Source organism: Cupressus sempervirens, chromosome 1, assembly GCF_028749045.1.
Source record: "Cupressus sempervirens isolate cs-2001-9-10 chromosome 1, ASM2874904v1, whole genome shotgun sequence".
In the NCBI taxonomy this organism is placed as follows: Eukaryota; Viridiplantae; Streptophyta; class Pinopsida; order Cupressales; family Cupressaceae; genus Cupressus; species Cupressus sempervirens.
The window spans coordinates 769,813,295-769,957,473 of NC_143118.1; positions in this window are offsets into that span (position 1 = coordinate 769,813,295).

The following is a 144,179-nucleotide window of genomic DNA, read 5'->3' on the forward strand; positions in this document are numbered from 1 at the left end:
ATGAAGTCCTTAAGAGGTTATTAGGTAAGTTTTTGATTGATTATTTTGATGATGTTGTAATATTCAATAAGACTAAGGAAGAACATCTTGAGCATATTGGGCAAGTATTGTAGAGGCTAAAAGAGGAGACGTTGTTGATTAATTTGAAGAAGTGTTCCTTTAAGAAAGAAAAGATTGTGTACTTGGGATTTGTGATTGAAACTGATGGTTTGAGAATGGATCTTGAGAAGGTTAAAGAAATTTTGGAGTGGCCTACACCTAAGAATGTGAGTGAGGTAAGATCATTTCATGTCTTGGCTAGTCTTTATAAAAAATTTATTAAGAATTTGAGTTCTCTCTATAATGCCATGATTGAGACTATGAGAGGAGATAAAAGGGATTTCAAGTGGAAACATGAAGCTAATAAATGTTTTGAGACTTTGAAACAAAAGGTTCACGAGTCACCTATATTGGCTTTACCTTATTTCAATAAGTTACTTCAAGTTGAGTGTAATGCAAGTAGTAGTGCAATAGGAGCTCTATTAAATCAAGAAGGTAAACATATTTCTTTCTTTAATGAGAAGTTGAAAGATGCTAAAAATAAGTATTTTGTGTATGATCAAGAATTCTATGCTATTATTTAAGCCTTGAAAAAGTGGGGACATTATTTGATTCCTAAGGAGTTTGTGTTGTACAATGATCATAAAGATTTTGAATTTTTGGGAAATCAACATAAGTTGAACCTAAGACATATGAAGTGGGTTGAGTATAGATAGAGTTTTATGTTTGTGATCAGGCATAAAACTGGAGTTACTAACCAAGTTGTAGATGCATTGAGAAGGAGACATTCTTTGTTGACCAAGATAAAGGTTGCAATTCTTGGTTTTGATGAGATGTAGGAGTTGTATGATACTAACCCTATTTTTTTTGAGCAATGGAGAGAGTGTAGTGCACCAAAACTATTAGGCCAATTACGAAAGTATGATGAGCATTTCATTTAAGAAGGCATGTTGTACAAAGGAATTCACTTGTGTATACCAAAAAGTTCTACGAGAGTTAATTTGATTAAGGAAAAGCATTGTGGTGGATTGGGTGGACATTTTAGAATTGGTAAGCTATTGGGTTTTCTTAAGGATATGTATTATTGGCCATAGATGTATAAGGATGTTCAAAATTTTATAAGGAGTTGTGGAATTGTTTCAAGTTACAAAAGGAGTAAGTTAGAATACTGGATTGAATACACTTATCTTTGTTCCTAAGAAACCTTGGAGTGACATCAATATAGATTTTATTCTTGGATTACCCAAGACAACAAGAGGGTATGATTCCATATTTATTTTTGTGGATATATTTCATAAAATGAAACATTTCATACTATATAGGAAGACATCAGATGTAGTGCATGTTGCAGAGATTTTCTTCATATAGATTATTAGATTCTATCGATTACCAAGAAGTATTATATCTAATAGAGATATAAAATTTGTTAGGTTATTTCAAGAGGACTTTGTGGAAGAAGATGGATACTAAGTTGAAGTTTAGTTCTACATTATTTCCCTAGATGGATGGATAGACAAAGGTTGTGAATAGATGCTTGGGTAATTTATTGAGATGTTTAGTTGCAGATAAAATGATTAATTAGGATATGGTATTGGCACAAGTTGAGTTTTCATATAATAATTATGTGAATAGGAATACTAGGAAAATGACTTTTAAGATTGTTACTAAAATGTAGCCTAGAGGTATATCAGATTTGAGGGATTTTGTTGGTGAAGAGAAGTGTTGAAGGGGAAGTATTTGTTGATTCTATGAAGTCTTTGCACGAGGAAGTAAAGTTGAGGTTGAAACAAGATAATTAGAACTATAAGGAGAATGTAGATAATTCTAGGAGACATCATGTTTTTCAAGTTGGTGATGAGGTGATGGTTCATTTGAAGAAGGGTAGATTTCCTATTGGGACAAATAGTAAGGTGAAGATGAAGAAGTTTGTTTATTGTAGAATCTTGAGGAATTTTGATAGTGGTAATGCTTATGAAGTTGAGTTTCTTGATGACATGGATATATCTCCTATATTTAATGTTTCTTATTTACAAAAGTATCATGAGTCAGATGATGAAGTTTTTATACCAAATGATTATCCTGATAAGCAGATTGAAGAGGTTGAAAAGATATTGGATCAAATAATTGATAAAAACACAAGAGGAAAAGATTACTATGAATATTTGGTGAAGTGGAAGAACAAACTAGTAGAAGATACTACATGGATTTCTCAATCTGATTTAGATTCAACTTGGGTTATGACATCTCAATGATTTAGAAGAATCATTTCTTTTGACCATGCTTGTCTAATGTAGGATCATCCTTGTTTGATTTTTTATCCTACTCATCTTTTTTCTTTCTATTAGTTATTGTTGAGTTGAAATTGTTGTCAAGTTCCCATAGTATTGGCCAAGTTCCTATATTATTGGTTAGGTTTCTTCTTTGGCTGAGTTGCTTCTTTGGATGAGTTCTTGTAGTATTAGCTGAGTTCCTTCATGCACAAAGTGAGCTTGCCAGTTTGTTGATGCTTAGTTCCTTCTTTAGCTAATGTTTTTTATTGGTTTTTAGTATAAATAGATCTTTAGCCTTCTCTTATGTAAACATCTAGAATCTTCTGTTAGATGTTTTGGCAAGTATAAATAGAGGTGTCTAGGCTTAGGGTAGGTATCACTCAGAGAATTTAAAAAGAGTTGTGAATGAAAATAGAGGAGAAATTTGAGAGTTATAATTTGTAGAGATTGTGGATTTTGAAGTTATAATATTCCTGTATTGGCTATATCCCAAAAAACCTTACAACTAGGCATGTTTATTGATAATTTGATTAATCTATAAAGTTATTGTTGTTTCTTCTCCCCTTGCTATTGTTCTTTGTTATTGGCTTATGCTATGTTTACTATGTAGGGTGTTTGGACTATTAAGTGTGTATTTGGCCCTAATTTTCCAACCATACCGACATCATACTGTAAAACTCTTAACCAAGTGCACATATTATATTTTTGTTGCTAAATCCTTGAGAAAGATAGTGATCCTTGAAGATATTTCTATGTTTTTCCTAATAGAGTAAGTCACTAGAAGTCACAAAAAATTATAGACTTAAAAGGGGAACGTCTTGCTATAGTAGTGAAGGATTTGTGGGTTTCATCCACACCTTAATTTCCCTCTAACCAAGGTTTTCTACATAACCAAAATATTTGTGTCATGTGTGTTATGATGTTATGGTTTATATTTACATGCTTATGGTGAAGTAGATTAGTTATGTCTACTTTCATTTTAGTATTGAAGTAATGAATATGCATATTTACTGAGCTGATATATCCTCAGGCAATCCATATTTGAAAAGGATTTTTAAGTTTTTAATGATATCGATTCACCCCCCTCCCCCCCCTTCAACACTTGCCTTTCCTAAATTTTCCAACACCCAATAGAGGAACTTCACACACTAATGAGATTCTAAAATTTATTGCATTTCACTTGGATCCTCTGATATATTATTGTTATTTTATGTATTGGACGGTGAAAATTTGAATTTATCTACTAGGATAATTGGATCTACCATCTTATCAAAAAATGAGTAAGCAATAAGATGACAATTTTACTATGTCAAAGAAACCCCATTTTCTCTATGTAGTAAAATCTACTAGAATATCCATGATTTATATTATTAGTAAATGAATGAAGTTTTTCGATAAATAATCAAAATAAATCAAATCAAATTGAAATATCCTCAAAAATATTCTAATTCAATTTCAAATTCTATTTTTCTATAACATGTAGTATCCTAAATTGGAAGTACTCCAATTTAGTGATGATTTAACACCCATTTAATGTGAGGTCATCATTCATTTGTATCCTTCTTATCTTCTTCCCTATTATGTCCTTTCTTCTAGGTGGATTTGGGGTAAAATCTAGTAGATCCTCTTTAAAGATCTTATTTTCATGGAATAAAGATCAAGGTAGGATCTATCCTCCTAGGCTCTCCCTTTCCTTCATTTAATCACTCAGAATCTTCTCTCCATACTAAAATATCTATATCTTAGACACTATGCCTAATTTTTGGGATCAAGGACCTATTTTGGGATCTTGAAGAGATCCCACAGGTTATGGCCCTAATTATCAGGGAAATAATGCACCCATGGCCAATTAGGGATGAAATTCACCCCTATAAGACCAATCAAGTGTTGAAGAAGGAGAGTATTGAAAATAGATTGATACAATTATGATCAATATGTTTTAATCATTTTTTTTTCACTGATGTCAAACTTTCTATTTGGTGGTAAGACAACTACATACAAGATTTAAGTACTATCACTTGTTTGATTGATGAAGAGGATTTGATAATAAAGATGTAACAAAAGTACCTAAAGGAAAGGTTGAGTTTTAATATAAAAAGGAGTAGAAGAATCAATTAAGATAGTGATAACATGGTGTATTGATAATCTACTTAAGGTTGCAAAGGTTGGATACACTAAGAAAAGCTCATAAGAACAAGTTAAATAGAGTGTGTCTACAAAGCATGAGCTAGTGGATATTAGGTGCCAAGAAAAGTCAGTACAAGCCAAGTAGAAAACTAATTGGAGCTGAGTAAAAGTCTATTCTAGTGTATGCCAAGAAAAATAGTGGAGGTCGAGAAAAGTTTAGTTTATGCCAAGCACTAGTAAACTTTAGTTTGTGTGCCAAGTAATGCAGTATGTGTTGAGCATCAAAAGAAAGTTAATGCCAAGTGACTACATTACTTGAAAAATCATAAATTTGATAGATCTAAGACAAAAAGTTTATTTTCTTGGATTGTGTGAACCAAGTGGAAGATAAGATTGATGAGCTAGTGGCACAGAATTCAAGGTAAACCATTTTGAGATGAATTCAAAGAGGATTGAAGGAGAAACTTCTAGAAGAGATGAAATATGGGGTAGATTCATTGGATCCTACCTAATCTATCCTAAACCTAAATTAGATGATGGAGAATGGATGACAAAAGATCTTAATTTCCTATTTATAGGTATGGTTGGTAAGAAGCAAGAGTTTTCATCTATGAGAACCTAAGGAAGACAAGAAGTCAAGGGCATTGCTTCATCAAGTGATCTAAGAGAAGAGTTTGCATTGGCAAGTTAAGCAAGAAAGCTTAAGGGTATGAATGCTTGAAGGGTGAACAAGCTATCAAAGTTGAAATGTGTGAAGGCCAAGCATAATGGAGAATTGAAATAGAGATATGTAATCTACAAATGAAGTTGTAAGTTGTTATCTAATCAAGCCTTACTATTACTTTCTAATAATTGTATTAGTCTAGGAAAAATCCTTTGGATTAAGTTTGACCTAATAGTCATTTGTAAATCCTTTAACTAGGTGAAATTGTGAGTGAATAGTATAAAGTCCTCTAACAAAGTTAAATTCTAATCAGGTGATTGAAATCCTTTAATAGGGTTACATTTAATAGTGTGTATCGTAACCTTTAACAGGGTGGCTTTTCATAGGGCATCACTTTAGAAGAGTGAAAAGAAGTAGCATGTTACTGGTGGTTTTCCCAAATTTGGTTTTCACATAAATCATTGTGTTAAGTGTGTTGTTAAATCTATTATGTTTGATATTTACATTTGTGCAAACTGATTTGACAGTAACCTACAAAGTTTTAAGTGATTGCATAATCTTATGGATGCATGCATGATAATGAATGTTTTATGTGTTCACTAAGTTGTGAAAAGTTTTATCTATACATTTGGACCTTGGATAACTTATTCACCCCCTCCCCCACCCCCCCTCTTAGTTATTTTAAAGAATTCCAATAATTGGTATCAGATCCATCTACTTAAGAAGAGTAGTTTGAAGGTACTAAAAGCAAAAAGGTCAAGATGTCAAAAAGAGAAGTACCCAAGCTTAATAGAGATAACTTTCCTACATGGAAAAGTTTGATAAAGCTACACCTTGGAAGACTTGGAGATTATGTACAATCGACCATCACTACCAAGCATGTTGACCATATTGGATCCCTAACTATTGAGGATATGAAAAAGAAGAAAGAAAACAAATAGATAATGTTGGAGATTGACTCTACCTTAAGCTACACTAAATTTGATGATATCAAAGATCTTGACAGTGCAAAGAAAATGTGGGATGCCTTGACCACTATCTACAAAGGAGACACCAATAATCTAAGAGCCAAAGCTGAAAGTCTTAGAGGTAAGTTTGATGATATACGAATGGAAGAAGGTGAAAATATTGTTCAATATGTTGCAAGGATAAAATAAATTGTTAATGAAATAAGAGGAGCTAATGAAAAAATAAATGATGATATTGTATTAAACAAAGTTTAAAGAACCCTACTACCCATATATGTTGTTAGAGTTTTTGAAATACAAGAACTGAGATATATCTTAGGGAATGATCTATCTCTTAAAGGTTTGGTAGGTAGGCTCACTACTTTTGAGCTATCTAACTTTGATAATTACAAACTTGAGAATATTGAATCTAGTTCCAAAGCTAAGGTGTCATTAAAGGAACCTAATGAGAAGAAGAAGAAGAAAAAGATAAAGTATGTGTCTAATGATAGTGATACAGATGATGAGGATGTAGAGAAACTTGAAGCACTACTAGCAAGAAGATTCCAAAGAGGTAAAGGAAAATTCAAAGGTAAATTACCCATCATTTATTTCAATTGCAATGAGGTTGGTCATATTGCTACTAGATGTCTAGAAAAGAAGAACTATTGAGGTGGTGACAAGTACAAAAGTAGAAGAGATGAAGACAACGAGGACTACAAAGAAAAAGGAAAAAGTCATGCTACATTGCTGAAGAAGAAACAAGAAATGAGTCTAATGAGCATGATGATAAATTTGTGTGTGTTGCAATGAAGTATGAAACCAATGAAGATGAGGCAACTACACTTGTGACTTGTGTGAAAAAGAATGATAAGTGGATCATTGACAGTGGGTGGTCACATCACATGACTAGAGATAAAAGTAAGTTCATTACCTTGAATTGTTATGATGGAAATAGTGTAAGATTTGGTAATGATGCACCATGTTTGATAAAAGGAAAAGGTTCTATCAAACTCATAGATAAGATTTTATGTGAAAATGCATACTATGTTGAAGGATTTAACTATAATATGTTGAGTATGTCACAACTAAATAATTTAGGATGTAAGGTTGAATTTGAACAAGATTGCTAAAATATATGACACTGATGGAAAATTGATTGAAAAGGGTAATTAGACTAACAACACTCTATTCTACCTTGACATAGAGGATGCTACTTGTCTAATTGTAAAATTTGATGATGTGTGGCTAGGGCACAAAATTTTATGTTAATTTTGATAACTTGGTTAGTATTAGTAATATGAGAAAAGTTAGAAGTTTTCCTAAGTTGAAGAAACCTACTAACATAATGTGCAAACAATGTCAATTTGGTAAAATTACAAAGTCAAGTTTTAAGAGTAAAACTCATACCTCTAAAGAAATACTAGATATTGTTCATATTAACTTTTGTGGACCAATTGAAGTGCAAAGATACAAAGGAGATAAGTACATTATGTTGTTTGTTGATGATTATTCTAGAATGATGATAGCTATGTTCCTAAAATAGAAGTTTGATGCTTTCCAAATGTTTAAGTTGTACTTAGCAAGAGTTAAGAAGGAAATAGGTAAAAGTTTGAAATGTTTGAGATTTGACAAAGGAGGAGAATTCACATCAAATGAGTTTGAGATATTCTGTAATGATAGAGGAATCTAAAGAAAGACATCTGCCCCTAGAACCCCTCCACAAAATGGAATTACTGAAAGAAGGAATAGATTTGTAATGGACTGTGCTAGAACACTCATGATAGAGAAAAATGTTGTTTTAAAATATTGGAGAGAATTAGTAAGTACAATTGTCTATACCTTGAACCCTGTACAAGTCAAGAAAGGTACTTATTCAATGCCATTTGAACTATGATATGGATACTCACCCAATGTAAAATATTTTAATATATTTGGAAAAAATGTTATATTTTCAAAGATTTTAGGAATGGAAAACTAGATGCAAAAAGTGAAGAAGGTATATTCCTAGGATATTCCACAATAAGTAAAGCTTACAAGTGTTTAAATACTAACACTAATAAAGTTGTGGAAAGTGCAAATATAAACTTTGATGAATACACTGAAGTATGTGAGACTAAACCTATGAAATAACTAGAAGAATACAAATCATTTGTATACTTTTATGAAGGGATTCTTGCTGAAGAAGATGTTGCAAATTAACCACAAGTTTTAGTAGCTATCACATCACATACTATGAATGCCAAGTTGCATTAAGGAACCAAGCCACATTCAGATGCCAAGTAACAAAATAAAGTTGAAGCACATTTTGATTTTGAGATTAACGCACATGAGAGAGACATTGAGCTACCTAACAGAGATGTACATAATGACTCTAAAATTGAAAGATCAAATGAAGAAACTAGAGTTGAACCAAGATTGTCAAAATATGTCAAGAAACATCATCCTACTACACAAATTATTGGAGATAAAGAAGCTAGACCAATGAAAAGGAACAAATTGACAAATGATATATATTTATTAAGCATGAGAGAATCTAAATCAGTGAGAGATGCCTTAGAAGATGTGGACTAGAATAAAGCCATGGAAGAAGAGATTGAAAAAATTGAGAAAAACAAAACATAGACTCTAGTTCCTAGACCAAAAGGCAAAATCTGATTGGCAGCAAGTGGGTATTAAGAAACAAGATAGATGAAAATGGTGAAATCACAAGGAACAAGGCAAGATTATTTTGCAAAGGATATACAAAATAAGAAGGAATTTATTATGGTGAGATACTTTCTCTTGTTGTTAGATTAGAAGGAGTGAGAACTCTACTTTCTTATTCTGCATACAAAGGTTTTAAAGTTGATCAAATAAATGTTAAATCTACATTTCTAAATGACATATTAGAGGAACAAGTTTACAGAGAAAATCCATAAGAATTTGTTGATGTTAACAATAAGAACATGGTATGTAGATTACACAAAGATCTATATAGTTTGAAACAAGCACCAAGAACATGGTATGAGAGACTTCATAAGTATCTTGTGAAGATTAGATTTGAAAAGACTAATGATAACAACAATCTATATATAAAAATAGAAAAAGGAAAAGGTATTTTGTTATCTAAAATTTTTGTTGATGATATCATATTTGAAGGTCAAGATGCTTTATGTAGGGCTTTTGCAAATGAAATGAAGCAAGAATTTGAGATGTCTATGTTTGGAGAGATCAAATTCTTTATGGGTTTGCAAGTATATTAGATGAAATATGGCATATACATCACTCAATCAAAGAATTTCAAGGAAATATTGATTTTTCTTGGATTGGAGGATTTCAAGCTAGTATGTACACCTATGGTGATAGGACACAAATTGTCAGCTGAGGTCAATCAAACAATGTACAGGTCTATGATTGGTAAATTACAATACATAGTACATAGCAAACCTAACATTGCATTATCTATAGGGATAGTTAAAATATTCTCTATATCCCATGGAGAATCATCTAATGGTTGTAAAGGGAATAATGAGATATCTGAAATTAATAAAGGAGTATGGTCTATACTATAAGAAAAATGAGCAATTTGAATTAAGAGCCTATACTGATGCTGATTGGGTTGGAAACATTGATGACATCAAAAGCACCAATGGAGGAGAATTTTTCTTAGATAAGAGGCCAGTTACATGGACTAGCAAGAAACAAAACTACACTTTACAATCTACTATTAAACCTGAATATGATGTTGCTATTGTAAATTGTACAAATATTGTATGAATCAAATAGCTACTCAAAGGTATGAAGGAAGAGATCACAGAACCAATGACACTTTATTGTGAAAATATAAGTGCTATAAACAAATCAAAGAATCCTATGATGCACACAAAGACTAAACACATTGCAATTAAGTATCATTGCTTTAGAGAATTAGTTCAAGATAAAGAGGTAAAGATGGAATATGTTGACACAAAAAAACAAATTGTTGATATCTTCACCAGAGCATTACCTAAGGATGCTCATGAGTATCTAAGAGGTAAACTAGGGGTGATACCCCTATCAAAGGTTATCTAAGTAACAAAAGGAGTGCCCTACATCAAACAAGCTGACTTTCATATGTTACAAATTGATGCAATGGATCTTACTTTAGGAACTACCTAAAGTAATCAAAGAGCTGAAACTACAAATCAATCACAAGCAAGGTGGTAGAGGGAGAAATTGAAGAAGTTTATACCTACATGATTAAGATGATAAGTCTTTGGCATTGTTGTTAAAGAGGGAGAAATACAAGAATGAATTAAACTGATCCTAGAGGGAGAAATTTACTGATCAAAGGGAAAAACAAGAAAGAGGAAGATAGTTATTGATAAGGAGAAATACAAGAGATTGGAGATTGAACAAAGAGGGAGAAATCCTAATGCCTACCTAGTAAGAGGGAGATAATTATAGAAGGGAGATATAAGAAGTAATTCAAAGGGAGTTATAAGCATGAAACAAAGGAGTTTTGTTACCTATTCAGAAGATGGAAGTTACTAATAGAGGAATAGATTTCAACACAAGGAATTATTTTCATTTTTGGTATTTTGTTGGTCTTACTATTTTAATCTAGTTAGTTTGGTTGATTAGTTTTGTTTGCCATCAATGCCAAAGAAGGAGATTGTTGAAGAAGGAGACTATTAAGAATAGATTGATACAAGTATGATCAATATGTTTCAACCATTTTTTTTCACTAATGTCAAACCTACTATTTGATGGTAAGACCACTACTTACAAGATTTAAGTACTATCACTTATTTTATTGATGGAGATCATTTGATCAAAGAGATGTAACAAAAGAACCTAGATGAAATGTTGAGGGAGTACAAGAATTAGTTAAGATAGTGATAACATGGTGTATTGATAATCTACTTAAGGTTGCAAAGGTTGGCTACACTAAGCAAAGCTTAGAAGAACAAGTTAAATAAAGTTTGTCTGCAAAGCTTGACCATGTAGATAGTAGGTACTGAGAAAAGTTAGTGCAAGTTGAGAAAAAAATTAGTTGGAGCTGAGTAAAAGTCTATTCTAGTTTATTCTAAGAAAAATAGTGGATGCCAAGTAAAGTTTAGTTGATGTTGAGCACTAATAAAATTTAGTTCATGCCAAGTGATTCCACAGAGGATGTTGAGAAATGTAGTATGTGTTGAGCATCAAAAGAAAGTTAATGCTAAGTGGCTACATTACTTGAAAGATCATGAATTTGATAGATGTAAGTTGACACCTTTATTTTCTTGGATTGTGTAAACCAAGTGGAAGATAAGATTGATGAGCTAGTGGCACAGAATTCAAGGTAAATCATTTTGAGGTGAATTCAAAGAGGATTGAAGGAGAAGTTTATAGAAGAGATATGAAATATGGGGTAGATTCATTGAATCCTACCTAATCTATCCTAACCCTAAATTGGATGGTGGAGAATGAACAATAAAAGATCTTAATTTCTTATTTATAGGGATGGTTGGTTTGAAGCAAGGGTTGTCATTTGTGAGAACCTAAGGAAGACAAGAAGTCAAGGGCATTGCTTCATCAAGTGACCTAAGAGAAGAGTTTGCATTGGCATGTTAAGCAAGAAGGCATAAGGGTATGAATGCTTGAAGGGTGAGAAAGCTATCAGAGCTGAAATGTATGAAGGCCAAGAAAAATAGAGGACTAAAATAGAGATCTATAATCTACAAATATAGTTGTAATTTTTTACTAGATCAAGCCTTATTGTTACTCTCTAATAATTGTATCAGTCTAGGGTAAATCCTTTGGATTAGGGTTGACCTAGCAGTCATTTGTAAATTCTTTAACCAGGTGACATTCTGAGTGAATGGTCTGAAGTCCTCTAACAAAGCTCACTCCTAACAAGGTGATTGAAATCCTTAAATAGGGTCACATTTAATAGTGTGTATTGTAACCTTTAATAGGGTTGGCCTTTCATAGGGCATCATTTTAGAAGAGTGGAAAGAAGTAGCATTTTACTAGTGGTTTTTCCCAAATTGGGTTTCCATGTAAATCATTGTGTCAAATGTGTTGTTGAATCAATTATTTTTCATGTTTACATTTCTACAAACTAATTTGATAGTAATCTACAAAGTTTTAAGTGATTACATAATCTTATGGATGTGTGCATGATAATGATTTTTTTATTGGTTCACTAAGCCGTAAATTTTTTTATCTATACAGCTGGACCTTGGATAACTTATTCACCCCCCTAGTTATTTTCAAGAATTCCAACATCAAGAACATAGTTCATCCTTGATTCGGCCTTATTTTGGGTCCTCTATTTGGGTCTCATATTTAGATAGGTTCAGGGTGTTAATTCCTAGGAAGGTCAACCTACAAGAGTTAGTCAATTTTGAGTCTTTTATAAGTCCTTCCATTTTCTCCATTTCATTTTATCTCATACCATATCCATTAAATTCATAGTCAACCACTTGAGCTCAAGCTCTCAATTTGTCAAGGACTCTTCAGGCATGCAAGGCATTCAAGAAATCTCTCTGTTGAAGGAGTTTATTCAAGATCTAGCATTTCAATATTCAAGGTCTCCCTTGACACATTCAAGATCCTACGTTGCATCTTTTACATTCATCTTTTCAAAGATATACATTTATTCCTAAGGTAGATTTTAAGAACATTCATTCATGAAGGTTTTGGTTTCACTTTGATTTCCTTTCTAGGGCTTTTGAAGTTGAGTCAAGGCTATTGCATCTACATACTTGATTACATTCTTAATTAAAGAGCATGTTCATAGATTTATATTTCTTCATGGTAGATCTTGTAAGGAAACTTGGAAACAAAGAATATAACCGTTTCCACATAACCCATAATAGATCTAAAATAAACACGGAATTAAAATCCACATGCAAGAGAATAGACAACATACCCACAAAATTGTGACACAAGATATACCCTGGAAAACCCTCATTGAGGGAAAAACCCAGCCTCCAAAAGCATCCATCACCATGTATTATTCAACAAAAATACCTTTGCCATACAACCATGGAAGCCTTCATGGCTATAGCCACAACTAAGCAAACTATGTGAACAAGCATGAATCCACACATCCCATGCCATGCTTTCAACCTTCACAAATGCTCCCTTGGCTAACCTGTCAAGCCTTGTCCCGCTCGACTCTTGCCTTTTGTCTTCTCCTTGTCACTCTTTCTTCTCTATACAACAACTACCCTTGTGGCTGCTTATATAGTAGCAAGTCCCACAAAACCACTAAGTGGTATTACATAAACCATGTGCTAAAACCATGTGCTACCTAACCCACTGACCCCACATTTAATATTGGGCATTTCATTCTTTTTTCTCCAATATTAAATAATTACATGAAATATTATCACAATGTTACAATACAACTCATCAAGAATATTCCATGGGAATCTTTACATGTTGCACGTCCATCTAGGTACAACATTACATAATAAAATAAAATAATAAAATAACAATATTATGCAATGTGTGCAACACCCATTATCTCAACAATCTCCCACTTGTTGTATACATTGCATAGGGTCAATCCGTAGCCACATAAATAAACAAGGGAACAATCCCTCCTAGCACATCCACCATCATGGATCAAAATACACCAAGTGCTCCATCCTGGTACCCGCAACAAAATCAAAGTATCCAGCATCTCAAATATGAATGATCTCACCTCCTATTATGCCACTCCCACTGGACATACATAGAAGCCATCCAAAGAGAAAACCACCCAACCTGTTGCATTAGAAGATCATAAAATCCTATACCAACTAAAATTCCAAGCACAAATAACCTGATCCAAAGGTAATCACATGTATTCGTAGTTGTCAAAATATCCATAGCTGAAATAGCACCCACAGCAAAGTGCCAAACCCATCCAACTATCCATACCTCAAAGGTATAACAAGTGAATCTCATATCACCGACATATCCAATCTATAACCTGCAATCACAAGCCTCAAGAGCAATACCTACCACATATATACCAAGAAGCTCCCACTACAAAAGATAATGTCAAATCTATAACCAATCCACTCAACACATCTCAAAGAAGTGAATCCATGTAGTATCAAGGACATCCACAATACATAAATTGATATCCTGCAAGAACAACTCTCATAACAAGTCTCCAGTAGTCTCCCAAATTCTCCACAACCAACAAAGGAAAGAGATAAAGAAATAACTGTGTCATCTCTCACATGACATACATGAGCACAAACCAGTGATCACAATCTCTAACCAATCTCAAATCCAATGTAGGCAAAACTAAACATCCAAGAAAATAACCAAGACTAGAGAAACCATGCAAATCATAACCTGTATCATGTCCTTCTACACACACCTCTAGATGTAAACTATGCAAGTATGATCTCCTCCATAAAACCCCAAAAAGAAGCCTCAACAACACCCAAACCATACCATATAACTCATCATGGATGTAAGCCTCTCACAAGAAGATCAAACTCAATAAACGATTCCTAAACCAAGGAATAACCATTCCTAATCCAAGGAATATGCCCAATATAAAAACCATCTCCCAAACTCAACTAGCATAACAACATATGCACATGGAGATAACCAATGCTAAACCATCTCTCAAATGAACCCTCCAGAACTAACTCATGTACCATAGCTCAAGATCCATATCCATGAAAGACAAGCATAAATATAATGCAACTGAGAGAAACAATGGGCTATAACTCTCAAGTACCAAACCGCCGAGTAGACCAAGAGTGGGGAATGAGAATGTTCATCAAGATACCCAAGTCTCCAACCAAGACTCATCTAAGAACAATCTCCTCTCAAGTCCATATTAGGTGACTGCCCCTCGGACTTCCTGCTGAAACCATCAACTATCCCAACAAATACTTCTCTAATCTAAGAGAAATCAGCGTCACCACCATCTCTAAGTATCCATGAGCACCTGTAACCAATCAATCGATGCCAACTCCAAATGCAACATAGCAATATCATGAAGTATCCAGCTTATGATCAGTGTACTCAATACCAAGAAACTAAACCAAGATCAATGTCAAAGTTCCAACCATGGCCTCAGGAACATAAACATGACAACATGATCTTACCATCTCAACTAAAGAGATAACATGCTCCATATGAACACACTATAACATGTCACAACTCTAAATGTGTATCAAGAGTATACCATGACATAATAATGAAACCATCCTCATACCAAGGATAACATGCCAAATAAAAGCATAAACCACACCTTTGCCAAGAACCTTGTGAGTCGTCAAGATGCAACCATCTCTACACACCATGAAGAAAACCATCTCCACATACCAGGAAGAACCATCTTCACACACCATGAAGATAAACAAGATTTCCATGAGTTCTCAAGATCTAACCAACTTCCAACACCATGAAGATAACAAGTGCACCATGAAAAAGTCAAAGACACTTCTGCAGCAACAGGATCTAAGACAAACCTCCAACATCTACAAACACTCAATAAGTATATCAATGCCAACAACTCCCACTCAACCGTGGTACCAAGTCACCTATGGCATCATAAAATCTATCCTCTCCAAACCAAGAAGATATAAACCAAACCAGGAACTAATCCTGCACTGTCACCCCATCATTGTCACAAGCTCCCACTAAACTGTGTATCCAAGCTATCCATGACATCATGATGAAAAATAACCATCCTCTAACCATGAGAATCAACCAAGGCATCAAACCATCAAAGAACTCAAAGTGCACATCATGAGCTCCTCAAAAGAAACCAAATAACCATGATCCTCAACCAAGAAGATATACCACCATAACCAAATCAAAAAATCTAAGCTAATGAACATCAAGGATGTACCTGTCTATCCAATCATGTCATGCCAAAATCCATGGCACCATGATCACATCCATGAACTGAGCATCTGTCTCTCAATATGTCCAACCTGTCAGCATAGTCAACCACAATCCTCTACCATGATTGTACCTGGTAACAACATGTCATCCCTTCTACATGAAGATAAAATCATGTGACTTAGGGCATATACAACCCAAATCCAAGCCACCAATCTGAATATGCATCAATAATGAAAGATCAATGGGCAAAGACAACCCATAACCAAGCTATAAATGCAACCTGTAAGTATAGACCGCTTACAACACTGCACAACTTGTAGATCCAACAAGTCATCATGCATATCCAAACCAAACAGTAATAACCATATCATCATGAGACCAATATGAACTGAGTATACAATGACATCAAATCTTAAATTTCCAATGCCATAAACTCACAATGTTACCATAGTCAAAATATACCATAAACTATTCAGATCAATATATCAACAAATAAATCATGTCAAACTTGCACCAAATTTGAACCAATTTGTAGAGCTCTCCAAGAGCTTTCTGTTGACTACTCAAAGTCCAAAATTTGACTCCGTATGCCCAAGTTATGCCCCAATCCGTGCTCAAAATAAATAACATCTAACTTTAGGGCTCTTAAAACCTTAAAAAAATTTAAAATCACAGAAGCAAACCTACACCATGTTGTAGTGCTCTGAATTAGCTTTCCAATGCCTATAAGAACTCTAAAATCTGATATTCAGAGAGAAAGTTATGGCCGTTTTACTAAGACAGTCTTTTTACCATTTTCAGTACGATTTTTCAAATTTTTTTTTTTCAGTGACAAAAATTCCAATGGAATTAAATTTGACGGCCATCATGGGCTGAAACCAAAAAACTCTTTCATTTTCTCTGAACATGGCCAAACTAGGGCATATTATATATCAAATTTTATGGAAATGTCGACCCGGATCCAATGGTGAGGTCTATTTTTACCCAAGAGGTCATTTTTGCAAGCTACCCCCCAAAACCCTCATTTAAATGAAACATCTGAAAAAAATCTTTTTGTCCAACAATTTCACATGCCCAAATCTTTTAACATCCCATCATAACAGCAAATCCAAAACCCTCAGATCTGCAATAAATCATTCATATATCTTGCCCTTTCTTTTATCCTCTCATGCATTCCCATGGATTCAATCTAGGGTTACAAATAATAAAACCATAGCTCTGATACCACTTGTAAGGAAACTTGGCAACAAAGAATATAACCATTTCCACATAACCCATAATAGATCTGAAATAAACACGGAATTAAAATCCACATGCAAGAGAATAGACAACATACCCACAAAATTGTGACACAAGATATACCTTGGGAAACCCTCATTGAGGGAAAAACCCAGCCTCCAAAAGCATCCATCACCATGTATTATTCAACAAAAATACCATTTCCATACAACCATGGAAGCCTTCATGGCCATAGCCACAATTGAGCAAACTATGTGAACAAGCATGAATCCACACATCCCATGCCATGCTTTCAACCTTCACAAATGCTCCCTTGGCTAACCTGTCAAGCCTTGTCCTGCTCGACTCTTGCCTTTTGTCTTCTCCTTGTCACTCTTTCTTCTCTATACAACAACTACCCTTGTGGTTGCTTATATAGTAGCAAGTCCCACAAAACCACTAAGTGGTATTACATAAACCATGTGCTAAAACCATGTGCTACCTAACCCACTGACCCCACATTTAATATTGGGCATTTAATTCTTTTTTCCCCAATATTAAATAATTACATGAAATATTATCACAATGTTACAATACAACTCATCAAGAATATTCCATGGGAATCTTTACATGTTGCACGTCCATCTAGGTACAACATTACATAATAAAATAAAATAATAAAATAACAATATTATGCAATGTGTGCAAGACCCATTATCTCAACAGATCTATCACTATTACTTTCTAGCACTCCATTTCTATTTCAATTCAAGCTTGATTCCTAAATTGGGGTTTGACTGAGGCAATCCCCCCCTCAAGACAACAAATAAACATTTTTATTTATTGCAGGTTATAAATTTTGGATTGGTAAATAGGTTATATATTTAGATACCCTTTTAGCTTTCTTTAGACTTACTAAATCATTATCAATAATGCACGTATTCCTTTAGGGATGAGCAGATCACCCTTGATGCTTCAATGGTGAACAAGTCACCTCTAATAATCTAGTTCTACCTTGATTACCCATTTTAGCTTTGGTAAATAACCAAAAGATTTTTGGGTTTTGTCTATCTCATAGTTTTTGGTTGAGAGAATAGGAATCAACCATTTTGGAGGTCATTTGATAAACCATTTAAAACTCTTTTTTGCAAGGTTTTCCATTTCCTCTTTTCTATTTAAATTCACTTTATCATCTTATTAGATATTTATGCCTTAGCTCTATATTACATATATACTTGCTTAAGCCCTCTTAAGGTGGAGATGAGAGGGAAATAAATCCAAGTTATTCATTCCTTTTACATTAGGTTACACATTGATACTTCCTTTTGTATCAATTGAATCTAATCCAAGGGGTAGATCTTGGTCTTCCCCCTTCTAAATGTGTTAGTGTGGTTATTTCTATTTTACCCCTATACATTTTTGTGAACCAAACTTCCTACGCACATTTTTTATAAAATTTATATTCTTTGCATTGGGTGTTTACCCCCTTTTTGGTGAACCTGACTTTCTATGTACTTTTCTTATTGGAGTTTAGATTATTTGCATTAGGCTTTTACCTCCTTTTGGGTGAACCTGACTTCCTATGCACTTTTCTTATTGAAGTTATATTCTTTGCATTGGGTGTTTACACCCTTTTTGGTGAACCCAAATTCCTATGCACTTTACTTATTGGAGTTAGATTCTTTTCATTTAGTGTTTACCTTCTTTTCGATGAACCTAACGTACTTTCATCTCTTATTTGATTTTGGAGTTAGATTCCATTTTGGTGTATCTAGATATACTTTGTATGCTACTATTTTTATTTTTGGTATCTAGATATCTCTTTGCATTTATTTATAGATTTCATTTCATTTATTTTCATTTTTAAAATACCAAAACACTTGCATTTAGTTTACCTCATAGTCATGCACTTCATTCCAACTAGTTTGTTTTCTTGGTTTAAAGTTTCATTCATGATATTCAAGATGTTCCATTTCATGCATGTGATACAAATTTAGTTTTTCCTTGAATTTATTCTCATTCCCATTCAAAAGGTAATATTTTCAAAGATGATTTTTTAGTGATTCATGATGTTCCTACCCTACATAGTACTTCTATTTGGGTGAGCCTTGGATAGGAATATTGATTACTCTCTGCTTCTTGAAGCTTCTTTGAGTCATGATTATTCTTCCTCTAATATGTGTTGTCTTCCTTCTTTGGGTGATTCTACTATTTGGGATGAACCCTTAGATGAAAATATGGATTAATTTCTTCCTCATGAGAAATATTTGGATGATGATATGGTTATTTCTCATAGTTATCAACCTCTTTCTATGAATCTCATGAATATTCCTTCTATACATAAGGCCTTTATCAACTTTTTTTAATCTTCTCCTAAGACTGCCTTAGCCATAGAAGATCATACCCTTAATTTTCATCTTATTCATTTATGGATACATCTCAAATCAATTTAGGTCTTGTTGAATACGATGATGATTATGACCTTACTCATGTTGGCCTTCAATGTGACTTCTCAACTCTTCAGGATTGGACAACTTTAGATTTCACACCAACCTCATACTGTTAAGCATGGATTATAATGGTATTAATATGGGGGAGTATCCTATCATTCTTGGAGACATTTTTCAGAGGTTGTGTGGTGCATTTATGATAGAGATTGTCATTTTCATCAACATATTGGTTATTCAATGAAGACTAGTAGAATAACATGCCAAATTTCGATTTGCAAGGTTTGAGTAATGTAGTTAAGATTATGCACAGTTGAGGATATATTTTATAACTTGTCTATATTCTTTAGATAAGAGTGCATATGAAAATATGAATACTGGATAGAGATATGATGGATTTAGTGAAGGTAATGTTCAGACAGATTTTATGTGTAGTAATTACTATTATTTGGATTATATCTCCTAACAAAGATAGAATCTGGTTATGTGGACTTGGACAAAGGTAGAAGACATAGTGAATATACTTTGGTCAAACACATACATCATGATGAGCATTAAGTAAAGAGTTATGAAGATTGTGAGCTAGCAATTGTTTGTAATTGTGAAAAGTGCAAAGATGTAATGTAACATAATTAGGTCCTATATTATTTATTATAGTAAATTGGGAAAGCCTTAAGGCTGGCTCAATAATTCTTTTTAGGACTTGGTATAAAGGAAATATTTTTTCCTTGTGGTATAATATGTATTTTGTGATTAGGTGCATATATTTGTGTAGTGCAAGTATGCAAACTTGTATGTGAGAACCAGTGAACCTAATAGAAAATATCTTTTGATCAGAGAAGTGTTTGGTGCACTAATGCATGTGAGTGGAAAAAATAACTATATTTAGAAATATGTTATTGTTGGATAGTTGTATACTTGTATTATTATGAGAAGGATAGTACTAAGGCTAGTTGGATAGTGAGTTTCATATTCTTTCCCTAAAGATGTTTGGATAGTGGGTCCTTTAGTCTTCCTTAACAAATCCTAACATAGTTGGCATCATTCATAATAAGATTGAAATATTCTAATGGGATTCAAATTCTCTCAACAAGGAATGGTATGTACTAAATGCATTTCATTGACTCTTGATAGAGACTACCCTCTTACAAGGAAAATATATATGATGTTATTCCTTCCTTGGAACATGGATTATATATATATATATATATATATATATATATATATATATATATATATATATATATGTATGTATGTATGTATGTATGTATGTATGTATGTATGTATGTATATTTACAAGTATGAATTCACATGAAAACATCATATAGGGATAACAAAGAATGCAATGAAAGACTCCACCAACAATATGAGCAACCAAGGAATCTCCCAGTACCACAACTAAATAGAACGATAAACTATGGAAGATGCACAACCAAATTTGAATCAAAACATACTAAATTCAAAATGAAATGCCAAAGGATTGAAGAAAACCTATGAGGATAGATGAAACATTTCTGAAAAAGTTTGGGTCAAACCAAAAAGTGCCCATTGTCCAACCAAACAGGTTTTTACAAAAACCAAGTGATACTTTAAATTAGCATTGTGTGATACTTTCCAGTATCATACGATCTTTCTCAAGAAGGTGTGTGACACTTTTAAGGTTTGGGTGACACATATCAAGAGGGCATGTGATACTTTACAAGTATCATATGACACTTCAAAGGGGGTGTGATACTTTGGATAGTATTAGACAACATTTCTTCCTCAGAGGTACGATATTTTCTAGTATCACATGATAAAACTCCCTTGGGCATGCAAAACTTTATAGTATCACCCCATGCTAACACATGGTCACCCATGAAATGCATAAAATGCTCCAAGGACAAACTAAAGAGTAAAATAGAGTTCAATACCTCCACACTTGGAGTACTAGATCCATAATTCATGGTGTAAACACTTGAACATAATATTGAAAGATGAAAACAAAATCTAACCATTTAATAATTAGCGAAGGGAAAGTACAGAAGGAAATATCATAGTGTACAAAAACAATAATAACAATAAAAATAAATAACATCACAATGAATAGGAATAACATCACTAAGAATAGTACAATCAAACTAAGTATGAAGTTCCTCCCAACCATCAATAGCATCATAAGACCATCGTGGGTCCTAGCCATCCCCAGTGCATAACATCCCAAGCTACCAACTAGATCATCAGTACTATTAGATAAAGACATCACTACTAAAACATGCTACAATGAAAGCATAAGGAAATCTAACATGCTAAAAGTAAAGCATAATACAATCCTACTAATATGAATAACATCATAATAAGAAAATGCATCAATAACTAACATAATCTAAACATGATATCCAAGAATTCCAATAAAAGCATAAAACACAAGAAAGCATACTCTGGAACCTAAAGTATCAAGTGAAAACATCTTGCCACGATTACACTAGGACAAAAGACTATCTTTGTACACTAGTCCCTAGTAGTGGTATAGGTCGCTACACCTCTTAACCATGTGGAACTTATAGGCCGATGCCCATTGTACTAATGGAGATACTAATCCAACCACATACACACATATAACAAACATCCATGGCTAACACTCATGCTAGATAGTATGATGATTAAACCAAGAACAAAAACAATGCATATGCTACACGTCTTGGTCAAACAACTCAATGGGCTAATATGTAGGGGCTGATATCATGGAGAGTCTCTTAGCATTGACAAGCTTAAGCTAATATTGGTAGCTACTCTTCCCAATGGAAGGCACACAATTCATTTTTAATTATCTTAAATTTTATTACCACTCACACATTTTATTATTTTATTTAGCTATCACTTACTTTAAAAATTCCTCTGCCAACCCTCTGGGCACAATGATCACCAGGCTATGGGATAGAAGCCCCCTCCATATGCTACCCTACCCTACCCATGCTCATCCAATGATGAGTGCTTGTAGTCATGCATATTACCAACCCAACCCCAATGATCATAACTTCAAGAAGCACCATGGAAGATCAAGCCTCGTAAGTCACTTGACAAATGCATGTGCACATGGTCATGTGTAGTGCACCACATCACAAAGATCATAAAATAAGGACTAGATGAGAATACAAGAAAAATATTGGTCAACTAAAAATAATTTCGAGAGGATGGATCCTACATGAATCCCAAGAAAATAATAAAACCATACATCATGGAATCACTCAATTGGCCTCAATCTAGGAGTATGGATTCTACATGAATCCTAGTGTCTACAAAACCAAAACAAAGGTCCAAAAGAAACCATAACATTAGGTATAAATTCACTCAATTGAACACAAAGTCAGGACTATGAATGTGGCACACATACCAAAGCAACATAAAAAGTACAACAATGGTCTGACTAACATCCTATGGATAATCCAAGTCCACAATCAACATCATGCCAAGAAAACTCGAGAAAATTGGGCGGTACACAAACCAAGGAAAAAAACTCAAAACTTAAAAACTTCAAAATTAAAACCCATTTGGTCCTAGGGTACAATAGCCACAAAAAACAAATAAAAGTTGGGTTTGGAGTCCATATGAAAAAAAAACAAGCATAACAATGCAAAAACTCAAACCCTCAGCCCAAAAAATAGGGAAATGTTCATACCCGCCCAACTAGGTGGAGCTAGCATATAGAAATAGAGGAGAACACTATTTCTCAGCCTCCTAACAAATGGCTACCAAAAAAAAAAATAGAAACTGAGTAGAAACAATAAAACATGAGAGCCCTACCTCATAGCCAAAAGGGAAAAATGGGAATTTGAACCATAAAATAAAAACCTCGTAGAAGTAGCTAGAAATCACAACAAACTAAGGTCTCCCCAAGCTAGATCCAACAAACTCAACCTTACAACAATCCCATGCCCATAGCTCTCACAACAAACAAAATAGTAAATTCTCATGAAGAGGATTTTGGGTTTTACTCTCAAACTTTCTAATTCAAAAGTGAGAAGTAAGGAATTAAATTCCTTTTTGGATACCTATTCACTTTTTGAGTGAATAATCGATTAGGGTAAACAACCAGCCAACCTAGTTAAACTCTGAATCGACCCAAATGAAAATAGGCTATTCTTAGAAATAGGAATTCATATATGAAAAATCTACAAAAAATTTAAAATAAATCAATTAAAAACTCAAAAACCTAAAAACACAAAAAATTTCTTAACAACTTTTGCAACAATGCAAACCTCTAAATGCACAGATACACCTACTAGTCTAATCACATAATGAAAATGAGTTTGGATTTAATAATCATTGAAAGGATTAATTAAATAATTAAAATAAGGATACTCAACCACATAGGGATGACATTGGTAAAATATGAATAGCTGATTCACTAACTCCATGTGCCACTGCCAGGGATATAAATCCTACACACTAAACAACAGGATCAAGTGAAATTGCAAATAATAACATAGCTGAAGCAATAAATGCATTAAATCACCTTATTTAACCATTTATTCAATTATACTAAAATAATCCATTTGCATCACTCACATTCACATAAAGCATAACAACGCAAGAATAAAGTAAATAACCATAGCATTAAATCCATCACATAACACAAACATAGGTATGTCTAAATATTGGATAACAAATATCATCATAAAACACATTGTCATCTCAAAATGGCACCATCATGCAATATTATCAATTGAACAACATAGTAGTCTAACATCTATGATATTGAAATCAAAGTATAACATCTGGCCCTCAGGTCATCTCAAATGTAAAACATGACATAAGTAACAAATATCTCTCGGATCAAAACATAACAAGGTAAATATCTGCATCATAAAACCAATAAATCCAACATGGACAATCCTTTTCTAATTATTTAAGAATTTAATAATGGTAGTTTACACAACATGAAAAGACACTTAAAACACATAAGTGAACATAGTCATAAGCATGACTTCCCATTGCTACAGGAACCTAGTCTAGTGTAGCATGATAATAGTACACAGAGCAATCTTTGCACACATCTTAGGGTAATCATGGAACAATATCATGTTACCACATTGATCTTGGTAACCACTGGCACAAACCTCAGTTAATCATAAATCACATCATAATCTCAAAAGTTAGCCATAAGAATAATCAAAGCAATTTGTACCATAACTAAATCCAATCACCTCAAGGGTATAGACTACTCATGGTACCAATCATGATCCCTTCTCAAGGAGAGATCATCAAGGTTGCATCCATCAGGATGACTTACAGAAATCAAATGGGAGAGGCACTACATATGAGTACATCAATTTGTGGGTAGTATCCTCACCAGTATTTTCTCTCTAATCAATGGTTTCCTTAGTTAGCCTATCTAGTGTTATTGTGTGTGGTGATCTTTCTAAGGTTGTTGCATCTACTATTTACATGTTTTGGAATTAATAAGGATATTGAGAATTGTTTTAATTTCATAACTGATTTAACACACCCTCGCTCCCCCCCCCCCCCCCCCCCCCCCCCTTCCCTCCTCAAATAACTTGGTGGAGTTTATTTTCAAAAAATCAGTATTAGAGCATTAGGTCCTTGAAGGAAAAGCTTAACAACTTAAGTATATCTATGTTAGGAACCTGTGTGTTCCTTCTGTTTATTTTGTTAGAGTAGTGTTGTTGGACGCATATGCTTTGTAAGTCGTCCCGTGAGTATATTTTATTATCCCACATGCATAGGTAGTATTAATTTTCTAGATCGTACCCAGTATATAAGAATAGGTTGAGGCCCTTGATGGGCACGGACGAATTTATTGTATTGAGCTTGCTCAAAGGAGGTTACCCCCTTGAAGTGGCCTGCGATCAGTAGATTCATTCTGAGTTCTGCTATCACTTTGTATTCTGTTATTTCGAGCATTCTCACGATATTGCTATAAGGAGGTTCTTCACATCTGGTATCAGAGCACTCTCTTGGGCTCGCTGGGTGGAAATTACATCAAATTTTTTTTCTGTCGTGGCCTTCAGGTTCCTGTCACTTCTAATATCTCTTGTTATTGCAATAACTCTTTTCAGTTGTTCTGTCTGTGAGTGAATTTTTCTAAGTCGACTGTTCAAAAAAATTATTAAAAAAAAAAAAAAAAAGAGTAAAATTTTTTCTGTTTTTTAGTCGTAGCTTCCTTGTTTGCTTTCTGTTTCTGCTCATACTTCCGCAGAATGTCTGCAATATCATTTCGCATACTTCCTTCCTTGGCGACCCAACCCCAAATTTTACATATCAAAGCCCTAAATCCCTCATTTATCTAATTTTAGGGTTTGCCCTATGTTTTTCACCTCTCATCCAATCGCCACCAAACTGAGCCACAAGATTCAATTCCTCATTTTGCTCCCTTATCCCTCTTGGACTGTTCGCCTCATTTCCCCTCCCTACCCTTGAAACCCTCATTTTTCTTTTTCCCTTGTCCCCAGATAGTCTCCCACCACCCGTCGAACACCCATTTCCTATATGAGTTTTACCCAAATCCAAGTTTGCCATAACTAAAAAAGTTTTTGTTTCTCATCTTCTACCCATTCCTAAAAAAAAAAAAAAAAAAAAAAAAAAAAAACCTTGTTTTATGGTTGTTACGCGTACAGGAGAAAAAATCATGGAAGAGGAAATTGCATCCCTCAAAACCAAACTTCAAGATCTGGATGACAAAATTCTGGGTCTTAACTTTCAGCAGTCAGCCATGAGCCGAAACCATTCAGGAGATATTGGGTCCTCTTCTAGCAATTTCCGTGGACCAAAGCTTGATTTTCCACGCTTCAATGGTTCTGATCCGACTGGATGGATCTATAGGGCAGAGCAGTATTTCAGCTTGCATAATACTTTGGATAACCACAAAGTCCCCCTTGCATCTTTTCATTTGGAACATGAAGCTCTTCAATGGTTCCGTTAATACATCAAGGCTAATGTAGGCCCAACGTGGAGAGAATTTTGCACCCTCATTTTGGAGCGCTTTGGCCCTAGTTCCTTTGATGATTTCACAGGAGCACTAACTAAACTGCGTCAAACAGGCACTGTAAGAGAATACCAGACAGAGTTTGAAAAATTAGCTAATCACACAGAGGGCTTGTCTGATGAATTCTTCCGTAGTTGTTTTGTCAGTGGTCTGAAGGATGCACTTCGCTCAGAAGTCAAAATGTTTTGACCTACTACAATGATGGAAGCCCTTGGGTTGGCTAAGTTAGCGGAAGACAAGATTAGTGCTCTACAACGCTCCAAATCTAATTTTGTTCCATTCAGAAATATAGGTTCTCACAACCCTCCAGTCATACCAGCTCCCAAAACTACTCCGATCAAGCACTTGTCTGAAACAGAGATGCGAGTCAGGCGAGACAAAGGGCTTTGTTATAATTGTGATGAGAAATGGTCTCGGGGCCATAGATGTGTTCAGCAAAAGCTCTATCTCTTGGATGTGGATTCTCCACCGGAACTGGAAGAATATGTAGATGCTCAGGAAACAGTGGATGATGAGGTTGAGCCTCACCAGCCTGAACCTCCTTCACCAGAAGCTCCACCAGAGATATCTGTCCATGCTTTGGCAGGAGTCACTACTCCACAAACCATGCGGGTCCAGGGTTTCTTCAAGAAGATCCCTCTTACTATACTCATTGATTCTGGTAGCACTCATAACTTCATTGATCCACGAATAGCCAAACAGGCTGATTGCTTTATCCATCCCTGCTCTAGCTTTGAAGTCATGATTGCCAATGGGGGCACTTTACCTTGTAAAGGGAAATGTCGCAATGTGCATCTCTCTATTGGAGATTATAACATGCGCTCTGACATGTTTGCCTTACCCTTAGGTGGCTGTGATGTGGTTTTGGGTGCCCAATGGTTACGCACTCTTGGCCCCATTCTCTGGGATTTTGCTGAACTTTGGATGCAGTTTTCAGCCGAGGGGCACCAACACACTTTGAAAGGCTTACAACCAGGGTCTCTCAGCATCATCAGTTCACACCGTATGGAAAAACTTCTTAAGAAGAATTCACATGGTGTCATCGCTCAGCTCCATTCCATTCAGATGCAGCCATCAGCAGTCTCTAGCACTCCTGCCGATCTCCAACACATTTTGGACAAGTATTCTGGTATATTTGCTGAACCTGTGGGATTACCTCCTTCTCGTCCAGAGGACCACCGTATTCAGCTCCTTCCTGGCAGTGTTCCACCCAACATCAGGCCCTACCGCTACCCATTTCATCAGAAGACCGAAATCGAGATACTTGTCCGTGACTTACTAAAGCAAGGAATTATTCACCCTAGTACCAGTTCTTTTTCTTCTCCAGTTCTGCTTGTTCGCAAAAAAGATGGGTCATGGCGACTCTGCATTGATTTTCGAGCACTTAATCATCTCACTATAAAGGACAAGTTTCCCATTCCAGTTGTTGATGAACTTCTTGATGAACTTCATGGGGCTCATTTTTTCTCCAAGTTAGTCTTCGATCTGGGTATCATCAAATTCGGGTTAATGAGGAGGATATACCTAAAACTGCCTTCCGCACACATGATGGTCACTATGAATTTTTAGTCATGCCCTTTGGCCTCACGAATGCTCCTTCAACATTTCAGGCAGTGATGAATAACATATTTCGACCATACCTCCGGAAATTCATTCTGGTCTTCTTTGATGATATCCTCATATATAGCAAAACTTGGGCTGAGCATCTCCATCATCTGGAGCTTGTCTTGCAACTTCTCTCTGATCATCAACTCTGTGCAAAACTATCTAAATGTGTGTTTGGCCAGGAGGAAGTGGAGTATCTCGGGCATATTGTTGCACACCATGGAGTGCGGGTGGATCCTACAAAAATAGATGCCATGAAAACTTGGCCGCATCCTAAAACTCTCAAGAGCCTTCGGGGTTTTTTGGGGTTGACTGGCTACTACCGCAAGTTTTTCAAAGATTACGGGAAAATTGCAGCACCATTGACAGCTCTGTTAAAAAAGGATGCCTTCTCCTAGACCCCTGTTGCTGAGACTGCATTTGAACAACTGAAACAGGCTATGTGCAGTACACCTGTTCTCGTGATGCCAGATTTTTCCAAACCCTTCACTATTGAGAGTGATGCTTGCGGCAATGGATTGGGTGCTGTTCTCCTGCAAAATGACCATCCTATTGCGTTCACTAGCAAAGCCCTCTCTGGTAAGAATCTAGCCCTCTCTACTTATGAAAAAGAAATGATGGCTATTTTGCATGCTGTATAGAAGTGGCGACCATACCTCTTAGGGAGTCATTTTTGCATCAGAACCGATCACCAAAGTCTGAAATACTTCCTGGAACAACGGGTATCCTCTCCTACACAACAGAAATGGGTCAGCAAACTCATGGGGTATGATTATGAGATCACCTACAAGAAGGGTAAGGAGAATATTGTGGCAGATGCTCTTTCTCGCACATTTGATAATCAAGCTTCCCTTTCCGCTATTTCTATGCCCATTCCCAATTGGTTAGCGTCTGTTCAACAGGGCTATGACAGTGACTCTTCTTTATCTCAAATCATTCACCAGCTAGCCAATAATCCTTCTGCTATACCACATTACTCTTGGGATGGTGCTTCTCTTTGATACAAGGGTCGGCTAGTGCTTCCTCAGAACCCAGCTCTACATCAGGCTATTTTTTATGAACTCCATGCTTCTCCTTCAGCAGGGCACTCAGGCTTCCTCAAAACTTATGAGCGAGCAAGGAGAAACTTCTTTTGGAAAGGGATGAAACAGACGATTCAACAGATGGTGGCTGAATGTGATACTTGCCAACGCCACAAGGGTGAAACGACCCTGCTTCCTGGCTTGCTCAAACCATTGCCCATCCCTACATGGATTTGGACTGATATTTCTATGGATTTCATTGAAGGGCTTCCTAAATCCGGCGGCAAGACAGTGATCTTGGTTGTGGTTGATCGTCTCTCGAAATATAGTCATTTTTGTGCCCTCAGCCACCCCTATACTGCCTCCTCTGTTGCACAAATCTTCATGGACCAGATATTTCGTCTTCATGGACTCCCTTCTTCCATTGTCTCTGATCGTGATGCAACTTTTACCAGTCATTTTTGGACTGAACTGTTTCAGAAAACTGGCACCAAACTGAAGATGAGTTCGGGCTATCACCCACAAACTGATGGTCAAACTGAAATTGTCAATAAATGCTTGGAAACTTATCTTCGTTGCTTCACTTCCGAACAGCAACATCAGTGGGCCAAGTGGCTCCCTTTAGCTGAATGGTGGTACAATACCTCTTACCACACTACCTCTAAAATGAATCCATATGAAGCAGTCTATGGTCAGGCACCTCCAGTGCTCCTTCCCTACACTCCCAACAGCTCACCAGTCCAGGCAGTTGACATAGTTCTCCGCAGCAGGGATCAGATTCTTCGTACCTTACAGGATAATCTTCACATGGCCCGTAATCGGATGAAACAGCAAGCAGATCAACACCGTTCTGAGCGCTCATTTCAAGTTGGGGATATGGTTTTTCTTCGTCTACAGCCATACAAACAATCCTCCCTAAAGCTGAAAGGGCGTCATAAGCTGGCCCCAAAATTTTATGGGCCTTATAAGGTTCTGCAGAAGATTGGTTCAGTTGCTTATAAACTGGAACTTCCTCCTTCTTCCCGCATTCATCCAGTCTTTCATGTTTCTTGTCTAAAGAAAGTTCTAGGTACCACTGTCAGAGCACAAACTACTCTCCCTGAAATGGATACGGAAGGATCCATTATCCTGAAGCCGGTGGCAATCATTGACCAGCGCACTCGCCAGCTTCGCTCTCGCTCCATCTCTGAGGTCTTGATTCAGTGGCATGGCATGCAACCAGAGGATGCTACCTGGGAACCCCTTCTTCAGATTCAACAACAATTTCCACACCTTAAGCTTTGAGGACAAAGCTTTTTTCTAAGGGAGAGGGGATGTTAGGAACCTGTGTGTTCCTTCTGTTTATTTTGTTAGAGTAGTGTTGTTGGACGCATATGCTTTGTAAGTCATCCCGTGAGTATATTTTACTATCCCACATGCATAGGTAGTATTACTTTTCTAGATCATACCCAGTATATAAGAATAGGTTGAGGCCCTTGATGGGCACGGACGAATTTATTGTATTGAGCTTGCTCAAAGGAGGTTACCCCCTCGAAGTGGCCTACGATCAGTAGATTCATTCTGAGTTCTGCTATCACTTTGTATTCTGTTATTTCGAGCATTCTCACGATATTTCTATAAGGAGGTTCTTCACAATCTATGGCATTGTTCAAAAAAGAAATTTTGAAGCTTGTTGGAGTTATCAAGAGAATATAAATGGTATTCCTTTTTGAGTTATCTGAATTATGTGCAGAGTAGAACAAAACATTGAATTTTATGATTTAGAATCATTTTGTTGTGTACAGAGACATAGGTCTACAAGTGCAAGTACAAGTGGATATTATGCTAGTAGCAACCAAATAAATATTGAAGAAGAAAAGAAGATTGAGGAAGGACTTTCCCTACTCATGAAGAGAGAACCTAAATGTAACACAATCTTTAAATGTTGGACTTGAAATGAATATGGTCATTATTCTTCTAAGTTTCCTAATTAGGAGAGTAAGATAGACTAGAAATCACTTCAAATCAAGAAAGCCTATGAAATATCTTTATACAAATGATGAGGAGGAACTAAATGCTAAGGCAGAAGAAACATTGAGTAAAATTGTTGATGAAATAGAATTTGTTTCTAGTAAGGAAGAAAGCCTTGAAAACGAAGAACTTGGAGAAGAATAGGCCTTAGTATCTCAAGTTGAAAAGAAGAAATATGATTGGATTATAGATAGTGGTTGTTACCATCACATGACTATATATATGAATTAGTTTGTTGAGTTCAATAGCTAGGATGGATGAATTGTTAGAGTTTGAAACAAATTTTCCTATCATATAAAATGAAAAGGATCTATTATACTTGATTGAAAGACTAATAATAATGATGGTTAGTTTTTTGAAGGTTTGAAACATAATATTTTGAAAGTTAGATAACTAGTAGACATGGGAAATCAATTTTAATTTATAGAGAAGACCTACACTCTCAAAGAAAAACATGACACATTGATTGGTACTATTACAAGAACAAGAGCTAATGTATTTCAATTGAATCCTATTGAGATGACATAATTATTTTCTAAAGTGGATGATAGTTGGTTATGGCATAAGATATTTTTTCATATCAACTTTGATAACATTGTGAAGGTAAGTACTACATTCGTAGTTATAGATTCATCTAAAATTGTGAAACTTTCTAACATGGTATGTAAGGAATATGTGATGGAAAAATAGAGGAAAATGTTCATTTCCAAAAAGAAATTTATGACATTTGTGAATTTTTTGGTTGTACATACATATTTGAGTGGTCCTACTAAGAAAAAATGATTCTATGGTGAAAGGTATGTTATGATTGTTGTTGATAATCTCACTAGTATGATGTAGGCAATGTTTCTTACAGAGAAATCTGAAGCTTTTGAGAAGCTTAAGATATTTAAAAGTAGAGTTGAAAATAAATATGATTTGAAGATTAAATGTTTGAGATTTGATAGAGGAGGAGATTTTTCTTCAAATGATTTTAATATTTTTTTTGTGAAGAAAATGACATTAAAGGGAAAATTTCATCTCCAAAGACACCTAAACAAAATGGGATGACAAAAAGAGGAACAAAATAGTGATAGAAGAAGCAAGAGTGATGATGCTTGAGAAAAATGTATCTAATATCTATGGAGAGAAGCAGTGAATACAATAGTATACACTATAAGAAGAGTACAAATCAAACAAAAAAATGTTAAGATACCTTATGAACTTTGGTTTGGACATACACCCTTAGTTAAGTATTTTTGAATCTTTGGAAGTAAATGTTACATTAAGAGAGATGATGATATCAGAAAGTTTGATTCAAGAAGTAATGAAGACATGTTTCTTTGATATTATTTAAAGAGAAAGACATTTTTTTATTTATTACAAAACTAAGACTATTGTTGAGAGCTCAGATTTGAGATTTGATGAGAAGTTTAGAATTTAGGAAATAAAACTTGATTACAATTTTGATGAAGAGACTAATCCAAGGAAAAAAAAAGAACATGTTGATCAAGAATTAGTTTATGAGGCTAACACTAATTTGTAGAATGAAATTAAGAAAGAAGGACAAAAGAGAAGCATAGAGAGAAGAACAAAGAGAAGAACCAAGATTTGAACCTAGAGTTAGAATTAGAGTTGAATTAGTGATACCTAGCAAAACATGATAAAGAATGACCTTGTCAATCAGATTATTGGAAGAAAAGAAAAGGGAGTTATGACAAGAAATAAGGTACATGAAGAACCATGTTTGATTTCTCATATTGAACCTAAAAATGTTGATGAAGCTAGTAAACATGATTTTTGGATTAAAGTTATGAAAGAGGGACTAGAGAAGATTGAGATAACATTACATAGAAATTAGTTCCTAGAACTAAGGATAAAAATGTTATTGGAACTAAGTGGGTATTTAGAAGTAAGATGAATGAACAAGGTTAGGTTGCAAGAAAAAAAGTAAATATTGGCATGTAAATGTTATTCACAACAAGAAGGAATTGATTTTTTCGAAATATTTTCACATGTTGCTAGAATAGAGGCAATATTAATTCTTTGGCATATGAAGCTAACAAAAATTTCAAAGTGTATCAGATGGATGTCAAATAAGCTTCTCTAAATGGAAAACTAGAAGAAGAGGTATTAATTAAAGGTGTTCTCCTTAATACCACAAACACATAACAGGAAAAATAAATAACATCAATTTGGGAGAATAAAATATGGGCTTTTTATTATCACTACAAATGTGGGATTACAGATTTTTGAAATACAATATGCAAACCCACATGGGGACCTTCCTTCCAATAAATTATAACATATAGCTATAAACTATCACCCAAAGTTGTCCTAAACAATGTATGGGAATTCCTTAAATAGGCCTTTTTACACTACTTGGAAAGTTTCTAGACATCAAACCCTAACCCTTGAGACCAACTAACTCTAAAATTACATATAGAGTTGGCCCAATACACCTTTGACACTTATGTTGTAAATTTTGGTCTTGCCAACTTTGGAAGGCCATAAATTTTGAACCATTGCTCTAATTGGCTCTTATAAAAACTTTTTTGAATCCTTAGCCTTTGATCTATAGGGCCTAACTCATGCAAGCTCTAGTTGATCCCATTTTAGAGCTCATCTAGGGCCTCTAAGGTATTCAATGGTGATCTTGAAGTTTTTATACCAAAATTGCACACCAAAAACCATAATAAATCCATAAATACTCATGGTATGGCACTAAGCCTCAACTAGTAGTCTAATATATCCAAGATGAACTTCCACCTCTAAAATTAGGACATTTCAAGCTTATATGACTGATTTACTAAGTAAAAAGCCTCCATAAACAATAGCTTTGCACCAAGACACTCCTTATTCAAGAAACAAAAAGAAAATATTTTTGGGTGATGCAAGATTTATCTTACACCTAGGATGCTCCTACCTTTAGACACTCAGGGTAAGTTGAGAAGTGAGGTGTTCAAAGGAAAACCAAGATGGTTAACCTCCTCCCTTACTAGCCATGATGAATCTTCTATTGACATTCCTTTCCACTTGATGGGGTAATCTTCATAAGTTTTGTTCCTTTTACTTTTTCCAACATAGTTGTCCAATATCTCTTCAATCTCCTTTGTAGCCAAACTAGATGCTAGAATACTCCACTGTGCTTCTGCAACTTCATCACTATCACCTCATTGATAATACTTTATTAGATCTAAAATGTTAAATAATAGTGAAATATAATATTCAATAAGAAACTCCACTTCATAGGAATTTCCAAAATCATGCCTCTTCACTATCTTTCACCATCTAAACTTCTTCATTTTCATCCTTTCTTAAATGAACCATGAATTCATCTCTAATCTAAAATTAGTTATACCTCCTTTTCATATCTACCTTAGATTACTACTATGTATTCATCTTAATAATGTGTGCCCTCACCTCCTCATGGATATTCTTCAAATGTTCAACAAATTCTTCTACTTCAGTACTATTTATTTCTCCTTTATCGAATTGCCTCAATTCATAAGCATTTCTGAGATTGTTCCCACATTTACAATTTGGATTGGTGATTTACTAATACTCCTATTAACAAAATTATTGTATGCATATTTTTCCTGTCATAAAATCATATCCCAACCCTTTGGTTTATCTGTAAGCAAGCATCTCAATGAATTCCCCAAACTTCAATTCACAACTTCAGTTTGCCCATCAGTTTGTGGATGATGGGATAAATTGAAATTCAAATCTATCTTCAATTTCTTCCATAATGTATGCCAAAAATACCCAACAAACTTGATATCTCTATCTACAACTATACTCTTTGGTAGACCATGTAGTCTTACCACTTCTCTGAAAAATAACTATACCACATTGACAACATAATTAATCTTCTCATAGGAAATTAAGTGTGCTATTTTAAAAATCTATCAACCACCCCAAATATAGAATCATGCCCTCATTATGTCCTTGTTAAACCAAGAGCAAAATGCATGCTAACATCCTCCCACAACTTCTTCGGTACAGGTAATGGATGATACAATTGAGTATTCTACTTGACTCCTTTTTCCATTTGACATATTTTGCAACTTCTTATAAACATTTTCACTTATTTTTGCATTTATGGCTAGTAATAATTCCTAGCAACCAAAGCAATGGTCTTATCTCTCCCAAAATGTCCAACCAATCCTCCACTATGCTTCTCTTTGATTAGATTCTCCCTCATGGAACTTCTAGGAATGCACAATTGACTTCCTTTAAACACCATACAATCTTGGATAATGAAATCCAACCACTTTGTCTTGTCAAGTGTAACATGTCCTATACAAGATTTCTAAGATTTGCCAAAATCAAGATCCTTTAGATACAAATTCTTGAGTTCTTTGAACTCAACCACCTCAATCTACATCTCTGTCAGAAAAAGTTTGCTTCTACTAAGAGCATTTGTAACTCTACAAAAACTCAACCCACTTCAAATACCTTTGGTTCAATTTCCCTTGACTATTCAAATATTTCAAATCTTGATGACCAGTATACAAAACAAACACCTTAGGAAGAAGATAGTCTCTCCACTTCTTAAATGCTTGAACTATAGCATAAAGTTATAGATCATAAAAAAAATATTATCTTTTGCTATCATTCAAGTTCTCACTAAAATAAGCAATAGATCTAGCTTCATGGAGAAAAACAACTACTATTGTAGTACCACTAGCATCATAATCTACTTGAAAAACTTTGTTAAAATAGGTTTCTCTATACCTTTTTGTCTCAATAGATTAAAACTCTTATCTTCTCTAATAGTCCACTTAAATTATTTCCTATCCCCTCTAATTATTTTAGTCAAAGACCCAAATATACTACTAAAACCTCTTATAAACTTTTTGTAAAAAATAGAAAGTCCATGGAAAGATCTTACCTTAGTTTCACTTCTTGGAGTAGGTCATTCAAGGATAGCCTTCACTTTCCTAGGGTTCATTTTTAGACCTTCCACTGAAACTACAAATCCTAGGTACACCAACTCCTTCACAAAACTAAACTTCTTTAGATTTATCAAAAAAAAATCATCCCTAAACTTATCAAACATTGTACGAATATGCATCAAATGTTCCTTTAATGTTTATTAAAGATAAAAATATTATCTAGGTAAAAAATGACAAACTTATCCAGAGACTCCTTCATTACCTCATTCATGAGCCTCGTGAAAGTGCTCGGTGTGTGGTCGGTGCATTGGTTATCCCAAAAAGCATGACTGACCACTTATACAATCCTTCCCTTGTCTTGAAGGAAATCTTCCACTCATCTCCTTCTTTAATGTGAATCTGATAGTACCAACTCTTCACCTATCTTTGTGAAATACACAATTCCACTCAAATAATCCATAATATCATCCATCTTGTTGGTGTTTTAAACTACCAAGTAAGAATATACTTGATACCTATATAGTGAAGAGAAATTTGGTCTAAGGATTAGCTATTTCCTATACTCAACTTAGAGGTCTTAAAATCAAGACCCAACTTCAACAAAATCATAAATATTTTCTACTCTTTAATCACTGCAAAACCAAGATAAGTGCACCTAAGGGATAAAAAGATTCAAAACTTGATACTATCTTTACACTTCATTAATTCAATGACATCCTATTACAATACTCATCCCTATAGCAGATGTTTGGTTATAATTCTTCTCAAATTTATAGGTAATTATGGGTAACAACAACTAACTAAAACATAGAGATTAAATGCAAACAAGTATTAACTAGCTATGATACTCTTCATATATATAAAGTAAAATTGCATTGGATTTTAAGATTTTTCTTGATGCTTATCTATGATCTCTTCATATACAAACTAAAATAATTGATTAGAGCCTCATCCATTGGGATTCAGAGTCTATCCAACTATTCTATTCTAATTGATTACATTACAATTAAATAGTATCAACAATCTTCCCTAAAACTCATTCTTATGCAAATCCCTCTTACTCCTAGAAATCTTATCATATCACTAAAGCATTTAATTAATTCATTGAATTAGAATAAATAATGAAATGATATACAACCTATCCTAGTTACATTAAATTGAACAATCTTTTCTCATACAACCTCAAGATAACTAGTGACTAACAATGGAGACAAGACTCAGAGAAACCATATGTGCTGGAGATTCATCTTTGTATTAATTCTTTATAAAAATTATATAACATTGGGATAATACTCAAAAAAACACAAGACAAGACACCATGATCCTAGAAAATTAATGTATTCTTAGATTTGTAGAGAAAATACATCACAAAATTGCATCAAGGAAATTTGTCCAAACCATTGTGCAAAAACTAAAACTGCACAATGGTTTAGACCAATTTCCTTGATGCAATTTTGTGATGTAATTTCTCTACAAATCTGAGAATACATTAATTTTCTAGGATCATGGTGTCTTGTCTCGGGTTTTTTTTTTTATTATCCCAATGTTATTTAATTTTCAAAGAGAATTAATACAAAGATGAATCACCATCACATATGTTTTCTTTGAGTCTTATTTCTACTGTTATTCATTGATTATCTTGAGGTTGTATGAGAAAAGCTTGTTCAATTTAATGTAGATAAGATAGGTTGTATATCATTTCATTATTTTTTTAATTCCATGAATTAAGTAAATAATTCAGTGATATGATAGGATTTCCATGGAGTAAGAGGGATTTGCATAAGAATGAGTTTAGGGAAGATTGTTGATAATATTGATTGTAATTCAATCAATTAGATCAAAATAGTTGGATAGACTCTTAATCCCAATGGATGATGCACCGATCAATTATTTTAGTTTCCATATGAAGAGATCATGGATAAGCATCAAGCAAAATCTTAAAATCCAAATCAATTTTACTTTATATGTATGAAGAGTATCATACTTAGTCAATACTTGTTTGAATTTAATATCTATGTTCTAATTAGCCTATTACCTAGAATTAACTATAAATATGGGAAGAATTATGACCAAACATCTTCTATAGGGGTGAGTATTGTAATAGGATGTCATTGAATGAATGAAGTGTGAAGATAGTATCAAGTTTTGAATCTTTTTATCTCTTAGGTGCACCCACCTTGGTTTTGCAAATCCCAAAGAGTAGAAAATCTTTATGATTTTTTTGAAGTTAGGTCTAGATCTAAAGACCTCTTAGTTGAGCATAGAAAATAGCTAATCCTTAGACTAAATTTCTCTTCACTATCTTAGTATTAGGTATTTTTCTACTTTTTAGTTTAAAACACCAACACATCCTTGGAAATATAAATATGTAATTTATTATGATCTTGTTGATAGCCCATGAATTTCTACACATCCTCTATTCTCCATTCTTCTTTGGTGTTAATAATACTAATACAATACATGAACTCGGAATCTCTCAAATCAACCCCTTTTGCAACAACTCATGAACTTATTTGTTCAACTCTTCACTTTCTACTGGTGTCATTTTGTGTGCTTCCTTGTTTGGAAAGATGGCTCTTGGAATCAAATCCATCTAGTGATTGATCTTCCTCACCGGGGATAATCCATCAGGTACATTATCTAACACAATATTAGGAAACTCTACAAACAAATCTACAACTTTTTTAGGTGCCTCCTCTACTTCTTCTTGATAATATTTTGGGATTACAAAAAAACACATATTCTCATACTCCATACCTTGGAGAGACTCCTTTACATCAACAAAACATATTCTAGCAACACTGCATGCCTTTTCTTCTTTCTTCTTCAACAACCTCAACTTATGTTTCAATCTATCCTTTGTCAAAGTGTTTTTTTTTTTTACCCATCATGCCCATCAAACTGTCATGGCCTACCCAAAAAAATATGATATATGTCCATAGGTATGATATCATAAAACACCCCATCCTAGTAGTTTCCAATCTTAAGCTACACTAGGCATTGCTCATTGACCATGACCTTGTGATCATCCAAAACTCAAGAAATACAATTTGGACGCTGGTGTTTCTGCCTCTTGAGTTTCAACTTCATCACCATATTTTCTAGACACTAGGTTGCTAGTATATCCACCATGAATGATCACATTACAACACTTATCTTTACATTTACATGTAGTGAAAAAAAAATCCTCCTTTGACCAAGTTCCTTCTCTCCACCTAGCAAGACTCTCCTATTAAATAGGACTTCTCCTCTTTCATGATCTTCAAAATGGGATAATTTGGTATCTTCCTTAACATGCACAGCTCTAGTCTAACCTTCTATTCTCCAATCTGTCCTTCATTAGTGTTGGGGACATTCAAATGCTCTGTGATCTTCTTCTCCATAGTAAAAGTATTTTCCATGGAAGCCTCCTCTTTCAAATCCTTTCCCTCTTCCTCTTCCTCTCTGATCTCTATTGTTCTGATCATGGAAATGATTGAAATTATTTCCCCTTCGGTTCAAACTAATACTAATCACTTTATCCTTATTTTTTGGATCATAATTTTGGCCTCCATAAGAATGTCTACCTAATCTTCCACAATGACATTTTCCATTATTCTTGTTATCAAACTTCTTGTTAATATTTTCCTCAAATCTTAAGGAAAACCGATAGGCCTCCTCAGTACTGGTCATTCAAACTAGACTTATCTCCTTCTAAATTCTTGGCCTTAACCCATTAAGATAATGGGAAACTTTCTCTTATCATCTTTTGTATGGTTGGCTCTAATGAGAACTTGGTAGAAATCTTAGGTATACTCTTGAACAGATCTTCCTATTTGCTTCTACCCTTACATTGTCTTTAGCAAATCAAGCTCATAATCCATGAGAATGAATTGTTTCTTTAATTTAGCAATTATGTTGTCTCATATGGTGATTTTTTCCTTTCCTCTTTTATTTTTCTCCAACTAGATCTCCATCTACCAGATCTTCACATGTTCCTTTAGGTTTACCTTTGCAAACTTGACCCTATTAGGATCCAAAAATATCTTCATACTCAATGTATTCCTCCAAATCATTGATCTAATCAATCAAGACCTCTAGGTTAAGATTTCCAAAAAATGTGGGAACCTCAAACTTAGGACTTTTTCTAATTTGGGAGATGGCCTTGAAAAGTCTTTTTTTTTTTTTCTCAATTCAGAATTATCTCTATTTCATCATTTTCTTCTTCCTCGTTATCATTTCTTACAACAAGATTTAATCCCTTATGCATTTTTTCTTTCAATTCTTTCATATGTTTTTGCTGAGCTAGATAATAAAATTAGGTGTAACACAAATGACTCTTCCACCATGCTCTCTTTTTGGAGGCATTTTGTCACACTTCCACTAAAATGCTAGTGCAAATTGCCTCATAGTCAGCAATCTATCTACATGCTCAACCCAAATTATGGTCTTGGTGCAACTGCCTCATAGTTGGTGATTTGTCTACACACATAAGAACTCCTTCTATGATACCACTTGAACAAGGGTACTCCTCTTTATACTAAAAAAATATAACAAAAACAAATAAATAACAACAATTTAGGAGAACAAAATATGGACTTCTTATAATCTCTGTAAATGCAAAATTATAGAATTTTGAAACACAATATGTAAACTAGCCACATGGATGCCTTACCTACAAAAATTTTCAATATAGAGCTATGAACTATCACTAGAGTTGTCTTAGACAATGTATGAGCATTCCTTAAATAGACATTTATACATTGCCTTGGAAGTTTCTAGACATTAAACTCTTACCCTTGAGACCGAATAACTCTAAAATTACATATGGAGTCAACCTAATAAACCTTTGACACATATTTTGAAAATTTTGGTCTGCTCAACTTTAAAAGCCCATACATTGGAATTTTTTCTTTGATTGGCTATTATAACTATTGGAATTACAAGTGGAAAAGGAAAACTTCTGGAGGAGGGGGGTGGGGGGGATGAATCAGGTGTTTAAACTTGGATCCATAAAACTTTCATCATTCATACATTACATACATTAACATACTGAAATAACATGTAAAGTAAATGCATCTAAAGCATATAAGTAATGAAACACACACACTTGACACCAGATATGATTACCCAGAAACCCTTCAATGAGAAGGTAAAACTGGGGTGGGGATGACACCCACAAATCTTCACTACTATAGCAATAAAGTGTGGCCAATTAAGGTTACAATAGTTTGACCTTGAATCATGATCTACCCTGTGAAAGGTCTACCCTATTAAAGGCTTACAAAGACTATTAAGTCCCACCTTGTTAGAAGTGTTCCTGGTTAAAGGATTTTAGATCATTCACTTGGTATGCCACCCTATTAAAGAATTTAGTAAGCCCTATTAGGAATACTTTGCCTAGGAGATTTAACTTAAATCACTTGTCAAAATGTCTCAGCATAGATCTTGTATTTGTCACTTACTTGCGTGATAACATATCACCACTATTTAGTCTCTGATTAATCCTTCATGATCTAGTGTAACAATGTTGTATCCTCTATCCTCTATTTTTCACTTTACTGATTCTACAATTCACTTTCATTTCTAAGTCACCTTGAATGCTCTGCAAACTATCTTGTTTGCTCCTTCAATTTGTTCATTCACCCCTTCACTCTGTTCTCTACTCTTTTCTCTCTACCATAAAAATTTAGGGCTTCATTCTACTTAAGAAGACTAAGATGGCTTATGGTTAGGTATGAATCCATGACTAAGATTCATCCATTTTTCCACTTAAGCCTTCCCATTTTCTAACTGGCTACATGTAATTACATAGGGAAGCATGTAAATTTGTCCTTATCACTAGATAATTGAAATCTATCCTTATGTTGGCTGAAAAATGGTTTACATAGTTTTGTGTACCACAACAAACAAATATGTCTAATCTGTATTACTTGGCATATGTAGTTTTTTATGCTCGACATACACTATAATTTTTCTTTTGGATCGGCACTTGAAATGCTTGGCATCTACTGTTCACTCAGCACTTGAATCACTTAGCATGGTCTATCTACTTGACACTTGAGTGAATCAACACATGAGTGACTCAACACTCATTGCAACTCATCATGGTCTTATATCTACATATTATACTGAACATGCATTACTAGTTCAACATGAACTAAGTAAATGACTTAAGTTTGTTGACACTCAATTGTCAAAACCAATCTGAGATCAACAATCTCCCCCTTTGACATGAGTGTCAAAAAACTTGAATATATATAATCAATCTGATCTTCATGAGTATACCACATCCATGACTTGGCTTATATATAGAACTTCAAAATTTTCAAAATCTTGCAATAGTCTATGTACCTCAAAATTTATAACTCCCCCTGAGTTAATATGTTTGTTCTATATCCAAAATCTATTCTCCATTCTAAGTATATTTGTCTCTACTGACTGATACTCTTCAACTTCAATGCATTTATACTCTTTATGGTCTTGATTATCTGATATCTACTCTACTCTATTTCTATCTCTACATTGTATTTCTCAAAAATGTATATTACTGGGGTCAAAAATTGATAACTCTTGATTGCTCCCCCTTTGTTCAAGCTTTCCCTTTCTCTATATTTATCTCTCCCCCTTTCATCCTTTCATTTTTCTTACTTACCCCCCTTAACTCCTTGCATATTTACTCCTCCTTTTTAATCTATCTCCCCCTTTTTGACACTTATGTCAAATGGGCTATACACTTCCAATGTATTTGTCCAAAAAGGATTTATGGACTTCCATGATTATTTTTAGAGTTGCATCTCGATTGTCACATGCAACATCTAATGATTTGATTTGGATAGAAAGCTAGTTGCAAGGTGTACTAGGCCATATAATGTAGAAAGATTAGGATCTTTCTTCAACAATGTTTTTACATATCTTAATTCTTTATGAAGGATTTCCATGTGTGGGGTGAGAGAGGCCTGAATTTGTGTCAATTTAGCTCTTATATTAGCCTCTTCTACTACTAACATAGCTAGTTGACTCTATGATTGAAGCAATATATGAAAATGCATCTAACTCTGAGCAAGGTTCTTAGGTAGTTGTGTACCTAATATGCTTAAATTCCTTTCCAAGATCATAATTCTATGTCTAGTGTCTTGGGTGAAAAGTGTGGGATCACATAGTTTGGTGTACAATGAGAATATATTCTTAAGTACCTTCTTCACATCCTCAACCTTGGTTATCAATGCAACTTGAGTAATCACCAGATATATTTTCAATTATTGTTCCATGAAACTTTCTTTCAGACCATTCCAAAAGTTTGGCATTTTTATAGTATTAACCTTCTCCATAATATTTGACAATTGTTCCAATAGTGACTTGGTTTCCTTAGAAGTGGGCAAGCTGAATGCATCTAAAAATATGTCTTTGATTTCTTGTAGTGCTTGTGTTTTCTTGTACTCCTTTCTAAGCATTTATTGATGTTTCTTCTTCTCTAATTATGCTTGTTGTAGAATTCTTATTTGATCAATAGTCATTGTATCATAAACAAATTTTACAATCACTATCTCTTTATCTAAAGTTATCACTATAATGGATTATCTTTTCAACTTTAGAAGAGCTTGATCTTGGCACTAAGATGTGCAAGGGTATTGCTTCCATGCTTGGCTTTTGAAGAAGTTTTGTAGGTGAAGAGCTTGATGTTGGTAAAGTTACCAATGCTTGGATGGCCTCCTGCTCTTTTACCTTAGGTGTTTGTTCACCTTCTTCAGACTTATCCTAATCTATTAAAATGACATCACCTGTACCTTATGTTTGTGCTCCAAGTATAGATGTATCTATCTATCCTATTTTCTCTATTGCTATCTCTTTTTCTTCTTCTTTGGCAGTTTTCTTCTACTCAACTATGTCTTCTTTAACATTTGTGTCAAACTTTATTTACTTATATACAATTGTTTGAATCAATGGTTGTTCACTAGTGACTGAAGAGATGGCAGAAGGTGGTTCTTTTGTATTCACCTTATCCCTTGTAATCTCTACTACTACCTTTTGAAGTTCTTCTACACAAATCAAAATTGGATTTGTGCATAGTTGTGCTTGTAGTGTGGATTGATCTAGAATCTTCTTCAAATCTTTTGTAGTCAATGGGTTGATGCTTTAAGTGGATGCATTAGAAACATCCTTGACAATTATAGTCTCTTTGTAGGTGCATTTGTGTCATGAGGAGGACTGACACTCAACATTTGTGTGTCTTGCACACTCTGTTCCTCATGTTGTTGTTCAGCTATTGTTGTATTAGTTTCCATATTTTTAGTCTCCTCCTTTGTACTTCTTTCTTCCTTGTTATCTTCTTTGTCATCTTCTTCTTTAACATCATTTTTTCCCTCAAAGGGGTCCTTATCTCCTTGCTCCATAGATTAATTTCAACATTTGAGTGGATTTCTTAAGAACATCTTCAATGTTATTTTGGAAAATGTTGAAGGTTCTATACTTTGGTGTGAACCTTCCTCCATATTTCTTATTTTTCTTAGCAATTTTCCCTCTTTAGAGTTTTGGTATTACTTGGGCCAGAGTAGTTTCCCTAATAATAATGCCATTTTTTCTCAACTAAATCATACAATGGTTTGGGTATTGAGTTGGAAAATTCTAATGGTGTATTCTTTAATTTGGACATCATTGTGTATAGGGCTTCTTCCACTATCATTTTCTCCTGTATTCCCAAATTATCAAAATTTACATTCTTAAGGCTAGATAGATCTACATTGTTTTTTATATTTTCACGCATATTTTCAAGATTAGAAAGTGGTGTATGACTTACCACTTTGAATTGGCTTGTAACTTCTAATTCAATTCTTTCCTTATCTAAGTCAAGTTAAGCAATATATTTTATTCTTTGTTTCTTCTACTCTTGGCCTCCTTATTCTGCCTGCTTTATTTTCTCCTTGGACTTTTGTGTGGTGGCTTAAGTGCTTGATCTAGTGGCTATCATTATTGGCTTTACTAGGCTAGGTTTGCAACCTTCTTTGCTTTGGCCACAAGTTGTGCCTTGGCCTTTCTTTTCTTTGTCTTGAAATGTATTGGTGCTTCCTTCACTTCTTCTTCCTTGGCATCCTCTTCTTCTTCTTTTTCCTCACCCATGCCTTGGGTCAATGCAAGAGGTTCTTTGGCTTGTTCTTGTTCTTCCTTTGCATCCTCTTTATCTCCTTCCTCTTCTTCTTCTTCAGCACCTTCACCAAATTTGGCCTTAACTTTCTTCACTAGTTTATCCTTCTTCTTTAGTGTAGAGGTTATCTTTAATACCATTTCCACCTTGGACTTCATTACATCATAATTGCTAAAGATTTTAGTTGTTTTATCAACTTCTTCAACTAGAAGTATAGTGATGGCAGTTGAGGCTTCATCAACATTAATCTCATAACCTAAGGGTCTTAGCCATCTTACTCTAGGTGTGGCAGCCTGTACATATATGTAATTAATATCTACAAGAAAATATATATCATTGTAATATTGTTCAACCAAAGAAATAGCTATTCTCATCCTTTGCTTCATAGACTTCTTAAAGTCTTCAAAATAGCTTGCCATGATAGTTTCAAAATTCTCACCCATTTTGTTCAATCTTCTCATTTATTTGAGCAACAACTATCCTATTTGTCTTCCATCCTATTTTTCCAAAAGATGGGAATATATCTTGTACATAGAAGAATATGAAAACTAGGATTGATCCAAATTTGCATTGTGCACTCTTAGTTTTTCTCACTGCTCCAAGGTTTTCTATTATTTGTTGTAGTAGAAGCTTAGCTAGATCATAGGTATGATATTTCTTCACAATTTTGTATCCCACATCCACTACAATACAAGGTACATTGTTCAGTCTACTTGATTGATAAAACTTATGAGAAATAACCCTTACTACAAAGTTTAGTAGTGGATCTATTATAGTGTCAATTATCATTCCATGTTTTTTCCACTTTGCTCCTGTATTCGTCTCTATTACCTCTTTTGAATCACTCTGTAGAGTCTTTGGTCAATCTAGGGTTGGGAAACTAGTCACCTTGTGGATAATTCTCTTTGAAATCTTTATTGGTCCTCCTTCTAGCCATAGGGATCCATCATGAATTTGGCTTATTACTATTCTTATCCAATTAGTTTTGACTACAGTGGGAAATTCTAGGGCACACATCAACCCCTTCCTTTCAATGATTTTGAATTCTTCTTTTAAGATGTCATTTTCACACAATTTGTCATAGGCTTCTCTTATCTCCATATCACTTATTCCACCTATCTTGCAGTTACAACATTTTCTAACATCTTGGACCATAATTTATTTTAGGGGAATTGTGGGCAATGCACCTAAAGGGTCTTGTTTGTATGCAACATCTAGAATTACTTTGAAATGTAGTTGTTTTACCTCATTAATGACTAACTGGACATTTAAGACCTCTTTCCTTCTACATTTCTTGAGCTTGATGCCATTATGACAAACCAGAGTTTTTACAAATGTAAACAGTGTAGCTTAGTTTGTGAATAAATAACTTTAAAATTTGAAGAACGAGAGTGAAATTGTCTTTGAGATCTTTGTAGTCACTTTAAACAAATTTTTGAATCACCTTCTACTCTTTTAGCTCTTGGTCAAATTTGAAATGATGAGAAATGAGTGAAAAATGATCATATACCCTTCAAAAACCTTGTAATTAATGCTTAGTGCTTATACAACTGTAAACTTAGCATCAACACAATTTCAAAATCATTTGGCATCTATAGATATTATCATCACTTGATAGCTACCATAGACTTGACATCAACTAGGTAGCTTGGCACTAACTAGTTTTCCACTTTGCATCCATTGAAAACTTTTCAAGCTCAGCAACAACATGAAAATTTAATCTTGAATTTTAAACAACTTCTTGCATCTTCGTTCATCATAATGTAGTCCTTTTAGTACTAATTTCTTTTGGAACTAATGTATGATATAATATTTTAAATATACTCCAACATACCTCTTATTTGCTTAGTTTGATGGGATATGACCACTTGACCCATTGGTGAAGTGATCCCTTATCCATTTGATGTACTACAACCATCTTTATTCCTCCATGTCTTATTCATCTCATTCTTGATTTGTTCTACATCTACTTTGCCTTTGCCTTTATCAAATTCATAACTTGGTGCTTTTGACCTAGTTGGACAATGTTTGCTAATATGACCAATCTTTAGATAGCTAAATCATGTGATTTGACTCAACCACCTTTTGTAGTTTCCATTGAAGTGAGTCCTAATACAATTCTTAGGTATGTGTCCATATTCTTGATAGTAGTGACAATTATATCTTGTATTGTAGTCCCAATTATAAGAGTTTCCATATCTTCTTACCTTTTTTGGCTTGCTTGATGACCATGTGGTCTTGGATCTATATTCAAAGGCTCTATGTCCATACTTCTGGCAGTTGTAGCAATTTCCTTCAAATTTGGGTGCATGCATGGTTTTGGTTCTACATTCATGTGCCTGATGACCTTGTTAATTGCACCTATGAAAATGAGTAATGTCCTTAGTCTTAGCATTCTAATTTGTATTCTTGCTCTTGCACACATTAGCAGTATGTCCTTTCTCTCCATAATTATGACAAGTAGGTTTGGAATTCTTACCTTTGTTGTTCCTTTCTTCAATAACTTTGGACGATTCTCCTTCTTTAGTGCTTGTGTATGTGAATCCTGATGTATCTCTATTACATCTAGGGGATCTCAGTAATTGCTCAAAGTATTTGATGGATTCATTTGGCTAGTTGAAACTTTCAACAAATTCATTTTCTCTTTTCAAGTCATTCTGTACTTGTTTATTATGCAACTTCAGTGTAGTTATCTCAATGGCCTTGACATTCAACTCATGGTGAGCATTCATCATTTGGCTCAAGGTATCCATTTGCATATTTGAGATCATGGTTAGCTTTGTTGACTTCTCTTCTAGTTTGTTTACCATAATTCTTTTGTCTTCTTCAATCATGGCTTTGTCTTCCATGACTTTCTTCTTTTGTTTAGTCACATCTCATAGCAGTATAGCTTGAAATTCTTGCTCCAACTTGAGATTTTTTATCTCTTTAGCTTGGATTCTATTCTTCTCCATTAGATCTACAATTGCTGCATCAAATTCACTAGAGTTACCATCTATAAATAGCTTTGTGGTGTTGATCTCTTTGTATTATGTGTCATTTTCTACTATATCAATTTCTTTACTTCTCTTTAAGGAACTCTTTGAGGCATATTTAGCTTCATTCAATTGATGCAGTATCAGATCTATTTCAATCTTCTAGTTTTCAATGGTCTTTCCCAATTTTTAGACTTTCATTTAAAGATCTTTCCTCTAAGCTTCAAAGCTTCTTCTTCAGCAAAGTTGGCTCTAATACCAATTGTTTGAATTACAAGTGGGAAAGAAAAACTTCTAGGGGGGTGGGGGGGTGAATTAGGAGTTTAAACTTGGACCCATAAAACTTTCATCATTCATACATCACATGCACTAACATACTGAAATAACATGTAAAGTAAATGCATCTAAAACATATAAGTAATCAAATACACACACTTGACACTAGATATGATTACCTAGAAACCCTCCAATGAGAAGGTAAAACTGGGGTGGGGATGACACCCACAAATCTTCACTATTAAAATAGTAAAGTGTAGCCAATTAAGGTTACAATGGTTTGACCATGAATCATGATTTTCCCTAGAAAAAGCTTGCCATATTAAAGGCTTACAAAGACTATTAATTCCCACCTTGTTAGAAGTGTGTCTCGTTAAAGGACTTTAGATCATTCATTTGGAATGCCACCCTATTAAAGTATTTAGTAAAGCCTATTAGGAATACTCCACCTAGGAGATTTAACTAAAATTAGCTTTCAAAATGTCTTAGCATAGATCTTGTGGTTGGCACTTGCTTGCCTGATAACATATCACCTCTATTTAGTCTCTAATTAATCCTTCATGATCTGGTGTAACAATTTTGTATCCTCTATCCTTTTTTCTTCACTTAACTGATTCTACAATTCACTTTCATTGCTAAGTGACCTTGAATGCTTTGCAAACTCTCTTGTCTACTCCTTCAATTTGATCATTCACTCCTTCACACTGCTCTCTACTCTCTTCTCTCTGTCATAAAAAATTTGGGCTTCATTCTCCTTAAGAAGATTGAGGTGGCTTAGGGTTAGGTAAGAATCTACAACTTAGATTCACCATTTTTCCATTTAAACCTTCCAATTTTTTGATTAGGTGCATGTAATTACATAGGGAATATACATGTAGATTCATCCTTATCTCTAGAGAATTAAAATCTATCCTTAAATTGGCTAAAAAATGGTTTACATAATTGTTTGTGCCACAACAAACAAATATGTTGATGGGGACACAACCCAAGAATAGAATGGAAACAACAGAAAAGGGAAATTATATTAACTAAGAAAATAAGCTAGTACAACTAGTACAGGAAAATAAACTTCAAAACATGCCCTAAGGGCTTACAATAGCATAAATCTGGAGATAACTTCTCCTTATGGTACCTCCTCTCAAACTCCACTCCGAATTGCCTTTTACAATGCCAGAAATCTCCCTAAATAGACCCTGAAGGGTTAAGGACTAGGAGTACATTCTAGAAAGTGCTAGTAGGCATCCACCAATGAAATAGAAGGTTTCGGAAGCTATGTTAGAAGTCTGTGCAAATCTAGAAGAATCCAGAAATGGTAACCAAATTTCCGAGAGGCATAACTTTTGAACCGTAGCTCTGATTGACGAACCGTTTACATTTTTAGAAAGCTCTCAAAGCGCTCTATAGCCCTATGGACTAGCTTTGCTCGTTCCCCATTTTTTGACCCTTTTTGAGGTCATTTAATGCCCCAAACCTGACTTTGAAGCATTCTTAGGAGGTCTCCAAAACTCAAAAAATTGCAATAACTTTCAAATCATGGGGCCTATTGACCTGATTCTTTTTCTAGAATGTTCTAAATCATGATTAAATTCATCTGGCCAATTCACACCTTCTAGTTTACCGAAATGATGGCCCAAATACATGCTCCTATTTTTTTGGGATTTTCAAATGCACTGATAGTTGAACTATGAGAGTTGGAACATTTATTTGAGCCAAATGGGTATCCAAAAATGTAAAGACATGAAACAGAAACTAAGTCTAAGTACATTTTTTTGGGTGACACAGGATTGCCCTTATACCTCTGGATGCTCCTGCATCAGACACCCAGGGTAGATTGAAAAGTGACCCTATCACTTTATGGATGGTAGAGGAAATCCCAAATGGGAAACCTCAGCTGCTGAAATCCAAGTTGAGTCCTTGATCGGCCGTCCTTTCCATTTGACCAAATACTCTTCATACTACCTATTTTTGGTACTCCTAACCACACGATGATCTAGAATGTCTTCTATCTCCTCCTTCTTAGAAGCAGGAATTGGACATGGCTCTAAAACTAGCTCCTCATCTGCACCATCATCATGATACTCTATTAAATTTGCAATGTTGAAAATGGGAGAAATGTGAATACCATCTTGCAGCTCCACCTCATATGCATTTCCTGAGTTATGTTTCTTCAAAACTTTGCAGGGGCCAAATTTCTTCATTTTTAGCTTGTTGTAAGTACCAACTGGAAATCTTTCCTTTTGTAAGTGCACCATGACTAGATCCCCTACTTGGAATTCTTTATGTCATCTCCTTTGATTAGCCCTAGCTTTATACTCTTGATTCATCTTGATAATGTGTGCTTGAACCTCCTCATGTAGACGCTTGATGTGTTCAGCAAATTCCTCAGCTTCAGCACTTGTTCTCTCCCCTTGTTCTATCTTCCTCAATTCTGGTACAGTCCTTGGGCTATTCCCATATAAAATTTGAAATGGTGATTTTCCAGTACTCCTATTTACAGAGTTATTATAAGCAAACTCTGCCTGTGGTAGAATCAAATCCCATCCCTTAGGCTTATCTCCAACTAAACATCTCAGCAAATTGCCTAGACTTCTATTTACCACTTCTATTTGGCCATCAGTCTGTGGGTGATGCGTGGAACTGAATTTCAAGTCTGTTCTCAACTTCTTCCACAATGTCCTCCAGAAATACCCCACAAATTTAGTATCTCTGTCAGAAACTATACTCCTTGGAAGACCATGTAGTCTTACCACCCCTTTGAAAAACAAGTCTGCAATATGGACAACATCATGAGTTTTGTGGCATGGAAGGAAATGTGCCATTTTGGAGAACCTATCAACCACCGTGAATACTGAGTCATTACCCCTTTGTGTCCTTGGCAATCCAAGAACAAAATCCATACTTATGTCCTCCCATGGCCTTGATGGAACAAGCAATGGCTGATATAGGCCAGTATTTTGACTAAACCCCTTGGAAACTTGACAAACCTGGCAACTCTGTACAAACTTCTTCACATCCTGTGTAATTTGAGGCCAAAAATAATTTTCTCTAAGAATGGAAATGGTCTTATCCCGACCAAAATGTTCTGCCATCCCTCCACTGTGTTTCTCCTTAATCAGATTTTCCCTCACGGAACTCCTTGGAATGCACAATTGACTAACTTTGAACAACATGCCATCCTAAATCAAATAGTCTAACCACTTGGTTCTATCTACAGCAATAGGTTCTTTACAAGCTTTCCATGCTTCAGCAAAATCAGGATCCTCGGGGTACAAATTCTTGAGTTCATCAAACCCAACTACTTCAACCTACATTGTTGTAAGCAACAACTGTCTCCTACTTAGTGCATCTAAAAACTTGTTAGATTTTCCACTTCTATGCTTCAACACAAATGTATAACTCTATAAGAATTCTACCCACTTCATATGCCTCTAATTCAATTTACCTTGGCTATTTAGGTACTGTAATTCTTGATGATCAGTATACAAAAAAAATTCCTTTGGCAATAAATAATACCTCCATTTCTTTAAGGCCTGAACTATTGCATAGAACTCTTGATCATAAACAGAATACTTCTTCTTTGCATCATTCAATTTTTCACTAAAATATGCAATAGGCTTACCTTCTTGGCTTAATACAGGCCCAATAGCGTTACCACTAGCATCACAATCCACCTGGAATACTTTTCTAAAATCTAGAAGTGCCAATACAGGCTGTTCAGTCACCTTCTTCTTCAACAATTCAAAACTTCTCACAGCTGTTGCAGTCCATTTGAACTCTTTTCTAGCCCCTCTTATTGTATCAGTTAGGGGTGCACATATGCCACTAAAATTCTTAATAAACTTCCTATAAAAACTAACCAAACCATGAAATGATCTTACCTCAGTAGCAGACCTTGGAGTAGGCCATTCCAAGATGGCTTTTACCTTCTCTGGATCCATTTTGAGACCTTCAGGTGATATAACAAATCCTAAATAGACTAACTCCATTTTTGCAAAGACACACTTCTTTAGATTAATTAACAGTTTCTCTTCCCTTAGCCTTTCAAGGACACTACGAATATGCAGTAAATGTTCTTCCAAAGTCTTGTTGAAAATTAAAATATCATCCAAATAGACAATAAAAAATTTTCCCAAGAACTTCTTAAGTACCTCATTCATGAACTACATGAAGGTGCTTGGGGCGTTTGTCAATCCAAAGGGCATGACTAACCACTCATAAAGACCCTCCTTGGTCTTGAAGGCTGTTTTCCACTCATCTCCTTCTTGAATCCATATCTAATGATAGCCACTCTTTAGATCTACCTTTGTGAAGTACTGAGCTCCACTCAAGCAGTCCATAAGATCATCCATCCTTGGTAAAGGAAATCGGTACTTGATGGTTATCCTATTTATAGCTCGAGAATCTATACACATCTTCTAATCTCCATCCTTCTTTGGTGCAAGTACTGCAGGTACTGCACATGGGCTCAGGCTCTCTCAAATCAAGCCCTTCCTTAGCAACTCCTGAACCTGTCTATTTAGCTCCTCTATTTCAGTAGGAGTCATCCTGTGAGCAGCCTTGATAGGCAAACTAGCTCCTGGAATCAGATCTATCTTATGACTGATTTGCCTTATTGGTGGCCATCCATCTAGAACATTATCAGAGATAATATCTCCAAATTCCCCTAGTAAATCTGAAACTTCAAATGGTATTTCACTACTACCTTCTTTATCTTTCCTAGGAATCAAAGCATAGCACATATGCTGATGTTTCATGCCATCTAAAAACTTCCTTCCATCAACAAGACAAATCTTAGCACTGCTACATACCTTTTCACCTTCCTTTTTCATGGGCTTCAATTTGTGGCGAACTCCATCCTTTGTCAGAGAGTATGTGTTTGCATGTCCATCACGTATTGCATGTCTATCAAACTACCATGGTCTACCCAACAATAGATGGAAAACATCCATCAAAATAACATCACAGAGAACTTCATCATGGTAACTCCCAATTTTGAATTTTACTAAACATTGTTCACTTACCAGGACCTTATGATCATCTTTTACCCAAGAAATCCGATAGGGTTGGGGATGTTTCTCTCTCTTGAGCTTTAGCTTAGAGACCATCTCTTCTGATACCAGGTTATCAGTGCTACCACCATCAATGATCACGTCACAACATTTATCCTCACACTTGCATCTAGTACAAAAAAAACTCCTTCGTTGTCCTGGTTCATTCTCACCACTTAGTAGGACTCTTTCATTTACCAAGGTCTCTCCTCTTTCTGCATCCTCTAAATGTGATGATTGTGCATCCTCATCCACATGAGCAACCCTAGCTCAGCCCTCAGCTCTCCTATTTGTCCTTCCTTGTCATTGAGGGCATTCAAAGGCATGATGAACTTCTTCATTGCAATGGAAATAGGTACCACAAAAGCCTCCTCTTCCTTGTCCATGTCCTCTACCTCTTCCTCTTTGATTTCCAAAGTCTTGATCATGGGAGCGGTTGAAACCCTCATTCCTCTGGTTTCTGCTAGTACCCACATCTTCATTTTTCTTTTGGGTTTCATTGTGGCTTCCAGATGATCTACCGCTTCCCCTTCCTCCTTGACTGCACCCTCTTTGTCTTCCTTCAAACCTTTTATTCAGCTTCTCTTCAACTCGTAGGGAAAACTGGTATGCCTCTTCAACGTTGGTCATTCTTACTAGACTTAATTCCTCCTGGATGCTAGGTCGCAACCCACTGATATAATGAGCAACCTTCTCCTTATTTGCTTCTGCATGCCTCGCTCTAATCAAGAGTCGGTAAAACTCCTCTGTATATTCTTGGACTGATCTTCCTACTTGCTTTAACCCATGCATCTTCTTAAACAGATCAAGCTCGTAGTCCACAGGAATGAACTACTTCTTCAATTTGTCCACCATGCGATCCCATCTTGTGATCTTCTCCTTTCCTCTTCTAAGTCTTTCCAGTTGAACCTCTTGCCACCAAATTTTGGCATGGCCTTTCAGTTTGGCCTTTGCAAACTTAACCCTATCTGGGTCCCTTATATCCTCATACTCAAAGTATTCTTCCAGTTCATTGATCCAATTGATCAACTCATCTGGTTTCAGATTTCCTGAAAATATACCCACTTCAATTGTAGGTCTTTTCCCAAACTTAGTAATGGCCCTAAAAAGCCTTTCCTCTATAGGATTCAGAACTTCCCCGTCAACTTCCTCTTCTGGTCCCATTACTTCCTCTTCATTGTCATCCTCACTATTGTCACCTGTGGCAACATTTGCTCCTCTACGAAGCTCCTCTTGCAATGCTTGTACCTGCCTTTGGAGGGCTCTAACCTCCTCAGGATCAATAGCTCTAGCCCTTCCACCACGCTCTCTTCATGGAGGCATCTTCTAACTCGAACCCACAACCACACAGTCCTGGTGCAAACTGCCTCACAGTCGACGCTCTGTCTACACACTCAGGAAAACCCGCTCTGATACCACTTGATGGGGACACAACCCAAGAAGAGAATGGAAACAATAGAAAAGGGAAATTATATTAACTGGGAAAATAAGCTAGTACAACCAGTATAGGAAAATAAACTTCAAAACATGCCCTAAGGGCTTACAATAGCATAAATCTAGAGATAACTTCTCCTTATGGTACCTCCTCTCAAACTCCACTCCGAACTGCCTTTTACAATGCTAGAAATCTCCTTAAATAGACCTCGGAGGGTTAAGGACTAGGAGTACATTCTAGAAAGTGCTAGTAGGAATCCATCGAAGAAATAGAAGGTTCTGAAAGCTGCGTTAGAAGTCGGTGCAAATTTAGAAGAATCTAGAAATGGTAACCGAACTTTCAGGAGGCATAACTTTTGAACCGTAGCTCCGATTGATGAACCGTTTACATTTTTGGAAAGCTCTCAAAGTGCTCTATAGCCCTAGAGACAAGCTTCACTCATCCCCCTTTTTTTGACCCTTTTAGAGGTCATTTAATGCCCCAAACCTGACTTTGAAGCATTCTTAGGAGGTCTCCAAAACCCGAAAAACTACAATAACTTTCAAACCGTGGGGACTATTGACCTGATTCTTTTTCTAGAATGCTCTAAATCATGATTACATTCATCTGGCCAATTCACACCTTCTAGTTTACTGAAATGATGGCCCAAATACATGCTCCTATTTTTTTTGAGATTTTCAAATGCACTGATAGTTGAACTATGAGAGTTGGATCCTTTATTTGAGCTAAATGGGTATCCAAAAATGTAAAGACATGAAACAGAAACTAAGTCTAAGTACATTTTTTTGGGTGACACAGGATTTCCCTTATACCTCTGGATGCTCCTGCATCATATGTCCAATCTGTGTTACTCAACATATGTAGTTTCTGATGCTCAGTATACACTATAATTTTGCTTCTATCTCGGCACCTAAACTACTTAACATCTACTATCCACTTGACACTTGAATCACTCATCATGGTCTATCTACTCAATACTTGAGTGACTCAACACAAGAGTGACTCGATACTCATTGCAACGTGGCATGGTCTTATATTTACATATTATACTCGACATGCATTACTAGCTCAAGATGAACTAAGTAAATGACTTAAGTGTCTTGACACTCAATTGTCAAAACCGATATGAAATCAACAATAACCACTTTTTAGAATCCTTAGCTTCTAATCTATAGGGCTTGACTTGCACGAGCTCTAGTCAACCCCATTTTGGAGCCCATCTGGGGCCTCTAATGTCTTCAATGGTGAGCCTGAATTTCTTATACCAAAATTTTACACCAAAAATATGCAATAAATCCACAAATATTCATGATATGGCACTAAGCCTCAACTAGTATGCTGACATATCAAAGATGAATATCCACCTCTAAGATTTGGACATTCCAAGCTTATATGACTAACTTACTAAGTAAAAAGATTCCAGAAACAAAAACTTCACACCAAGACAACTCTTATTCAAGAAAAAAAATGAAATATTTTTGGGTGATGTAAGATTTCTCTTACACCCAAGATGCTCCTACATCAAGGATACATTGAGTATCCTAAAGGTTTTCCTTTGACAGATCAAGGAGATATGGTTTAAAAATTGAATAAAACATTGTATGGAATGAAACAAGCACCTAGAGCCTGACATGTGAGATCAAAAAGTATTTTATAAGTCTTGGATTTGCAAATGGTAATGTTGATAGTAATTTGTATTTGAAGGAGATTGATAATGGATTACTAATTGTTGAAGTATTTGTGGATGACATAATCAATAGAGGTGATGATGAAGCAAGTGAAGCATTTGAAATAGAGATGAAGAAGGAATTTGAGATGAGTATGATTGGTGAGATGAAGAAATTCTTGGGGTTGTAGATTTTTTAGAAAAAATATGGTATCTTCATATCACAAGCTAATTATCTAACACTTGTTGACAATATTTGGTTTGGGAATTCGTCAACCTATTAGAACACCTATGGTAACTAGATTTAAGTTATCTAGAAAAAGATGAAGCACATATTGTTGAGTAGAGAAAGTACAAATATATGATTAGAGGATTGCAATACTTGACACAAATTAGAATTAATATATTTAATGTAGTTGGTATTATTGCAAGATTAAAATTTGATCCTAAAGAGTCACATTATGCAACAATAAGATAATTTTCAAATATTTAAAAGGTACACCTAATTTTGGATTATGGTATGACAAGTCAAAGATTTTACTTGATGTGCATACACTGATGTAGATTGGTAGGAAGTGTAGATGAGAGAAAGATCACTCGTGATTGAGCATTTTCTTTGGAGGAAGAATGATTTCTTGGCTAAACAAGAAATAAGACTATATATGATAAATTACGATAGAAGCAAAGTATGTAGCAATAGAAAACAATTGTAATAAAATAATATGAATGAAAAAAAGTTGAAATATATTGGGATTGAGTTTATAGATCCTATTATAAGATATTATGATAATGCAAGTACAATGAGTATGTTAAAGAATCTAGTTTTACATTAAAAAAAAAAACATATATCTATTAAGTATCACTTTTTGAGAGAGAAAGTTGTAGAGAAAGAGACTAGAGTGGAGTATATTAGCACCAAGGAGTAGATAGAAGACATGTTTATGAAACCTTTGTTGAAGGATACTTTTGAGTACTTGAGAGGTATTCTTGGGGTCGTGCCCTATCTTACTTTTGAGTAGCTGATGCAAAGATTACATTAGTCTAGTGGTAACAAAGAAATACTTCTTTTATCTGGACTAGATGCTTGATGCTTCCTTTGTGACGGAGTATCTATATTTGAACTAAGTAATGAAGGAATTTTGGTAACTGGTATTTAATAGTATCTTTGGACACTTTATCTTATTGCATATCTTATTAAGAGAATTGACATAATGATATATTTTTCACTGATGTCTATGGGGGAGAGTAATACAATAGAAACATCATGGTTTATTAATAGGATAGTAGCACATGAAATCTTATTTGGTATCAATGCCAAAGGGGGAGATCTTTAAGAATGAATGTTGATGGTATTCCTATGGGGGAGCATCCTAGCATTTTTGAAGACATGATTCAAAGGTTTTGTGTTGTATTTATGATTGATTTAGTCATTGATGTCAACATACTAGTTATTTAGTGAAGATTGGTAGTACAACAACCATAGTTTGGATTCACAAGGTCTAAGTAAGGTAGTTGAACTTATGTAGAGTTGAGGATATGTTATATAGAGTGTCCAGATGCTATAGTTAAGAGTGTTTTAAAAAAAATGAAGATTGGATAGAGATATGATGGATTTAGTGAAGGTGGCATTCAAACAAAGTTTATGTGTAGCACTTACTATTGTTTGGATTATATCTCTTAAAAAACATAGAATTTGATTAGGTGGATTTAGACAGAGGTAGAAGACATGGTGAAGATGTTTTTTTTAAAGTATGAATATCTAAATGAGAATTAAGTAAAGAGATATGAAGACTGTGAGTTGAGAGTTGTTTATAATTATGAAAATTTTAAAGATGTAATGTAACATATAAATGCAATATCTTAAGTTGGCCCAATATTATTATTGTAAATTGGGAAAGCCTCAAGGTTGACTCAATAATTTTTTTTTAGGACTTGGTATAAAGTAAAGTTGTTTTCCTTGTAGTAGAGTATGCATTGTGTGAGCTAGTGTGGATATTTTTATAATGCGACTATGTGAACTTGTATTTGAGATCCATTAAACATGATAGTAAATATCATTTGATCAGAGAAGTGTTTGGTTCAATGAGGCACAATATGGAAAAAAAGTGACTCTATTTGGAAATAATTTGTTGGATAGTTGTATACTTGTATTATTCTAAGAAGAATAGTACTAAGGCCAGTTGGACAACGAGTTTGGTGGTATTTCCCTAAAGTTGTTTGGATAATGGATCCTTCTATCTTCCTTAACATATATGGTGTTATTGTGTATGATGATATTTCAATACTTTTTGTGTCTACTATTTACATGTTTTTGAATTAATAAGGATATTGATATTTGTTTTAATTGCAATACTAATTCACCCCCCTATCTCAATTAGCTTGGTGGTCTTTACTTTTTAACATATACATTCTTAAATTTTTGAATCACTTACCTTTATTTGATGAGTATACACATCTTGCTTTCTTCTCTTTATATTTCCATCTAATTACATCTAAGATATCTTCCTTTTCTATTCTTTATCAATTCATTTCTTATTTTACTTGATACATCTACATCCCTATTATTGCTCCTCTATTTGTGACATTGTTGGTCTATCTTTTGGGGGCTCATTGTCCTAGTTTGTGATTAACATAATAGTCATTTTCCATATCTCTTCACTTGGAGGAAAAGGATACTATTTCCTCTTCCTATATCATATGATCAATTATCTCCCTATGTTGAATTAGTTTCCTTATTTATGATGGCATCTTTTCTTGCATTAAGTTCGTTAAAATTACATGTCTAGTATAAATTAAAATTACTTAGGGAGGCATAATGTATCCTTCCTTATTTATTTCATCCAATATCCTTTATGATTTTTTATTCTTTTATTTGATGTTATCTCTCGCATGCATAAAGAATCTATCATTTTGGGTTTATATTGCATTTTATTTCTCTCTTCTCTCAAGGATCAAGTATCCCTTTATTGTTACTTTCATGATAACTAGGTAGCTATAACTATGTTAGAAATTTGTTTAGCACTCCCCTCAAGATTTGTGACAAGGGTGTAACTCCCTCCTATGTATTATAAGTTGAGTGGTTGTATTGGGCATTGATAGATTGGTATTTTGGTGCAACCTCAAAATCCAACCCTAACAAGTAGTATCAAAGCTTGGTCTAAGGTTTGAATCCTTAGGCCCTCAAGTAACACTGAGGGGGAGATTGTTAGGAAATTGTTCAGCACTCCCCTTGGGATCCATGAAAAGGGAATAACCACCTCTTGTGTACTATAAGTTGATTGGTTGTATTAGGCATTGATATATTAGTATTTTCATGCAATGACAACCCTACTTTGACAAACTGTTAGCCATAATTGATCATGTTTTTAATGTATATGAAAGAGTCATATAAGTTTTTATGTTGTTATTGATGTCAAGCCTTAGTTGGTTAGAAATTATACTAATTTAGTAGAGTGTCATAACAGTTGGTTGATGAAGAGGCTTTGAAGAAAGTATGATGATTTAAGTGTTGATAAGTATATGGCATTCAATGGAAACTTTAATGAGTTAGAATTTGATAGTTTAATGCTGATTTGATTATTTTACATGATTTGATTAAGTGTTGAGATCATGTATAAGTAAGACAATTTGGTCAGTAAATGAAAAAACATAGCATTAACTAAGCTACTATAGTTGTCACTGAGTACTTGATGAATAAATAAATAAATTATAGTGTCAATTGATAATTTCAAAGTTAATTGAGTCTAGTGTTGACTGAGAAAGATGAAAAGATAATCAAGAATGAAAAGGAAAATCAATTTAAGAAAATATTTAGTCTGAGGCTAACATTTGATGAAAATAAATATTGTTTGAGAATTTTTGAAGATAAGGATGAAGTTCTCTATGAGATCAACTACTAGATAAATTCAAAGAGATTTCATGAAGGAAATTTAATAATTGGAAGTGGAGCACAAAGTTCAACATGGAAGCATATTTCTTGAGCTTCTAGATTCAATGAACATGAACTTGATGAATATCTAATGGTTGTGACTGAGCAAAAAACCCTAGAAGATTCTAGAGGAATGATAAATGTTTTGTGTTCAAAATATTTTCATACTATTTATTTTTGTTGATTGTTGTTGATTAAGTTGATTGTATTGTTGTTGAAGGAGTTAAAGAAGCAAGGAGAATTGAGGAGTACTACATTGTGAAAATCAAGCAAAAGAAGTGATCAGTTGATATGTGAAGTGTGTGAATTGGGTATAATGGAATAAAAAAGAAGTTAAATGACACAAAGATCTCAAAAATAAAGGTAGTGCTAAACCTAATAGATTACTTAATTGTTACACTCTAATCATTTAGAAGAAAAATTTCTTAACTATGTGGACCTAACAATCTTTTGAAATACTATATGGTTGTTGATCTCTCTAGTTTTGTTGTCTATTATTGTCAAAAACTTAGTCATATAGAAGGTAGAGTTGGTTGGTCATTACTATGAACGAGTCACTCTATATAGGCTGAGTCATGTATATGTAAAGACTTCTAAATAATCTTGTACATGCCAAGCTCTATAGGAGCTAAGAAATTCTATGGTTTTTGAGTATTCCTATGCAAGCTAAGTTCACTAAATCCAAGAAAAATAGAGAAAGTAGATGTTGAGTCATACAGAAGGTACTAAGCTAGTTGAGGTTGAGTGCCAGTAGGAAGAATAGTTATAACTAAGCATTAGAGACAATATGTGTTGAGTAACACTGTGTTGGTGTAAATAAGTATTTGCTATTTACACTTTACTTAAGTTTACTTAGGTTAATGCATTATTTTATTATTTATTTAGGTGAGAAACTTAGGAGTTTGTGTACTCTCATGAGTTTTCATTTTGACAACATAGAAGTACGTAACTCTAATTTAGCACATAGTGTCTACAACACTAGAGTTTGCATCATTTACTGAGTTGTCATGTAGACAACATAGTTATTCATACTTCCATTTTATCACATGTTGTCTACAACATTAATTTATGTGCTAAACCTTTGTCTGCTTATCTTCTCATCATAACACTTTCTCTTGTGCTTAATGGAGGATAATCCATATCTAGTGGACACGTGTGTTGTTGTATGACTTATCATGTTGCTGACTTATATGCATTCTAGAAGCTCTCTACAGGCCTTTATATACAATCACTCCTAGTGTACTTTCAAATTGAACATTGAATGAATATCATATCATCATTCTAATCATACTCTTTTGGTCTACTATTGTGCTTGTGCTTGAGTTCCTTGGTCTTGGGTGAATTTTTCCCTAAGGCAAATTCTTACATGGTATTAGAGCTTGAGAAAATTCTCTTTACATAGCCATTTGAGACCATTCATGCTTCAGCACCTTGACCTAAATTTAGAGAACCTACATAAATTTTGAGCGTCTAGAGCCAAATTGGACCTCACCATTGTGTTTGAAATGTTGATTTGGTGAAGATTGACTATAAATTTGCCTATGTTGGGCTAAAGTTGATCATGAGGCAATTTTTTTTTGCAAACCAGGATCCAAAGGCACCAATTTGTTTACAATGTATGGCCATTTTTAGATCTATTTAATTGTTTTTCTTATTTGAATTTAATTAATTCTCTACATTATTTTTTGAATTTCTATTTTCATAATTTTTTTGCCCAATCAAGCTAGTAGGGATTTTTTTTTTGTAGAATCAAGCAGTCACGTCCTAGCCCTACAATTTGGGTAGAATATTCCATTCAGAGGGTTATTATGCATTTTTTGGCACACAAAATTAAATTCATACATCACTAGTGGCTGAGTACACAAATTTTTGGTGAAGGCACATTGCCAGTCAAGCTCCACCTCCTGGCGACCATTTGTAATTTGCATTGTGGTTTGGCACTTTAAAATAATATAGGCATCCTCTAACCCACAAATGTGGGATTAAAACTTGACATTTTGATGCTAAAAACCTTTTTTCAATGTTGTCAAACCAAGCTCCAATTGTTATATTGCAAAAACTGGCGTCAAAAACATACCATGCCACCTACAGCGGACATGCAGCATGAATGATACAACATCACAAAATACTTGCCTAGCCCATCCCAGGTGACACAACATTCACCTAGACCATTCCCCACTAGACACATGGAAAACTTGCTAGCTAAGCATCCATGTCAACCAAAGAAAACTCAGAAAACCTACCACATTGCATCCGTACAATATAACTCAACAAGACAGACCATCATCAGTTAGTAGCATCCTTTTTCCATGTAAGTAGACTATACAATCCAACTCAATAGTCCATATGATTTTGTAAAAGTTGACATCATCATGACATTATGCTAACATCATCATAGGGTGGAGTTTTTGTTGACATCATCAAGTTCAGTGGCCTAAATATTATGGCCATCTGACTATCATCAAAGGGCTAATTTGAACTACTATGATGGTCATATGAATATTAAATTTAACCCCATCTTTTGCTGATACAACCCCTCTCCAGAATGATTTATTATTTTGCAGTCCAACTTTGGGAGGCCATATCTCAATCATTTGGACTCCAAATTTGATGCATTTTTTTTGAAATTGGGTAGAATTTCCTAAAATTTTCAGTGATGTAGCTCTTTTCTAGGTTTGGTGCATAGATTTGTTAGAAATTGTATCTTTTGGTGACTATACCTGTCCAATCCTGCATTTTGCAACTTCAAATTCTCTATACAGGCTCATCTAGACATGAAAATAGGGTCCATTTTTTTAAAAAGTGCATTATTTTTCATCTACTCTCCAGATATGCAATCAGATTATATTGTTGTATGGAAAAACGTATCACTTTTAGAATTAGGTTCTTTTCTACATTATAATAATTTGATATATCTTCATAATTGTTGTATATCTGAGATACATTGTAATGTTCTAGTTTTGAACTCCATAAGGAGTTTGTAAAAAGAAAAATCAAAAGTCCATGAAGGCCAAAATTAGCAAGTGGCCATTGTAATCGCACTACATATAAAGTGCCTAAAGCAAATTTTTTGGGGGGGTTTCTTGATTTAGTTAAAAGAGGGGGTATTATTGGTGTTGTGTTCCTCATTTTCTGTAGTTTTCTTTCATTTTCTACATCATGGGACATTTTAAGTTTCCAAAAATAACTTTTCATAACTATGCTACATGGTCCATTAAAATGTGGTGTCATTTAATGCATAAAGGAGTTTCTCAATATGTAGATGGTGCCCTTCCTAAACCAACAAGTGATCAAGTATCTGCTAGTGAAATCACTAAATGGAAAGCAATGGATAGGAAAGCCCTAGGTGATATTTGTTTGGGAGTTGATGACAAGATCATGTATTAGATTCAAAAGTCTCATACATCCAAGGAAGCTTGGGATACCCTCCAAAACCTATATGGTAATGTTTCTAAAGAGGATGTTTTCAAAATTGAAGATGAGCTTGTCTCCTTAGATCCTAAGGCATTTGATTCCATACAGGATTTCATCATTAAGGTGAATTAACTAAGGACAAATCTTACTAATTGTGGGAGTCCTATCAAAGATGATAGATTGATCTATTTCATTCATAACAAGTTTCCATTTGAGTACTCCACATTTGTTTCTACTTATAACACCTCGGAGACTACATTAGGGCCTACCTGTCAGAAAGTCTCTTTTGATGATTATGTTGACTTATTGGATAAAGAAGAAAATAAGTTGAATCAATGGGGATTCTCAACTCACCAAAGTCAAAGGCATTAGTGTCCAATAATGAGGGCTCTCAAAATTCAGCTAGACAATCTTCAAATAAAGGAAAGGGAAAGAATAAGAAGTGGAAGAAAAAATTAGAGGATGCAAAAAACACAACACTGCAATCAAATCAACAAGGCAAGTCTTCAAATCCAAACAAGAAGGGGTACAATAACAAGGACAAGAAAAAGTGTGCTAATTGTAAGAAATTGGATCATGAATAACATGAGTGTTATCATAAGAAGATTGATGAGCTGATCACCATCATGAAAAAGCATAATGTTCTACTACCTAATGCTTATAAGGAGAAAGTGTCTTCTTCAGATTCAAAGGGCAGAGGACAAGCACTCATGGAAAATTCAAATTCTTCAAATGAACAAATTCTTGACTCAGGTGCCTCATATCATATGGGTTCTTCAAAAGGAGATTTTTCTTTATTGAAGTAGTCAAAGGTACCACACATCTTTGTGGGAGACGATACAAAAATGGAAGTTGAAGGGAAATGAAATGTGGAGATGGAAAATGGAGAGTTCAAAGATGTTCTCTTTGTTCCAAACCTAAGTTCTAATCTCCTCTCAATTTACCAAATCAGTCACCTTGGAGATGGTCATAAAGTTGAGTTCCTTGCTAACTCAGTAAAGGTGCACAGTCTAAAAGATGATTCATTGGTTGTAGTGGGGAAAGTTAATCATGACAAAAGGTTGTATTCTTTCTCCCACTTTGTGCCCAAGTCTCCTTCACAAGCCTTTTTGACACAATTAAATTTACAAATACAATTATGGCATGAGTAGTTTGGTCATCTTTCCTTCCACTATCTTAAACAACTTTGCTCAAAACAGTGTTTGTTCAATACGTTTAGTGGATATGCATCTAGAGGAGAAGTTACATAAAGGGAAGTCTTCAAGAGAACTAGTTGTTCTTTAGGTTGTTCACATGGTACTAGTAGGTCCTTTTGTAGTGACATCATTCAACCAAGGTCGCTAAATACTTTTATTGATGACTTTTCAAGGTATACTTGGGTCTACTTTCTTCATTGCAAGAATGAAGTGTTCGATAAGTTTCTAGCCTTCAAGACTCATGTTGAACAGAAATCAGGGAAAGCCATCAAGGTTCTAAGGATGGACAATGAAAGCAGATATGTGAACAAAAGAATTAAAGACTTCTACAAACTTGAGGTTATTGATCTTCATAATACACCAGCATTTAGTCTACACAAGACAAATGTTGTAGCACTGAGGATTAGAACTCTTAAGTCCATGGCAAGTTGCATGATAAAAGCCAAGTCTCTAGATCCATCACTTGAAGTTGAAGTAATAAGTAGTGCCAATCACATACTAAATAGGTCTCCTCATCTTTCCTTAGATGGAAAGACTCCTTTTGAGGTATGGTGTGGCAAAAAACTAGTTGTGACACACTTCAGAGTCTTTAGTTGTCCTGTATGGGCAAACATATCTTCTAGGGGATGCAATGCTCCACCACCTTGGCCCTGTAATTTCATCAAATATAAATATAGTGTGAACACATATAGACTTATGGATCCTAAGACACATGAGATCTTTATGGAGAAGGATGTACACTTTGAGGAAAGTTCACCTAGCTTATCCTCTAATCCTCTCTATACTTCATATGCTATGGAAATTGATAATGACACTAGCAATAGTTCTTCAACAGATTTAGATACGTGGGGTTCTATTGATAGTTTTAGTGAGAGGTCATGACATAAGTATAGTCCACATGTGTATATCACCATAGTGATAGGTCCAACATATCAAGGTACACCTAGTCTTCCAGTTCCAGCAATAGAGGATGATTGCATAGCAAATATTTCAAGTTTTTTTGTGGAGTCATACATATCAAATTTGGAAGACATCATTGATGATTTACATCTTCTCTTTGATGGAGAATATCCTTCTACACTTGTTGCAAGGGCTCACTCTAAGCCTCATGTCCATTCTCTACATGATCGATCATCACAAGTTGATGTGATTATGGATACTTATGTACAATAGTTGCAAGAGGTTACTTTATCAATTGAGGAGATAGTACATTCTTTAGGATAGGTTCTACATTCATCCTTTATAGGGATAGTTGAGTAGGTTTTAGAGACATCAGTGATCATTAGGATTCTTTCAACACACAGTAGAAGCATCTCATTTGTACCTATGGCATTGTTTCTTTCAAAAGGGAGGAACACCATTTTGAAGTCCTGGATTAGCTTCTACATCAGAGCAGTCACTAGTCATCATTCTTCTTTGGGGGGGGGGGGGGGGGTAGCCTATCCTATTTCTCTTCCTCTTCTCACATTTCCCTATCATATATACTTGATGTATGTCATAATGGGAGGGTCTTGATTACTCCATCCATTCATGCATCTAGTTTTTTCATCTCTCTTTTTGGAAGAGGGTTTTTCCCATGAGGTTTTCCCTCTTTATCCACTTTATGAGAGATTGTATTTCATTATGTACATGGATACCTAACATGGCCTAGCAGCCAAGACCCATCATGCATTGCATCCTAGATTTTGTGAACTTAAGTGCATTTCCTTAAGTTGCACTTAAGGGGGGTTTTTGATGTAAATAAGTATTTACTATTTACACTTTAATTAAGGTTACTTAGGTTAATGCATTATTTTATTATTTATTTAGGTCAGACACTTAGGAGTTTGTGTACTCTCATGAGTTGTCATGTTGACAACATAGAAGTACACAACTCTAATTCAATAGATGGTGTCTACAACACTGGAGTTTGCATCATTTACTAAGTTGTCATGTAGAAAATATAGTTATTCACACTCCCATTTTAGCACATCTTGTCTACAACATCAATTTGTGTGCTACACCTTTGTAGGCTTATCCTCTCATCATCACACTTACTCTCATGCTTAATGGAGAATAACCCATATCTGGTGGACATGTACCTGGTTGTATGACTTATCATGTTACTGACTTCTATGCATTCTAGAAGCTCTCTATAGGCCTTTATATATGGGCACTCCTAGTGTACTTTCACATCAAAAATTGAATGAATATCATATCATCATTCTGGTCATACTCTTTTGGTCTATTGTTGTGCTTGTGCTTGAGTTCCTTAGTCTTGGGTGAATATTTCACTAAGGAAAATTCTTACACACTATTTGTACAAGAATGTATTAAATGGCACACAATTTGAGGTTAACCATTTTGAGTAAATGTATAAATAACATTTAATGATCATAGATTTTGTTACAGTTGTTTTTAGGCATTTTTTCATAAATCATTGATTCCTATAAAGGAAAGATAACCATTTAGATAAAGAGGCTAAAAGGGAAACATACAGATCATTCATTTTATTCTAGAAGACTCTACATATGTATTTATAAGGGTAGAATCTAAACCCTATTTCATGGTAGATATGAGTAAATGTGAAGTACAATTAGTGCTTATGTAAAGGAGTTAGCTTTTGGAGGCTAGAAGCAAAATTTTGAAGTAATAGAATATAGTGAAGTTGTGAAGAGAAAAGTAAAGATATATTAGATAAGGGATCAAATCATATATTGGAAAGAGAATATCCATAATCAACATTGATATTGTAGACTGAAAGATCAGATACTAAATAATTTTGGCAAGTGAATCATGGTAAATATTTTAATAGATTGGTCCTAATAAGCCTATGTAAATCTCTTAATAGTGTACTTACTTCATTGTGAGTTTTAAATCCTTTAATCAAGGTAGAACTAATAGTCTTTTAAATCTCTTAATAGGGAAGAACTTCACTAGATAGATCATCAAAAGTGCTGAAATTTCTACCCTTGACAGCTGAAATTTGTTATTACTATAGTGAATATTTGTGGTTTTCATCCCCACCCCAATTTTACCTTCACCTTGAAGGGTTTTTGAGTAACCAAAATCTATTGTGTTATGTGTTTACATTTTCATATTGATGGAAGTGATAAATAGTTAGATTTATTTTAGTGTTTGAAGCTTAATGTTATAGTATTCATGATCTAGATATGAGATTGATTAAGTGGAGAGTTAAGTTTTAGTGATCCTAATTCAACCCCCCCCCCCCTTCAAATTAGTATCTGAGTTTCTAAATAAACTTTCAAAAATTGGTATTAGATATTTGTTCACTTAGAAGGATTTTAACCACTTGAGAGTTGAGATCTTGGAGATGGAGGCTTATCAATTAGGTAAGACTATTGAAAGTTAGATGATTGGCATCTAGCTCATACTCATACTATAGAAAATTGAAGTATCAAGAGAGGAGCTAAAGAAGTCCTTAAGGAAAAGAAGAGAGATAGCTATCCAATAGAAAAACACATTTGTATCAAGAAACATAGATACTAAGGAAATGTTTGACAATGAAAGTTCCAATAAAAGTGATGGAACTATAGAAAATCTATTGGAAAATAACAATATTTTGTGTGAAGAAGTTTGACGATTGAAGAGAGAACAAGAAATCCAATTAGTAAGGCTATGTGAAGTGACTAAACAAAAGAATACAGAAGAAGATATAAGTTGTGACTAAAGAAGACAAAATAAAAATGACTATTAGACTCAAAGAAAGGTCATCAAATTTGAAAAACCTTACAAAGACTTAGCTGGACATGATGAATCAACTACTACATGCAAATCAAGAACTTAATAGAAAGGACATGGAGATTACAATTATGAGATCACAAAGTGATCAACTGAAGAGTGAGTTAAGATTTGTGAACTATTGGAGAGGATGAACAAACCTAGTGAAGCTATAAGATACTTTGAAGAAATGATGAGATCATCAAGGTCATCTAGTGATACCTCTAGATTAGGACATATCGAGCACTACTCTTCTACTGAAGAAGAAGAATCATCTAAGAGTGGAGAGAAAAGAAATGCTAAACCAAAAGGTAAACCTACATATTATCATTGTGGCAAGTTGGGTTAGACAACAGATATTTATAGAAGCAAGATTGGTAAGAAAAAAACTAAACCTAATTTTACTATTAAATATTTTAATTACAAGAAACAAGGTCATCAAGAACATGAATGTAGATCAAAGGTCAACAATACATCTACTAAACCTATTTTTGAGGGATTAGAAATAATTGCCAAAAGTATGGGCACAGAGAACAATAATGTAGATCACAAGGAAAAGCTAACTAGACAACCAAGAAGCAAGAAAATCTACATAAGAAAGGTAACTAAAATTGGGATTAAAATACATGGTAAAATATTTATTATTATGGACAATATGGTCACATTCCAGAAAATTTCATAAGGACACATTTCATAGGAAATTACACAAATGGTTGAATGAAAGCATAGCTTGTTTTAGTTGTAACAAGACTAGTCATGTGAGCAAGAACTTTAGGACATGTCCACTGGCACCAAAAAATGAAAACATTAAGGGAAAAGGAAAAGTGGATGCAAAAAAAACAAAGAAGGAGATGAATCAAACCTAGAAAAAGAAAGTAGAAGCCAAAAGAAATGGAACAAGTGAAGCTATGATCACCCAATCCAATGGAAAAGGTGATTACTCTACTTCAAACTGATCAAGAAAGGTATATGTGGAGCTGCATATTCAAAATGAAATATTTTACATTAGTTCCTAACTTGAATTGTGCCAAAGTTCATATTTACATAAGATAAGATGCATTAGAACAAATTTGTGGAAAGAACTGAGTACTGGAATCAATTACATTATTAAATTTTGAGAATCAATAACACTATTTGTGTTGACCAAGAATTACAATATGGACCAAATAATTACAATGATTAAGTTGATGTGTTGGTCAAGTTAGATAGTGTTGAACAAGTTGTATCATGGAGACTAAGTTTAAAGATGTAATATAGACCAAGGCAGCTAGATTCCACCTAATGTAAATCACAACATTTATGAGTTACCTAATTTGAATGAATGAAGGTATATCATGAAAAATTTAAATCACTTTACACACCTTGCATTCATATTTTGAGAGCCTGAGTGATTTGCACAATCTATGAAGTGATTTTAAAGGTGATTACAAGTGAATTTGTTGGTTAAAAGTGATCAAGTGTTGATTGTCAATTGTGTTGAGTTTTTCAAGAAGCATAATTTGAAATCCTAAACATGAGAATGGTATCTAGATTATCATCTCCAATGAGGAATCAAGGAAAAGAGGTTAGTAAATTTCTATTGGTGAAGAGTGACAAGTGTCCTCCACCTAAGTACCATGCTATTCTTGAAATTTCTATGAAAGTAGAGTCAATGGGTGCATTATCAATGATACCACCTAGAGTTATCATGATACATGATGTGTGAAGCTATTACATGTGTAATATTAGTGAAGTGGGAGACTATGAAATTCAATTAGAATATAAGAAGTTGTGTGATTTAGCAGTATTGAACGATGAATTTAAGATTATAGAGAGAAAAGGGTTGACACAAGCCCTATATTTTCTAAGTAATTTCAAGATTGAATGGATCAAGGATATGTTGAGATGAATTCATGATGTGGAGTTATGGTTAGATAATGACCTCATAAAAATCATGAAAAAGATAATTCATGTTGTCATAGGGTATCCAACATTTGACAAGAAGAAAACTATGTGATGCTAGACAAAATATGTAGTTAAGGAAAATACAAAGGCCAAGTGGAATGGATGTGGCATGTCGACTTCAAACATTACTAATCTATTGATAGACCTTTTTGTAAGAGTGACTACACAAATTTTACCATTCAAGCTGATTGAATAGTGTGCCATGTATGGTAGTGTATTAAGCTTGGAAGATTTTGATAAAAGACAATGAATATGATCTTGCCAAGCTCCAATGGTTACAATTGGTTGTGAAACTTCTATAATAAAGATGAAAAAGAATTCAATGTGTAATTTTGGATCGTTGATAATATGTATATTCTTTTATATTCAAATTTACTTTCCTACTATTAGTAATATTGTATGGGAGTAAGGAGAACCTTCTACTAGGTAGATAGGTGAGTATATCACAAATTTGAGAGATAGTTTTGAGAATGTATTAGATGGATACTTTGATGAATTCAATCAAAAGATGAAAATAAGAACAATGATTCCTACATCCTTAGTTAAGAAGTATTATAATTATGTGTATTTTCTAGTTTCTATTGATTACACATATGTACAAGTAGTTAAGCCTAGGGTTTCCTGCCTTAAACCATTTGGGTATGAGATTGACATTGATGATGTAAGTGCAACAATTACTGTACTACTTACTAAATAAATTGATGCAAAGGCTGAGGCCTCTAGTAAGTATGAAGAAGAAAAAGAAAAAATAAATGTAGATATTAAGATTATTTCAACTAACAAGAAAAGGAAGAAGATGATTAAAGACCTAGAAGAGAAACTAGGCACATAGGCTTAAGGTGGAGGACCTTTAATGACCACACAAGGTCTTGGAGAAGATAAAGAAAGTGATGATAATGATATAGAGGAAGAGGAAGATAGTGCATAAAAGAAAGGTAAAGCCCTAGTTCTTGTTCCCCCACCACCAAAAAAGGCTAAGATGGTCAAAATCATAGAGCCTAAGGTGAATAAGACTATAAATAAGGTAACATCTAAGCCCCCCTCTCCTCCTGAACCAGTCATACTAAGAACCAGGGAAGCCACTACAACTAGTGCCAAGCCACCATTGAGAAAGGGTGTTGCAAGAATTAATAAACTTGATGAAGCTTCTAGTAGTCCTAGTACAACAAAGATAAAATGACTTACCACCAAGGGTTAGAAAAATAGAAGAAGATTGATTGCACAAAATGATGATGATGAGGAAGATGTAGAGAAGACAAATTCTGATGAACTAGGTCATTTCTAATTAGTTGTACATATAACACCTAAAACTATTAATAAGGTATGTGACCACATTAGAAACATTGCAAGCTTAATAGGTTTTAAATTCATAAAGTATGGTACATTAAGTGTTGTTGATAAGTCAAAGGTAGAAGTAGCCATGTTATAAATAATGGCTAAATTGAAAATAAGACCTATAGAGATAGGAAATAATATTCCTAATGAACTATATAATAGAATTGATGCCAAGTGGAAACATTCAATAAAGACTAAGATATGGATTAGAGAAGGAGATTTAGCCACTATTATGCCTGAGCTAACCAATAAGAAAATTTCAAAATTTTTGGAGAATTATAGGAATAGATTTATTCCTAAATATAGAGATTTTATGGTCTTGCAACATAAAGTTGAATATGTTGTAAAAAAAAGTGAATTCTTGTGGAAAATTATTTTTGGACTAACTATTAACAAAGAAACAAAAAAAGGTGATAATGATAAGGGTGAGAGTTTTGGAGATGCAAAACTCGATAATGTACAAGATGTGTATAATGACCTGGATACACTAGAGGAAGCCATTAGGAAAAAGTTACAAGAGAGTGAAAAAGATATTATCAATATTGAAAATTTACTTAGTGATGAAGAGGAAATAGGTGTATCGAGCTCATAGGAATAGAGAAATGTATCTCCTATTTGTACAAATACACCTAATACTCTTGTAATACAACAAATAACGGATTATCCCAATATAGGAGAAACATAAGCTCTAGTTGTAAACCCAACTATACAGACTCTAGCAGGCATCGAGGAGCTAATAAAGGAGAAAGAACAGATGGAGTAAGGTAATGAACTAAAAGTATATTAGTCTACTAAAAGTCAAGAAGGACCATAAGTCTTAGGGACTCTAGTAGAGGGAAACATAGAGACAAAACCAAAAGAAAAGGATAAGGAAGAAGATAAAATATATTTTTCATAGATAGATCTAAGTGTGTGATCTCACACGCCATACCCTTCTATGTTAGATCCCACATCTACACAATAGGTGTCAACCTCTATAGTAAAAATTGTGCCAAGTTCTACTATTTCTATCTTTGGCACTAATTCACAAGAGTAACCGAGTGGTGGAACCCCTTCATTTTCTCTAGCCTTAGTTGTGCTAAGAAACATAAATCCTAAAAAAGGACAAAGGGAAGAAGAATATAAGTTCTATAAGTAAATATTTTACCTTGGATGAAGTCATTTAGTTGGTATATTTGGATTTGAATAATCTCACATTTGGAAAAACAATGATCTTGCAAGACATCTTGGCAAGAAAGAAGAGATAAGAGGAAATGAAAAGATAGCAAAAAAAGGGAAAGTATTGCATGATATTAAAGACATATTTGTTGATGCATTTAATATTTAGTATATTGATGAAAATGCCCCTATTATCTCTTAGTTAGTACAAATTGTTAAAAAAGTCAATACTAAGGATATAGAAACAAATGAAAAATTAATGGCATGGTTAGAGAAGAAGTTTGAGAAAAAGGTACTTGAAAAGGTTTCTACTATAATTGCATTGATAAAACTTGAACTGTTAGCACTAGTACAGAATCTCAAAGAAATTATGAAGAAAATACAAGATTTGTACAACATTGTTTGTGATGTGCCTAGATTCACCAATAAATTTCAGCTAGTATTTAGAAGACTAAGGCTGATTTGAAATATTTAGGGAGTTTTATCTCTCAATCAGCTGGATCGAGTTAAATGCAATACAATAGACTATTTTTTGCACAAGGGAGATTGGCCAAGCTACACACACTAGATAGCCAAATGAGGGCCAAAATTATCTCCATACAATCTATGTTTTTACCTCATCTAGAGGTAATTAAAAGTGAGTTGGCTTTAGTAAAGGATCTAGTACAATCATATCATAATCTTTCTACATTTGATAGCTTGGTTGACTTAGTTGAAAATTTGGAGATCAAAATTAAAATCATGGAATTAGTAAGAACTACATGGGATCATGCTCTAGCTATGATTATTATAACTCATAAGCCATTCATTGATAAATATGGTTTGATTCCATCCTTCCAACCCCAAAAACAAACATGAGTAACAAAATCAAGGGGGGTAAAAGAATATTGACAAGAATGAATAGAAAAATGATATGCAATCATAAGACAAAAAAAGGTATGACATGCTACATCAGACTATTTGAGTCATGTAACTAATGTTTGATGTAAGATTTTTGTAGTCTTATATGGACTAAGCCATAGGCATAGAGGGAGTACTCTCTTTTTTATATATACTGTAATGATGTAATCATGACAAAGTGTTTTTTCCACTAATGCAAAAGAAGGATATTATTGATATCTCTAGTTTTGTTGTATATTATTATCAAACACTTAGTCATATAGAAGGTAGAGTTTTTTAGTCATCACTACAATTGAGTCACTCTATATAGGCCGAGTCATGTATTTGTAAAGACTTGTAAATAATTTTTTATATGTTGAGCTCTATAGGATTCAAGAAGTTCTATGGGCAATGATTATTCCTATGCAAGCCATGTTTAGTTAACGCCAAGAAAAAAAATGCAGATGATGAGAAATATAGAAGGTACCAAACTAGTTGAGTTCTAGTGTCATTAGGAAGACTAGTTATGACTAGGCATTAAAGACAATATGTACCAAGTAACATAGTTTGTACAAGAATATTTCAAATGCCACAAACTCTATGGTAAACTATTTTGAGGTGACATGTAAATAATATTTAATGATAATAGAGTTTTTTTATAGAGGTTTTTATGCATTCTAATGTAGATCATCGATCCCTATGAAGGAAAGATAACCAATTAGATGAAGAGGCTAAAAAGGGAGACATTCATATAATTGATTTTATTCTAGAAGACTCTACAAATGTCTTTATAAGGGTAGAATTTGAACCCTATTTTGTGGTAGATATGAGTCAATGTGAAGAAAAATTAGTTTTTATGTGAAGGAGTTAGGTTTTGGAGCATATAAGAAAAGCTATGATGTAACAGAGTATAGTGACCTAGTGAAGTAGTGAAGAGAAAAGAAAAGATATATCAGATAAGAGATTGGATAGAGAAGATCCATAATCATCATTGATACTAGAGAGTAAAGGATACCATACTAAAAGTTTTTGGCAAGTTAGTCATGGTAAATCTCTTAATAGAGTGGTCCTAATAGGCCTATGTAAATCTCTTAATAGAGTGCTTGCTTAATTGTGAGTTTTAAATCCTTTAATCAAGGTAGACCTGATAGTCTTGTAAAGTTGTTAACATGGAATAACCTTGATAGGGTAGATCATCATAACTGGTCAAATTTGTAGCCCTAATAGGAAAACTTTTTTATTGCAATAATGAATAATTGTAGCTATCATCCCCACCCCACCTCTACCTTCACCTTGGAGGGTTTTTGGATAACCAAAATCTCTTGTGTTATGTGTTTTCATTTTCATGTTGATGAATGTAATAAATAGTTTGATATATTTCAGCATTTGAAGCTTAAGGTTATATTATTCATTATCTAGATATGAGATGGATTAAGTGGTGATTGTAGTTAAGTTGTTATGAAGGACACAAGCTTTTAGTTATCCTAATATCTTAGTTTCCCAATAAATTTCCAACAATGGTGACAATTTTTTTGAATGTTCTGTAAGTCCTTAGAGTAGGCCATTCTTTAGAAGATTCAAAGAATGAAAAAGATCCAGATGATCTTTTGTGAAAATCCTCTAACAAGTTTGCATTAACAATTTGTATGTAAATATAGGACTAGAAAATGGGTTAATATCTAACATAATATGAGAAATCACAAAAATCAATAAACATATGCTAATATTATTGGAAATATTCAAGACTAGCTAGGTTACTAAGAGGGGAGGGGTGAATCAGTAACCTCAAAATTTTTATCAAATTTAGATCTTAATTGAAATAATCTAATTACCATTTAGTTCATTAAATCAGATCTAATTGCATGCATGAGAAACTAAAAACATAAAATGTTCATAATACTTCAACACAATAATTTGGCAACATAGGAACCTTCCAAATAGAAAGTAAAACTGGGGTAGGGATGATACCCACAAAGCTTCAATACTGTAGCATAAAGTTGGCCTGTTCAGGCTTACAATGATCACTTCTAATGATTTTTCCTATTAGGAGAAATTAGGACAACTAGGTCCACCTTGTTAGAGGTTTTAAAAATACACAATGAAGTATGCACTAGGCAAAGAGATTTAAGAAAAGACTGTTAAGTCTACCCTATTAAAGGATTTGGACTAGTTCACCTTTTAGGATGAAATAGTAGATCTCTGACTTACAACTAGATTATTGATAGAGATTCTTTGAAGTACTAATCATCTTTAGTGATGGATATGACTCTGCTGCTCCTTTTCTACTATGGCCTTACATTACACTTTGTCTACTACTGATTCAAATTCACATGCTTATTTTTCACATTATTATCACACATTCATACTACCCTAGATATGATACAATAACTTGCATATATATCAATCCAATTTACATAATTACAAAGTCAGCCAATATACAAGTTGACACCAATATTACAAAGTTGACTAATATATAGATACTCAGGTTCTCAAGACTAACTTGGTGAAGTTCTGATACTTGGTGTCCACTGTCACTACTCGGCATTGTCATGCACTCAATAGAAGTAGAGGCTTGACCCATACTAATCATCTCAATGTAGTCTTGAACTTGGTCTACACTGGTGACTTGGTAGATATTGTGTAACTTGGTAGAAACTAAATTACTCATTTATCATGACTACACTTACTAAACACTAATCATCACATATCTTGGTTGATGTAGTGCAAGGTAGGATAATCCCCAAAGGAGATGTCCTAGCCCCCAGCAATACAACCATGCAGTGGAAACACAACAACAAGAAGAAACAATGCAAGATCTGATATTGAATCACAACTCTTTATTCATAAAATAACTATTACATGCAATGTGTCAAGCTATAAGGACTTCTCGATTACAACCAAGTACAATAGCAATTGCAATAACAATTTTGCAAGATCCCTCAAGATCTAAAGAAACCCTAGCTAGTCCACATCCCCACTCTGGTACAAACCCCCAAGGAAGATCTCAACTTGTGCTCGCAAGCCTCCAAGCAACCTCCTTGTTTTCCAAGCCATAGCTACTAGCTCTTCTCCCAATTTTCTCTTCCAAGCTCCTCCACTTCTCCTTGATGGTGAATAATCATAATCCTGCAGTAAACTACCTCACATTCGATGCTTTGTACATAGATTCAGGAAAACTCACTCTCTAGCTAGTCCCCACACTCACTCCTCTTTTGAGTGAATGAATAATAACTAAAGACTTCCCCCAACCCCTACTTATACCAATCTAAGCCACAAGTCATCCAAGACCACAAATTAAATACAAATACATAAATTAAATGCCAATGTTGACCTCCTACAACAATTAAATTCCCAAAATTGATGTCTTAGTAAAACTATGATATCTCCTTGCTCTGAGTGAATTAGAACTTGAGCTTTGAACTGTGGGTAGAAATATAGGCCCTGTTCAATCATTAAAAATTTTATTATTTAATTAATTATATGAAATTAGTTATTAGGCCTAAAACAAGCACCAAATTCCTAAGCAAGGCCAAACTCCTCCCAGACCATGCCAAGCAACCAAAGACCATGTCAAGCAACCAAGACCATGCCGAGCTCCATCCAAGAACCCTCTAAAGTAACTACCAAGCCATACTGGGCAACCAAGACCATGTCAAGCTCCATCCAAGAACCCTCTAAAGTAACTACCAAGCCTCCTCCCATGAACTCCAAAGTAGTCATCAAGAAAACCCAAGATGCTCCTGCATCATTGGTTAACACTAACTTCACTTTACATGAACTGATAGCTCGATAGAAACTGCAAAGCTTGGTAACCATTGAAATGCTCAGGATGAACTGTTGGACTACACACTGACTAATTCTGCTCAGCTTGAATTATTTCACTTCACACTAACTAAATTCCCTTGGTAACCATTGAAATGCCCGGCAGGAACTGTAGTGCTTGGTGGCTACTAAATTACATGGAAAATATTATAGACTATTCAATGAGTTCGGTAGCCATACAGAATATGGATAAGTGTTGTTACTAATAACATACTTGACTAACTATCAACAATCTCCCCCTTTGGCATTAGTGAAAAAAACACTTATAAACAAAAACTTATATACATCACAGTGCGGTACTGGCTCGATATGGTATACTATTTTTTGAGCTTTTTTAGTCTTTGTAAGTATATACAGTATACTATATATGCAAATTCTCTATTATATACAATTTTCTCCCTTTGCATGATTCCCCCCCATACAATATACATAGTATAACAAGTGTCTCTCCCCATATATACATACTAAGTGTCTCTCTCCCTTTTTAACAATAATGCCAAAGATTTATTCACAACTTATTTACATGGAGATACTAATATAGGAAAGAAAATTAGAATGTACCTTAAGTATGAGTGCTAGAGTCTTATCCTAGTTCTCTTGAAAAACTTTTCACGTATGTAGAGCAACTTGCACTTCTACAAAGAGTTCTATCATGTGATTTGCAATGGAGAATTTTTTGTCATGGATCAGTGTTTTTGAATAAATAATATGCTTCTACATTCTATCCATGATGGGTAGGATCATATTTTGAATATCTATCAGTGTAGATTGGATCCTTTCTTCTTCTCTCAACAACTCTACCTGCATATCTACCAAGAATTTGATTTTCATATGATGTGTAGAGCTTGAACTAGGGTCAAGTTGCAACTATTGTACACTAGCCTTCAGATCTTCATCAATCTTTGTCAATTTTCTATTTATTTCCTTTGTGAACTCAATAACATTACACAACTTTCCAGAAAGTGATTTTACATTTGTGCAAGGGGTTTCAAGATTGGTCAAAATTGAGGAAAGCTCCACTTTCTGAATGGCAATTTGTTGAGCAATGTGCTCCAACACTTTTTTATCAAATTTCTTTTCTGCTTTCTCAATCAATTTGTCTTGACCACTGGAGTCCTCATTAAACCTCTAGACTACCTCTTCTAATTGAAATAGAATGTGTTGAGAAGTATCAACTTCAACACCTATCACCTCAGTCAAAATATTCTTGGCATCATCAATTATTTTATATTCTTTGTCTCTCTCCTCTCTCAATTTCTTCTATTTTGCCTTCTTTTGGAGGAGTTGACTAGCTATATGCATATGATCTATAGTGATATTATCAAAATCCCATTTGGGAATCTCAATCTCCTCATCTAGGTCTATATCCTTCTCTATCTCCTTTCCTCTACTCAAAAATCTTGTACTCAGTTGAGCCTTATGTTCAACTGTCCTTGTACTTAATGCCTTTGAATTTGAAATGGAAACAATTGTAGAGATAGTAGGGCTAGTTGTGAAAGTTGATATAGTGCCAATAGATAGAATACTGACTGGTATGCTTACTAAATCCAAAACTAAAGTATTTATAGAAGTATCCAAAACTATAGTAAATAAAATTGCAGAATCCAAAATTATATTTACTACATAAGAATATAAAATTGTAGAACATATTGTATCCATTGCTAATGATGCTAACTCAGGAGCTGAAGAAGAGGGAGGTTAGAGCTTGGTAGATGAAGTGGTAGACACTTCTATCAATGATGTGTTGATCTATGAGGGAGCAAAGAGTGATTGGACATTTCATGTATCTATTGTTGTCACAATCAAACTTGCTAAAGTTGTCTTCAAGCTTGATGATGTTGCAAGTTTAGCTAGAGAGTGAGGAAGTGAGACAATGATTATAGCTGCTATCTTCATAGGATTAGTCTCCTCATCATCTTCTTTTTCTTCCTCAGTAGCTTCTTCCTCTTTATCTTATTCAACTTCTTCATTATCAAAATGTGTTGGCTCAGTGTATGTTACTTCTTCCTCATTATCATTGTCATCATCCTTGACTTCTACTAGGAAGTCACTTTGTTTATAAAAGTGATAAAAATTATTCCACATACTCATGGCATTCTTGACCACATGCTCTATATCCTTTATCAAAAGTAAACAAGTATTAAATCTAAGAATCATCTTGTCTTCATTTTTCTTTATGGACTCTTTTACCTCAGCATCTATGATGCTTGGTAGCAACTGCCTTAGGGTTTGTACATAGATATCTTTAGTTGTTTGCATAGCAAAGTCCTATCTTGGCTTTATTTTCTCTAATAATTCATTAGAGATCTAGGAGGCTATCTGATTTGGGGAATACTTCCATTTTCCAATCTTGGTTAGCACCAATTCTTCAACCTATTTTTTCTCAGCCTCTATCTTGGTTTCATACATCAATGATTTGAAGTTGGTTATGCCAGCACCTTCTTCCATTTTTTTCATTTTTTCTTGGAAGGTGGGAGGAGGTTTGTTAAAAATAACTTCACTTCCTTTTTTCTTGGATCTCTTGGTAAAAAACTGTAGTGGATGGCTTGGTGATGATTACCTTGCCTTTCTTCTTCACTAGTTCTTCTTCTTTTTCTGACTCCTCTTCATCCTTTATTTCTTCAACATCTTCTCCTTTTCCTTTGGTCAACATAAGAGGTGTGCTTTCTTTGAGTTTTTCTATTCTCCTCTTTCCTTTGTTAACTACCTGTGGAAGATTGATTTCAAGCTATATTCTTGCCTTGGCCTCATCATACATTCCAAAGTGTGGTACCTTTGGATCAATAGGTACATTTATCAAGGCTAAAACAATTTATTTTACTTCATCAATGTTCACTTCATAGGGAAGAGGTTTTACCCATACAAATCTAGGCTTCAGTGCCTAAATGTAGACTCTATCACAGTCTACCATGAAACAAAGATTATCTTTGTAATCTTCCACTAATTTCTTGGGTATCCTAAATTTATTATTCATTTTCTCTTTGCAAAAATCAAAGTAGTTATCCATTATGCTGATAAAATTTTCTCCCTTTATGCAATATACTCATTAATTTGATATAGCATTGGCACATCCTTTCTCCATACTATTGTACCTTTTGAAGGCAAAAACTTTTGAACATAGAAAAATAAACATGTCAATAATGAACCAAATTCTCAAGGGTTGTTCTTGGAGGTTCTAATACTTTCCATGTTTTTGTTAAGCTACTTCAATAACAAATCTGCAAGATCATATGACAGATTATTCTTCATGACCTTATATGCCAAGTCTATTGCTTTAAATGACACACTATTTAGATGACTAGAAGTATAAATCATGTGAGTTATCACATGTATGCCAAATTTTAGTTCTGCATCAATTACACTACTCATCTTCATGCCTCTATCGTCCCACTTGGCTAGGGTTTTCTTCTTTAATTCCACCCAACCTAGGGTTTTAGTAGTTTTTTCCTTAGAGAGAATGGGGAGGCCAATGATGTGATGAATCATATTATTAGTGATCAAAACTAGTTGCTCAAGCCATATCTGACCATTATAAACTTGGCTTAGGATGTATCTAATCCATTTGATTTGGAAACTTTGGGGTAGGTGGGGAATGTGAGTTAAACCCTTGTCTTCCAAATGTTTATGTTTGAGTTTGAGAACACCATTCAAACATAGTTCACCTATGGCATCTCCAACTCTAGGGTTCCTATTTCCTAAATTACACACTTAAAATGAGTTCAGATATCATTGATGAGTAGTACAAAATATGTGATTGTGCTCCATTTGGATTGAGGGATTTAGCTACTATCGACACAAGTTTGAAATTAGGTGCTTTCCATTCAACTCCTTGGACCAAAATTTTTGACCCTTTTCTTCCCTTGCTATTGCTGATTGATGCTACCATGGCTACTCGGTAAGCTATGAAAAACTTTGAAGGATTTATCTACAAATTCTTTTCGAAGTTGCTTGATCACTCTGCAATTCACTTGAGCACAATAACACTTAGAATTCTTTGTGAAAATGAACTTGTTTTCATATTTTTAAAAAAAAATTCCCCATTAATGCTTAGTATAAAGGTAGCTGTGATGACATTACTATGCACAACATGTTGTCATCCACTATTTATTCAAATCAGTCGGTAAAGGCTTCATAACATGGTAATCAAACATGTTCTTGTTACTCTCAACTTTTCTTGGTAGAGTCCATGATCTAACCTTGGTAGAGAATTCAACTTGGTGATAACTGATACTAATCTTCAATGATTCTTTTGTATCTTGAATACTGATTTGGATCTTTGCTTCCTTACAATTTTGGAATTGTTTGGATGTGGTCTTAATAACACAGTTCCAGTTCTTCCTTAAGAATTTAGTTGGAAATGGTGGAGTCACCCACTTCTTGAGTGACATGACCATCATTTCTTGAACTAGCTTCCTTGGTAGATTGAGGAATCCATTTCTACCTCGTCTACTTTCAAATGTTATCTACTTTTTCTTTCTTTTCATCTTCAATTCTACCTATATCTATGCAATTCTTGGCTAGATGACCAAGTTATATACAAATGAAACATCTTATGGTGGTATCTCTCTTCCTTGTGTGATGTTTAACATAGTTCATGCCAATGTGTCCATATTCTCCATAGTAATGACATCTACACCAAGTTCTATAGTCCTAACTAAATATTGCTTTCACATATTGCTCTGCTAGATTGGATGACTTAGTTCTGAAATCTGATGCCTTGTGTCCTGGCTTCTTACATTTGTGAAACTTTCCTTCAAATTTTGGTTTCTCTTTGCATTCATTAGCCTTGTGACCATGTTGACTACAATTGTATCATTTACCATCAAATTTTTCTTTACCATTACTCCAACATTTTTTTGATGTATGACCTATCTTACCATAGTGATTGCAAGTAGGTCTTTGATTCCTTTGAGCACCTTGTTTGGAGCATTCACCTTCTTCTTTGTATCCAATTCCTACTTTTCCTTTTTATCTATATAGAGTCTACTCATTTAGTTGATTTAATTGATTCATGTCTACATGGGATTTCATCATTCTTTCAATGATTCACTTTTCAGTGTTTAGGTCATTTTTCAAATTTTCACTTATTTTCTTTTTAGATCTCAACTCACTTCTTATTCTTTCATTGATTTGTCTTTCCAAATTTATATCATTTCTTAATCTTTCATTGATCTATCTTTGGCTCATGAAATCCTCATTTGCATTGGAGATTTGATCCATAAGATCTTCATGTTGAAGGGATTGGTTTTGGATCTCATTATTTCTTCCATCCATTTCTTCTTTCATCTTGTTCTTTTGTTCCAAGATTTCACATAGCCTTATTGACTGAATTTCTTGTTCTCTTTTGAGATTTCTTACTTCTTCTTGTACAGAACCATTCTTCTCTAAAAGTTATTTGATTGCATCATTTACTTCTTCTAAATTTCTTGAAGACAAAAAATCTTCAATTCTTTCTTCAATATATTGATGATCATTCATTTGATTTGCAAGTTCCTTCCTTCTTTTCAAGGATTGGGAAGATTCTCCTTTACTTTATTGACTTGTGCAATGGCCATTTCTAGATCTAGCTTTTCATTGTCAATTGCCTTATCAAGTATGAATATCTCCATTATCCTTGATCTTTGCTCAAGCTGTCAAACTTTATCCTAAGAACCGCAAAGCTTTGATACCAATTGTTGGAAATATTCAAGACTAGCTAGGTTACTAAGAGGGGAGGGGTGAATCAATAACCTCAAAAACTTTATCAAATTCAGATCTTAATTGCAATAATCCAATTACCATTTAGTTCATTAAATTAGATCTAACTACATGCATGAGAAACTAAAAATATAAAACATTCATAACACTTGAACACAATAATTTGGTGACCCAGAAACCTTCCAAATAGAAAGTAAAATTGGGGTGGGGATGATACTTACAAAACTTCAATACTATAGCATAAATTTAGCGTGTTAAGGCTTACAATGATCACTTCTAATGATCTGCACTATTAGGAGCAATTAGGACTACTAGGTCCACCTTGTTAGAGGTTTTACAAACATGTAATGAAGTATACACTCGGTAAAGAGATTTTAGAAAAGACTATTATGTCTACCCTATTAAAGGCTTTGGATTGGTTCGCCTATTAGGATGAAATAGTAGATCTCTAACTTACAACTAGATTTCTAATAAATATTATTTGAAGTACTGATCACCTTTAGTGATGGATATGACTCTACTACTCCTTTTATGTCCTTACAATACACTTTGAATGTTGCTGATTCACATTCGCATGCTTCTTTTTCACATTATTATCACATATTCATACTACCTTAGATATGATACAATACATTACATATATATCAATCCAATTTACATAATTACAAAGTCAACCAATATACAAGTTAATACCAATATGACAAAGTCGGCCCATATGTAGATACTCAGGTTCTGAAGACTGACTTGGTGAAGTTTTGATACTCGACATCCACTATCACTACTCGACATTGTTGTGTACTCAATAGAAGTAGAGGCTTGATCAATACTAATTATCTCAATGTATTCTTGAACTTTTTCTACACTAGTGACTCGGTAGATTCTTTGTAACTTGGTAGAAACTAAATTACTTGTTTACCATGACTGCACTCGGTAAACACTAATCATCACATAGCTTAACTAACACTCACTTTGTTTCACTTGAACTAATAGCTCAGTAGAAACTGTAAAGCTTGGTAACCACTGAAATGATCAGGTTGAGTTGCTAGACTTCACATTGATTGATTCTACTCAGTTTGAACTATTTCACTTCACACTAATTGAATTCCCTTGGTAACCACTACAATTGTCATCAGGGACTATAGTGCTTGGTGGCTACTAAATTACATGGAAAACATTGTAGATTGTTCAATGAGCCTGATAGCCATACAAAATTTGAATAAGTGTTGTCACTAATAAAAAATCTGATTAAATGTCAACAAATACCCTTCTAATCTACCATAAAAGCCAACTAAGAAAAAGAAAGAAACATATGTAAAACTCCATCTTTTAGTTATAGCTCCCATGTCCTTCTTTCTTCTCCATTTGATGTAGTTCCAATTTCCTATAGTGCACATAATTGAAAGCAAAATCCTATTGATGAGATTATCCTATTGAGAATACTAGAAGAGTGATTTCAAGACTAATAGATTCTAAAGATGAAGACTCTACGAATATGGCTCTTGAGGATGTTGAAGACCAAAAAAGGGAGCAAGAAAGCTCAATTCATAGCCAACCTGCAAGAAGAGAGAATTGAATGAGAGGATGAACACTTGTTTATAAAAATGTACAACTTGGAAAGATATTCCTTAGAATATCCATGATGCATATGACACAAGATGCCAAATATGGGATTCTATGACATATGAAAATAGACATGGCTAAAAGTGGAGGAGAATCTATGTCATGTATATGACACCTCAAAGCCACTTGTAAGATTCTATGATGAATGAGAATCAACATGGATAAAAGTTGCAGAGAATCTATGACATGCATATGACACTTCAAAGAAACTTATAGCCAATAATATATGAAAATGGAGGCTTATTATAGACATTCGCAAGGAATAAAATATATCAAATATGACATATTTTAGCCAAGTGTGAGAAGAGAATCTATGATGCGTCATGTCCATGTGTCAAGGCTAAGTGGGATATTTGATTTAAAAATTCATATATCCACACAAATGGAAATTAGTGAAATGGAAATTAGAGGTAGAAAATAGAACATAGGAAATCGAGAATTTCCATTGTTCAAGAATGATGAATCAATTAATTAATGAATATTAATTAATTGAAAATATATGGTTGGCAAGAACAATTAGTAATGTGTGATGAAAATGATTGAACTAACATAGGATTAGATTATGGGTTATCTAATCCTATAGGATAAATTAGTAAATGATTAGACAATTTGATGAAATGAATGATGATAATATCCTTTTATGAAATGTGATGATTATGTAGATCGACTAGGACAACGATGGGTAGATCAAAGCCATGATAAAATTGAATAATTTATTAGGATTGATAACATGAAAAGGAAACATGATGTGTATTAAGAACATGTAAAAAAATTAATAGTCATTATAAATTCTACATGATTGAAATTGATTGATAGGATTGATCATAATAACATCGACAGACATTGTCAATGTTATTAAATTGGTTTGATGATGTCATGATCTGACATTGGGGGACTCAAAAATGTCAAAGATAGGATAATAAGAATGAAATTGTGACCTAGCATTAAGGGATATGATAGTGCTAAGGTTGGAGTCATAGGTTTGATAGATTGATAGGTTGATAGGTTGGCAAGGCACTGAGAGACTTGATAGTGCCTAAGGTTTGACAGATGATGATTGAGATATCTAACATGTTTTAGGTTGATCAGGGCTGATTTAAGATGATTTTGGGTTGATTAAGGATGATTTAGAGTTGATTTGGGGTGATTCCAGGTCAATTCTAGAAAGTTTGGATTAAATGGGAATCAATTTCAAAGCGATCTAGGAGGATATGAATGATGAAAGATATTGTCAAAATATGGTTGAATGATAATCAAGTTGGCCAAAAGATCAGAATTAGTAAAATGAGAAAATGGGATGATTTAGTGTAAAAATTTGATTAAACTATAGACATGAACCATTTTTTAGTGTCTATATTTTGCCCCTCTTTGATACAATGTGATTTAGAGCATTGTGTCAAAGAACATTGATGAAAAAGGCCTAAATGCATGCCCTAGTAGGGGTGATATATATGGGTACCCCCTCAAGAAATTGAAAAAATAATTAAAATGATAGGTAAATTTTTTGACAGTGATGAGACAAATCCATAGTAACTAATGACTCAAAAATTAGAGTTCAAATGCAATAGTTATGGGGTCTAGAGTGCAAAACATCGATCAATGGAGGCCCCAAGAGTAGTTTCATGGACGATCCCTCTAGAAATTGATTGAAAATTTTAAATTATAGGTCAATTATTTGAGAACAAGAAGAAAAATTGAACGCAACTAATAGATTTCAAATTAGAGCTTAGATGCAAAAATTATGGGGTCCAGAGTGCAAAACAAGGGTTAATTAGGGCCCTAGGAGTAGTTTCAGTCATCCAAGTGACCCAAGAATGCCTGAAACACACCTAAGTGCATAGAGGTGCACTTTTTCATGCCAATTTCCCTCTAAGATGACCAAGTGCACCCTATGCACACTTGGGAAGCTTAAGTGCACTCTAACAATGCAAACTACACCCCATAAGGCCCTATGGGCCAAAATTAGTCTAACTAGACTCAGAATGGCTTGGAACTTTGTGTGCATGCCCAAAACCATGGAAAGAGGTCAAAACATGGGTAAAATCAATAAAAAATAGTCAAACACAAATGTGCCAAACCTAGGTCAAATTTGGTCAAACCTAGGTCAAATTAACACCAGACTTGGTGGAAAGCCACTAATGGTTGATAGATAGTGAATGATTATGGAAGAGTGTAGAAATGCATGATGAAGATGATTTTGGTGTATCAAAGTACATGACCATGGTGTTGACAAAAAAGATGGGTATTAGAAGAGAAGGGAGATGCGATGAAGACCAATTAATATGTGGTGAGTTCTTTCTCTTTCATAAAGTGCTCTATATGTCAATGGAGCTTTATTTTGATATAGAAGATGGAATTTAATGCATCATGGTCATAGAGGGATAGAGCAAAAATGCAAAAAAAATTCATAAAAAATCATGATGTAGATAGAAGATGGCTTTATCCTTCCTAAGGCATATATGCATGCCCTAGACTATCAAAGGTACATTTAATAAATAGAAAATAAAAGATGACCATGAACCATCCTGGCCACTCTCATAGATTATTTTATATAATCAAGTGGAATAGGAACATGATCAAATAAAGGAAAAGAAAAAATATATCACTCACTAAAAAATGTGAGCCGATAGCTATTCTATTCCGTTATTACTTTCTTTTTAGTGTTCTAGGTCTTGAGAGAGTGTTTGACAAATTGATAATGTGATAGGTCAGATTTCTAGTTTGGTTGGTGTTGGTACCCAATATGGACCCAATATTTAAAAATTTTAATCTATGGTTCAAACCCCTTTGAACTAAGTTCAAAGAAGTTGAAAGTGGTTCAACACAGTTCATGTCATTCGACAAGGTTCTGTAATGGGGGCAAATTGGTGATTTTCCCTCAAATTCTCAGTTTGAGATAGGGTCAAAGTGGTTCATCTTGCATATGAGAATTTCAAATCTAGAGTTCAAGTCTAGAGCTCCATCTTGTAAGGTTTTGGGATACAAATTCATGAGGAAAACGGCTCAAGTTTAGAACCAAAATTAGATCTAGAGTCCAAATGTAGATTCGGGTAAAGTCAATTTGTGAATGGTAGATGTGGAAGAAGATTAATTATAAGTCCATACACATATTGAATATAGAATCATGGTTAAGGTATTATTAGATAATGCATAAGATTATAGAGATATTCTAAATTATTTTATGATCTCATGATTGTGAAGATTGAACCCAAGATATTCCATAAGGAAGAGGAAAAACATAGAGCATTCAATTGAATTATAATCATTTATGAATGAATAACTGACTTGTTCAGTGGGTGTGTATTAAGAACAATCATAAATGGTTTTCTGAGAGTTTTATATAGCCACAGTCCTATGTGAAATGCTTGCTATCAAGTTTGAAAATAACCAAGAACTATCATTTGTCTATGCATTGAGACACATCAATCAAAAGCTTAAGAGGTTGATCTGCTCAATAGAAGTAATGAGCATTAAACTTATGTTGGTGATATAGATTTGCATGGAGTTTAACTTGATTAAATAGCTAATCACAAAATCATCAAACCAAGGATTTCATGTAACATACACACAATGTTTTCCAAGAGTATAAGTTTGTTTGAGTCATGCATTTGGATATGTTTGGTCCTTGCTTGCCAATGATACTCATGTAAATCATATTAAGTCAATGCTCAAATTTTGGTCTTCAAGGATCATACTCCCTAAAACCTTCAAACTTCTCTCAAAACCTTTCAATCAATCTCGACAGTAGGGAAAAGAAGGGATTCATGAATCACGAACTCCATGAGTAGTGATTTTCAAAGGCATGCAAGATACTTTAATAAGATGGGATTCCAATCTTATCTTGAGGCATAAATTAGCTTTGTGATCTCAGCATCAAAAGAAAGTTACAAATGACCTTGACATTTCATAGGTGAATCTAAGTCTCCTCTATACTGGCCTAATGAATTGAAATATAATGTAGTCGATAGCATAACAGCAAAGCAAAAAATTGATGTCATCATTCCAATATGCCAATGGTGGAGATTTTACATGTAATATTGGCTTGCTAGAAGGTGGTAAATTATTCCCAAAATATGCATATAGCGTAAACCCTGAACACATACCTTTTCACAGGAATGAGAGCTTGTGGTGGGTAAAGTGTGAATAGTAGGTTCCATGGAAACCGCGACTATGAAAAGCTTATATTGAGATATAAATGTTTGAAGTAGTAAAATTTTATAGCTCATAGGTTGTAATGCTAGTAAATAAGGCATACAAAGTTCATTATTGGACTATGGGAAGCCACAAGTTTATTGTTATGATTCCATACATAAGAAATTTGGAAAGGATATTTCAGAGATCAAATCATGAAGTTTTGTCAATCAGACATATTTGCAATCGATCTTCTATATTTTGTAAGACTTTCTTGAATCAAAAACCATTATTGATGGAACTTAATGGCAATATCTAAGCATGTGTGTTGGTTGTCTGATGGAATGTCATGATGGAAATATAGAGGGACTGCAACATTTTGATGAGATCTTATGAGAAGTAGATGAGATCATTTTTCATGTGGAAATTTAGGGATAGATCTTCCACTAGAAAAGGTGTTTTTATTCTAGAAGGCCATTGTTCATAAGTATAATATAGTTAGAAAGCCAGCTGCTATTACTCGTCTTGTTGATAGTATGATAGACAATCGATGGCCAACTCATGGCAGAAGCATTGATAGCCAAATATAGAAGACATATTAATAAAAAAGGGCACTCTACATACACTCTCATATTAAAATAACTCACTATTATTCATTCTCCTTTTGAAAACATGCAAAAAGAAAGCTACTTTCCATATGGCTAGGTATCATTTTAGAGTGTTCACATAAAAATTGAGATGACAAATGTACTATGAATGATGTGGTTCCTCCTCTAGAAGAAACCTATTAGTTAGTTATATCATTTTTCATAATCAGTCATTTTGTCATAGAAAAGTAACTTTAATATTCTTAAAACATGAGGCCCTAATTTTTCAAAAAAGGCTAACCTTCGAGGACAAGAAAAAAATTAGTTATTCAAACTGAAGGGAGAGATTACATGAAAGTTAGGTGCTAAATATGCAATAATAAGGAAGGAAGTGGTTCCACCTTCTCCCCTTGAGACTACAGACTGTGTGCTACAACAAGAGGGGAAGTTTTTCCACATTGATTCCAGCTCTTCAAAGGCTGTGGGAAGCAGAGCGTGTCTTGATTTTATTTTTTCTGAACTGTGTGTTAGAGAAAGAGATTAAAAAAAAAAATTACGTAATCCAAGGGAAGAGTTTCAGTTCTCTTTTAGATAGTGATTGTAAATGTGTGAGAGGATTTTTGTTGTCTTTTACATTTTAGAGAAGGGAGACTAGAGGACAATTGCATCAAAACTTTGATTATGAGGCAGTTTCCTTCCATTGATCATAATCTTTGTGTTGTTTTCAGTTTTCTCTAAAATACTCTTCAATGTCACTATTTTCTGATTACATTATCATTTCAAGATATCTTTAAAAGCTCTAATTTTTTATTTTCTCAAGAGGATGGAAGATACATTCTTCGTTTTCACTTTGTAATGTAGCCTCGGGGAAAATAGACTTTGTGTTATTTGTTGTTCTTTTCTTTTTAGTCACTTAGTTTCAGCATCTATTTTGTGTTTACAAATAGATGTTTGTAAACATTTTGTGTTTTCTAGCTAAAAACATCCATATTTTAATTCATTGTAAATCAAGTATGGGTAGCTATACCTAATTAAATTTAGAGGAAGGTTATCCATTCAATGATAACCTATCCAACTGTTAGTGTTGATTCAATCTTCCTATCTAGGCATTTAGAGTTAATTTGTATTTATTTCTTTGGAGGATAATCTATTCACTAACAGTTGGTAGTGACAAGTTGGATTGATTGTTGGTTCACATTGCTTAGATAGTGTGATTGTCATTCAAGTGTAGTGCTTTGAGTTTTAGTTTGTGAAAGTGCAAGTGTTTCAACAAAAGGGATGATTATCCACAGTGACTATTTACAAGGTTTATTGCAAATTTGTAGTGGGTTTTGTGATTTTTAGAGTTTTTAAGGATATTTGATGTTTTTGTGTTATTGGTTTCTTTAGGATGTTCTATGAATTTTAGGGTTTATTTTAGGATGTTTGATGATGTTTAGTGGTTTTTTCAGGATAATTTATGATTTTTACCATTTTTTCAAGATGTTATATGATTTTTTGTGATTTGTTCAAGACATTTTATGATTTTTATGAATTTGTTTAGGGTTTTATATTAATTTTTATTGTTGGTTTTTCAGGACGTTATGTGATTTTTAGGATTTTTTAAGGATCATATCTAAATTTTTAGGAGTTTTTAAGGGTTGTATCTAATTTTTTAGGATTTTGTTTAGGATCGTATTTGAATTTTTATTAAGTTTCCAAGATCATAAAAGCTTCACAAGTGTTAGCTCCAATGTGATATGGGATGAGTGTAATGGATTACATGTACTTAGGGACATGCCATCGATTCAATTTCAAACTAGGGCACTGTGTAGGTGATATGCCCCCAAACAAGACACAAACTATGTACAAAGGCCAAAGATAGAGTATGTACAGAATAGTGGCACTTTGGTAAGATAACAATGGGTATTAACCAATTTGTGGGCCATGATCAAGGGCTAAGGATGTCTTACAATATGAAGGATGTGATTAGGGAATGAAAAAAGGGGGCAAAACTAGATGGAATCTAGATAGATGGAGGAGCTACAACTAATTACACATGATGCCTGTTTGCCATGTTTTCACCATGGTACTTTTCCAAAGTGTCTATTTGCTAGTTTTTCACTTTTGGATGGAATTTTTCTCTTGACTCACATTTTCATGCCAAGACACCTATTTACAAAGTTTTCATCAAGAAGTCCATTTTTTTCACAAAAAAGTTTCCATTTTTTTCTTTTCTTCAGGACTTTTAGATGGAATCATGAATGTTGTTAATGAATGATGACAATGAATCTATTACTAGTGCTACTAGATAATAACGTATGGACCCATAAGTGACTTTAACTATGTAGGATTTGTTTCTAGTTTGTAGCTAAAATCAAACCATTGGAATGGCCTTGAGATATACCATCATTAATCGTATGTAAGATAGTGTTTACCTCTTGCAAAACAAGGCATATAAGGAGAATTGGGTCAATGGATTCTTTGTAAAGGGGATCATTGATGATGACATACTCAAAGGTTTTTTGGATAAAGGTTTGATCTTGAGTGTTGGAAAAGGAAAGTAGTAGGATTTGGGTATAAGTAGCTAGATTCGAGGAAGAGCTGGGAGGATTGAGACCAAAGACTTCCCACATGAAGGTTGTTCAAAAGAGCTCAAAAAGACTTCATGGCAAGTTGAACACTAGAACACTTATATTTATAGCATCAACTTGTGCATTTTGTATCCTTGGGATTTGCTTAGTTTTTTATGTTTTATGATCTAATGACACCTTCTGGTATTCACCAAGAGACCTACTTTTGTCATTGCTTCTATTTTTTCTTTTTCTTTTAGTCTTACAACTAGGAGATGGATTTGACTCCCCAAAATATGCCAATGTGTTCAACTTAGGAGAAATTTCTTCTTAATGATCATAAATTGTAATGCCTTCATAGAGTTCAAAGATTTTTAAAAGAGCATCATCATTGTCAAATCGATCAAAGATTGGTGGTCTAGGTTGGTCCCAATCCAATAGTTTAGGATAACTTGATGAGATGTCATCATCACTATTGAATGGGATTTGGTTGAAGGTATATATATGGATATTTTATGTAGTTGTATCATTAGGGTCATGTTCTAGAGTTAGAGGATTTGGATCCCAAAATGTATCGATCCACGATGTATGATTGGTTTGAGCAATGGGTGGAGTTATAGTAAGACATTTATTCTCCATGGGTAGGCTATTAGGGTCAACAAATATATACTCAAGTGCATAAGGACTATCAATATTATTGATTTTAGGTTAGGTATCCTTAGATGCCTCTTCATTGTTCAAAACATCCATAGTCTTACACAAGGGTACCTTAGTACTAGGAGAACCTATTTGTAAAATTTTTACTCCAAGCCTCAAACTAGGAGTTCATCCTTTTGTAGTGATAGGTTTAATCATTCCTTGTTTCTAAGATACAAGACCACTATATCCATCATATCCTTATTTCTACATGATAGTCAACCCAGGTCCATACTTTTTAGAAGATATCAAAGTGGATTATTTTTCTTCTTTTTATTTCTTGATATAGATAGATGCATTTGTATGGACATGTTCGACATGTAGGACACTTCCACCAATGAAATTGATAGAAATGGCATTTTTTGTATTGATCTCATAATGTTGTGGTTGCAATAGTTGTTATTTACCATAAGATTAGGGGGAAAGTAGTGACTCCCTAATGTGGAATACTTGAGACATAAAGTATTCTCCACACCCTTTGTCTTCAATCTTTAGCTTTTCCTTGGCCTTACTAAGGATTATATTCGAAACCACATATGTAAAGGAATTTATGGGTTTTCCTTCATTGTTTTTTGGAACTTTGTATGCAATAGAACCTCTCAGATTAGCACAAAACTAGAGAGGATCTGGATCACCAAGGATGGTAACCTCCACATTATTGTAGGTGAACTTCACACATTGATGATATGTAGAAGGTAGTGTTGTCATAGCATGGATCAAAGGGCATCCTAGTATCATGTTGCAATTCATTTCGATATCTAAGATCTAAAATAATGTATTCTTAGTATTCAGACCAACTCTTATGGGTAATATGATAATGCCCTTAAAAAAGTGTGCACCCTAATCATGGGCCTTTACTTTGATTCTATGAAGGATTGATATCTTCTTTAGAGTAACCCAAACCCTTGAAAACTTTAATGGTATACATGTTTAGTCCTACTCCTCCATCTATGAAGACACATCTAACGTTGGTATTATGGATAAAAACTTTGAGATAAAGGGGGTCATTTTGGTTGGGTCTATCCTTAGGAATATCTCAAGGGGAAAAGGTGATATATTGGGATGTAGATAGGTTCCCAACAATGGCATGGAATTGGGAAAAATCAATGTTATCTAGTACTATGGACTATTTTAAAGCTTGGTCAAGAATCTTCTAATGCTGGTGTGATGCACATAGAAAATCTAGAATGGATATTTGTGCAAGGGTTTTTGCATGCTAATCGACAAGGTTATAATCTAAAGAAGTGGGATCAATAGGTCTACCAGGGGTCATAGATCTAGCAAAGGTGGTCGGTCTAATAGGGGTAGTAGATCTAGATGGAGATCTAGGTAAGGTAATATGAGTCCATGAGTGGAGAAAAACATCAAGGGTCTTCAACTTTTAAGGTGAATATGGATATGCAGGACTCAAACTCATTGAAATAGTTGATGGTGTAGTCATATCTAGTGTGTGTGTAATAGCTCACAAATTAGAGTTTGAATTGGGGGGTTTCAATTTATCATGATTACTCAAATGATCTATAAAAATAGTATGATTAGAATTGGATGCTAGTAAGGATGGATCAACTGTGATCACACTATCATCAATAAGGTCTTGTATTTCATGTTTTAGTTGAGAACATGATGAGGTATTGTGTCCTTTGGTATGGTAGTAATCACAAAATTTGTCATCATCCCAACAAGAGCCCTTAGTTTATGGTTCATCTTTGATCAGGGGTAACTACAAGAAGTTATTACTGAGTAATTGTTGAAGTGTTGTCTTGAGAGGTATACCTAAGGGTATCAATTTCCTATATTTGTTTCTAGGATGTCTTGGAGGTCTATCCTATAGAAGTCTTAGTTTTCTATTGTTGAGGTGGTGTTTGATTGGGAGTTTGTGAATTTTTAGGATTTGCACCTTTTAGATTTAGTTGAGGTTGTGTTCTAGTGATCATTTGTGCATCCACAATACCATCATTTGCATCTATGGTATGCAAAATGGGGATTAGGGTTGGACTTTAGACTTGGGAATGATGTTAGAGGTTGATTTGTGAAAGTTATATTATGCAAAAGAAGGTATGCTAAGGTTGATGAAGATGTTTAGGAAATACAATATGGGGATATGAGATTAAGAAGACAAGTTGATTGATAGAGGAGTTGATGGTGTTTTATATTGGAAGAGATGTTAGGGTTTTGAACCATGCAAGATGAAGTGGTTATGCAACTAGGGTAATTCAAAATGACATTTAGGGAGACTAGGAATATGATAGTGTTATGAAAAGGGTGTATGCAAGTTTTTTGACCTTAGGATCAAATCTTTGGAAAGTATTAGTCTAAGAGTTTAACTTTGTGAAGATGGACTTTGGATCTTGACCAAAAAGAGACAAAAATTGAAAAAGATCAAGTCAATAAAAATTACAAGGTCAAATCCATCAAGAAATAGATAGATTTTTACCCAAGAAAATAATAAAAAAGATGAGAAAAGGACTAGTCAAGATCCATCATCCATCAACATTAGGAGATACTCTAAGACTCATACTTTGTTCTAATTTTTTATTCAGTTCAAAGGGCTTTGATGTTCAAAATGAGGCTTAGGGATAGTCAAAATGATAATTATTTTGATTTGATATCCAATTTTAAAATGTCCTAGAATGAAAAATGATGTTTGAGATACAAAATGATGTTCTGGGTCTTGTTCAAAATGAGGGCCTACACAAGATTCTAGAGGTAGTACTAGGGTCCCAAAATATAGTCCAGAGGCCTAAAATGGCCATGTTGGTCACCAAGTGCACTATGAAAACACCAAGTGCACTCTAATAGTACCAAATACACCTATGGTGCACTTGGGCCTAGTTTGAGTATAGTTGGTAGTTTCAGTTGGGAGATTGGTTTGAAAGCTTGTTGGTTCTGGACTAGGTGATTCCTAGGTTGCTATACCAAAGAGCTAGATTGTTGGGGATGATATTAGGATCAGATTGGAGATGAAAAATTAAGGTTATGACTTGAAGAATGAAGCCCTAAGTGAGAAAAATGAAGGTCAGGACATACAGAGTTTATGACATGCTGAGAAAGGGGGACCTACCCAAGCACCTAGTGACAACTTGAGGATCCCAAAATAATATCTAAAAGTCTAAATTGTGTGATCTAGAAACCAATTCTTCTCAGATAGATCCAAGTGTGCCCATGGTGTAGTTGGGGCTAGTTAGAGTGTAGTTGGTAAAGTGGTCTGGATCTAAGGGGTTTTGGGGCTTGGTGAGTTGTTCTAGAGAGATAAATGATAGAGGGCAGTGCTATGATAAGACTAAGAATGAAAAATGAAGGTTCAAACACACTAATTGAGGGTTAAGACAAGGAAAATGAATGTTGGGTGTGCAAGAATACAAGCTGGGAGATGCAATATGTAGATTTAGGGCTAGAATGCAAAGACTAAGGTATATAACATGAAGCCTAAGGAATGCAATATGAATGATGAGGGATGAAAAATGAGGATTAATAGGATGTAAAATGAGGCCTAAAGGATGCAAGAATAATCTCAAAGAATGAAAAAGTGTAATGATATGCTATGCAAGGGCAGAATCTAAGTCGTGTCAAGCACTCCTAAGGTTACAAGCTACCATTTTTTCCAAGTTTCAAGTGTTTGGACAAAGTTTTCAATGTTTTAACAAGAGGTGTAATGTTTTGTTAGTGTTTGATAGTATCCAACCTTCAAGGTGTTTTTGTGTATGTTTGAAAATCTGGCTTTATCTTGATTAATGTTATTCACACACACAAGACACCATAACAAAAATAGTTGTTGTTAAACTAAAAAGACACACCACAACGTAGGCTTTAAGACTATATCCACTAAATTCCCACTTGAACTAAAGTTTAGTTGTGCTTATCTAGAGTGGACAACCTAGGATCTTGGTACCATGGGCTCCCCCTTATAATATACTCACTTCTTGGGGCTACCAAGATCCAAATCCCAAGGGTCATCACTTCCAAAGGGGTTGTTGCCTCTACTAAGGACCACAAGTATGTGGGATGTCTTCATGGGCATGGATGACCCCCTGAGCTAGTGGAAGGAAGAGATTTTGGCTACTAAGACAAGGTGTTTAGTTTGAGCATTTTGTTTAGCAAGTGAATGAAAAACTTCCTCAGACGGTCTCCTAGCCCTAAGAACTGGGGTTGACACACCCCAAGGGTACTAGAGGATAGCAATCATGTAGTCATATCGTCAAAAAAGCATTAACTATATCAATCTTGTTATAGTGGTTAGAATGTTGCTTTGGCTTTTTCCTATTATCGCTTCAAGGTCATCCCTTGGGGATCACCAAGTGGTGAGTCTTGGGTACAAGGTAGACCACTCTAAAGAAGTTACACAAATTTCTCTTACACCCAAGATACATGAATGGTGAGGGAAGAGGATACAGCCATGTAGCTCCTAGGGTTCTAAATGATTCATGGACACTAGATAGAAAAGAAAAAATCTTTTTAGTGTACCAAATGAAGTGTTATCTAATCTAAGAAATCCACACACAAGGTTTAGATAAGCACATGGGTCTTCAACGATGTCCTACAAACAAGAATTAGTAGTTTTTAATTGATATGTCTTCTCCCAATGATCATCACATGCTACAAATAGATCATTAGTAATATGAAAAGGTCTATTCTAGATCTTGGAATGAAATTGAAACCCTGGATTCAAATTCTGATCAAAAGATTTGATTCCTATGAACAATTGTACTCTGACAGAGCAGACTACACCCTAGAAGGCCAAAAAGACTTAAGAGGCCCCCAACTCCACTTATACAGTGCTAACTATGCCTCTAGTGTAGTTAGGGCCAATTTGAGCATAGTTGGTAGTTTTAAAACATAGTTGGGAGAGTGAGTGCAAAGTGTAGGGAAATGAGACCAAAACAATACCCAAAAGTTGAAAATCTAAAACCTACTCAACCAAGTGTGCTAAGATAGTGCAAAGTGTGTCTCTAGTGCACTTGTGACCTAGAAGAGCATAGTTAGTGGTTTTGGAGCACAATTGGTTAGGTATGAACAAAAGACATGGGTTATGTGTTAGATTATGGTGACTAATCAAGGAAGTATTGTATATACTCCATAATTCCTCAATGGGGTTCAGGGCTATTTTATTGACATTTTATGGCCAACATGTTGTAACTAATTTTAACCCTAAAGTGGAAAAAATACTTGTATAAAAGGGGTTAGGGTTGGGTGATGCAAAATTTATTTCTTGTGGCAGTATTAAGCTATAAGGGATTATAGATTATAATCAGGTTGTAATCACTAGAACATAATAATATTGGACTTATTGTTATGTGGATGTATCTCAAGGATTGGATGAACCATGTTAAATTTTGGTGTCTTGTGTTCTCTTCTGCGTGATCTATTATTTTCTAATAATGTTTATATTTGCATGTAATTTTTATTTCTATCTGAGGTTTAATCCTAACACTATGGTGACTCCTAGGCCCTTAAAAAAACTTTCTAAAGGTCGCAAGTGTGCTCAAATAGAGTAGAGTGTACCCTAGGACAAAAAGTATAGAAATGCATAAACAAAAGCTAAAAAACATATTACTTAGCCTCCTAATTAGACTAGGTGTGATAAGAGAGAGAAAATAAGCATTACACTCCTCCAAATGAGCTCCTTCCTTACACCTATAAGCACAAAACAAAGAAACCCAAGTTAGTTTGCATGATCTTCACGTGGGGTTCACCAATTGTAGGACTAGAAAATGGGTTAATATCTAAAATACTATGAGAAATCACAAAACTCAATAAACTAATGCTAATAACCTTTTAATATACCATAAAAACCAACTAAAACAAAGAAAACAACATATGTGGAACTCCCTCTTTTAGTTGTAGCTCTCATGTCCTTCTTTCTTCTCCACTTAATGTAGCTTTGATTGCCTATAGTGCACACAATTGAAAGAAAAATCCTATTGATGAGATGATTCTATTTAGAATGCTAGAAGAGTGACTTCAATCCTAATGGATGCTAAGATGAAGACTCTAATAATATGGCTCTTGAGGATGTTGAAGACAAATGTTGAAGACTAGAAAAGGGGGCAAGAAGGCTCAATTTATAGCCAATGTACAAGAGGAGAGAATTGAATGAGAGGATGGACACTTGTCAATGCAAATTTTCAACTTGGCACAATATTCCTTAGAATATCCATGATGCATATGACACAAGATGCCAAATATGGGGTTCTATGACACATGGAAGTCAACATGGCTAAAAGTAGAGGAGAATCTATGACGTTCATACAAAACCTCAAAGACACTTTTAACATTATATGATGCATGAGAATCAACATAGCTAAAAGTGGTGGTGAATCTATGACATGAAATATGACACCTCAAAGCCACTTATAGCCAAGAATCTATGGTGATAGAGGTTTATTATAGACATGTGTAAGGAATAAAATATATCAAATATAACATATTTTAGCCAAGTGTGAGGAGAGAATCTATGATACATTATGTCTATGTATCAAGCATAGGTGGAATATTTGAATTAAAAATTCATGTATCCACACAAATAAAAATTAGTAAAATGGAAAATAGAGGTGGAAAATAGAATTTAGGAAATTGATAATTCTCATAGTTTGAGAATGATGAATCAATTAATTAATAAATATTAATTAATTGAAAATGTTTGGTTAGCAAGAATAATTAATAATGTGTGATAGAAATGATTGAACTAACATAGGACTAGATTATGAGTTATCTAATCCTATAGTATAAATTAGTAAATAATTGGCCAATTTGATGAAATAAATAATGATAATATGCTTTGATGAAATGTGGTGATTATGGAGATCGACTAGACGATGATGGGTAGATCAAAGCCATGATCAATTTGAATGAGTGATTAGGATTAATAACATTCTAAGGACACATGACATGGATTAAAAACATGTGACATTTGATAGTCATTGTAAATGTCATAAGATTGAAACCGATTGAAAGGATTGATCATAATAACATCAATGGACATTGTTATTGTTATTAAATTTGTTTGATGATGCCACAATCTAACACTAAGGGACTTGACAATGTCAAAGATCAGATGATAAGAATGGCATTTTGACCTAGCACTAAGGGAAATGATAGTACTAAGGGTAGTTTGATAGGTTTGACTAATTGATAAGTTTATTGGTTTCCATGACACTAAGGGACATGACAATGCTTAGTGTTTGATAGATGATGATTGATTTGATATATTTAACATGTTTTGGGTTGATTAGGGCTTATTTGGAATGATTTTGGCTTGATTAGGGATGATTTTGAGTTGATTTGGGGTGATTTTGAGTTGATTGGGATGATTCTAGGTTGATTTTGGAAAGTTTGGATAAAATGGGAATCTGTTTCAAAGCAATCTATGAGGATATGAATGATGAAGGATATTGTCAAAATATGGTCAAATGATAATCAAGTTGGCCAAAAGATTAGAATTAAAGAAATGAGAAAATGGGGTGAAATAGTGTGAAAAAGTGATTAAACCATAGACACAAACCATTTTTGAGTGTATACGATAACCTTTAGCAAGGTTAGCTCCTAATAGAGCTCACTTTAGAAGAGTAAAAAAATTGTTTGTCAGTTCCTTGTTTATTTTTCCATTTACAAGGTTTCCACATTAAATATTTGTGTTAAATTTGTGTGGATTCTTATGGTGTTACATTTTTATTTCATGTTTATTATTTATTCTTACAACTATGTATAAGCTAGAAGCCAACTCTGATGCTTGGTATATTAAGTTGATTTTTTATTGCAAACGTTATATTAGCTTATATTTTGATGTTAGATCGAGTTACAAAGCTAATAATATAAAATATTAAAGTGTTTGAATTGGTGAAAAATATTTTTAAGGCCTATAACATAACTTGTTATAACTAATTAACCCCCTATTAGTTATCTAACAATAACATGGTATCCTTTCATCTCTTTATCTCATTTCTCTGTAGATTTGTATTATTTTATAGAAAATTATTATCTATGGGTATGTATTGCTTCATTACATGCATGATCATGGTTTTTCCTAGAAAATTTCTTTTCATACTTTATATTTTAACGCTTCTCATGTAATGATCATCTATAGCTTGCTTCACATGTGGGATCTTTTCTATCTTTTTATATGTCTTTATAAGGATAGAATCCAAACCTTATTTTGTGGTAGGTGTAAGTGAATGTGAAGTACAATTAGTGTTTATGTGAAGGAGTTAGGTTTTGGAGGCTATAAGAGAAGTTTTGAAGTAACAAAGTATAATGACCTAGTGAAGAAATGAAGAGAAATGAAGAGATATATCAGATAAGAGATCAAATAAGAGATTGGCAAGAGAAGATCTATAATCATCATTGATAGTATAGACCAAAGGATTATGTACTAAATCATTTTGCAAGTGAGTCAGGGTAAATATCTTAAACGAGTGGTCCTAATAGGCCTATGAAAATCTATTAATAGAGTTCTTACTTAATTGTGAGTTTTAAATCCTTTAATCAAGGTAGTGTTGAGCTTATGGTCAAATTATTTGTTAGTTAGTAACCAAACACTTAATTAATTTGATTGGTTCAAATTTTACTAAGCTTCACAAAGTCTACCAAGCTCATTACTACAAACCAAACATTGCAATTTTCATCGAGCTTATCATTGTCTATCAAGCTAGTCATGTTAACCAAGTAGAAGGAAGGTAGTGTTGATCGAGTTGTAGTGTCAACTAAGCCCTTCAATTTCAATTGAGTTCTCTGGTGTTCATCAAGTCACAAAATTCTAATTGATTTTGTGCCTACTCTTGAGTGATTAATGTGGACCATGCACCAATGTTAACTAAGTGCCAAATCTTGTTGAATTGATAGTGTTGTCAAGCATTAGAATATCACTTGAGTGGTCTTCTGAACTTGAGTATCAATAGTAAGCCAACTTAGTGAAGGATTTTTTGAATTTGGTGTTGTAGTCAACTCCAAAAGGTAATAAATTTGATTTTTATATTTTTAATACATCTTATCATATCCAAGTGTAAACAAGTAACAAGAAAGAAGAATAATTAATGTGAATAATAAGATAAAGGCTACAAGAAGCATAAGGAAAAGCAGAGTCTCATCCACCGCATAAAAGTGATCAATTTACATCAAAGGAATCTCATACAAAAAACCAAGTCATAGAAAAATGTCAACTATGGTTCATCCTAACAAGAAAATCAGTGAAATCCTCTAATAAGGTGGACTTAACAATCTTATGTTGAATCTCTTAAATGAGTTCATACTTCATTATATTGTATAAATTCTTTCAAAAGGTGGACCTAATGGTCCTTATTTCTCTTACTAGGGAAGATTACCAAAAGTCATCAACTATAAGTCTTAATAGGCCAACTTTATGAGTGGAGTATAAAGTTGGCCTATTAAGACTTACAATTGATCACTTCTAGTGACCTTCCCTATTAGTAGCAATAATGTGAAGATTGTTTGAATTTGGTATTGTAGCTAACTCAAAAAGGTAATTAATTAGATTGGTATATGTGTAATACATATTATCATATCCAAGTGCAAATGAGTAACAAGAAAGAAGTAGAATGAATGTGAATTAGAAGAAAAAGGCTACAAGAACTATAAGGAAAAGCAGAGTCTCATCCATCACATAAGGGTGATTAGTTTGTGTCAAAGGAATCTCATACAACAAACCAAGTTGCAAAACAAAGATCAACTATGGTTCATCTTAACAGGTGCATTAGTCAAATTCTCTAATAAGGTGGACTTATAGCCTTATGTTGAATCACCTAACTAAGTGCATACTCCATTGTATTGTATAAATCCTTTCAAAAGCTTAACCCAATAGTCCTTATTTCTCCTAAAATGGCACATCACCAAAAGTCATCAATTGTAAGTCTTAACATAACAACTTTATGACTAGAGTATAAATTTGGCCTGTTAAGACTTACAATTGATCACTTATGGTGATCTTCCCTATTAGGAGAAATAAGGACTATTAGGTCCACCTTGTGAAAGGATTTATACAATACAATAAAGTATGCACTCAATTAGGAGATTCAACATAAGACTGTTAAGTCCACCTTGTTAAAGGATTTTACTAATGGACTTGTTAACACTAACTTTCTGCTACAAAATCCTTTGATGCCCGAGTGAGCTCGGTAAACATTAACTTTTCTTCATTAACCTTGGGAGCTCGGTTAACACTAACTTTCTGCTACAAAATCCTTTGATGCCCGAGTGAGCTCGATAAACATTAACTTTTTTTCGTTAACCTTGGGAGCTCGGTTAACACTAACTTTCTACTACAAAAGCCTTTGATGCCTGAGTGAGCTCGGTAAACATTAACTTTTCTTCGCTAACCTTGGGATCTCAGTTAACACTAACTTTTTGCTACAAAATCCTTTGATGCCCGAGTGAGCTTAGTAAATATTAACATTTCTTCATTAACCTTGGGAGCTCAATTAACACTAACTTTTTGCTACAAAATCTTTTGATGCCCGAGTGAGCTCAGTAAGAATTGACTTTACTGAGTAGTGTTCAAGAACATGTGGTAGACACTGTAAATTGCTTTGTTGATCTAAGCTTGGAAGAATCTATGTGATGACTAATATGAAATTTGTGTAACATCAAAGACAATACACAATTATCAATTGTATCCAAAAATCTCTCTCTTTGGCATTGATGGCAACACAACATGTCATAGCAGAATGAAATTTGAAAATAAGTCTAAAAAGTCTTTTTCTGTCAGAAAAACTTTTTGTATTAGATAGCAAACTCTCCCTCTTTTAGTAATCCCCCTCTATGAAGGAGTTCCATAGAAAACTTTTCTTCTCAAACAAATTTTAGAAAGATATGACAGGTAAAACTCTCCCTCTTTGACAACACATGCCAAAGACAACACAACTCAAATGAATTTTAATGTACCTTTAGTACTGATTCATATGCAATATTTCTTGATTATGTTGCATCAACTGATAGATCTTCAACTTGGTATGCATTATTTCTTGATTATGTTGCATTAACAATTTGCATGTAACCTTGAACAAGGTTAGCTCCTAATAGAGCTCACTTCAAAAGAGTGAAAATTTTGGTTTTCCATTTCCTTGCAATATTTTTTTCCTTTACAAGGTTTCTACATTAAATACTTGTGTCAAATTTGTGTGGATTCTTATCATGTTGCAATTTACTATTTATTGTTGCAATTTTGTATAACCTAGAAGCTAACTCTGATGCTTGCTATATTAAGTTGATAGTTTATTGCAAAGGTTGTATTAGCTTATATTTTGATGTTAGATCTAGTTAGTGAGCTAATAATATGAAATATTAAAGTTTTTGAGTTGGTGAAAAGTGTTTTTAAGGCCTATAGGATAACTAGTTAGAACTAATTAACCCCCCTCTTAGTTATCTAGCAACAACATGGTATCCTTTTATCTCTTTATCTCATTTCTCTATCAATTTGTATTGTTTTATGGAACATTCTTATCTATGGGTATGTATTGCTTCATTACATGCATGGCAATGTTTTTTTCCTAGAAAATATCTTTTCATACTTTATAGTTTAATGTTTCTCAATTAATGATCTTTTGTAGCTTGCTTCATATGTGCTATCTTTTCTATCTTTTTATGTTGTTTAGAATTGATTATCCTATGACATTTCTTTCTTTCACTTTCTTTATGGTGTATCATTCTATAAAATTTCTTGTTGGATATGTTGTATTTTTATTTTGTGCATGGCTATTGTTGGAATTATGATATATTTGTCATTATTTCAAATACTTATTCAATTTTGAATGCTTATCTAGCTCATCATTTAGTCTATAGTGTATACCGAGCATTCAGTGCTTACCTTATAAGTTTAGTAGGTAAACAGTTCTCAGCAAGCATTTCAGAGGATATCGAGTGAATGAGAAGTTCAGCAATGTTCACCAAGCAAAGAAAGGTAAATGAAGAATGCAGTGTACACCAAGCAAAGAAAGGTAAATGAAGAACTCAGTGTTCACCGAGCAAAGCAAGGTAATGAAGAACTCAATGTTCACCGAGAAAATCAAGGTAAATGAAGAACTTAGTGTTCACCAAGAAAGGTAAGGTAAATGAAGAACTCAGTGTTCATCGAGAAAAGTAAGGTAAATGAAGAACTCAATGTTTACTGAGCAAAGCAAGGTAAACAAAGAAGTTAGTTTTTATCGAGTGGCACTATATCTATAGAGTCACCAATGGTTACCGAGTTCCAAGAAGTGTTGTGTGGCTAGTATGAACCGAGCCTATGAATTGAGAAAAGTAAGGTAAATGAAGAACTCAGTTTTCATTGAGAAAAGTAAGGTAAATGAAGAACTCAATGCTCACCGAGAAAAGCAAGGTAAACAAAGAAGTTAGTTTTTACTAAGTGGCACTATATCTACCGAGTCACCAATGGTTACCGAGTTCCAAGCAATGTTATGTGGCTAGTATGAACTGAGCCTCTACTTCTATCGAGTGCATGATGATGCCTAGTAATGTAGTGGATGTCGAGTATCAGAAGGTCATCGAGTCAGCTTGAGAAACTCAATTTTTCTACTATATGGCCGACTCAGTAATGTTTTGTTCACTTATGTTTTGGCCAACCTTGCAGTTGTAAATAATGAAATGGTATATATGTAATGTATGATATCATTTGTAGTAAGATATATATTAGGGGTGTGAAAAAGATATAAAAAAGAAAAAATTGATGTTCTCATGAAGAGAAGGAAATGCAAATCAACAGAAAAATAAAAGGGATTCAGCAAGGTCAACATAGGAGCATAAAAGTTATATCTATCACATCAAGTGATCAATACAAAAAGAATCTTATCAGAAAATAGTTGTAAGCAAGTCCACTGCTTCATCCTAACAAGTGAATTAGTTTATAAATCCTTTAACAAGGTAGACTTAATAGACTTTCTATAAATCTCCTAAAAAAGTGCATACTTTACTGTATGTTTGTAAATCCTCTAACAAGGTGGATCTAGTAGTCCTACTTGCTCCTAACAGGGTAGATCACCAGAAGTGATCATTGTAAGCCTTAATAGGCCAACTTTATACTGCAGTATTGAAGTTTTGTGGGCATCATCCCCACCCCAATTTTACTTTCTATTTGGAAGGTTTCTAGGTCACCAAATCTCTGTGTACATGTGCAATGAATGTTTGTTCTTTCAGTTATGCAGTAGATTAGATGAATGAGTGGTGAATGGTTAAAATGCTAAATTGCTTGAAAGTTTTATAAGTTACTGATTCACCCCTCCCCTCTCAGTAACCTTTCTTATCCTGAATATTTCCAACAATTGGTATCAGAGCTTTTTGGTTCTTAGGATAAAGTTTGACAGCTTGAGCAAAGATCAAGGACAATGGAGATATTCAGACTTGACAAATCTATTGAAAATGAAAAGCTAGATCTAGAAATAGCCATGGCTGAACTCAAAGAACCAAAGGAGCATCTTTCTCAATCTCTAAGAAGAAGGAAGGAACTTGCAAGAAAAATGAATGACCATCAATATGTTGAAGAAAAGATTGAAGACCTTTTACCATCAAGCAGTTCAAATGAAGCTAATAAAGCAATCAAGGAACTCCTAGCAAAGAATGGTTCTCTGTAGGAAGAAGTAAGGAAGCTTAAGAGAGAACAAGAAATCCAATCAATTAGGCTATGTGAAGCTTTGGAATAGAGAAATAAAGAAAATGAAGAATTAGAGGTAAGAAATAATCAATTCCTTCAGCATGAAAATCTTGTAGGTCAACTATCTAATGCAAATGAAGAAATTTTGAATCTAAGATCTGAGAATGAAAGTTTGAGAAATGATTTAATCACTGAAAGAAAAATCAATGCAAGCTTACAATGTGATCTGAGATCTGAGAGACAAATCAATGAAATTTTGAAAAATGACTTGATCACTGAAAGGCAAGTCAATGAAAGAATGATGAAATCTCAAACAGACATGAACCAATTGAATCAACAAAATGAGGAAAATCTTCATAGACAAAAAGGTAAAACCAGTCTTGGATACAAGGAAGAAGAAGAATCCTCCAAAAAAAGTGACCAAGGGAATCAAAAACCCACTTGCAATCACTGTGGCAAGATAGGTCATACATCAAACAAATGTTGGAGTAATGGAAAAGGAAAATTCAATGGCAAATGCTTCAACTACAATTAGCATGGTCACAAAGCTAATAAATGCAAAGAGAAACCAAAATTTGAAGGCAAATGTCACAAATGCAAGAAACAAGGTCACAAGGCATCTGAATGTAAATAAAAAACATTCAATCTAGCAGAACAAATTATCAAAGTAATATTTGGTTGGGACTACAATACTTGGTGTAGGTGTCACTATTGTGGAGAATATGGACACATTGGGATAAACTGTGCAAGACATCACCTAAGAAAGAAAGATACAACTTTAAGATGTTACACATGTATTGAACTTGGTCATATAGCAATGAATTGCATGAATACTAGAAGAATTAAAGATGGAAAGAAAGCTAAAGCTGACAACATCTGAAAGCAAATGAGACAACAATGGATTCCTAAATCTACCGAGAAAGATAGTTCAAATGATGGTCATATCACTCAAGAAATGGGTGACTCCACCATTTCCAATTAGATTTAAGAAGAATCAAGAACTGCATCCTCTAGCCATATCTTAAGCAGTTTTAGTGTAAAAGAGTACAAATGGTTAAAATCAGTATTTCAGATACAAGGACCAAAGAAAAGTTATCATTCACCATGTTGCATCTACCGAGAAAGATTGGTTAAAGACCTTATCGATCTAGGTTAGAAGTATCAAAGATTTTGTTTGGACACCGAGTTGCAAGGTTTTACCAAGTAAATCAATGACAGACTGACAAGCACTATGTCATCTCATCTACCTTTGTACCGAGCATTAATGATAGTATTTCCATCAAAAGGGCAGAATTCAATTTCATTTTTCACCGCGACTTAAGAATACTCAGAGCTAAAAGATCTCCAGTGAATCTAGAGAAAATTCTAGGTGATTTCAAGCAATTTTCAAGTAGAGAATTTGTTCAATATTTTCTTATACTTATTGAATAGCTATGGCATCCACAAGCACCAACAACACCAAGGCAAAAAGAGGTTGAGAAATGTTGATAAAAGGTACAGAATGGAAAGTGCCCAACTTCAAGATTGTTCCGGCCATTGCAGAAATCACTCAACCCAACTAGAGCTCAATCACAAATACCTCCTAAGGTACTTCTTATCAATGATATTTGTACTCATTTCAAATGTTCTATTCAATAAATTTGAAACCTAGAGATGGACAATGCCCTAGGTGAAATGAGTGCAAATGGCTCTCTGAAACCTGAGTTCAAGCATCTTGAAACCAAAGGCTTGAATCATATCTCACATATGCCTTAAAACTTCCAAACCAAATGGATTAGGTATATCTTGTGTCAAGTGCATAATGGACAATTATGGTTAGAGTAGCCAGTACTAATCATAAAGAAGATGATTCATAAAGTCACGGGTCTCCCTATGCTCAATAAAGCAAAAGCCACCAAAACTCTAGGTCAAGAGGAGCTATAGAAGCAAACCCTAGCCGAGTGAGACAGTAGAGGTTTGAAGGTAAACACTGTATCTGATGTCAAACTAAGATTTGGAATTCATGTAATTGCATATAAATTATACAGTTCCAATAGATTTAATAGTGTACCTTGTGAAGTTGTGGATTTGACCCTCAAGATTGTAAAGAAAAACCTTGAATTTGATATGTCCGAGGTATTGCTGAAAAAATTGAATAAAAATATGGATAGTATAAGGACTTCCAAGAATAACTCTTGTAAATTCGATCTGTTTATTTTTCTACATTCAAAAATTCTTTCCATCTAAAGGAACTATTGTATGGAGAAAATACATTCCAATTTTGTATCAGATAAATGAGTTCGTAGCAGAGATGGGTAAAAATTTTGATAGCATTATAGACAATTATTTTGAAAACTTCAAGGAGAGGATGAATAACAAGTTCAAGATTCCTCCTAAGCTTGTTGAGGATTATAGAGATGATGTATGTTTCATGGTTGACTATGACAAGGTGTACATCCAGGCAGTTAGACCCCAAGTTGCATGAGTAAAACCTCTTCCCTATGAGGTAAATATTGATGAAGCCAGAGACATTATAGAAGCACTAGTAAATGAGCAAGTAGACCCAAGGCAACCTATTTTTGGAACCTATGATGAAGCAAAGGCCAGAATTGAGCTTGAAATCAAGCTACCACAGGCCATAAACAAAGGCAAGAGGAAGATAGCAAAATTGAAAACTACATCTAGCCCTCTTATGCTAATAGAAGGTAAAGGTGAGGACAAAGGAGATGATGAAGAAGAAGGAGGAGAAGAAGAAAAAGAAGAACAAGAAATCGAAGAAGAACCTCCAAAGAAGAAAGGTAAGGTAATAATTACCAAACCTAAGAAGAAGCCTACTGCAGTATTCACAAGAAAAACCATGAAGGTAAGATGATGATAAGATTTTACACATGTTTAATTTTGATCAAAGACATTGAGCATGTTGCAGATGATTCTAAAACCATGTGGAAAAACATCTATCATCTGCATAAGCCCAGTGAAGACCTAGTGGAAATAAAGGATGATGACAACAGTGACAGTGATGATATTGATGGCACTCCATCCATCATAGTCTCACCAAGAGATCTACATGCATTGATGGAAGAAGATAAGGAGGAAGAAGAAATGAAGGAAGAAGCTAAAGAGGAAGATAAGGAGGAAGATGATGTAGTAAAAATTGCAGCAGCAATGATTGCATCCCTTCCTCACTCTCCACCAAAAACTGTTTCATCCACTAAGGAGATAGCTTCTACAAGTGAGATTGTGAGCACAATTGCCACATAATTTGCTCAATCTTCATCGACCTCCTCCCAGCTCTAGGTATCTAAGATAGATGTGCCAAGCACTTCATCTACCGAGCTTACTATTACTTCTTCAGCCACTGAGCTAGTCTCCTCAGCTCCATCATCACCAATTAGTGTAACAATAAGTTCTACAATTTTGATTCTGGCTTGTTCTACAATTTTGTCAGCATTATCTGCATCTACTTCAAATCCAGTTAGTTTAGATAATGCAGTACCAAGTGTATCATCATTTTTGGGAATTATTCTAGTTTTTGATTTGGTAAATACTCCTATTGGCACTCAATCCTCAAGTCCTATCCTAGTTTTCACTGCCATTCCTTCCATCTCTACTATTGTGTCTATTCCTAAGGTCAAACCAGTCATCATAGAAGTCAAACAAAAGAAACCATTAAGACTTATGATCACTAGAAAGGAAATTCCTAAAGATATTGACTTAGACATAGAGATAGTGATTCCAAAAATTGACTATGAAAATGCTACCATTGAAGAGATGAGGTATGCTAGTCAACTAATAGAGATGAAGGCTACGAAGAAGCAGTTAAGGTTTAAAATGGATAAGAAGTACAAAATAATTGAGAATGCCAGGAATATAATTACAAAAGCTATAAGTGTTGAAGTGGATTCTACTCAACACATTTTTATTCAGTTAGAAGAGGCTGTAAATAAATTCAATGAGGACACCTCTGGTCAAGAAAAATTAATTGAAAAGGCTGAAAGAAAATTTGATAATAAGGTGCTTGAGCACATTGCTCAGTACATTGCCATAAAATAGGTAGAATTGTCCACAATTTTTGTCAATCTTGAAAATTCTTTTAATAATGTAACTTCACTTTTTGCCAAACTTTGTGATGTTATTGAGTATACCAAAGAGATCAAAGAAAAATTAAGTAAAATTGATGAGGATATGAAGGTCAGTGCCCAAATGCTGCAACTTGACCCCAATTCAAGTTCATCCATCTCTGAATCAGATTTTTGTTAGAAAAGTAGGAAAAATTGTTGAGAGATGAAGCAAGGATCAGATCTACCTTGATTGACATTCAGAATATGATCATTCCTGTCATGGCCACAATGCAGAAACACATTGTATACTCTAAAACATTGATCCATGACAACAATTTTTCAGTTGTAGATCATGTGATTGAACTTTCAGCTAAAGTTTAGATAGCGCTCTGCACCTGCAAAATTTTGCAAGAAAATTGGGATAAGACTTTGGCTCTTATTCTCAAGGTACATTCTAAGTTTATCTCTCATTTTGGTGTTTCTGTGTAAATACATATTGTTTATTTTGGCATTATTGTCAAAAAGGGGGAGATAGAGTACCAAAGAAGAGATAGAGAAAAGAGATGGAGATATATGTAAATAAGGAAGCCTTGTGTAAAGATAGAGATATTTGTAAATACTTTATGCATATTGTATGGGGGAGATATATGTAAATCAATACGTCAAAGTTTGCACATAAGTTTTGGCTCCTAAGTGTTTTTGTCACTAATGCCAAAGGGGGAGATTGTTGGAATTATGATATATTTGTCATTAGTGCAAACACTTATTCAATTCTGAATGCTTATCTAGCTCATCACTTAGTCTATAGTGTATACCAAGCATTCAGTGGTTACCTTATAAGTTCAGTAGGTAAACAGTTCTCACCGAGCATTTTAGAGGATACCGAGTGAATGAGAAGTTCAGCAATGTTCACCGAGCAAAGAAAGGTAAATAAAGAATGCAGTGTTCACCGAGAAAAGAAAGGTAAATGAAGAACTTAGTGTTCACCAAGAAAAGCAAAGTAAATAAAGAACTCAGTGTTCACCTAGCAAAGCAAGGTAAATGAACTCAGTGTTCACTGAGCAAAGCAAGGTAAATGAAGAACTTAGTGTTCACCGAGCAAAGTAAGGTAAATGAAGAACTCAGTGTTCACTGAGCAAAGCAAGGTAAATGAAGAAGTTAGTTTCTACCGAGTGGCACTATATCTACCAAGTCACCAATGGTTACCAAGTTCCAAGAAGTGTTGTGTGGCTAGTATGAACCAAGCCTCTACTTCTACTGAGTGCATGACGATGCCGAGTAATGTAGTGGATACCGAGTATTAGAAGGTCACCGAGTCAACTTGAGGAACCTAATTTTTCTACTATTTGGCTGACTTAGTAATGTTTTGTTCACTTATGTTTTGGCCGACCTTGTAGTTATAAATAATGAAATGGTATATATGTAATGTATGATATCATTTGTAGTAATATATATATGAGGGGTGTGAAAAAGATATAAAAAGGAAGAGATTGATGTTTGCATGAAGAGAAGGAAATGCAAATCAATAGAAAAATAAAAGGGATTGAGCAAGGTCAACATAGGAGAAAAAAATTTATATCTATCACATCAAGTGATCAATAAGAAAAGGATCTTATCAGCAAATAGTTGTAAGTAGATCCATTGCTTCATCCTAACAAGTGAATCAGTTTATAAATCTTTTAATAGGGTAGACTTAATAGTCTTTCTGTAAATCTCCTAACAGAGTGCATACTTTACTGTATGTTTGTAAATCCTCTAACAAGGTGGATCTAGCAGTCCTACTTGCTCCTAACAGGGCATATCACCAGAAGTGATCATTGTAAGTGTTAATAGGCCAATGTTTTACTTTCTATTTGGAAGGGTTCTGGGTCACCAAATCTTTGTGTACATGTGCAATGAATGTTTGTTCTTTTAGTTATGCAGTAGATTAGATGAATGAATGGTGAATGGTTAAAATGCTAAATTTTTTGAAAGTTTTATAAGTTATTGATTCACCCCTCCCCTCTCAATAACTTGTCTTATCCTGAATATTTCCAATAGCTATTGGTTTTTTCTTATGATTTATCCTTATATCTTGCAATATTTTGTTATATAAATTACCATAGATTTTATTTTCTTGTCTCGCACTTGGAGGGGGGAGAGCCTTTGTATATTATTTATCTATTTTTCTAAGGATCTACTCTTCTTAGGCTTAAGTGGAACTTGTTTATTATGTGACATTCTTCTTTTGTTATGAAGAATTGTGTCTTGACTATGGATTCTCTCTTTTGCAAGAGGTGTATGTCCTAGGCCATCACCTCTTCTTTATCAAGTAAATCTATGTCTATTATATAAACTTTCCCTTTCTTGGAGGTTGTTATCCTTCATCCAAGCATTGCTACTCCACTTATACTTGGCACTGAATAGGTGCATTCTTGTTCTTCTTACCCTCTTCCTCTTCTTGGAGATATCATCTCAATTAAGTGCTCGTCATAGGTAGCGTCTTGGTATTAATATTCCTCACTTTTGAGGATCCTCTTTCCATAAGTGATATATCCTTTTCTTCATTTTCTATGTTCTTCAATTATAATAGTTAAGGATCTTTGCTATGAACATAGTATGTATTACTACTTTAAGTATATCTCCTTGTTGTGTGAAGTATGTATCCTCTTTCTCTTTGTTATCATGTCTAGTATCTAGACATGATAAGGAGGGGGGTATAAATACACCCTCCTTGTGTAAGGAAACTTGAAACCAAAAATATAATTTTTTCTACATAATCCATAATAGATCTAAAATAAATATGTGATTGAAATTCACATTCAAGAGAATAGATAACATACCCACAAAAATGTGACACAAGATATATCTTGGGAAACCCTCATTGAGGGAAAAACCCACCCTCCAAAAGCACCTATCACCATGTATTATTTAGAAAAAATACCATTATAATACAACCATGGAAGCCTTCAAAGACATAGCCACAACTAAGAAATCAATGTGAATAAATATGAATCTACACATCTCATGTCATGCTTCCTACCTTCACAAATTCTCCCTTTGGCTAACTTGTCAAGTATTGTCTTGCTCAACTTTCCTTTCTTGGCCTCCTTGTATTTTTCTCTTTTTCATACAACAACCACCTTTGTGGTTTCTTATATAGTAGGAAGTCCCACAAAAACACTATGTGGTATTACATAAACCATGTGCTCATTGACCCCACATTTAATATTGGATATTTAATTATTTTCCCTAATATTAAATAATTACATCAAATATTATTACATTGTTACAATATAACTTGTCAAGTATATCCCATGGGCATCTTTCCATGTTACATGTCCAACTAGGTGCTCCTAGGTATAACATTACATAATAAATAAAATAATACAATATAACAATATTACACAATATGTGCAATAGACATACTCTCAACACACCTTGTACATAATTTCTTCTCTCACAGGGTAGAAAATATAGATTTTGAGCATGTCTTAGAATATTTTAGCCCTAGATGCTTGGTATGATTTATAAGTTTTTCTTAAATCTATGCTTTGTCACTTCATCTCTCTTTTGCACACAAAAGCACATATGCTAAATGTCATAATGAACAAAAAAAATAAACTTGATAAATCTCATTTATGAATAATGTAGCCAAATACATGTTAACTCTTATATATGGGTAACATGTTAAAAAATTCTAAATCTCATATATAGATAATACATTCAAACACAACATGCTAGGTCCCATACACATGTAACACAATTGTACATAGGACCATTCTATGGTGATATAGATGAAGTTGATCGATGGATGAAATTTTAGTGGGTTGACTAGTGAGTTAAAACCCTGTTAAACCATTCAATTCCATCTTTTTCCAACAACTCTTTTGGTGTTTCATAGTAGGGTGGGCACTCTACTGGTCAAGGTAATCTCTTTTATTCCTTCTCTCTTTTTCTTTCATTCTAGTAGAGATATATCCAAAAGCTACATTGATAAATGATTATGCTCTTACATTTATTATGTTATAACTTATGCTCTTGTAATAAATTTCTAAATACGACATTAGTAGGTGAGATGTTTCTTTAATTGAGGTCTCTTTCACTGGTTGATTTAGATTTTGTTTACTACTAACCCCTTGTATCTTTATCTTTGTTTATTTTTATTTCTTTGCACCCTAGTTTGTGGATGTGGAGTTAGAGCCCTTGGTCTTAGGGTCATCTTCCCTTTGACTAAGTGACATTCTACCTCATTGTGATTCATCAGATTCCTCTCTTTTTCTTCTCTTTACTTTACCACAAGTGTGGGTTGACCCACACTCTCACTAAAGTGGGGGCTAAATGTACTATCTTAAATTGGAAGAACTCTAATTTAGTGATTATTTAACACCCATTTAATGTGAGTTCATCATTTATTTACACCTTTCATACTTTATTCTCTTTTTTTCCCTTTCTCCTAGGTGGAATTTGGGTAAAATCAAATAGATCCTCTTTACAGATCCTATTTTCATGGCATAAAGATTAAAGTAGAATCCACCCTCCTAGGTCCTCCCTTCCCTTCATATAATCACTTGGAATCTTGTCTTCAAAATGGAATTTCTATATCCTAGAATCTATGCCTGATTTATTGAACCTAAGACATGTTTTTAGATCTTGAAGAGATCCCAAAGGTTTTGGGCCCTGATTGTCAGAGATATAATGCACCCTGACCAATCAAGGATGTACTAAACTTCTAATGGGATGACTAGGGATGTATTTCATCCCTTATTGGGCCCTATTTTATGCCTTTTGTTTAGGTCTCATGTTTGAATAGCTTTGATGTGTTAATTCCAAGGAGATCTCCTTATGAGAGTTAGTCAATTCTAAACCTTTTATAATCCTTCCATTTTCTCCAAATTATCTCATCTCAGAACATATCCATCAAGTTCATATTCAAGAACTCATTCTCAATCTCTCAAGTCCTCAAGCACTCTTAAAGAATTCAAGGCATTTAAGAAATATCTCTATTGAATATCAAGGATTCATGCATTCAAGCTATTGAAGGACTTTATACAAAAGGACTTTATACAACATCTAACATTTCAACATTCAAGATCATTTGTTGCTTATTCTACATTCATCCTCTCAAATGTCTACATTCACTCCTAAGGAAAATTTAAAGCACATTCATTCATGAAGGTTTTGATTTTCTTTAAAGGGATTTTGAAATTGTGTCAAGGCTATTGCATCTACATACTTGATTATATTCTAAATTCAAGAGCATAGTCATAGATTTGCATTGCTTCATAATAGATCTATCACTACTACTTACTATAATTTCATTTGTATTTGAATTCAAGGTTAATTTTTAAACTATGGTTTCACTAAGGCAATCCATTCCCAAAAAAAAGGGAAAAAACCATATCATTTTTATTACAAGTTGCACATCTTGGATTGTGAATAGGTTGTAGATTCAGATACCCTTTTTGGCTTTATTTAAAACTATAAAATTAGAATCAGTATCATACATTTTCCTTTAGGGCTGAACATATCACCCCTAATGCTTCAATGGTGAACAAGTTAGCATTGATTAGCCAGTCCGTTCCTAATTATCTTGTTTGGCCTTGATAGATCATTTAACAATTTCTAGGTTTTTTTAGTCTGACAAATTTTGCCCAAGATTTTGAGAATTAGCCCTTTCAGAGGTTATTTGACAACCCATTTTTAGGTTTGTATTTGTAAGGATGTTTATTTTCCACTTTTCTATTTCAAGACACTTTATCATCTTATCATATCTTTATATATCAGCTCTATATTGCATATCTACTTTATGAAACCCTCTTAAGGTAGAGGTAAGAGGGAAATAAATCCAAGTTATTCATTCCTTTTGCATTAGGTTATGCATTGATACTTCATTTTCTATCAATCTATTATAATATAAGGGATGGGTCTTGGTCTTCCCCCTTCTCAATGTATTAGGGTGATTATTTCTATTTGACCTAACCAAACTTAGAAAAAAAACATCTTCTCTATCTAATTCAAAGTGAACCAAATGGGTCTATCTTCCCAAAACCCAATTCTAAATTAAATAATCCAACATCGTATAAATTTTAGATATAGGAAAAATGCAACATTTTACAATGCCAACAACCCTATGGACCCTAAATCAATAAATAATATCACTACTATTAGAACATGATCAACCATTGAATCATCTTCCTTGTGTAATTAAGTATTACTAATTATTATGTTTGTACTTAAAAGTATTAAAAATTATTTATTTATAAAATATATATCAAAGAAATAATAAACTGCATGCTAGTACATGATGTAGAGAGAGAGAGAGAGAGAAATCTTAAGTAGAATTAGCTCAACTTATGCTTACAAACAACCCTTCTCAGAGTTACACACGAAAGAAACATTAAAAAAATGTATACAAGGCAAGATTCCAGACTTTTTCTCAGGTATACTTAATAAGAAACACATTGAACATAAGGCTCGACAATTGATAGCCACACTCATGTAATAATTAAAAGAAGTCTATGAACATGCCTGACTATGTGAACTTCTAGGTTTCATCTATGTACAAGGATTTTATGAAGTTAGAATCTGGGTTTGCATCCTTTCTTGCTTCTTAATATCTCATTTTATTCTCCTTATACTTCAATCTCTAACCAAGATTTTTATATAGCTAGCTAAGCCACAAGTCATCTAGTCAAGTATTTAATTATATTATAGGTCCAACCTAAGAAGGCTAAATCAAAACTAGTGCTCAATAAAACATAAGGAAACTCACACTCTAGGGAAAATCCACACATGTCTTAGGAGTTGGATCCTAACTTCACAACACATGATGTTAACATAAGAAATTGTGCCAAATGAAACAACACACCTCTCTAGAAGGAAATATGCCAAAATAGAGACCACAAAGAATGGTTCACAACTCAAGAAGTACAAATGATAAAAGCTTACACTCTTAGGAGGAGGATCAAGGATAGTTCTTCATCAACTTGTTAACTACACATACCATGACACCAATAACAACAATGACTACTTCACAAACAACAGACTTGTACAAAAAATAAGATATAGTTTTTTTTTGGTTGTGTATCATCTTAAAATGGAAGCACTTCCATCTCGGTAGGTTTAGTACCCTCTATTAGTACATTTATTATGATATATTTGTATTTAGGATGCATTTTGCACTTGATTCCTTCATTCTAGGTGAAATAGTGTTAGGATCTTGAAGATTCTCATTAATTTCCCTCATCTATGGCTCTATTTTCTAGGTAGGACTTAGGCATAGGTCCTCCTAGAATTCATTATATTCATTATAGGATTTTGTACCTATTCCTATAATTTAGTCCTATTCTAATATCATTTCTAGGTTTATGGGCATCCTCAGGACCTTCTATTTTCTACTCTAGCTAGGTTTGGACCCTTAGGTCAACCCTAACCTAGGGAAAGGTTGACCAAGGTCAAGGTCAAGGTCATCCTTGAGCTTCTTTGGGTTTCGATCCCCCTTTCCAAATTTTAGTCCTGAAGGGCCCTGAAATAAATCTTGATCTTTTAGATTTGAATGTGGAAGAGTTTTAATTTGGTATTCACTTATTAATTTTCCCTCCTTAGTTGTTATTGTGATTGGAGCACAATTCAAGGTGAAATTTGAATTATGGGTCCTCACATTACTCTAGGAGCCTCACCTTGAAGCCTCTGTATAAAGACTCTCATTTGCATCTATTTACAACTAGAATCAAGAGATAACAAGAGAAAAATATGACATTATGAAGTTGCAAGATTACAAGAGAATGATATAGAAGATCAAGCTATTATGGATATCAAGCACTTTTATGACCACACTATTGTGAACATCTATTTGGAGCAAGAGAGATCCAATCTTCATTGATCCATCATTATCAATATACAAGCATTCAAAGATACAATCATGGGATAGCAATTATGGATTATGAGTTTGGTAGGAGTACTTTAGCCTTGGGGGCTTTTTATGCTTTCTTATCTTAATCAAGTCTATGCATTGCTTTCTCATACATATTCATGCTAGGGTTTCAATCTAGTGGACTAGACCTTGGCATTATACATTCAATACACAAAAAAATAATATTATATCTAGATATTCGTAGAGGTGGAAATCACCAAAATGGGGGTTTGACTAAGGAAAAACCCTATATAGCCACCCAAAAAACCCATTTTCAAATATATTAATGTGTTCTTTTGGAGACCAGAGTACATATTTGGATACCCTTTTCAACAAACTTTTAAGATTCATGAACTAAATTTTCATCAGAGCAGTGTAGGTCAACATCAACTTTTTGGGGCACAATTGTGCCTTAGGGTAAGATTGTGCCTTGATATCTAGGTCAAGTTTGACCTACTTTCAAAAGAATAAATTTTTTATGGGTTTTCTCTATCTTGACATTTCTAGTCCAGAATAGGTTGCAATTTTTCCAAAAACTATGCACAAGTATTAGAAAATAGGTATTTCCATATTGGTTCTATTTCAAGGTATGTATATTGTCTTATCTAATTTCAAGCATTTCCATTACTTATTCCATATCAACTCAAAAATAATAAATGAATAGTGGTGAATGATTAGAAGCATTCTTAAAGATTCATTTTACCCTATTCATTTTGGTGAACCTGACATGATTGGGGAATGTTGGATTTTAATCCTACTTTTATTGTAGAATATAAAATCTTTGATTTGGGATTCATGAAGCAGCAAAGTGAATTTGAGAAACAAGTTTTTGTTCCTTCACCACTTTTTAAGGATCTAAAAAGTAATTTTATTTCTTCTTTGATTAATGAAATGATAAAACCTGATTTTTCTAACATTGTGACATGTGACGCTCCTTGGACTCCATCTAAAATGGCTCATTGGTATGGTTCTACTTATCATTTGCTTAAGAAATTAGGATTTAATAAGAAAGGATGTGGTAAGTATGAGAAAGGTATACAAGTACATCTAGATAATGAAATTTATGATCATACATATGGATTAGGATTTAATTCATATAAAAAACCAATCAACTTTTCCTCTTAATTTTAATCATATATGTTGTGGTCACTTGAAATTGGTTAACCCACTTCTCATTGACATGAATCAAGTGCCTACTTGGGATATTTTTTCTAAAGATGAAACTTTAATGGAATTTTTAGGGGTTTCATGAAGGTTTACTTAGGTTCCATCACAAATGAAGGAAGACTTATTATTTAAATAAATATGCTTATTTTGGAGAGTGTAATAATTAGGATATTCTTCCTTTATTTATGGATCCTTTGCTACAAAGTGATTTATTTATAACTGAGACTGTTGATATTCAAATGGATGAGAATAATCCTAAAAGATAATAAAGATTGGGAAATATTTAAATCAGGATGAACATGATCAATTGTGTTCCCTTTTACTTGAATTCAAGTACATTTTTGCTTGAAAATATTTAGATATGTCAAGTATAGATTCTAAGATTGTTACTCATAATATTGTTATAAAACCAACATGAAACTTGTGAAGCAGAAAATTCAAAACATGAATCCATGGATTTCTTTATTAATCAAAAGTGAAATTGAAAAACTATTGGATTCTGGATTCATCCATTCTATTGATTACTTAGATTGGATTTCAAACATTGTGTCTATTTTGAAAGGAGAAAATAAGATAAGGATGTATACTAATTTTAGAGATTTAAACCAGGTATCCTTAAAGGATGATTTCTCATTACCCAATATTGATATGATTGTGGATTAAATGGTGGGTCATGCTTTGTTATCATTTACATTTTTTTTTGGATATAATCAAATTTTTATTCCTCTTAAAGATCAATTTAAAATTGCATTTATAATAGCTTGGGGAATATTTTTTTGGGTCATGATGCCTTTCAGATTAAAGAATGCAAGAGAAACTTATTAATGCACTTTGACTTTGATTTTCCATGATTACATCCATAAGATCCTTGAAGATTATGTGGATGATATTTTAGCAAAGTCTATACAAAGAGAAGATCATGTTACTATTTTAATTCAAATATTTGAAAGGATTAGAAGTTACAACATTATATCCTAAGAAGTGTATTTTTGGAGTAGACTCTGGTAAATTATTAGGATTTATAATCTCTAAGTGAGGCATAGAATTTGATACTAAAAAGATTGATGCTATTATTAATATGCCTTCTCCTAAGAATGTTTCTCAGCTACGTAGTTTACAAGGAAAGATACAAGCTATTCATTACTTTATTTCCAAGTTATCAGATCACACAATTACTTTTACTTTCTTGAATAGAAAGGATACCACTTTCTCTTGGAATGATGAATGTAAAAAAAAATGAGCAATTTAAGGAGTATCTTGCAAATCCTCCTATCATGTAGCCAACTAGATTTGATAAGCCATTTCATTTATATACTTCATTGACTTTAAAGGTTATGAGTGTCTTGTTAGCTCAAAATGATGATACTGGTAAGGAAATACATGTGTACTACATTAGTCAAACTTTACTTGATTATGAAACAAGATACACTAATTTGGAAAGACAATGTCTTGTTGTAGTTTATGGATTTCTAAAACTTAGGCATTATCTTATAAATTTTGAAGTCAATTTGATCGTCAAGTTTGATCCTTTGAAACATCTTTTCTCATAAACTAATCTCTCTCGTCATTTGGAAAAGTGGGTGATGTTACTTACATAATTTGATCTTAATTTTATTTCTCAAAATTCTAGTAAAGGACAAGTTTTAACAAAATATTTATTTGAAACTCCTTCTCCTCATTTGAATACATTTTCTACTTCTATGGAATTTCTTAATGGTAATATTCAACAAGATGATATTTAGGAATTGTATTTTGATGTATTTAAATGTACCACAAGTTATGGTGTTGGTATTATCTTAAAAATCCTATGAAAAATCTAATCTCTTTATCATAAAAATTAACTTTTTTGTGTACTAATAACATTGTGGAGTATGAAGATCTTATAGTTGGTTTACATTTAGCTTCATCCCTTAACATTAAACACTTGCAAATTTATGGATATTCACAATTGATTTTTGAACAAATTAAAGGAGGTTATCAAACTAAGAATGATAAAATGACACAAAATAGAGATTTGGCTCATGATGTGCTTCACAATTCTCTTCTTCTACGATTCAAATCTTGCTGAGAAAAGATAATTGACATGCAGACACCATGGCAAGTGCAACTTCTTTGGTGTGTCTTGAAATAAATGTTGAGAACTTCTAGTTTACTATAAGAAAAAAACTCTTCAAAACCCTACAATTTCTAAAAAGATTACCTCTAATTATTTCAATTTTTATTTGGATGAATGGTATTCCCACATTTTTTATTTTTTGAAAGATGGTACTTTTCCTAAATTGGCAACAAGAAACACATTTAATCAAATTAGGAATCTTACAGCATGTTACATTATTTTAGGAGATACACTTTACAAACTCTCTTATGAAGGATTTTTATTAAGATGTCTCAATAAAACTAAAATTTTGGTAGCTTTGGTAAAAGCTCATTCTAGTTCTTGTGGAGGTCATTTTGGTGGAAAATCTGTGGTTAATAAATTACTTAGAATGGGATATTATTGGAAAATTATGGAGCAAGATTCTTGTATGTTTGTTAAGAAATATCCTCAATATCAACAACATAGTATTTTGATTCATGCTCTTGCTCGTGAGCTTTGTAATCAAGTTTCTCCATGGCCTTTTAGTATTTGGGGTTTTGACCTTATTGGAAAAATATCTCTAGCTTCTTCTCAATGACATACTTACATTCTAACTACTACAGATTATTTCATGAAGTAGGTTGAAGATGTCCCTCTTTGTTTAACAACTATTGTTGTTATCTATGATTTCATCCTTAATAATATCATAATATGATTTGGTATACCTTCAGTGATAGTTTTGGATATTGGTACTTCTTTTAAAAATAAAGAAGTTGCAAACTTCTTGGAGAAATATTGAATTCAACATAAATTTTCAACTCCTTATCATCCTCAATCTAATGGTCAAGCTGAAGCATCAGATAAAACCATTGAACAAATTTTGAGAAAAAAAGTTAACAAACATGTGAAGGATTGGCATAATCAATTTACATATGCTTTATGGGCTTATAGGATGAGTGTTTGTACTACCATGGGTGCTTCTCCTTGCAATCTCATTTATGGTACTGATGCTATTATACTTTTGGAATTAGAAATAACTTCTTTGCATGTTTCATTTCATGGGATAATTGACAAGGATACTTTTTGGGGAAAAATCTTACAAGAGTTAGAATGGTTAGATGAACAACAAATACATGCATTAGAACATACAAAATCTTATCATAAATTTCTATACAAGAAATCTAATCATAAGATAATTGATTGAATATTTGTTGTTGGTGATTTAGTTTTATATGAGAATCAATAAAATGTGAATGCTTTAACTATTGAAAAAGGAAAGTTTAGTCCTAATTGTAAGGAAACTAGCAAGAAAGAATATAACCATTTCCACATAACCCATAATAGATATGAAATAAATCTACAATTGAAATTCACATGCAATAGAATAGACAACATACCCACAAAACTGTGACACAAGATATACCTTGGGAAACCCTCATTGAGAAAAAAAAACCTAGCCTCCAGAAGCATCTATCACCATGTAATATTTAGCAAAAATACCATTGCGATACAACCATGGAAGCCTTCAAAGACATAGCCACCACCAAGTAATCCATGTGAACAAGCATGAATCCACTCATCCCATGCCATGCTTCCTGTTGATACAATTAAGTAATTGTGTATTGTCTTTGATGTTACACAAATGTCATATCAGTTATCAGAAAGAGTCTACCGAGTTCTATCAACCAGGAAAACAGTTTACAGAGTCTACCGAGCTCAGTCGGTCAGTAAAAGCCTTTTGCAGTATATACCGAGCGTTCCTGTATGTCACACGGTGAGTTTGTGTTAACCGAGTTCACTCGGTAAGCTAAGGAAAGTTTAGTTCTTACTGAGATCACTCGGCTATCAAAGGATTGTTTAGCGAACGGTTAGTGTTAACCGAGTTCGCACGGTAAGCTAAGGAAAGCCGAATTTTCACCGAGCTCACTCGGTAGTCGAAGACAGCTTTTACCGAGTCCAGTCAGTTTCCAAAGGAAGTGGCAGGTTTACCGAATTCCCCGGTAATTGTAGTTCTTACCGAGTTCTGCCGGTTAACACAGGAAGGAAGTTTTTGTTCTGTATTGACCGAGCAGCGTCGGCCAGTGAAAGTTTTTAGTTCAAGCCGACTTTAGAATATGTTTAGTCAAGTTGTTTGGGCAAGCCAACTTTGGAATTGTATTAACAAGTTGGTTGGGCCGACCTGGTATTATGAATAATATATAAAGACGTGCTCAAAAAAAAAAAAGATGGGAGAGAACGAACATACGAAAAGTGCAAGGAAGTGCAAGGAAGAGACTTGCGTGTGCCTAAGTAGAATTGAGCAGAGGGAAATCATTGGAGCTGTAGAGATATATTTGATCAGTAAGGATCTTGTGGAGCAAAATTGAGATCTGTATTCAGCAAGATAAGTTGCATGTATTTTCAGATCATTCATTGTTGCTTTCTAACCATTGTAACAGTGATTCCAAAATCTCCTAACAGAGTTGGTTCGACAGCCATTTCATAAATCCTTTAACAGGGTGGCAATTCAGTTGAATTGTTCAAAAGACCTCTTACAAGGCCACTCCTAACAGGGTGATTAAATCCTCTAACAGGGTCACACCTAACAGTGTGTTTTGTAACCTTTAACAGGGTTGGCTCCTAACAGGGCTCACTTCAGAAGAGTGAAAATTGGTGACTAGTTGCTGGTGGTTTTTCCCATATTAGGTTTCCACGTAAATCTGGTGTCTACTATGTTAATGATTACTTTCTTTTGCATAATCGCTTATTTTAGTAAATGCTTCATAAATTAACTAAACATCTATCAAGATTTAAGCAATGATTTTTTGTAGCAGCAACAACTAAGTTTAAGGCATCTTTGGGACTTTTGAAAATGTTTTTGTGGTAACTGATTCACCCCTCCCCTCTCAGTTACACCATCTTCATTTTCCAACAATTGGTATCAGAGCTTTTGGTGCTTGCAGGAGAAGATTTCAAAGATCTAAGCCAAAGATCAAGATGTCTTATAAGAGGGAAATCCCAAGGCTTAACCGAAACAACTTCTCAGCATGGCAGGGATTAATGAGACTTCATCTAGCTTCCATTGGTGACACTAGTCTGAAATATCTTGATGAGAAATATGTAGAACCATCGGGTACATTATCAGTCAATGACATTGCTATAAAGAAGACTCATAATATTATGATGATTGATATTGCATCTGCCTTGAGTTATGAAGAGTTTGATGATGTCAAGGACTACACTACTGCCTATGAAATGTGGGAAAGACTGAAAGAGATCTATGGTGGAGATGACAATGTCAGAAGAGCCAAAGCTAAAAGTCTGAGAGGACAGTTCGATCAGATGAAAATGAAAGAAGATGAAAATATTTCCAAATATGTTGAAAGAATTAAAGCATGTGTCAGTGCTATCAAAGCTTCTAGAGGAAGTATCAGTGAAGAGATAGTCATAAGTAAAGTTCTTAGAACTCTACTTCCAGTTTATGCCATCAGGGTATCAGCCATTCAAGAAAGAAGGTGTGAGGCCAATCACAAGATAAACCTAGAGGCCATAGTTGGAAGATTGACAGCATTTGAATTAGATAATTTTGATAATTATGTTCCAGCTGCAAAGAACATTGAGTTTGCATTTGAAGCCAAGCTCTCACTCAAGGACAAAGGCAAAAAGAAGAAGGAATCTTAGTCAGAGAGTGAAGATCAATCAGATCAGAGCTTTGACAGCAACCTTGAAGTAATTGAAGCCCTACTTGCAAAGAAATATTCAAGAGGAAGAGGTAAATACAGAGGTAAAGTACCCCTAATCTGCTTTTCATGTGAAGAAGTCGGTCATATTGCTGCAAGATGTCCAAACAAGAAAGATAAAGATGAAAAGAAAGATAATAAATGGAACAGTAAGAAAGATTTCAAATCATTTAAAGATAAAAGTAAGAAATCATGTTTTATGGCTAAAGATTCTAATGATTCTAATGATGAAGAAGAGGATGAGATTGTTTACATTGCTGTAAAAGATGAATCTGACAATGAAGAAATGGCACTCATCTCTCACATAAGTAAGAATGATACATGGATCATTGATAGTGGCTGCTCACATCATATGACTGGAGATAAAACAAAGTTTGATCAATTTGAAGAGTATGATGGTGGCAGTGTAAGATTTGGAAACAACGAACCTTGTTGCATCAAAGGAAAAGGAAGAATCACTCTAACCCAGGAACTTGTATGTGATAATGCTTATTGGGTAGAAGGACTAAAGCACAATTTATTGAGTGTAGCACAGTTACTCAACAATGGACTCAAAGTAGAATTCATCCAAGGCAAAGCAAGACTGCTGAACGATAAAGGAAAGCTGATTGGATCTGGTATTCAAACTAAAGGTAACTTGTTCTATCTTGAACTTGATGAACATTCATGTTTTATTGTTCAAATAGAAGAGAGTTGGTTATGGCATAAAAGATTATGTCATGTGAATTTTGACAATCTGGTAAAGATAAGCAAATTCAAGAAAGTGAGAGGCATTCCTGATTTAAAGAAACCAGAGGTCGGTTTATGCAAGAATTGTCAAATTGGAAAGATGGGTAAGTCTAGTTTCAAAAGAAAAAATTATCAGTCTGAAGATTTATTAGAAATTGTGCATACTGACTTATGTGGACCTATTGAAACTGAAAGCTATACTGGTGAAAAATATTTCATTCTTTTTGTTGATGATTATTCAAGAATGATGACCATCATGTACCTAAGGAACAAATCAGAAGCATTTGAAAAGTTCAAATGGTATTTGGCAAGAGTAGAAAAAGAAACAGGGAAAAGATTGAAATGCCTAAGGTCAGACAAAGGTGGTGAATTTATTTCACATGAATTTAATAACTTTTGTATTGAAAGAGGAATCAAAAGACAGGTTTCAGCACCAGGTACACCTGAACAAAATGGCATAGTTGAAAGAAGGAACAGATCCATCATGGATTGTGCAAGAACCTTGATGATAGAAAAGAATGTTGCTATCAAATACTGGAAGGAGGCTATCAGTACAGCAGTTCATACCTTAAATCGAGTACAGAAAAAAGGACTCATTCAAAACTCCCTACGAAATATGGTATGGCTATAAACCCAATGTAAGTTATCTGAAAGTATTTGGAAGCAAATGTTATATCTTGAAAGAATCTAGAAAAGGAAAATTTGATGTAAAAGGTGATGAAGGTATATTTCTTGGATACTCATGTAAGAGTAAAGCATATAGATGCTTAAACTTATCTACTCACAAAGTCATAGAAAGTATACATGTGAAAGTTGATGAATTTGCAGAAAAGACTGAAGAAGAAAGCAGAAAAGAACCAGAAGATTACAAAAGATTTATCTTCAGTGATTCGGATATAATATCAATTGCATTTGAGAATCAGAAATCTTCTTCTATCGAGTCATCACTAACCGGGTTGCAGGAAACATCTATCGAGCCAACATCTACCGAATCAGAAAATACCGAGTTAGAGATTACCGAGCCTGAGGTAACCGAGCAGGTACATACCGTGCCGGTTGATACTGAGACAGACCAAACCGAGCAAGGAGGAGAAATGCAAGAAGATAACGACAAAATTCATCCAAAAGAAAAAGAACCTGTTCTAACCAAATATGTCAGGAGACATCATTCAGCAGATCAGATCATTGAAAATAAATCTGATGGAACCATCACAAGAAGTAAGTTGAAAGGTACTTGTTTACTTGTTGATTTTGAACCTAGAACCGTCAAAGATGCATTAGAAAATGATAATTGGATTGAAGCAATGAATGAAGAAATAGAGCAAATAGAGAAGAACAAAACATGGACTCTTATACCCAGGCCTAAAGACAAAAATGTAATCGGTACAAAGTGAGTTTTTAGAAATAAGTTGGATGAAAATGGTAAAGTATCAAGAAACAAAGCTAGATTAGTGTGCAAAGGATATTCTCAAGAAGACGGCATAGATTATGGAGAAATTTTTGCTCCTGTTGCTAGATTGGAAGGTGTTAGAACCTTATTAGCATATGCTGCCTACAAAGGATTTAAAGTTTATCAGATGGATGTCAAGTTAGCATTTCTAAATGGTATACTGGATGAAGAGGTCTACATTGAACAACCTGAAGGTTTTATTGATCCAGATAAAAAGAACATGGTTTGCAAATTACACAAGGCATTGTATGGTCTGAAACAAGCCCCTAGAGCATGGTATGAAAGATTGCATAGCTATCTTATTCAAATTGGATTTCAAAGAAATAATGATAACAGTAGTTTGTATATCAAGGAAGGACCAGAAAATAAGATTGTCCTGGCAGAAATATTTGTAGATGATACTATTTTTATAGGGAATGATGATCTTTGCAAAGAATTTTCAGAACAAATGAGCAAGGAATTTGAAATGTCAATGTTCAGTGAAATCAAATTCTTTGTGGGACTTCAAATTCAGCAGAACAAGAATGGCATCTACATCACTCAAGCAAAATATATCAAAGAGATATTGAAAAAGTTTGGTATGGAAGACTGTAAACCAGTTGGAACTCCCATGTGTACTGGACTAAAACTTACCAAAGAAGATGATTCAAAGGAAATAGATCAGACATTGTACAGATCTATAATTGGAAAGTTGCAATATGTAGTTCATACTAGGCCAGATATTGCTCTTGCAGTTGGAATTGTGGCAAGATTTTCAGCCAAACCAAGAGAAAATCACATGATGGCAATCAAGAGAATAATGAGATATCTGAAAGGAACTGAAGATTATGGATTATGGTATAAACTTGGAGGAAACCTAGACTTAAAAGTGTTTACTGATGCTGATTGGGCAATAAACTTTGACGACAGAAAAAGCACAAGTGGAGGTGCATTCTTTCTTGGAAAGAGGTTGGTTTCTTGGATAAGCAAAAAGGAAAATTGTACAGCTCAATCAACAGCAGAGGCAGAGTATGTTGCTGCAGCAGTAAACTGTTCTAATATTGTTTGGTTCAAGCAATTGCTAAAAGGCATGAAGATGGAAATCAAGGAACCAGTCGTCATGTTTTGTGATAACACAAGTGCAATCAATATATCTAAAAATCCAGTAATGCATTCTAAGACTAAGCACATTGCAATCAAGTATCACTTTGTCAGAGAATTGGTACAGGACAAGGAAATCAGACTGGAATATGTACATACAAAGGAACAGATTGCTGACATATTCACAAAGCCTTTACCTAAGGATGCATTTTTGTATCTCAGAGGTAAGTTAGGGGTTATTCCCCTATCTGAAATTCACTAAAATAAGTTTTAGTGATGCATCAGCTCTTACAAAATTGAACAATCATCAGTTGATACAACAAATCAAGGAAATATTGCATATGAATCAGTACTAAAGGTACAATGAAATTCATTTGAAATTAGATGGTCTTTGGCATGTGTTGTCAAAGAGGGAGAGTTTTACTGTCATATCTTTTCCGAAATCCAAAATTTGATTAAGTAATTTCTTCACAGAGGGAGATTACTGTAAGAAGGAGAGTTCTCTATCTTAGAGGGAGAATTCTTAATTGTGTTGTGTTGCAATAGACTTGCTTTCAAATTTCATTTCTGCTATGACATGTTGTGTTGCCATCAATGCCAAAGAGGGAGATTGTTGATACAATTAAGTAATTGTGTATTGTCTTTGATGTTACACAAATGTCATATCAGTTATCAGACAGAGTCTACCGAGTTCTATCAACCAAGAAAATAGTTTACAGAGTCTACCGAGCTCAGTTGGTCAGTAAAAGCCTTTTGCAGTATATACCGAGCGTTCCTGTATGTCACACGGTGAGTTTGTGTTAACCGAATTCACTCGGTAAGCTAAGGAAAGTTTAGTTCTTACCGAGATCACTCGGGTATCAAAGGATTGTTTAGCGAACGGTTAGTGTTAACCGAGTTCGCACGGTAAGCTAAGGAAAGCCAAATTTTCACCGAGCTCACTCGGTAGTTGAAGACAGCTTTTACCGAGTCCAGTTGGTTTCCAAAGGAAGTGGCAGGTTTACCGAATTCCCCGGTAATTGTAGTTCTTACCGAGTTCTGCCGGTTAACACAGGAAGGAAGTTTTTGTTCTGTATTGACCGAGCAGCGTCGGCCAGTGAAAGTTTTTAGTTCAAGCCGACTTTAGAATATGTTTAGTCAAGTTGTTTGGGCAAGCCGACTTTGGAATTGTATTAACAAGTTGGTTGGACTGACCTGGTATTATGAATAATATATAAAGAGGTGCTCAAAAAAAAAAAGATGGGAGAGAATGAACATACGAAAAGTGCAAGGAAGTGCAAGGAAGAGACTTGCGTGTGCCTAAGTAGAATTGAGCAGAGGGAAATCATTGGAGCTACAGAGATATATTTGATCAGTAAGGATCTTGTGGAGCAAAACTGAGATCTATATTCAGCAAGATAAGTTGCATGTATTTTCAGATCATTCATTGTTGCTTTCTAACCATTGTAACAGTGATTCCAAAATCTCCTAACAGAGTTGGTTTGACAGCCATTTCATAAATCCTTTAACAGGGTGGCAATTCAGTTGAATTGTTCAAAATACCTCTTACAAGGCCACTCCTAACAGGGTGATTAAATCCTCTAACAGGGTCACACCTAACAGTGTGTTTTGTAACCTTTAACAGGGTTGGCTCCTAACAGGGCTCACTTCAGAAGAGTGAAAATTGGTGACTAGTTGCTGGTGGTTTTTCCCATATTGGGTTTCCACGTAAATCTGGTGTCTACTGTGTTAATGATTACTTTCTTTTGCATAATCGCTTATTTTAGTAAATGCTTCATAAATTAACTAAACATCTATCAAGATTTAAGCAGTGATTTTTTGTAGCAGCAGCAACTAAGTTTAAGGCATCTTTGGGACTTTTGAAAATGTTTTTGTGGTAACTGATTCACCCCTCCCCTCTCAATTACACCATCTTCATTTTCCAACAGCTTCCAACCTTCACAAATTCTCCCTTGGCTAACCTCTCAAGTCTTGACCTGCTTGACTCTTTCCCTTTTTGTCTTTTGTCTTGTCTTGTCATGACAACAACTACCCTTGTAGCTACTTATATTTTAGTAAGTCCCACAAAACCACCAATTGGTATTACATAAACCATGTGCTAAAACCATATGCTACTGAACTCATTGACCCCACATTTAATATTGGAAATTTAGTTCTTTTCCCTAATATTAAATAATTACATGAAATATTATCACAATGTTACAATATAGCTCATCAAGTATATCCCATGGGATTTTTTGTATTTTACATGTCCATCTATGTGCAACATTACATAATAAAATAAAATAATACAATATAACAATACTATGCAATATATGTGTGCAACACCCATAATATCAACAATCTCCCACTTGTTTATACATTGCATAGGGTCAATATATAGCCACATAAATGAACAAAGGAAATAATCCCTCCCAATGCATCCACCATAATGGATTAAAGTACACCATGTGTTCCATCCTAGTACCCACAACACAATCAAAGTATCCAACATCTCAAAAATGAATGATCTCACCTCCTATTATGCCACTATCACCATACATACATAAAAGCCATCCAAAGAGAAAGCCACCCAACTTGTCACATTAAAAGATCATAAAATCCTATACCAACTAACATGCCAAGTACAAAAACCTAATCCAAATGTAATCACATGTATCTGTAGTTTTCAAAATACCCATAGCTGAAATAGCACCCACAACAAGTGACAAACCCATCCAACTATGTATACCTCCAAATTTATACAAAGTGAATCTCACATCATCAACATATCCAATCTGTAACTTGTAATCATGAGCCTCAAGAGGAATACCTACCACATATATACCAAGAAGCTCCCACTGCAAAATATAATGTCAAATTTATAACCAATCCACCCACATCATCTCAAAGAAGTGAATCCATGTAGTCTCAAGGACATCCACAATACATAAACCAATAACCTACAAGAACAACTCTTGTAAAAAATCTCCAACAGTCTCCCAAGCTCTCCACAACTAATAGAGGAAAGAGATAAAGGAATAACCATTTCATCTCTCACATAACATACATGAACACAAACCAGTGATCACAATCTCTAACCAATCTAAAATCCAAGACCAAAGAGAAACCATGCAAATAATAACATGTATCATGTCCTTCTACACACACCTTTAGATGTAAACTATGCAAGTATGATCTCCTCCATAAAATCCCAACCAAGAAGCCTCAACTACACCCAAACCATGCCATATAACTAGTCATAGATGTAAGCCTCTCACAAGAAGATCAAACTCATAAACCATTCCTAATCCAAGGAATATGCTCAATATAAAACCATCTCCCAAACTCAACTAGCTAACCAAAATATATGCACATTAAGATAACTAATGTTGAACCATCTCTCAAATGAATCTTCCATAACTAACTCATGTACCATAGCTCAAGATCCATATCCATGAAAGACAAGCATAAATAAAATGCGCCTTAGTGAAATAAAGGGCTATACCTCTCAAGTAGAAAAACACCAAGTAGAAAAAGAGTGGGGAATGAGAATGCTCATCAAGATATCCAAGTCTCCAACCAAGACTCATCTAATAAAAATCTCCTTTCAAGTCCATATTAGGTGACTAATCCTTAGACTTCCTACTGCAACCATCAACCATCCCAATAAATACTTCTCTAATCCTAGAGAAATCAGCATCACCACCATCTCTAGGTATCCATTAATACCTATAACCAATCAATCCATGCCAACTCCAAATGCAACATAGAAATATCATGAAGTATCCATCTTATGATCAATGTACTCAATACCAAGAAACTAAACCATGATCAATGTCAAAGTTCCAACCATGGCATCAAGAACATAAACATGGCAACATGATCTTACCATCCCAACCAAAGAGATAACATGGTCCATATGAACATATTATAACATTTTAAAACTCTAAATGCATATCAAGGTTATACCATGACATAAAAATGAAACAGTCCTCACACCAAGGATAACATGCCAAATGAAAGCATAAACTACACCTTTACCAAGAACCCTATAAGTCCTTAAGATGCAACCACCTCTACACACCATGAACATAACCAAATGCACCATGCAAATGTCAAAGATGCTTCTGTAGCATAGTATCTAATACAAATCTCCAACATCTACAAACACTTAATAAATATATCAATGCCAACAACTACCACTCAAATATGGTACCAATTCACCTATTACATCATAAAATCCATATCCTACATGAAGGTCCTCCAGGTCTACACTCACACAACCAAAGTATCAGCACTAAGTGAAACCAAGATCTCCAAACCAAGAAGATATAATTCAAACTAGAAACTAATCATGCACTATCACCTCATCACTACCATAAGCTCCCACAAAGAAATTTATCCAAGCTATCCATGACATGATGATGAAAACACCATCCTCTAACCATGAGAATCAACCAAGACATCAAATCATCAACGTACTCAAAGTGCACATCATGAGCTCCTCAAAAGAAACCAAATAATCATGATCCTCAACCAAGAAGATATACCATTGTAACCAAATTAAAAATCCAAACCAATGAACATCAAGGATGTACCTATATATCTAATCATGTCATGACAAAATCCATGACACCATGATCTCATCCCTAAACTGAGCAACTAGCTCTCAATGTGTCCAACCTGAGAGCATAAAATAGTGAACCATAATTCTCCACCATGATTGTGCCTAGTAACAACATCTCATCACTTCTATGTTAAGGAAAAAAATTAGCATGTCATGTGACTTAGGGCATAGACAACCCAAATCCAAGCCATCAATTTGAATATTAATAAATAATGAAAGATCAATGGGTAAAGAAAACCCATATTCAAGCCATACATGCAACCTATAAGTATAGACCACTTACAATACTACACAACTTGTAGGCCCAACAAGTCATCATATATATCCAAACCAAATATTGATAACCATTTCATCATGAGACCAATCTAAAATATGAATTGAGTATACAATGACATCAAATCTTAAATCTCCAAAATATGCAATGTCATAAACTTGCAATTTATTATAGTCAATATATATCATAAACTATTCCAATTAATATGTCACCAAATAAACCATGCCAAACCTACACCAAATCTAAACCAATTTGTAGAGCTCTCTAAGAGCTTTTTGTTGACTACTGAAAGTCCAAGAACTGACTCTGTATGCCCAAATTATGCCCCAATTTGTGCTCAAAATAAACAACATCTAACTTTTGGGCTCTTAAAACCTAAAAAAATTTCAAAATCATAGAACTAAACCTACACCAAGTTGTAGCACTCTAAATTAGCTTTCTAACACCTAAAAGAAGTCTAAAATCTGATATCCTAAGAGAAAGTTATGGTCATTTTACTAAGACAGTATTTTTACCATTTTCACTACAATTTCTTTTTGTGACAAAAATTTTGACGAGATTAAATTTGACGGCCACCACAAGATGAAACCAAAAAACTCTTTCATTTCCTCTGAACATGGTCAAACTAGGGTATATTATATATCAAAATTTATGAAAATATTGACCTGGATCCAATCGTGAGGTTTTTTTTTGCCTGGGAGGTTATTTTTGCAAGCTCCCCCTTAAAACCCTCATTTAAATGAAACATCCGAAAAATCTTTTTGTCCAACAATTTCACATGCCCAAAATCTATCAACATCCCATCATAATAGAAAACCCAAAACCCTCAAATATGCAATAAAAAACTCATATATCTTGCCCTTTCTTTTATCCTCTCATGCATTCCCATGGATTCAATCTAGGGTTACAATAATAAAATCATAGCTCTGATACCACTTGTAAGGAAACTTGCAATAAAGAATATAACAATTTCCACATAACCCATAATAGATCTAAAGTAAATATGGAATTGAAATCCACATGCAAGAGAATAGACAACATGCCCACAAAAATGTGACACAAGATATACCCTGGGAAACCCTCATTGAGGGGAAAAACCTAGCCTCTAGAAGCATCCATCACCATGTATTATTCAACAAAAATACCATTGCAATACAACCATGGAAGCCTTCAAATCCATAGCCACCATCAAGAAATCCATGTGAACAAGCATGAATCCACACATCCCATGCTATGCTTCCAACCTTCACAAATGCTCCCTTGGCTAACTTATCAAGTCTTGTAATACTCGACTCTTTCCCTTTTTGCTTTCTATCTTGTCTTGTCACTACAACAACTACCCTTGTGGTTGCTCATATAGTAGCAAGTCCCACAAAACTACCAAGTGGTATTACATAAACCATGTGCTACCTAACCCATTGACCCCACATTTAATATTAGAAATTTAATTCTTTTTCTCAATATTAAATAATTACATTAAATATTATCAAAATATTACAATACAACTCATCAAATATATCCCATGGGATTCTTTACATGTTACACATCCATCTAGGTGCAACATTACATAATAAAATAAAATAATATAATATAACAATATTATACAATGAGTGCAACACCCATAATCTCAAAACTAATTGGCTTGGACCTTTTGTTGTTATTGAAGACTTTGGTTCAAGTGCTTATAAACTTACTGATGTGGATAGTATTTTTGTTATGGAACCTATTAATATTATGCATCTTAAATGTTATTATCCTTAATTTTATTCTTTTTCTATTTATATATTCCTGATAAATTTTGTTTTATAGGTTATGTAGTATTAGCAAAATTACATATTGAATATATTTATGCACCTTCTTTCTTTCTCTTAAGTTCTATACTAAGTTTTTCATTCATCAAAAAGTGATTAAAGTTTTGATACATATGTTGCCAATAGCCCTATCTATCACTATGCCTATCATTGCAATATGATGGTCGATGGCTATTGGATCTTTCTAGCTCATAATAGGAAGAGGTAGATTTGTGTGTCCATGTATGGCTCCTAGATATTCCCATACCATGTGGGAACTCTTGGGCACTCTATAGCTCATCTATAAGTTTCTCTTCTCTTTCTTTCCACATCCTTAACTCTCATTGGATAGCTGCAAAGATATTGGCATGCCTACCAAGATCTCTATAGCCAAGAGATGGCTCTCACTTACTCACTAATAGTTGATAGGATATGCATGTATATTTTAGATTCTTGGATACAAAACTCCACTCTGCTATGTTAGTTGTAGAACAAAAATTACATTTATCAATTTCATACTTTTTAAAATCAAATTACATATTTAATCATATCTCATATTTTATACCTGGGTCTCCCTCCTAGACTTCACTAAAAGGTCTAGATGGTGGGGGCATGGAGTGGTTACTCTCTCCATGCTTGTTGTTTCTAGGCCTCACTAGTGGTGTCTCTATGTGGGTGTGTGCGATTCATCGAGATCTTAGTGGTGATATGTGATAGATTTTTACATTTGCACCAATATCACCAACTAGGGGCATCTCCTCTACTCTCTCCTCCTTTATGTGATCTCCCTCAAAGATGTGCTCCTCCTCATCTTTGATATCCTCATCTTCCTTTGTTGTATCATCATCTTGATATGTCCTCAATGAAATACTTGGATCACTTGTAGGATAATCCTCAGGGAAGATAGGGCATGATCCCTATAGATTCCAGTTCCTGATGTAATCTCAAATCATGTTTGAATAGGTCACATATAATGGTAGATGTATATCCTCTATATGATCAGCGTCACTATCCTCTATGTTTATTGTTAATGGCCAGTGTATGGTGTCAAGTCTCTGATAGTACCTCGTTGGATGTACATAGTGAGGTACTACTCTAGGGACTATGTGTACTGAGCCAAACTATCTCATCACCTGATCATAATAGTAAGGTATCACTATATGATTGTGATGACCCTCTAGAAACTTCTATTGCTATGAGTATCTCATATGGAATCAAGTATCAGGCCACTCTGTCATCTGGCAATAGAGTCTCCATATCACATATACACTCAAAATGTGGTTTAGAGATACTCTACACCATAAGATATCTCCAAACTACTAGGCATTCTTCAATATATAAGAAAAGACTCTCAGTATGCTTGCATCTACCATCATTAGGATACCCTATGGACATGTACATGTAAAGTGCATAAATAGCCAAATTCGTAAGAGTGCATATCGACATACTCTCTCTTTGATATCTCACCAACATAGATCATGGTATAGTTGGCCTAACATGCTATGACCCATGGGAATACATTCCTCTTTCTCTCCATCCCTTGTATAACATGGGTAAGAGGTGTAGAAAATATGGTCCCCTTTGAGTTGGGTAATACAACAAAGGATACTATAACAAGCATCGCTCTCCATATCAAAGATGTATTGCCTAATAGTATGGATGATAGAAGGACATGATCTGATGAGGTTTACATCTACAAAACTTGTCCCAAGTAACATTCCTTGTCTACAAGTATCTCCTTATAGAATTATTGTGCTCTACATCTAATGCTCTTACCTCAAACTAGGAGTCATGGGATCCTCTAGACATCCTCTAATGTTACTATAATCTCTCCTGAGGGAAGATGAAAGGAGCTTGTATCCTCATCCCACCTCTCTATCAAAGCCAATAACATTGCTTGGTGTAACCTAATATATGGTAAGGCTTCTAACTAGTATAGTTCTATATTTTTTAGTAGTTATATCTCATCCTCATCAAGCTTGGATAGTCTCTCTCTAATGGTAACAAGAAACTCTCCAAAGGGATGGTATTAGAGATGAATCATGTCTTGTGAGAACAAATAAATAGCATATTAGTATTTTGTAACATCAAAAATGAAAATTAAACTTGACTAGGTCAAGATTGACCTCACTTAGGTCGGGGTTGACCTTCCAGCGTCAAGTTCAAGCTTCCTATGTTAAGGTTGACCTTTCTAGGTTGGGGTCAACCTTCTTGGGTGAAGGATGACCTCATCCCAGAATGAGTGGAAACCTACCAGTCTATGTCAACCTTCTTAGATTAGGGTTGACATTACTAGATCAAGATCAACCTTTAAGGTTTAGGGTTGACCTTTCCTACAAAAATAAAGAATTTACAAAGTACAGAAACAAACAACATCAAACTCACCTTGGGAAGTGATCATCTGGTAGCTAAGCATTGGCATAGTAGCTCTATGCATGTCTCTCAAAGTTCTTCTCTCCTCAGCATCTTGCTTCCTCTTTTTGAATCTAAAAAAGGTAAGAATGAATAATTTTGACTTCCTTTCTATTATTTATAGGTAAAATTTAGGGTTTACTCATGGTAAACTTGGATTCCCCTTTTCTCACACATTTAGATAGACATTCACTCTTTTCATCATAACTTGAGTTTGGTAATTTTATTTTTAGTGTCATTAGTGGCATTTGAATCATGATTCTAATACCTAACTAATTTAATGAATTAGGAAGGGTATTAATCCTTCTAATTGGTTTAAGAAATGTCTTTTTAATAAACTACATATCCAGTGTCTAGAGTTATCCTTATCACTTTGTTTCACCCTTTGAAAATAAAAAGCTAAAATATGGGGCATAAGGGGTTTTATGCACTTCTCAGGTGTCATTTAGTAAGATTTAGGTAATTTGTAGATTTTTCATTGACCTTGTGTATTTCAAGTTCAAACAGTTTTTTGTAGGATCTCTACATCAAGGACTTGGCTATATCATTTTTATTTCCTATGATATTTTCTTACTTTAACTTGCATGTTCATGTAGTGTCATATCTAAGCTAAAGTGGGGGCTACACGTATCATATTAAATGGAATAACTTCCATCTTTGTCGGTTTAGCACCCTCTTTTAGTACATTTATCATGATAGATTTGTATTTATGATGCATTTTGCACTTGATTCTTTCATTCTAGGTAAAATTAGGGTTAGGCTCTTGAAGATTCTCCTTAATCTCCCTCCTTTATGGCTCTATTTTGTAGTTAAAACTTAGGAATAGGTACTCTTTGCCTTAATTATATTAATTATAGATTTTGTGCCTTTTCCTACCATTTAGTCCTATTTTGATATCATTTCTAGGTTTCTAGGCATCCTTAAGACCTTTTATTTTCTACTCTAGTTGGGTTTGGACCCCTAGGTCAACCCTAGCATAGGGAAAGGTCAACTAGGTTGACCATGACCTAGGTCAAGGTCAAGATCATCCCTAACCTAGGTCAAGGTCAAGATCATCCCTAACCTAGGTCAAGGTCAAGGTTGTTCTTGACCTTCATTGGGATTTGATCCCCCTTTTCAATGTTTGGTCCCGGAGGACCCCAAAATCAATGTTAGGTTTTTGGATCTGAATGTGGAAGGGTTTTAGTTTGAGATTCATTTATTTATTTTCCCTCCTTAGTTTTTTATTGCGAGTGGAGCATGATTAGAGGTAAAATTTGAATTACGGGTCCTCACATTACTCTAGGAGCCTCACCTTGAAGCCTCTATATAAAGACTCGCATTTGCATCTATTTACAACTAGAATCAAGAGATAAAAAGAGAGTAAATTGATGCTATGAAGATGAAAGTTTCAAGAAAATGATATAAAAGATCAAGAAATTGTGGATATTAAGCATTTTTATGACCACGCTATTGTGGACATCTATTTGGAGAAAGAGAGATCCAATCTTCCTTGATTTTCCATTATCAATATTCAACCATTCAAAGATATAATCATGGGGCAACAATTATAGATTATGATTTTGGTAGGAGTCTTTAGCCTTGGGGGCTTGGTATTCTTTATTATCTTATTCAATTCTATGCATTTCTTTCTCATATATATTCATTTTAGGGTTTCAATCTAATGGATTAGATCTTTATATTACACATTCAATTCACATACACATTCTATTATATCTTGCTATTTGTGGAGGTGGAAATCACCAAATGAGGGTTTGAATAAGGAAAAACCTTATATAGCCACCCTAAAACCCCATTATATATATATATATATATATATATATATATATATATATATATAGAGAGAGAGAGAGAGAGAGAGAGAGAGAGAGAGAGAGAGAGAGAGAGAGAGAGAGAGAGAGAGAGAGAGAGAGAGAGGTGTTGTTTTGAAGATTAAAATACAGATTTGGATACCCTTTTTGGCAAACTTTCAAGATCCATGAATGGAATTTTCATCTAAGTAGTGTAGGTAAAGGTTGAATTTTTGGGGCACAATTGTACCCTAGGGTAAGATTGTGCCCTGGGGTAAGATTCTTCCCTGCTATTTGGTTCATGGTTGACCTGCCTTCAAAAGGATAAAATTTTTATGGGTTTTCTCTAGCTTGACCTTTCCAATCTAGAATACATTAGAAATTTTCCAAAAACTATGCATAGGTATCAGAAAATAGGTATTTCTAGATTGGTTCTATTTTGAGGTATGTATCTTATCTTGTCTAATTTCAAGAATTTGCATTACCTATTCCATATCTACTCTAAAATAATATATGAATAGTGGTGAATGAATAGAAGTGTTGTTAAAGATCTATTTTTACCCTATTCAAGTTGATGCAAGATTGCTCAAAGACCCAAGATGCTCCTACATCAATATAGAAGATATATAACATTGACATTCAAAAGATTGATAAATAGTTTTAAAGTATTTAATTTACCTAGAAATTTAGTGCCCAATTTAACATACTATTTAAGAGCTCCAAGGGTTCAATGTTTGAGGGAGGTCTTATACCTAATAAAGTATCATTTACTCTCATTAATTATATATGTCATTAGTACCCAAGTATATGCACAACTTACCATTGTATTTTATGACTAAGAGAAAATATGATCAATACCCAATTCTACATGTGACAAAATTCAATTTAATTTATTGCATGTAAATATTATATATTTAAATCTTGTCTTGTTAATATAAAATATAAAGTTTGTGTCACCACTTCAAATAAATTGAGTTTGAACATTTTATAAAACTATCACACATTTGTTATATTTTAGATGTAAGGAGTATTACTAATTATTTATTAAATTATTATAGTAATGTACTAAAATATGTGATGATCCCTAATAGGATTCAGACTCATTTACTTTGAATTCTCAATTAGGGTTTAAAATAGGATATGTGAATATTTTGTGTAACTTATAAATATGTTTAAGATTCTAAGTTTATTATTGAAAGTATATAAGACTTGTTTCGAAATGCAAGTTCTATGATTGAATCATATATATAAAGAGATTAATTATTCTATGAAAATGAAGTGCTTTGTACTTAATATCATTTTAAAGATAACATTCATGTTAATTTTTTATTCTTAATATCCAAGGTATCTTTTACCCACTTGTAGTGTCTTAAATTGGAAGCACACCAATTTAATGAAGATTTAGCACCTATTTAATGTGATTCTATCATTTATTTGTTTTTATCTTCTATTTTTCTCCATTTAAATAATTCATTTCATCTCATTAGACCTTTTATTAATTTAAAATTATTATAAAAGGGGTAGATCTTTATTTCTCTTCAATATTGTGTACTTGTTTATTAATTAATTTAAATTTATCCTATCTAGATAAATTTTATATCCCCTATAAATTAATATTATGCATCTCCTCTTATTTACTAAATTAGGGTAGACCTTTATTAATTCAAATTAATAAGCCTTAATTTACTCCCTTGGGGAATCTTATTATGACCAATCATTTATTATTCTACTTTAAGATGGATCTCACCTTAGTTTAAAGTTTGAGACATCGACTAATTTGAGATCACAATAAAAGGGGGCTTTCTCATTTTATTTTCACATCAAGCCTTCATAGACTTCAAAATTTGGTGTCAAATTGCGACAATAGTTTGAAATGATGGTGTAATTTGTGGGTGATTTTCATGTTATTTTTGCAATTGTCCCTCACACCATCTTAATATCAATGTTGGCATCATAAATGCAACGTCAACATGATTATAAAGCAAAAAATAAATAAAATATGACATTAATCATTCCCATTTGATCAATTGTGAAGAGTTATATGCGAAAGAGTGTAGAGAGCTCTGAACAAGGGTATAGAGAAGTTGTAAAAGAGTGTGGAGATTAATGTGGAGATCTATTAATTTTTTACCTAGACTTTTCTCTGTATTTTGTTTCGATTTCATACCCTTGCTCTTTGATTGTGTCCTTGCTCTAAATTCTCCCTACACAAAAGATTATCAGTGAGTAACATTTGGTCTTGGTCTACATTATCAGTCTCATTCATTTCAACATAAATTATATTATATGGCATGTCTTGTGGTTCGTTGTTATTAATATTAGCAATGGTTTAGGTTTAGGGCTTCAAAGATAGATGATGGATTATAGGAACATATTTTTATTGGAAAACAATAAGAAGCTTGCAATTTTCACTTTCCATAATACTATCCCAACATTAATATAGCCACCTTCAAATATAATAGTTGTTTTATATTATCATCAATGCAATATTTAGCATAACAATTTCATGCTTGGTTATCAATTTGATCATCAATCATTCTGTTTAAAAAATATCTTCTTCATGTATCATTGATTTGATTTTCCCAATTAAATGTAGCCAAACCATTGAAATAGCAATTGGAGTAGCATCTCCTCAACACTAGACACTTTACATTAAGTTGAAGTTAATTTAATGGTGACAGGTGCTACTTTGAGATCATAATCATGGATCATAGTATTGTAGATCATATCCACTTTCATCACTTTGAGAGGAGGAAAAAATCAATCTGTGAACATATCCACTTTCATAACAAGATTTTTGAAATGCATATTCCTATAGAATAGAAATGAATTAAATCTTGTAGAGAAAATATTTTAGGTTTACAAATCCTCTTTTATTTACTTATAGTGTAGTGAGAATAAAATTTGGACTTGATAAAGGCATGACAAAATAATGCTTTTCTTGAAACTTATTTTTAATTTCTCACCACATTATTTAATATAATTTTAAATATTCAATGCATCGTGAAGGATAATAAATGTTTCAAACATATTCAATGATAAAATGAACAAATTTAGATTAGAAAAATATTTAATCCTTTTTCAAATGAGTATCCTTATTGCTTTGGAAAAATATATACAAATCATACAATTTGGAATTCTTTGCATTGTGATAAGGTTATGCACAAAGAAATTGGTAGATTATCACTTTAATAAAGTTTTCCATTTGTAATCTAAAGTGATTAATGAAATATATATTCCTCAATTTTAGAAAAAAAAAAGTCAAAGATATTTTATTATGTATAAAATATAGTGAGGTAAATCAAATCAAATATAAAAATTTATGGTTCAAAAACATAGACTTGAGATGCTTCAATATGCATACCTAAGGAATATTCCAAAATCTAGTAGTTAAAATGTGGAATATATTTAACTTGTGGATATCACCTTCATCATGAATATCCTTTTTAAATGGTATTCAAAACTCTAAATTCTATAGAATTTTATAGTTCCAACACAATTAGAGGATAATGTCCCTAGACTATAATTCTTTTAAAATTGTGATCAAGATAGTTGATTCATAGAAGCCTTATATGTTCCCTGACATAGGAGAAACCAAAGAAGGATTTCAATTTGGTGAAAGGACTTGCAAACAAGGAATCCACATTTTTCTTTCTAAGCTAAGTTTTAAAAGTGTATGATATTTTTATTATTACATTAGTGGAATGAAGAATAATTTAAAAATATTTTATTATATTTGAATGGATATTTTCTTACTCAAAAATATTTTTACTCAACTACAATTGTTGAAGTTAAGACAATGACATTGAATGGTTACATAAATGAACCCTCTACTATAGATTTAGAGACTCTAGGTGAAGAAGAATCCCACTCAACAAAGTAGGTCCAAAGTATGGAGGTATCTACTATTGAATATTAAACTGATGGAGACACAACCCAACAACAGAATAGACACAATAGAAAGGGGAAATTATATTAACTGAGAAAAGAGGCTAGTACAAACAGTGCAGTGAAAATAAACTTCTAAACATGCCCTACGGGCTTACAATAGCATAAATCTGGAGAATATTTCTCCTTTTAGCACCTCCTCTCAAGCTCCAATCCGAACTGCCTTTTACAATGCCAAAAATCTCCTTAAATAGACCCCAGAGGGTTAAGGACTAGGAGTACATTCTAGAAAGTGCTAGTAGGCATCCACCGACAAAATAGAAGGTTCCAGAAGCCGCGTTAGAAGTCGGTGCAAATCTAGAAGAATCCAAAAACGGTAGCCGAACTTTCGAGAGGCATAACTTTTGAACCGTAGCTCCGATTGACGAACCGTTTACAT